A 133151-nucleotide genomic window follows, 5' to 3' on the forward strand; every position below is an offset into this window, starting at 1 on the left:
CAAATCTTCTCATGGATTGTTTACATTTTGCTCACTGATTATATATACGTATATATGTGTGTGTGTGTGAGAGAGAGAGAGAGAGAGAGAGAGAGAGAGAGAGAGAGAGAGAGAGAGAGAGAGAGAGAGAGAGAGAGAGAGAGAGAGATGTCTTGTAGAGCGAGTTATAACGTTTATATTTATAAATATATATAAATATAAACGTGATGCTTTGCATGATGATTTGCTTAGTACACACGGAAACTACTGAGCTCCTGCTGATTGGAACACATTCATTGGTGTATGTTGCCATTAATGATTCAGCAGTAGCTACTTGTTAATATTAAATGTTAATGTCTGAAATATGTTCTGTTTCATAAGTACAAACTCGGAAAGAGGTCTGTCACATTCACCTCCATTACAAGTCTGAGCAGGAAGAAAGTCATGGTGAAGGTTATAATAAGCGCAAAGTCTTTCCTTCAACAATATGCAGCTGCGGCAGGTTGTGAAACAGTACCCCAGGCATAGCAGCCTAAGCCCAGTGGGAGCAGCGTCACTCCTCTTGGCATATTAACCAGCGTCCACTGTAAGCGCCAAACACACCGCGACGGAGGACGTCAGGCTCGCGTCCCATCCTCTGAGCGAAATGCTCCGCGTACCGGATCTCACTCACGCTATTCTCCCGGATTCCGTCCGGCGTTTCGGCGAGGGGGCATTCACACGCACAGGCATACAAGCGGGATAAAGAACTCCTCGATGAAGTAGGGAGGTTAAATTCAAAATAAGACCAAAAGAATTTTACAAAAAAAAAAGTGGAAATAGGTATCACTCCCCGCCCCCGGTCCGCGCGTAGAGGATGCAAGAGGAGTCAGCACAAAGACGCAACATCTGCAACTTCAGGATTTACTTGTAAAGACGTCTTTTTTTTTTTTTTATTGGAGGTCGCGGAGTTATAAGTAAACATGCCTGTGAGAAGGGGTCACGTTGCGCCGCAAAACACGTTCCTTGGATTAATCATCCGGAAATTCGAGGGTCAGAGTGAGTATCTTTGCGTAAATTCTGCTACCTGGCGATTCTGTGGATGTCTTTCAATGAACACTGAAATAAAAGGAGAAAAGTGAATAGATGCCACACTTTTTTTTCCTTTTCATAAAAGCACTTAGATAACAAAGACAGTCAATATAGTTATTTATTACAACGTTACTGTAACAATGTTAAAAAAGGAAAGTTCTCTTTATTATTGTTAAACGGTGCTTATTGTCTCACCTCTTCACAGATCGCAAATTTGTCATAGCCAATGCGAGGGTGGAGAACTGTGCGATTATATACTGTAACGATGCTTTCTGTGAGATGACGGGCTTCTCAAGACCAGACATCATGCAGAAGCCCTGTACCTGTGACTTTCTCCATGGGGATCTCACCGACAAGGAGGCGATCAACCAGGTGGCGCAGGCTGTGCTTGGCTCCGAAGAGCGCAAGGTGGAGATCACCTACCACCGGAAGGATGGTGAGTAACTCGGCATGGCAAAGCAATGTGGTCAGTGGCGGTTTTGGCACGAATAACGCTCTGGGCCAGACCTTCCTTCGGCTCCTTTTCCTACCTTTTGCTTGGGTATAGAGCTTCTTTGGCATAGATTATCTTACACAAAAGTTGCACTTAACTTGTGATTTACTATGACTGGATTCCCAAAGAATCGGCTTTGTTGTTGCATTCTGTATTTTTCTGTGTTTTTTCCGCTTCGTTATTGTTTTCGTTATACAAATCTTCACAGAATCTAATGTTATTTGTGACTAGGCATGGAGTATTCAACACTGCTAAAAGGCGATGCCAGACAAAAGTCCCAGGTAGACTGGATTTTTTTTGTGCTGTTTGAAACAGAGCATAGCAGCACTGCCCCTTCCCTATCTGGTGCTACACACTGGCAGTAAACTGGCTGGAAAATGGCTACATCTCACTCTCACAAGAAAGAAAATTAGCTGTTTGATATTTCTATTCACGAAAAACTTAGTCATGTGGCAGAAACTATAGTAGCCCAGGCGTCATTCTTATTGAAACTATAACACCAAGTGTTATACTATAAAAAGTGTGATCTTCTTATCTCTAAAACATCTGTGTTTTTGACAGTTACTATTTTCCAAGAAAGAAAATAAAAGACAGCGGTATTGAGCCTCATATCATAAGCTTAAAGTGCCACCCTTAGTCCAAGATTCTGTCAAGCACATTTGAAGAAGAATTGTGGAGTCCAGTTGCTTTTTTTAAATTGCTCACATAAAATAAAATGTTATTAAAAGGATTATCTTTATTGGATCTTCAGTAGAGTCACACAATAAATAATAACTTACAAAAGTATTAAACAGAAATATAATATATATACAGTACAGACCAAAAGTTTGGACACACCTTTTAATTCAATGAGTTTCCTTTATTTTCATGACTATTGACATTGTAGATTCACACTGAAGGCATCAAAACTATGAATAACACATGTGGAAATATGCACTAAACAAAAAAGTGTAAAACAACTGAAAATACCCCTTATAGTTTCTTCAAAGTAGCAACCTTTTGCTGTGATTACTGCTTTGCACACACTCTGCATTTTCTTGATGAGCTTCAAGAGGTAGTCACCTGAAATGGTTTTCACTTCATAGGTGTGCCCTGTCAGGTTAATAAGTGGGATTTCTTGGCTTATAAATAGTCATGAAAATAAAGAAAACCCATTTTAATTAGAAGGTGTGTCCAAACTTTTGGTCTGTACTGTATATACAGTATATCTAAATGCTGGTAGGACTGCAGGCTGGATATCAGAGCAGATAACCTGACTGATTAACCAGCTAATTGGTTGCTATTTTTTTTTTACTCCTTAAATAATATGATGGCAAAAAGGTATAACGTTTCCCTCAACAAGAATTTGAAAACTGCTACACATGGGGAGCATATTTTTATCTTTTTTTGTTGAGATCTTTGTATTAAAATCCAAAACAACAAAGATGTGGCATTGAAACATCATTTTATCTGTACTTAGTGTTATTTTAACACCAGTTTCTCTTTTAAAATAAACACAATTACATAATCTAAAATATATCTGTTTTTAAATGTGATTTTGTGAAACTAAACCAACTTTTAATCAAAGTTATACATTAAAGATGTAATATCAATCCTGGACCATGAGTGACTGCAGATCCTCAAAAGTTTCTAGTTCAGCAAGGATAAAGGTACATAGTGACTAGTGCTTCACTTCACATCAGTATAATTCTCTGCAAACATAGCCTTTAATATGCAAACCTTTTATGACTGGAGATGTAAATAAACATTATAAATCTTGTTTGGGGCACAACTGACTGATGTGCCCCCCACGAGGTGCTTGTGATGCCCCGTAGCCTTTGTCGCTCTAGGCAGGGGACCACATCACCCATGTCAAAAACTGTTACTGAGTGTGGCCGGTATGCATGCAAGTCAAGAAGCATCTTTTTTGACATGGTTCAGCCATGCTGCAGCTCCTCTTTGCTTCCCTATCACGATCCTTTATGTCAGTTGACCACAAACATACCCGAGTCAGTTACATGGAGTAAAGTCCACATTATCCCAGATGGGAGAACACAATGAGGGCCGTGGCTCCAGCTTGTAAGTTTACTCTGAAGGTAATATACAGTGTGAAAGTAAAAGTCTGACTTTGATGTTGCTAAAACACACAAAGGGCTTTCAAAATCTACTTAGATGTAACATTATTTACTTTTAGAAAATTACTGTTTGAATACATATTATTTTTATTGACTGGTTTGGATTGATTGACTACATTGACACTGATTAATAAAAATAGTCCTTTCACTATGGTTGTGCAAATAGAGATGCAAATCTATAGCATATGTTGAACTTAGTACAAGGCATCTAAGAAGCAAGTACCGGTAACTATTAAATATTAAATATTATAGATCAGAGCTTACTGGCTGATTTCTGATCTTTGTTCTTTTTTCTTCAAAATTTTGATTTTGTGTGAGTGAGCAGTCACTGTAAGAAAATGTTTTACTATTTCAAGCAAAATCTAAAATAATTTTTAAACTGTTTTCAGAAACTTTTATTAAACCTATAAGTGCCAGTCTCCCTGTCTATTCCACACAGATTGCAAATCTTATTAACAGATTCCTAAAGGTCTGTCAGTGTTTCAAAATCTATCATGTTTCATTAGTGACAGAAGTGAGGGGGCTCAAAAGGTGTTAACGGTGCAATTTTGCTGCACTATATTTAGGTATCTGTTTAACTAAAACGTGGAGTCCTCTTCAGAAATAGCAAGAGTTCCAGTTAAGCCTACATGATTGTGCTCATTCATGGTTCATTCACTGATTGGAAAAACATAAATATTTTGTGACACTGACTGTCCGGTCACCTTTCAGGTCCAGTCAAGTTGAAAATCTGCTGATCTGGTCACCATCTGATTTCCCTCTATGTGCCTATCAAACAGTGCTCACTTTCTTTTAAAATCACATCACAAGAGAGAAGATTAGAACAGAGGTTTTGTGCGGTCATATATGCTGAACAGGATTTAAGGTTTGATGGACTGTGGGAAACAACAATGAAAGTGACAGATTATACAAAACAGATGAGCGGAGCCACAGTGGCATCATTTTTCCTTCTTTATGTGCAGCCATTTGGCAGCAGCAGTTCTGGTCTGCAAAAACAAATGTTACATTTGACTGTTGACTGACAGAGAGCTAATTAAGAAATGCATCATCACTGAACCATCTCTAGCTTACTGTTTTATTTCTGTCTAAATTAAGTTTTAATCCGCATGGTGGAGGCTTTGTAACCAACTGCAAAATAACGCTTGATGAATTTTGGTGCAGTTTATTATTAAATGTTAAGCCAAAATAATATGGCAAAATTTGGCATACTCTTTGTAAATTATCAAAGCAATACTGCACTAAACAGAGCTGCCTCAAACTATTATTCTAAAATCCGTTATAGTAATAAAAAAAACAAGCACTACTACTGCCTTTTAAGAACTTCACTCTGTGCTTTTTCCTCATTCTAGAAGTGGGACACTATGGGTATGCCACAATAGCCCCGTCTGTATTGCTTAATTGGGCCAAGACCCAGCTGCTAGCCCTTAGCCATGCCTGCTCAACCAGGCTGTGCAACCACTACCTCCATTTGGCCCTGGATAACTTTTATTTATCACATGTTAGAGCTTGCTAATTTATTGATGCTATACTGCACAAGCAAATATAGATGTAGAGCTTTTGGACAAACCTCTCTTCCAAAAAAAACACTTTTTGGAAGCAAAGTATTTTATATCAGAGGCAAAATAACTTAAGTATATACAAAACAAAATTTCTAAATGATGATTTCATTTTTTTAAGAAAGTAACTACTCAGATTAAACTTCTATATAATATTGCCCGACTTGCTAAATTAGGAATTAACTTTGACTCACCAAGTTTTCAGAAATTCAGCAAAATGTTGGTAGCCACACCCAGGTCGGACTACACACACCTGGGGAATCAAGAGTTTTCTTAAATTACCCTACAAATATCTCAAAAAACAACACATGACTTTCCAAATATATAGAAATTCAAGAACACATCAGGAACATCAGAAAAAAAGGTGAACCTTCCCAGGCCAGTGAACCAAAACAAGTTTTCCCTTGATCTTGTCACCTCTATTTACTATCCAAATGTGCCTGATAATCAGAAAAATAGTCAAATAACCAAAATCTGAGTGTGGTCAACTACACTCTAGACTTGAAATATATTATGATAAACCAGCATTTGATGTTTATAGCTGCAAAATTATAGCCCTGATATGAATGATGTGGAGAGAAAACAGTCCTAAATCGCAGAGAATTAATACAATGTCACCACTCAGTGGCATAAATCCCCAGATTGACCACCTCCTACTGTGCTCTCTGCAGAGCTTTTTATGGCCAGCATGACTTGGCTGAACACAGACAATCTGAGGTCACTCCTCATTTAGAGCAGCACATACTGTAAGTGTGCATGTTTAATTTTAATTTTGAGCTAAGGCAGGATATTTCTTTTAGCAATGCTGTAAGTTTTGGCTGACTTTCTGAGATGACTACAGATGCATGCACAAACAGCAGTGTCGTTTTTAAGGAGTTCAAATGGAAGTAAAGAAGTAATATTTTATTTAATCATAAGGAGCGAGGGCGTTAATAATTAATTGGGAGCTTGACTACATTCTGGGCTGCGGATACATGTTTAATCTACCATCCGCAGCTATCAACCTCAACTTCTCTTCCTTTTTTTGCTCATCTTGAACAAACTGGGAGGTAGTTACATCGCTGCAGGCTATTTACACATGCCACAGTCTAACACGATCTTTTCAAAAGTGCACATGAAGCATGTTTATTATATGGGGAAATATCTAAAAGCAACTTTGCTTTGTTTCCATCCTCATACTACTTCTCTGTAGCAGTTGAAAATCATCTTGTACCTAGAATCTTTAAAGAGCATAGGATGAGAGCTTCGAACCCCTTTGACACTATCATTGCCTTCCGTCTCTTGGCAATTCTCCCTGGTGTGCATCACAGCTTCAAGACACAACTCCTAATACTCCTCAGAGGAATTTGCAGTGAGCTCATGAATAAAGATGTCAGGGCTGACAGTGCTGTGACTGGGAATGAGCAGCTTACAGAGTAAATGCATTAAACTGGTATAGAAGACCCAGTTCGTAGACTTCCACTGCTATAGGGAAATTAAAGATTCATGCCATCCTGGAGAGCAATAGACCCATTGATTTAAAAGCGTCTGTAAATCGAAGTCGATGGATAAAAAGTGCGTTTGATGCCTCTGCTCCTCACAGTATTTCAATCTATCTGTTCTAATGCAAATAAGCTATAATCCTTTGCATTTAAACCTTTCATGTTCTTCACTGTATGCGTCAAGTTTTCAAATTAAACAGCACCAGTTTAGACAGTTTGGCAGTCTCATTGGGTCCCTTGTTTAATGTGTGAGATTTACTGACTTTTAGCATTCAATGTGACTTAAGTTGCAACCTTAAACCTTAGTTTTTATTCTTGGTTGTTTTCCTGTGTATTTAATAAAATGGGAAGTCTTAAAAAATAAAGTTTGGATTGATGAATCTGGGTGCCATCAAGAGCACCAAAGCTTTGGTCTTTTTTTCCCTGAACAGACAACAAGTTAAGCTGCTTATATGCATGCTGCTTAGAAATGAATAGTAATGGAACAACAGAAAGTGCAGAAGCTCTGTAAAGACTTCCAACATGGGGGCATTTTCTTTTAATTTGAGTGTTCCTCTTTCTGGGAAAAAGCCAAGACAGGTTGTGAGAGATATTCTACATCTAGGCTTTCTCTAGTGTGGATACATATTCAATGAGATAAACGCTTTCCCTTGAGGGCTTTGTAAAGCTATCCTATTCCAGAGGGTGTAATAATACTTTGTACCTGAATGAGTCTTAACAAAAGGAAGCTGACACCATGGAGCAGAGAGAAGTTAAATGGATAATGGCTACATAACAACAGCAGCTTAGCTAAGCACGCTGAATGATCTGGGACATGTGGCGTGCGTGGGTGCAGGGTTTCATAGGTGACTCCCCACCAAGGGGACTGAAGGGCCACATGCACCCTGCCAGTGGCAGGGGAGAGAGGGGACACGGGACAGAGAGCGGCTCCAGTACACAAGGTGTGTTGTAGGACACTTGGGTGGCTGCACTCTGAAAGAGTGCATCCATTTTTCATTATGCTCACCCTTCACTGCTGTCTTGCTCTTCAGTATTCATCATATATAAACCCTCCAAGCAGAAGTATCAGATTATATGTTGAATAAGGTGCTGAGAAATTTGGATGTGTATCGTAATTGAAGTACTTTTTTGACACACTACTACATAATGTCAGCTTCATTATTTGCAGTATTGGATCAAGCGATAATTATTAATTGGGATGTGAGGACAGCACCACGAAGTCTGTGAATAAGTGATGATTTGCTGCTATGGCTTTAATTTCATGTTTCAGCATTTGGCAGAATTTAAGATGTTTCTTATCCTCCCATGTATCTAAAAAGACGCTTTGTGTGAGGCAAAACTTGAAGAAATGAAGCACACCCCTTGAAATAGCAAACTCATGGATAGAATTTATGCATGTCAAAGATGATGTACCTTTGTTTTGTATTCTCTGTCTGTATTGTGATGAAGTATGTAAATTATTATTTTTATTTTTTTCTGGATATGATAGAATGTCACTGGTTTGCTTTATCTTTTTTCTATATTTATTAATATCCTGATGACATTGGGATGAGAATCCAATGCTTTCATGTCGTATATAAAAACACCCATCTTAAATAAGTAAACATAATTTTAAATTTAAACATGTCAGAGGTACAAATAATTTCAGGTTTAATTGTAGAAATAATATATAGCAGTTTTTGATTTGGAAAAAAAATGTCTTGTTCAACTTTATTTGTGGAATTACAAGTAACTTAGATTGAAACTTAGGAACAAGAGTCTGAATCATTCTACACCAATTTCCAATAAGTTAAAATACAGCTTTTATTTTGTAGTCTTTGACATATATATATATAAGGACTTTAAAACACTCAAAAAATTGCTTTCTTAAAAATATTTTTAAGTCTTGTCTCACTAACATAGTTTCAGGCATTGTCTCGTTTTGTGAGATGAAGTTCATGCAATTGTGCATGGTAATCCTACAATAAACTCTCAGAATATTGTTCCGGCTTTTCTGTGACATTTCCATTTTTCTAATCAGTTACTGCACAGATGTTTTGGCATATTCATTCTGCAAAATTTGTACAGAATTAAATCAAGTTACAGATGAGGAAATGGAGTATCAGGAACTGGGAAAAGTAAATATAAGTGAATCACTGCTGTAGCTGGTGCTTCAAGTTATCCCTGATGGCTCTGAAGATGGTGATTGAGGATGAAATTAGGCCAGACTGTGTGGCTAACAGCGGTCTCACTGAGGAGAGATATTGCCACAAGCCCCAAGGACTTTAAACAAAGGGTGAGTTTGCATGGCCTCTCCCTACATGCCCTACTCTTGACTGACTATGCCCCTAATGTTGTGTATTGGCCAAAGCAGAATAGCCTTTAAACAGAAACATGTCAGATTTCATTAGATACAGCTTGCAGCTGAGCAGTAGTTGTAGGGCTACTGCAACAGTGCTTGGAGAGGACGATGCATAAATACTAAAAGTCAGTGTTCAGCAATAACAAAGCAATTAAGCAAAAAAGAAAAAGGGTGATTCACATTTTAAAATGAGATTTGATAATATTTAGTAAACTCATTTTACTTGAAAATAAGCAGAAGTCTTTCTGTCTTGAAGATGTCCTCCTTTTTCGACACAAGTGCTTGTGATCTTTGAATTCTCTTCATAAAAATGTTCAGATGATCGTTTAATTAAACAGCAATGTTTTAATAATTGATGATGGAAATGTAATCTGGAGTAATGAAATTTCCATCATGAAAAAGGGACTAGGCTTAATATGCCATCCCTTCATCCAAGCAGGTGTAAATGACATTTCTTGGCTCACAAGAAAACATTGTATAAATGTCAAGGACTGAATAGCCATTCATCCGTTCATCGATGCAAAATGCGTCATCAAGGATGTTAACCACATCTTGCAGCTGTGACCACGTCCACAGGTATTGTTTCCTGTGAAGAGTCTTGGCAAAGATCAGAATTATTGAGCAACCTGAAACCTAAATAATTAGTTATCTTCAGTAGTAAACAAACCCAGCTCTATAGCTCTAATGAATAAATTCCATAGTGCAGAAGTTAATCAAGGGAAATCTAAATTAAAGGTTACAGAGAGGATGTAGACCCCGTAAGTCACCACATCTTTACTATTTTTGCAACACTTTTCCACATTTAGCAAATAGAGTGTAGAGGAGCGTGACTCATTTTGCCGTTTAAAATACTTTCTGCAGAGTGAAAAAATCAACACATGCTAATAAAAACAACAAGTGGAGTTGTGAGCTCAGGCTCTCAGATAAATGCTTGGAAATAGCATAATTTACAATAGTATTTTGCAGTATAACACATTGCCAAACTATGACTGTTTTTTACTAGATTGAGTAATCCAGTTATTTATTTTTTTCTATAAAAGTTTGTAAATTTTTCCCAAAGTACCGGACTTTCATGCAGCTCCGACAATAATTACTTTACAATAACAAGTTGCTTTGTTAACCTAACCCAATCAAGCGCTGTCTGAAAAGCAAATGTTATTTTTTTTCAAGCCTCAAAACACAGGGTTAACTGAGAATCAAATCTCACTTTCATGCTTTGCAGTGTGCCATAATTATCTTTGTTCTTAAATTAATTTTTCGAAAGGAATTAATATATACAGAAAGAAATTCACAATTTAGTGTAAAATGCAAAAATAAAAATAGATAAAACAAAATGAAATAATACAAATTTGTTGTTTTGCGTAGATGCAAAAAAAGACTATCCTATTTATGCCCTTGAGGATCTATTTGTTAAAATACTGGTTCTTTCAACCCCTTGGAAAAATAGTTAAGATTCATTGTTGCAATTTAGTTTTCAGATTTTGTATTGCAGTTAGAGACTTCAAAGTATTTTCCTGTAATTTTAACTGTGTACATTTTTAAGTTGAGAATTAAAACCTATCTAATTCTGGACTCACTGAACAAACTTGTGAGTGTGGTTTGATCTGAACTTGTGTATTATAGCTCTAACTATGTTTAGGGTACTGGTGGATGAACCTCAACCTGTTTTTGGCCTATCACAGGGTTCTTTCTGTAGGAATCTCCATTCATTCTTCCAATCAAATCCACAAGAAAATACACAGCCCCAATTCCTGTGTATGATGAAAGTAGAAACTGTGAAGAGAATAAAGTATTAACAAAATTCATTAACCATCATACATTACTGAGATGTGAACATAACAACTTGATAAACTACAGTCTTAAATGCTTCATCACCTGGCGCTTCAAGTGTCAGATTTTTTTCAAGCATTGTGAAAGGAAATGATATATTTGCAAAGTGGTAAAATTTCACTTTTCTTACTCTTTTGGACGTGTTATAGGCCTGAATAACAAGAACTGAATAAACATTGACAGCCAAAATAAAGCTGAGAAAAAGCATGACATCTCTTGCTTTAAAGCTATTCCTGTAGTGAGTGATAACAAGCATCAGATGACAAAATTCAATATATATCTTTAATGAGTTACTTCTTGTCAAACTGAAGCTGCATAATGTTCAATCCATACTTTATAAGACCATCCAAGATTTTATATTTGTACATTTATTTTTTATATTGCACATAACAAGCAGTTTCTCTACTCAGACTCCCTCTCGGATGACCAAGCTTCTCACCCCGTCTCTACGGGAGAGCCGAGATGTATCCACTTGTATCCACAATCTCATTCTTTCGAACCTCATGACCAAAGATAAGTGTAGGAGCATCAGCTAGTAAATTGTATTCACTACGAGTCCAGATACAGTATTCACATTGCTGGAGAATCAATCTTTCCCTCACTTTTGAACAAGACCCTGAGATAAATAACCTCCTCTACTTGGGGTAGGACCTTGCCTCCACCCAGAGGAGGCATTCTATCCTTTTCTACCTCAAGACCATGGTCTCAAATTTCTTCATTCTGACCTCTTCAGACTCGGGTGTGAACTCTAAACTAAAACCAGGAAGATAGAGCACATAACACCAGTTTTAAAGTCCCTCCACTGGCTCCCTGTAGCTCAAAGAATAGACTTTAAAATACTGTTGTTAGTTTATAAATCACTGAACGGCTTAGCACCACAATACATTAAAGATCTGCTGTTGTTGTATGAACCTTCCAGACCTCTCAGGTCTTCCGGTTCTGGTCTGCTCTGCATCCCCAGAACCAGAACCAAACGAGGAGAAGCAGCTTTCAGCATCTATGCACCACAAATTTGGAACAAACTTCCAGAAAACTGTAAAACAGCTGAAACACTGACTTCTTTTAAATCTCAACTAAAAACCCACCTGTTTAGAATTGTATTTGAAATGTAATCAATTACAAATCTATGGATGGAACTTGACTTAATGTCATGTTTTGATTATTGATTCTATATTGCATTGTGTTTCTGTGTTTGTAATGATGTAAAGCACTTTGAAATGTCTTGCTGCTGAAATGTGCTATACAAATAAAATTTGATTGATTGATTGATTGATTGATTGATTGATTGAACTCCTCATGCAAAAGCTGGAGATCAGAGTCTGATGAAGTTAACAGGACCACATCTTCTGCAAAAAGCAGAGACCAATCCTTAGGCCACCAAAATGGATCACCTCAAAACCTTGACTGCCTAGAATAAAGTTTATAAGTAGAATTGGTGACAACGGATAACAGTGGTAGAGTCCACCTCTCATCATAAACACAAAAATTCCTGTTAAAAGTGATATTTAGTTGTTGCTGAACCAGAAACTCCTTTAGTGACAGAGTCCTGCATCCTACATGCACAAAGAAGCATTGTCTCATATCCTTCTGCCAAGCAGCTGCTATACTTAGAACCACCACTGCTCCCAATAACCTCAGACTGTCGTTATGTGTGCATCCAAGTTGACATTTGCTCAGTCTGATGCTGTTTTTTATGTACACATACTGTATACATATCTTGCACATTTTTTTTATTTCCCTACCCAGTTACAAATTTCTTTTAATCTGACTATGCTATTTTCATTAACTATACAGGACATTATTTCCTAAGTTGTAGAGTTTCCCTCAATGTACAGTTATTTATTCTTTTGTCCAATTTTTATACTTTCACCTTAGTTTGAATAATATTACGTATGCTTCCATTTGCCTCTGGCTGCTGATACACTTGAATTCCCCCATTGTGGAATATTAAAAGACATTTCTATTTTATTCTCACATTAGAAAAATCCTCAAGGTACTTTGCAAGGTTACCTAAAACTTTGAGATCTCTTCTGTGGTGTTATATTGTGTCACACATTCCAATTCCCTTTTGATAATTGAATTAGCAAATATAAATTTCTACTTGTCAATTTCAGTTTTTTCAAGTGGTTTCAGATGACTCAAAAAAGTAAGATTTTGGGTAAGAGGTGTTGATTCGCAGGAGATTCTAATAGTCTGATAACATTAAAATATTTAAATCTTTAAACAAAAATATAATATAATATAATATGATATAATATAATATAATATAATATAATATAATATCTATATTGGACTTACTATGCTGCTGTTGGTTAGTAATGTGCTATGGAGAGTTTATGGGGTTTAAGAGTAAATAAATAAAAAACAACGCTTTTGAGCAGCATGATCAGCTGGTCACTGGTTAAGCTGGTCAAGCTGAAAATCGGTCAATTCCAGTAACCTGCTGAGCAATCTATGCATCCATTGTCCCTCTAAGAAAGAAACACCAACATTATTTAAGCCATCCATGCATTTAGGGCAGTGTTATTTTGCTGTCTGGCTGGCCTACAAACAGCTTTCTTATATTAATATTTCATATATTTGTTCAATCATCTAGACGTCATGCAGTTTCCAAATGAGGGTAGTTAGGCTTTGTGGCTAACCTTCTTGGATCAACAAAAAAAAATCCCTAAATCCAGAAAGATTTAGGGATAGAGCCTTTAAATGGGATTGCTACATATAGAAGCCTCAGAAATCATTCTCCTGACCTCTACAAGCAATATTTTACTCAAGCACAGTTCACATGGCTTTACGATTGAAGTGGTTATGACATGGATTTTATCCCAGGGGTAATGCTCGTTTTGTTCTTAACTTTCTGTTGAGAACAAAACTAAAGAGAGTGTGAAACAGTGTGAAATGTTAACTAAAGCAAGTTTATTGCTGGCATGGTCCATGAAGGTTAAACAGAGGAAGGGTATGAAGCCAGCATCAATTAAAGCTATATATGGCATTATGTCACTGTAAGGAGATGTGTGGTAGAAAATAGTTTGTCATCCATCAAAGCTCAGGTGAAGGGGTGTCCTTGTTATTGTTTGCCAACAGAAACTGTAGAAAATCTGGAGAGGCATCATGTGCTGAGGGAAAAACCCACTAGGTTTAATGTAGAACAACTACAGTATTTTTAAATATAACAATTATAAAGGACTGAAAGTGTATTTCTTACGTGTATTTCCTGTTAAAGGCATTAATTAATATTTGTAAGGATTGTTCATCCCCTTATCTCTTAGCAATTATTTCAGGTAATAATTTGAATAATCTACTTAGAAATGTCATACTTGTCCAAGTAATATATCATCTTGCTGATCTCTTCAAAGTAAACAAACATGACTTAATGTGACTGTATGCATAATTTTAACATTTTATAAAATGAATGTAAGCAAAATAAATACTGTACGGCTTATAGTCTTTAAAATAGCAGACTTTAAGTGAACTAAGTCAACTTTAAGTTAAATATGAATTTTTTTTTACATATTTGGTTAATTTATTTGTATGACATCAAATTAGAAATTACATGTACACAAACTTTTTTTAAAACCAGAAACACCATGGTATTTTCTTCTTTTTACTTTTTTGACGAAAAACTTGAAAATTCCTACCAAAACACAACAGTATGCAAACTTCATTTTGTAATGGTTGCTGTGACTATAATATTTCAAATGCGCTACAAAAAAGACAAATTATCAGCTATATTTAGGGTAAAACATTTCATTGTATAATAGTGGTAATTATTAATGCCAATAAAAAATGTGAAGTGACAAAACATTTATTTGTTTTGTCATCGTTGCCAGTATAGCTCCAACCTCTTTATTTCCAAGTGTGCCCATGAAAAATAAATTTTAAAGGCTAGACAGCTATGCCTCCAAGCCTTTATGTGACTCCACAGAACCAAAAGGAATGTACTGCTCATTGGAAATGTAGGTTTTAGGCCTAAACATCTTTAAAAAAAATGTTTAGAGGCTTAATGGTATTCGGCAAAAGTTATAATTATGTAATTGTTGTTAGTAGGTCATTAAATCGACCATTTATTTCTTACCTATTTATGTACTCCATTATACAAATTTATTGCAGAAAATCAAAAATCATACTTGCTGTTCTTGCAAAGACATTGTTAGATACGGAGCCCTCTAGGGGACATGGGGAATTTTTTTTTCTTTTGCGTTACCTCGCAATACTTTTGCGTTACCTCGCAAAACTTTTGCGTTACCTCGCAAAACTTTTGCGTTCCCTCGCAATACTTTTGCGTTACCTCGCAAAACTTTTGCGTTCCCTCGCAAAACTTTTGCGTTCCCTCGCAATACTGTACTGGTCAGTTATGCAGCATAATTGAACACTGCAAGCCTTTCTTACGGTGGGCGCCGTACTTTTTGCTTTAATATAAGGTTATGTGAGGTTTTTCCATGAATGTTAGTATCTTTTTGTGAAATATCTGAAGTTTTATATCTTTCTTTAGGATAGAAAGGCACCACAAACCTACGATATAAACAGAAACCTTCCGTAAGTAGGAAAGAAATAAAAATACATTATAATTTGGACTATTTCTGAGTTATTATCGCGGGTAATAAATCATCTGACAGTTTTGATTGTGTCTCTGTTGTGTTCGTAGTCTGAATGGTTTAAAGAGCTGCTTTCAGTGCCGCTCCATCTCAGCCTTAACAGACATAAACATGCAGGAAAAAATAAATCGATTTTCAATCAGTGTTTTGCACCAAACAGTTAATAATAATAAACAAGTTTTCACTGAGGCTCTGTAAGAGCCATATGAATGAAATAAGTAATTATTGATATGACAGGAGCAGCGGCTTTGACACTTGTGTGGTGGGTGTGTCGATGTGGGCGTGACGTCACCAGGTATGAATGGGAAGGATACTGGCTTTGTGTGTATTAGGAAGCAGATGAGCGGGGCGGTCAGTCCTTGCAAAGTTTGGAACCTGATCATCAAAATGGAATAAATCGATAATTGTGACAGAACAAAGAAAAGGTTTGGAGTTGATTGATAAACGGACAGATGAGATTCCCAGAGTTAACCCAGTTCGGCCCTTTACCATCATTAGTTTGTCGTGTTTTTAATAATAAAAACTTGTTAACAGTAAAAACTGTTTGGTGCAAAACACTGATTGAAAATCGATTTATTACTGCATGTTTATGTCTGTTAAGGCGAAGATGGAGCGGCACTGAAAGCAGCTCTTTAAACCATTCAGACTACGAACACAACAGAGACACAATCAAAACTGTCAGATGATTTATTACCCGCGATAATAACTCAGAAATAGTCCAAATTATAATGTATTTTTATTTCTTTCCTACTTACGGAAGGTTTCTGTTTATATCGTAGGTTTGTGGTGCCTTTCTATCCTAAAGAAAGATATAAAACTTCAGATATTTCACAAAAAGATACTAACATTCATGGAAAAACCTCACATAACCTTATATTAAAGCAGAAAGTACGGCGCCCACCGTAAGAAAGGCTGGCAGTGTTCAATTATGCTGCATAACTGACCAGTACAGTATTGCGAGGTAACGCAAAAGTTTTGCGAGGTAACGCAAAAGTATTGCGAGGTAACGCAAATGTTTTGCGAGGGAACGCAAAAGAAAAAAAATTCCCCATGTCCCCTAGAGGGCTCCGTAGTTAGAAGCTTTTCTTTAGATCCATTTTAGTAGAGGTGACATTCAGCAGGAGACCATATGAGAAAAAGGACCCCTGCTGCTTAGCCTTTAAGCATGACTATTGTCTCCCCATCTGTTAAGGTAAGGCTCAGCCCAAAACCCATCCTGCTGAATTCGTCATTTTGGATTTCAGCTCCAACAGTATCTCAATGTTCGATGATGCATAATTGTTTTAAGCCAGCTATAAAACACATGATGATTTTACTTTAGAAAATATTCTGTAATGATGAAGAAAGCACTTGCAAAGTGTTATTAGTAGTATATATATTTTTTATTTGAATGCTCAGTGTGAATACTTAGGGGGCAAAATTTGCCCTCAAAAGCTACATTTCTATTTTCTTTCATTACAATTCTTATAAAACTTCAATACAGTTATTTTTTTTCTACTCACAAAGAAAAAAAACTGACAATGTCTGTTTTTTTTCTGCAAAAATATAAAACTTTTATACTTTTTCTCTATTAATAACCCTCATTTTTCACCAATTCTCTAACTCTATACTGGAGCTGTAACCATTATAAAACATTTTCAGTGTTTACAACTCATATCTTTAACAAGGGAAACATTTTTAAGCCTTACCATTATGTCCTGTCACTTGTTACATGTTAATATTTACAATGCTTTGCCCTTTAAACTTTTTGTGCATTTTATCACCCCACAACCAACAACTCCAATGTATTTTATTAGTATTTTAAGTGACAGACCAAAAGAAAATCGCAAAGTAAAATTTGGAAATGTGTGATGTGCATTTATATTTAGCTCCTAAATAAAGTCCAGTGCCTACATATGTAGATTAATCAATATTAGCACCATATTATAGGTATGCTTAATACAACATGGGGAGGTGAGCTAGTCAGAGTTGAGGTAGATGCTGGGTGGAGGCTCATCTTCCCACAGGACAACCTCAAACCTAAATCCATTGTCACAGTGGAATGGTTTTAGAATGATTTAGACTTTAGTCTGATTTATATCTTTTAGCAAGATCCAGAAATGGATCTTGTTCAGAAAGATCCAGAAATGGAGCCATCTGCTTTTGCTCTCCAAAAGCAAAAGCAGCAAAATGCAAAAGCATCTGCTTTTGCTCTCCAAAAGCAGATGGCTAAACAAAGTAATTAAAAAAGCAGAGTGAATATACATACATGGTATACTTTTTTTTTTGTAAAAATAAAAAAATAAAAACCATGTGTCATTTTCCTTCATATGGACAATTATACACTAATTTGTGTTTTTATATCACAAGGGACCCTTTCCCAAAAATACTCAGAAGTTTGTGGCCATGAATGACAAAATGTGATAAAGTTTTGGGGAAACACTGCAAAACACTGCATGTGATACTGAGTGGAAACAGGATCTGAGTAAAGCCTGTATTAATACGCCTGTTATATTCTGTGCATCCTATTATTCTTTCGGTTTTTATGTTTTTATATTATGTGTATGTAAATGATTTGACTTTTCTGTCACATTGCTGCTGGTATACAGAATTTCCCCACTGAGAGACAATAAAGGTTATTTCTATTCTATTCTATTTTAGTCAGATTCTAGTCTATTTCTATAAATGTATCAATCTAAACTTTGTTTTTTAGCTGCCATTTAAGCCTGTTCTGTGTGAGGAGTAGTTAGAATACTGTCCAGATCTTTAGAATAAACGTGCCTGACAGTGAAGAGGCTCATATAAAAATAGATCTCCTGGAAGTCAAAGAGTCAACACACTGAGTTCTTCGATTGCAACGTTAAGGGTCTTGTTCTCAGCAAATAACTGTGTTGTATAGATTTCTAGTATTTTCTCCACTAGCTAGAATTAAATAAATGTTTGAAAAACCAAGATATAATCAAAACATTTTTTCTCCTATAGTTTTATTAGATTTATTAGAGCAGGAATATTACCTTTATTTTTTCCCAGAGAAAAGCATTTTTTTATACAAGAGGATTTTCTAGTAAGGGATAAACAGCTGCCCTGCCCTGATAGCATGTTCCTCTTCATCATGAAATACAGTGAGGCGACCATAACACGAGGCTAGATGTAGTCCACACCTGCTGGTCCTATTATCCTCACACTACATATGCGGCTGTATGTTGCACTATTTATTCCCCTGGGTTCACCTCACACTATACACTTGAAACATTAAAAATAATCGGTTCTTCAATAACAATTCATTCAAGTTTTTTGTTTTTTTGTTTCCTACTCCATTAAAATCATATTAGGGTTTTTCAAAATTGACAATGCATCACTACTTTCATTCGTTTAGATGCAGAAACCCTTCCAACGCATTTCTGGCATGTTGAGGCAGAGCAAGCTCGTTATATTTAGTCAGACACCAAGTCGGCTGCTAATGAATGCTGCTGGCAGGGTGTCTGTGAGCCCCGAGGAGATTACAGGGAACACTGATAATGTGTGTCCTCTCTATAAATGAGGAAGACAGCAACCTAGACAGACAGATCTGCAGACTTTTCCATTTGGACTGTGTCTTTTCTGCCCATACCAACAGGATACACACTGCTGTTTCCATATAGCTTCTAAAAACACTAATCTTATTTTCATTTGAATTCATGGTGGGAATGTCCATTATGTGGTCAAGGACTTAATGGTTTATGAGTTAAAACACTGTCAGAATTGCTTTATCCTGCTGGTCACTGATCCGTTATGTCAGTTTAGCCGTGCTGCACAGTGGCTATTGTGATGCTGTTTAGAGCTCAGCGGGTAGAAAGTTTTACTATCGTGGCCAAGAGGCTCAACTGCAAATATCCAGCACAAATTGATTCTTCGGTTTCTGTCCTTAAATTGATTTTAATAGGGCCAATCCATTTAAAACATCCTTCTAAATCTTACTCCCTCTCTATTCTGGCCTGATAAGTTTTAATTCACCTACATCAGTTCCATCTATCTATCTACCTATCCATCCATCTATACATTTAGCTCTCTATCTACCTATATTGCTAAAAAAATATATTGTAAAGTAGTGTTAAGTGCAGCAAGGTTTTAATATGTACTTTCAGTGGATTTTGAAAACAAAACATTAAACTCAGTCACTCCTGTTGTAAACGACAAACCTTTTCACAATCCTTACATATGATTTCCCATCCAAATATCGAGGACATTGTTTTAGGTAATGGTTATTGGATAGTACATGTTGAAAAGTTAACAGTTCTTAGGCTGACCTTTAAACTTAGTGATTTCAGTTGTTTGACACAGATATTTTTGTTCTCTTTCAGGGTCTGACTTTCAATGTACTACTCACATAATCCCAGTGAAGAATGAAGAAGGAGTGGTGATGATGTTTATTTTAAATTTTGAATATGTTGTGGATGAAGGAAGTGACCACTCCACCGAGAACATAAGTCCTGCATCCCCTACAAAGTCAGACCAAAGTAAGTATCAGATATACCAGGAGTTTATTACTAAACTTCTATAAATAGTATCACATCTTTCCATGCTTTGATCGCCTTGTACTAGGCTTGAGTGTGCTTAACATTATTATCACTTAGTTCCAATTAGTTGCTCCATAACAAGATTTTCAGTCAGGGTAAAAAAAAACCTGAATTACAATTTTCTTTTTGTTTTTTTGTTTGTTTTGTTTTGTTTGTTTGGGTTTTTTTGGGGGGGGGAGAGGAGGGGGGGGGGGGGGGGGGGGGGGGGGTCAGAAATAAATCTTAGAATATTCCATGAGATCATATCTTTTCCAAAAGAAATACACCCCCACTTCAAGTTAGGTCATCTTGTGGTAAACACAATATACATGTGGTCTGCATCTGCATCTTCAGGGCCACAAGGGATTCTTTGGACCTTTCATTAAAAAAAACTTAATGATTTTTTTCTTAAATTGACAAGGAACGAACTGTTTTTATATATATAGACATAATAACAAATGCAGTTCTTCAGGTCTTTTTTCATGGGAGAATTGTATTGAAATTCCAAAAAAGAATAACACTAAGAGTACCTGTAATATTTTAGATTACTTTTTCTCTTCATTAGGTCAGAAACTACTAAAAGTGTTACATCATCATTTCATCATTTGAAAAAATATATCAATATATTATAGAAGAAAAGGTAGTCATTGTAGCCAATGTTTGCTTGCAAACGTTTTCTGTTTTTAATTTGTCAAACGGTCATGAACACTTTCTTTTTGGGCTGGTCTTGAACTAAAAAGGGTCTTTGGATTCTAAAGTTTGGAGACCCATGTTATAATCTTACAATATTGCAGTCATCTGCAGGCTTTACAATATATATATAATGATACATTTTCAAAAATGCAAAGAACCTGTTTAAACTGCACCTGTCATTACATTTTAAATTCCAGACAGCCATGTTAGATTTTTTGATCAAGGTTGGTAAGAAACCTGCAAGTCTCCCACTTTAAATTCCAATTTAGAAGAGTCAAAGGGTCTTTCTGTTAATTTTTCAAACTAAAATTTGGAAAACATAACTAATTGCATCCTTGAACCAACAGGGCTAACTGATAAGAATGATGTGTTCTTCTTTTGTTGTTCTAATGGCATAATACAACAAACTGACTAGGTGCTGAATTGCTGTTTTAAAAAGTCTGCCAGTATAGTGTGTACTTACTGTGTTTGAATTTGTTATGAAAAGTTTGAGAACCATTGGCTTATTTTATTATCCAGCTAACACAGTGTAGCTTACAAAGTTGCAGTAACAAGCCCCATGTGAACACAGGGATAGAATGCTCTGCTCTGCTTGTGTCTTTGTATTTTCTCTTTGGGTGTGTATCAGATGGTGCAAAAACAATGAAACATGCAGTTCAGCAATATTCTTCTCTCTATCTCTAGGGCTCTTTTATTTAGCTTGTGTTGTACCATGTTCATATGTGAATTTTATGCCTCTGCATGCAGCCATGCCCCTGTGTTTTATGCTAGCATTGTTAATCCGAGTTGATGGCTTGTGATGAGGTTTCAAGAAGAGAACCTGTGGGTACATGAGACAGATGAACATACGATGTGACTTTAGATTAGTAGAGTCACAGAGAAAGAGTCTTCACCACACACACACACACGCCCACACCCGTACACACGCACGGGCACCCCCGCGCACACACACACTTACTGTATGACCTTAACGCTGTCTTTGACTTTGAATTTCTCTTAAACAACAGGAAGGAATTAAAGTTGATTTCAGGCTGCGCTCGAGACTTTCCCATTGAAATTGTATGTGAACTATTTTTTGTAGATTTTGAGTTTCTTTCTGTAGATTATTATAAAATCAAACATGAATACAATTGTTCTAATATATTATTTTAGTTGCAAAAAACCTTAAAATACTATTAAATTTTTTATACTCCAAGTTTATATTTACTTGTTAATGGTTTTATATGTTCAAAGGAGATATGTATTGCAGTACCATTTATATTTACACACTAATACAAAATATTTCATGCATCAATTGCTTTCTGAAAATATTTTTTCCTGACACTATTGTATAAGTTGAAAGACTTTTGAAAGTTTAAAATCAGAGAATCAGCCTATGCAAGCTTCAGTATCTAAAATTACTCATGGTAAACTAATTTGCTTCTTCTAGCTATCACCAACCACTTTATGACAAACACTGTAAATGGAGTTGGAAAACTGGAGGTCTTCACACCTCGTCTTTTAATGTGCAGTCCCATTACAGCAGGGCAATATTGGAACCGCTCTTTTATGAGATGGAGATTAAACTGTAATTGCTGTTAGATGCGTTTCTAACATTGTCTTGGGCTCATATTTCTGAAGGAGCAAAACAACCACAAAATTGTTGTTCCTGCCTAATTGCTCCTGTTAATGTTTCATTGCAAATATTACCTATAGGACTTAGACACAAACAAGCATTCTGCATTTAACATTTTTTCTTGTTTCCAACAAGCATTCTGCATTTAACATTTTTTCTTGTTTCCCGTGTAACATATTTTTAAAAAAGCAATTTGGTGTTTGATTTAGTAATCCCCTGAAGCTCAAAACATAGTTACTGATAATCAGTTTTCAGAAAGTGAAGATGTAGGTTTTATACTCCCCAGTCATTTTATTAGACGCACCTTGCTAGATGGGATACATTCAATGTGCACCTTTTAGCTTTCTAGCATAGTGTAATATCCTGCTGGAATCAGCTGTGATGAAGAAGGGTCATAAAGAGATTAACACATAATAATCAGTAACCATGTAAGGTATGTGATATCCAAAAAATCCTAAGTCTGGACACTAAGTGGCTCAGTAGCAGAGCAGTTGCACCATAAACACAGGCTGCAGACCTCAATTCTGCTGTACCGTCTTCAATTCCTTCCCCCTGGCCAACTACTGCATGTCCTCCCTTTTTTTCTCTACTCTACTTACTGTAAAACTACTAATAAATAAAGGCTACTGTTAGCATTAGTGGCCTTGAAAAGGATACAATGCCAAGTTTGTATTTAAAGGTTGAACTTATGCTAGGAAAATATCTTCACACCATGACACCACCACTACCGAGCTATGAAGTGTAGATACAAGGCAGGATGAATCCATGCCTGTCCCAGGGTTCAATGTGTTGGGCAGAAATTGTTTTCTAAATTACTTGTAAAGACTGGTTATTTTATCTATGTTTGCTTTTCTATTATTTTAAGCTAGTTTGCCCATTGCCCTTTGACCTCATACATTGAAAAGACATTTTCCTTCACACAGCTGCCACTAGACTTTCTCTCCATTCTCTCTAAATGAAGAAGATTGTTGTTTGTAAAAAAAATCCTAATGAATCAGAAGTTTTAGAAATACTCCAACCAGCCTTCTCTTTCTTCTCCATTCAGTTTTAACATTCAGTTTTGCTGATTTAGTATTTGGGTTAGCAAGCGATCGAAGAGGTATTTCTAATGAAGTGGCTGATGAGTGAATATGGCTCCAATTATAATTATCTCAGACTCTAATAATTCTTATAGGAGGCTGTACATGCCACATTTATTTGCTAGTAGGCCTAACACTTCCGTGAACTGGGCTATGCTAAAATACTGTGGTTCAATGGGAGCAGAGGCCATCTTTCAATTAAGAAATTATGTATTTGATTTGAACTCCCTTCTGCCACATGTCCCCCTGGGCAAGGCACTTAATCTCAAGTTCCCTACTGATTTGCAAAATGGTGTATGAATGTCTGCATGTTTGTGAGTTTAGCTGGTTGAATGTGGCTCTAGTGTAAAAGCACTTTAAAGATTCAGTGTGACTAGAAAAGGGCAATGCAAGTCCAGTCCAGTTTTAGCAAAAATGTAATAATGAAGTAAACTGTCCAATATGTGATTGAATACATATTATAAATTGCTGAAAATCTAACAACAAAAATGGTTTGTCATAGGGGACATCAACTATTAGTAGGTAAATAATTTTATGCCATTTATATATTTATTAACTTACAACTTAAAGCTCTTTGAACATTGAGGAAATTGGTCTGAGCTTACTTCACTCTGGTGACATATACATTCATTTTGTTTTAGGGTTGACAGCAGCTTTAAATCAATGTTTTTCTTGTGTTGAATGCATTTCAAGTTAATGTCATACACACTTCCATGTTTGGTGGATGTACTATTGAACTTTAAATGTCAGTTCAGTGCAGAAAAATAATCAGTATATCAATTTTTTTTTTCTCATTTGATAGGAAGGAGCAGATTCTTTCGCTTCCGTCAGGTCGCCTTGAGCCTGATGAACACCAACAAGCAATCTCTTCCACAAGAGGACCCAGACGCCGTGATGGTGGATTCTCCCAAAGAAGATGAGGACTCGGTGGCCATGGAGAGCTTTCCTTCACCCACAAAGAGCATTTGCAGTCCTACTGAGGCCAATGACACGCGTGCCCTCATAAGTTCTAGCCACCACTCTTCCCAGGCTAGCATCGGCCCTGAACCACTTGATCACTCATCCCTGAAAGTCCCCTGGGACAAGCTGTACCAGACAGAGCCTCACCAGTCCTCCACCTCCCTGTCAAACACCTTCCCCAGAGGCAGCACCGGCAGCATGAGGAGAGCCTCATCCATCCATGAAATTGAGGGCTATAGCTCCAATTCAAAAAGTGTATTTAGGGACCGACATACAAGTGAAGGTACGATTTCTAATTAGAGACATTAGTAACTCAGGCTGTGAGGTATCCGAAATGGAAAGATTGTATAGCCTGTTTAGAAATTCACACTAAATCAAATAAATGAACTGGCTTGGAGAGTTTTTGCAAAGAAGTTACTGACTCATTACATTTGGGAGGTCAATTCTTAATAATCCTTAAAAAATACGTAATAGTGTCTGAAAGCAATGCAACTGGGATGCAATGGAGAATTGGGAGAGAAATCTAGATGCAAAGATAAGTCTTACTATACAGAAGTCTTTGAGAATTATTTTTAATAATAATTGTATGGTTTAAGAAAATTAGATATAAACTAGGACAAGGATATTTGGTCATAGTTTATGTAAATACATGCATTACGTTCCATCTAGTGCTCTTGTTTTCAAGTACCAAGATTTAAGTCGTGGTCCATGGATCTGTTTTAGATGTTAAAATGGCTATATCACATCATTTATTTATATAATTTGAAAAATAATAAGCCAAAAGTTGATTGAACATTGTTCAACCTATTGAGTAAACTGATATCTATTACTCCAGACAGTGAGTCCCTTGATAAAATCTTTTCGAAATAATGTGATCTTTAAAAAATGTAGTCTTTTTGCAAAAAATGTCAGTTTTCTGTCACATCTAAACTTTGTAGAAGTCATCATTCAAACATTATGGACTACTCAGATAACCAAACTTTTTGGATAGAAGCTTGTTTTAACTTAAAAGCAATCAAATAATAAGGATAGTGGAAGTGGCAGCTGGCTAATGGAAGTCAAGTTAATGTAAAATATATAAACATGAAAGATATTCATTCAACTATATGTATTAGCAGTTAGGTTGTTGGGTTAGATTAAACATTACAATAATTTGTTAGATTCAGTCAGCCCAATTTCTTGTTCAAATTTATGAAGCAAAGCCTAGTAGTTTGGCTTTGATCCATGGAATAGAAAAATGAAAAAACATTGTCCCATCAACAAAACAAAAATGAATGTTGGAACATAAATATGAAATAGAATCAAAGTAGTCACATTTTATGTACTGGATTTATGTTTTTTGTTGTTTTTCTCTCCCCTTTTCCAATGTACTTTTTCTTGTTCTTTGTTTTCTTTTAATGTTTGAGTTTGTCAGCAGATTTATGCATTTTTTCCTCCTCTTGCTACTTTATGTATGATTTTACTTTTGATTTTTTATATTGGCTTTTCACCAAACATGTTTTTGTTCTACAAAAGCTTCTCTTAAAAGGGGAAAGTGCATCAACAGCTCTGTAAAAAGATTACACTGATTGAATTTAAAGTAAAACTGCATTTCCTGCAGATACGTTTACCAATGTGCACCAAAGGCACATGTGATATCTTGATGTCTTGAAGCAAACATAATGTGGAAAGTGAAGAAAGGAGTTTGAGGGGAAAAAAAAGGCAAACAGGAGCTGATTTTTTTGTCTTTACACCAATGCATATTTTAAGAATCAGAAACACTCCATTTCCAATAACTCAGTTGTGAACATAAGCTAATCATTATTATAGAAATATTTTTGAACGCACTAAAAATGAAGGTCTGGACTGATCAGAATACTTGAATGTTTTGTTGAGGACTTCTGAAACTCCCGCTGGACTGTGTTTGTGTCAACACCTTTCCTCAATCCTTGAGATTTTGCTTTTAAGATGCTAACATTAATGTCTGTAATCAGCTGCAAGTACTTTTTTTGTGAAAACACATACATTATTTCCATTATTCTGTTGTAGCTACTAAAAGTGTTAAAGATAACACAGAAAGTGTTAAAATTTGCAAAAATGTGGAAACTCCCAAAGAGCTGCTGGAGAACATTTGCTAAATGTTGATCTAGTGGGAGGTGTATTCTTTTTCTTCTACTTGTTTTTCGTATGAAACTAAGTGGGACATAAAGTAAGAGGGTGTGCTCCACCTGATGAACTTTTGTTCTGAAAGTGGCATCTTTAAGGGGATATTTAAAAATATATATATATGAAATAAAATAATTTAGTATAAACATATTTCAGTCTCTGTTATATCATCTTAGTACAAAAAAGATGGAGGAAAATGTTTGTGATTTAAAGTTTCTTCAATTTTAAGTTAGTCCGCATTATAAAAACAACAGGAGATAATTTTAGTATTGTGATTTTAATGTACACAAAGATTTCTTTTTGCTCTGTTAAAAATATTAACTTGGAAAACTATTAGTTTTTAATCGTTGGATTACAAAGATTCATTAGGTTTTTTAATAATTTTATTAAATAAAATTAATTAGATTTTTCCTAAAGATGATGAATTTGCCGCTAACACAAATGTTCTCTTCCCTGAATCATCAGGCCCTTTCAACCATGTGAAGTCCAGTCTGCTAGGCTCTACCTCTGATTCAAACATCAACAAGTACAGCACCATCAACAAGATCCCCCTGATTGCTCTCAACTTCACGGATGGCATTGATAAGAAAGCTCATTCTCCCCCAACCTCTGAGAAAGCCATCATAGCACCAAAAGTCAAAGACAGAACTCACAACGTCACAGAAAAAGTTACACAGGTGAGATTAAAGATTTTATCTTCAAGTACAGACTGAACTCCAGCCCATTATTCTAAAAGCCGATAAGTGCTCCACAAGAATAGATAGAGCTTCAAGAACAAAATGACCCCATTCTGTTTTTGGAGTCCTGATTTGGGAGATCTTATCCCTTATTCTCAATCCGTATTCTGGGTAGAACTTTATTTTTGTATTGTGTCTGAGAAATATTAAATATGTTGTTATGGGAAAGACCTATGAAGACTTCCTGTGAAATCTGCACTTAGGTCTTTTGAACTCTGAAACAATAAGATAAGAAAGACATAAAATATGAAATTGTTTGACATGTCAAACATTCACAGATTTTTTATATCTCAAACCTGCTCACATAGCCAGAAGGATCTTTAACCACACACAGTGTGTGTGGTTCTGTCAGCTGAAGCAAGAACATGAGTAAATTACGATGGGCAATGCTAACATGACACAAATGGGGGATTATTTAATCTAGTGACTGATTAATGACTGATTCATAAGCTGGACTTTAAACAGACACTTTAGATAGCATAGTAAAAAAAGTGCAGTTTGTTACTACAAACAAGTACAGTAATTGCAACACTAAAAAGATCTTATTCCTTATTATGATAATACTGATTACACACATTTTCTTTGCTCTCTTCCTTCTTTTTTTCCCCCCACAATGATCGCATCACTCTTCGTAAGCTTTAACATTTTAACCATTGTGGGTACTGAAGGTGGTGAAATTCCACCCAGCTGGAGGATATTGGCATGCATGCATTAATGCAGTGGTCCCAACCCCTGGGCCGCGGATCGGTACCGGTCCGTGGACCAATTGGTACTGGGCCACACAAGAAATAATTAAATACTTCCGTTTTATGTGTTGAGTCTGGAGGATCTTTTATTTTTAAAATCCTTTAACCGGATTCTGTCGTTTACGTCTTGTGCGCCAACATTGAGCCCACAAGCAGCAGAATGAGTTAGAAATAGCAGCAATAGCTGCCCCCCACCCCGGTCCCGCAAATTTCCGAAGTCTCCACCGGTCCGAGGTACTAAAAAGGTTGGGGACCACTGCATTAATGTATAATGCAATACTGGCAGATTTGACATTGCACAATTTTGTTAGTGACATGCTTAGAAATCCTATGTTTAAACTTCTTTCAACATACATGCCACCATCTTGATTAAATACTTTCTTACATTTTGATGTGAGGTTTTGAGGCACTTCTTAATGATGGGTGGCATGGCCAAATTTATAATCCATGTGTATGTGCTGAGAAGAACAGACCAAAGAAAGAGATCCAGGGCCCCCATTATTGCTGATACGCTATTTTCTGCTTTTAGAGAATCCCATCTTTGTCTAACATTTGAAAATAAACTAAAAGGAAATGAGAGAACAACCCATCCCCCTGAACACCTATGACAAACTACAGTCAAGCCAGAGTTCATCCATCTTAAAAAGAAATCAATCACGTTTTGCTCATTAAAGAGACTGCATGACAATATTTCTTCTTTTCCTCAGTTAATCAAGTGACCAGTGAACTAGTTGATTTATTGTTATCCTTTAGGTCTCTGAACTGTTAAAATTACTTTATAAATTTGATTTAATTGACTAAGAAATCTTGACTAAGCTGTAAGAAACAATAAACCTGTCAGAATTTTACTAGAAATTAAATTCTATAATTCTATATTTGAATAGTAGTGAGAGGAGTCGTGTTAAACTGCCTCTCTTTCCACTTCTCCAGGTCCTTTCCCTTGGAGCCGATGTACTTCCAGAGTACAAACTGCAGGCGCCTCGCATTGATAAGTTCACCATCCTTCACTACAGCCCCTTTAAAGCAGTATGGGACTGGCTGATCCTGTTGCTGGTCATCTACACAGCAATCCTCACTCCTTACTCTGCTGCTTTCCTACTCAATGACCAGGAGGAGCAGAGGAGACGTGAATGTGGCTACTCCTGCAGCCCTCTCAATGTAGTGGATTTGATGGTGGACATCATGTTCATTATTGACATCCTCATAAACTTCAGGACCACCTATGTTAACCACAACGAGGAAGTGGTTAGCCATCCAGCTAAGATAGCGATCCATTACTTCAAAGGCTGGTTCCTCATCGATATGGTTGCAGCGATCCCCTTTGATCTTCTGATCTTTGGCTCGGGATCTGATGAGGTCTGTTGTTTTTAATGTGTAGTCTGTATTTTTGTACCCATTTATAATGCCTTTGAGCTTTTCTCACATCATCCATGGGATGTTTGCTCTATTAACTGGACTAGTTCCCAAGGGGAGCTCCTTAAAGCCGGAATTTTCCTCTGGGATATGAAAGGATTACTTCAAATTTGATGTTTTTCTCCCTTAGTGTATTTCTTTATATCTCCTTTTTTTCTGAATGGTCCTCATTCTGGTATCCATTTACATGGATTAATGGCTTACCGAATCGCAATCAATGGTGCATTTATGTGAGGACCCGACCAGAAGAGTTATGTACACAGCTGGCCATGTTAGATGGTCATTGGCAGGCTGGCTGCCAGCTCTGTCAGCTTGTTTGTCTGGCAGGAGATTTCCCCTAAGGCTCTGGATCCACTTCAGGGCTTTATCGTGCTTTGTGGCCACTCCATTACACCAGAAAAGCTCCTGATTATAGACAATAATCATCTTTTCTATCACTGCTGCTGCTAGTGCTGAGTCATTTCACTGGATCACAACAAATCAAAAAGGAAATGGGTTTCTAATTTTATTTTTTCCTTTCACAAAAAGAAAAAACATGTCTGGCTTCAGCAAATTGTCACTGTAATTGAGACATTATGATGACATCTCAGTTCACAACTTCTATTTATAGCTTCTCAGCTTTAGTGTTTATAAATTTTAGACTGATCATGAGAAATTCAACTCGGCTTCATTCTCACTCACGAAGGGAACACAAGGAAAGCAGATGGTTTTTATGAGGCTCATTTAATTTAGAAGCTTAATAAGACAGCTATAACCTATAAATACTTATGGCAAACATTAATTTTAGAATAAGATGTGTAAAATGTGATTCTAGTGTCGTATCAAAAGACTGATATACTGTAGTAAGAAATGTAGATGTATCATAGAAACATATTATACACATATATATACAGTATATATACATTCCGATTGACTGAAGACTAATTTCCAAGTTTTGCTAAGGAGTATTATATAGCGTTTGCAGCTTTCTGCCAGAATTGGCCTGTATTTAGCTCCATTGATTGTTTAATTAACTTTGATCAGCAGCTCAGTTCAATAAAGTATCACACTATCCATGTAGTGTTCAGAGGTACCGCTGACATGTTTATTTTGTTCCTGGGTTCTTACGATGCTGGATCTTTCAGTATTACGGCTCTTTATCCATGTCACCACATCTGAGGGTGTACTGACCCTAACTTTAGCCAAATCAAGCATCCCTCAACCATGATACTTAATACTGTGTCATTATGCATTTCATTCTTTGTCTATGTATAAGATGACGTAATTTCCAGGAAAGTGCAGACTGACTGTAATTTGAATTGATAATGCTAACATACAGACTACTGCCACGTAAGTGCTGACAATCTTTCTTCATGTGGATTTTCTGCAGACAACCACTCTCATTGGCCTACTAAAGACAGCGAGGCTCCTACGATTGGTGCGTGTCGCAAGAAAGCTGGACCGTTACTCTGAGTACGGAGCTGCTGTTCTGATGTTGCTCATGTGTATCTTTGCCCTAATTGCCCACTGGCTGGCCTGTATATGGTATGCTATCGGCAATGTGGAGAAGCCCTACCTAGAGCACAAGATTGGCTGGCTCGACAATTTGGCATTGTCCATAGGGAAGAGATACAACTACAGCGATCCTAACTCTGGTCCTTCCATCAAGGACAAGTATGTCACCGCCCTTTACTTCACTTTCAGCAGTCTCACAAGTGTGGGCTTTGGGAATGTTTCCCCCAATACCAACTCAGAGAAGATCTTTTCCATATGTGTCATGTTAATTGGTTGTAAGTATTGCTGCTTATCCATCTTTGTTTTTTCTCATTTACATTTAACCCTCTTGATTTTATTAGGCATAAGCCTTGATTAATGTATCTCTGTTCTTATAAATATTGTTTAAATTATGTTCTAAGTTTCAGCACCTTTTTTGATCAGTGTCTTTATTTCAGCCCTCATGTATGCCAGTATTTTTGGAAACGTCTCTGCCATCATCCAGAGACTGTACTCTGGGACAGCCCGCTACCATGCTCAAATGTTACGGGTCAAGGAGTTTATCCGCTTTCACCAGATCCCAAACCCTCTCAGGCAACGGTTAGAAGAGTACTTCCAGCACTCATGGACCTACACCAATGGAATTGACATGAACACGGTAAATAAAAAAATTAAAAAAAAGAATAACCAATCAACCAACCAAAAAATAAATAAATAAAAAGAAATACTTGCATTTATCCGTCCTTGCATTAATGACTGTTTAGGATGCTAAAAAGAGCTTTCTTTCTTTCCTTTGCGCCACATCTGGACTGTCATCTCCTCATTGGTAAGAGCAGGAGGTACATCCATTTGCGCCATTTGTTTTGTCTATAATCTATTTGAATATTCCTTAAAGAAAAGACATAATCGTATTTCAAAGCCATTTAATTCATGTTATTGGAGTTCATGTTATATATTCGTGGTAAATTTAAATATTTTATTCAGAGCTAAAATGGTTTTACTTTCTTTTTGTTAGAGCTATATTTAGGATGCTACTTGGATGGGTAAAAATACTTAGTAATTCAGATAAATAATATAAATTATGTTTACTATATTTTCCCACCATAGTACTATTACGGTACTTTTTTTTAACATTTTGCTTAAACCTGATTGGAAATAATCCATATAATTACAGATTGTTATATTGTCATAAGTGGTTAATGTCTTAATTGCTGTAGATAACTTGATTTACCATAAATCTAGTAGTGGGTGCTGGACGGCTCAGTTTGTTGTACATGTGCAATATATGAACATGTGCAACCAACTGACTTTTGTAAATGTAAAAAGACTATTACAAAGGCTTAATTGAAAAGTAATAATTTAGTTTTACCCTATTTAACTGTTTTCGCTGACTGAAAATATATTCATTGTTCTGTTATTAAAACAAGATGAAGACCTCTTTAACATTGGAGTTGTTTTAAGATGGTTCACTTTAGTCTTAAGCTGTTTTCATGCCCATGCTTCAGTCTTTTTAGCAAAGTAAGCTCGATTACCCCTGAATGAAGATGCCTGCTCAAAATATAAAATGTTTGACATATGAGATAAAAGGTTATGCATTTTGGTCAGCTTCTTGATCAACAAATAATAAAAAAGAAAAAGAGAAAATATAAAGAAACTGTTTCATTTGACTTTCTCTGAAACATCCTTAAATAAATAAATCAGTTCACTGCAAGAAAATTTTACTTAAATCTATAAAAGATTCAAATCTATGTAGTTTGTTGTTGCAGCACATAAACATTGGCTGACCAAAGTACTACACAAAATTAGTTAGATATACTGTATATTACTATACATGAATAAAATGTATAGATCAACTCAATTCCATATTGATCAAACAATAGCAATCATCTTTGACTAAAAGTCAGTCATGTCAGATAGACAGAGATTTGGACTAAATAATTAGCTAGATACCTTAAATTCATCAAATTGTCCCATAAAATTTTTTTTTTTTTTCAAACTAGCCGATTTCTATTTGTACATTTACATTGTGATATAGTGTTTTATATTTTAAGTTGAAAACCTACTATTAAAAATGATCATCATATTGGTTTAGATAATAGTATTAGTGAGCAAAATGACATAATGAAATAAGCAAATATGGACACATTAGTGCTTTTGGCTGCTGGAATGTCTACAAAGTACATAATCTGCACAGGCCAAAAAAATGTAAAGAATCAACACATAAAGATTTTAAAAACTACAACAGCTATGGTTTCTGAGGAGCTATTTACTATTTTAGTATAGTTTGCGAAATGAATTCTTGATTTCACAAAATATGTTATAATTTGCATTTTCTTTTGGATTCTTTCTCAGTTGTTTTTTTTTTTGTGGTTTTTTTCTGGTGTATTGTACTATCTTCAAATCTCAATATCCTTTTCTTCCTTAGTGAAAGTGCAGTTATTTGTCTTGTAACTGAGGACAGCTTCCACTTTGTAGGACATAGATTATTAAAGCATTCCTGTATGATATATAAACTATTTTTGAGCATTTTGCTGACAGAGTTGTTTGTGTGTCACAGGTGTTGAAAGGTTTTCCTGAATGCCTGCAGGCAGATATCTGCCTCCACCTTAACAAAAATCTTCTAGAGAACTGTAAAGCTTTTCAAGGGGCAACCAAAGGGTGCTTGAGGGCCTTGGCCATGCGCTTCAGAACCACTCATGCTCCTCCTGGAGACACTCTGGTCCACAGCGGCGATGTTCTAACAGCTCTCTACTTTCTGTCACGGGGCTCAATTGAGATACTAAAGGATGACATTGTGGTAGCCATTCTAGGTAAATATACATTTTAATTTACTATATTTTTACTGCAGTTTTGCAAAATCCATTATAGCTCTTTTTAATTTGGTGGATAGATGGATGGATGGATGGATGGATGGATGGATGGATGGATGGATGGATGGATGGATGGATGGATGGACTGCAATGCTATGGGCAGTGTAAACTGAGTTGCATAAAGATTGTATTTGTCTGACCTTTTGCTAGAGAGTTGAATGATTTATGCATGTGGTGACAGTCTCTGTTAAACATTAAATCCTCAACTCTTTTGCAATAAGATGACATTTTGATCATCTGCAAAATGTCAATATTATCTCCTGTAACAGGAAACACAGTGAAACCTCTGAAAAGAAATTTTATTTGTTCAAACGCAGAATTTGTAATTTAAAATTTTACATGTAAAAGCTGTTTTCCCATGAAAACTGAAAGAAATTAAACTATTGATCTCCTTAAGGATAAATAAAGTATATTATATTCTATTTTAGAATAGAATAGAATAGAATAGAATTCAACTTTATTGTCATTGCACTGTCACAAGTACAAGGAACGAGATGTAGTTTGCATCTATCCAGAAGTGCTCTACAAGATATAATATTTATTTACAGATGTACAAGACTATGTATGTATGGACTATAAGGGGTTATAGCAAAAGATATAGATATTGTGTATAAATATAAATATGGAAGCTATATGCACAGATTATACAGAATATATAAGAATGTTAGGGAATGGATTATAGATAAATAATGGCAGATAAAATTTACAGGTTGTATGTGTGTGTGAAGAAAACAGTCCGTTCTATTCCAATATGCTGAAACTCCCCAATCACACCTATCAGAAATGGGAAACACAATCAGAATAGCAGTAATTTTTGTAATAACAAAAAGCTAGAAGTATTTCATCAAATAAATAACACAAAACTATAAAGACACTAAAACCACTTGTTGTAGCATACATGATACAGACAATGGAGAAATGGTAGAGGTGGAAAATATTATTTATTTGAAGGAGTAACTACAGTACTTCCATTAGGATATCAGGAAAATTACTAGGAGATTCTCCATTTTAGGGAATACAGATTTCTGTGGACTCACTTTCCGACACAACTCCCACACATTTAGGCAAGGCTGCATCAAGATCAGGTCAGTGACTTTACAGTCTGTGCTAGCACTCACATCACTGTCACTGGGCTTGAATCTAATAATAAATCGTTCCCTGGCTGGAAACAATTTATAATAATGTGCATCACACTAACATTGTGCATATTTATGTTGCATGGTACAACAGCTTTGTCTCATTTAGGCTGCAAAAAGTAGCATTACATTTCTCATCTCTTTGATGGCTCTGTAAGGGAGAGCCACCATATCGCCATCGGCTTCTTTGCTGGTATTGTGACAGCTGCAGCAAAAGCAGGAAAACCACAACAGGGTAGACAGCTCACATTCAGCAGCCACACATGAAGCCTACTGATAACACTGAGCCAGGTTTGCTAGAGGAGTGCAGCTTGACGGCTCAGGAGGTTAACACGTTTACCTCCTGAGCCGTTCTCTTCCCAACTGTTTGGTTGGAAGAGAAAATCTGGATATCTATGCAGAATTCTGATTTGTAAAAAAAAAATATTCAGATGTGTTCAGTTAAAGTTTCCACTGTATCCCCGAATGTCTTTGTACTTAAAACAGTTATTTGACAACTAAAAGTTGGCATGAAAACAAATGTCTTGATTACTGTAAAGACTCTAATAAATATTTTTCTACTGCAAACAGCATTAATACAATAAGATGACATTTTTAACCAAATGCAAATATAAACAGATTTTTTATTTGTTTATGTTACAACCACAAAGTTTAATGTATTATATGGTGATTTAATGGAACAGATCAAAAGAAGGTACCGAATAGTTTAGTGGAAAAAAGAAGATATCAGGTTTTCTAAAAAAAACTATTTACAAATGATTGTTTGAAAAGTGTGATATTAATTGTATTCAGCCCCTTGAGAGAATATTTGGTAGAGTCAGAATTGGATGCAATTCCAGCTATAAATCTTCAAGGATATGTCTTGACAACCTTTGCACATGGTTTGCCATTTTTCCTTTGCAAAACATCAGAATTTAGGTCAGTTTTTAAGATCGCTAAACATCAATTTTCAGCTTGTGCCAAAGATCCTTAATTAGATTTAGGTCTCTGTGTAGCATGTGGCAACTTGCATGTGGGGTGGGATTTGGCTTCTTCACAGCAATTGAACAAACTTGCCAATTTTCTATAATGGCAACATTTCTGGAGGGGATGACTGATAGTTGCCTGCTCAACATATTTCCCCAACTGACCTGTGGTTCTATGCAGATACTCCAAAGTTACCATAATGCTTTCCCTGTCTTGGTCTGCAGTTTTGACAAAAGCTTTCCACTTCCAGATGACTTGTGTGAACAATGCTCTGATATAGGGGGTTATTACATGAAAATGTGAAAAAAGTTCTTGTAAGGCACTATATACTGTGGTCAATAGTGATTTTTTTCCTCTAATTTGGAGACATGGAATGATATGGGTTTTTTTTTCTATCCTCATTAAGTCTCTATACCTTATACTGGATATGCTCATAATGCCCAGATACTTTTTTCTCTCCTACTAATGTAAAGCTGGTTGCATTGGTGTGAAATTAGTCTGCTGCGCTAACAATTATCTAAATCCTTGTGTTGAGAGCTGCTTGTTGGGGAGAAATGTATCACTCTGTGTGCGGTTTGCCTCTGCAGTAGAAAAGTGTCTGGTGCGTGCTGTGAACGGAGCACTGGCAGCCAGCGTATCATATCTCTTTTTCCTGAACCCCTGCTTACACAGTTGGCATTTAGTGAACCCCACACTGCAACAAAGGGATTTTTCATGATGGCCTTTAGACTAGACCTCTTGTCCTTTGCAGAAATGGGTCTCTATTTTTGTAAAAGGGATTTTTTTGTATCACCTATTGAAAACTAAGCCTATTGTACAGCAGATTCCATGATATTATGAGAGTTTGCTGAAGAACTGGCTTTATTAGGCACTGTCTCCTACTCAAATATTTCCTTTGAAGTGCACAACAAGTAATGTGTGTCAATCACCAGCCGCCCTCTCTTTTACCGCACATCAAAGTTGATTTGTGTTGGTGCGTATTCCTCAGGATGAATAATGGATCAAAGATAGAAAGGCAGCTGATGCCCAGGCCTTGGGAGACCATCTTCAGAGAGAGGAGACCCAGTTTGATTTTCATTAACCACAAAAAAGAAGCACCTCCTCTGCCCTTTGGAGATAAACAACAAACAGTTAGATGTCCCACTGGAAATCTAACACAAATTCTTCTGTGTCAGCACATAGGTAAAGAGGAAGTATTTCTCCCTTTTGCTAATTTTATCTCTTGTGTACCCTTAACAGGAAAAAATGATATATTTGGAGAAATGATCCATCTTTACACCACACCTGGGAAGTCCAATGCAGATGTGCGTGCTCTGTGTTACTGCGACCTGAGTACCATTCAGAGAGAAGACCTGCTGGAGGTGCTGGATATGTACCCAGAATTCTCTGACTATTTCTTCAACAACCTGGAGCTTACCTTCAACCTCAGAGATGATCCAACAAAGGTTGAAACGCTTAAAGCCGTTTAAGAAAACACACAGATTCACTCATAAGTTTGTGTATGCTCCTTAAGTTTATCTGTGTCATTATTTTTTGGGCCATTAATTTTACAGTTGAGCCCTTCTTCTTTTGCTGTGGAATTACACAACAAATTGCAACAAATTACTCAAGTGAGTTCTAAAATCAAGAAATAGATGCTTGAGTTTTTTTCTTCAGCTTGCTAAAATTAAACCACACAGTTCCCCTACAATAAATTCCAACTTGTGCACCCAACTCAGTTGTTTTTGTAAATCAAAAAAGTTGTATGTTTTATCTTCAGTCTGACCCACTAAAACAAATGCTTAAAAGTAATTAAAATATGTATAACATTTTTGCCAGTTATGAGCATACATAAACTTCTGAACAGAACGGTGTTTTGTGTTTTCAACTATTGAACATTTGTTAGATTCTAACCTTTTTGCACAACTTCTGAATTATTAAAAATATTGACCATTTTATTTAGTTAATTCAATCTACTTTTTTTAGTCTGTTGGTGTCCAAGAGGGTGATCCAGATGCTGATGATAATAGAAGCATGAAAAGAAGAATCTCGTTCACCCCAGATATACCTACAGGTTAGAAAAGACTTGCAAAGCATTCACAACTATTAGAAATGTGCTCTTTATTGTTGTTTTTTAAGAATCTGTGATCTATGTGAAATATACCCTGTTGTTTTTCCCACTGACTTCTTGATTAATTTCCCTCAGAGGAAAACAAAGAAGCAGATAAGGATATTCAAAAAGAGAAAGGCGCTAACTCCTGCCTGAAAAAGTGCCCGATGGCCCTGGGTTCTTCCTCACTCAGTGTTCCAGTCCTGGACTCGGACCTTATTGTGAGAGACGGCTTAGACAGAAGACCCTCTATAGAAGGTAAGATAACCTATTTATAACTGTAGAAGAGAAGTAATTTTATCTGCAAGCTATTTCTGAGAATTTACTGGGTTTGAAGTGGATATGACCTTAAAGATGAACGGGTGTGTGATTTTAAAAAATTACTTTGACCTCCCAATTTTTTTGACAAATGTCTTGGCATTGATTTTTATTTCCAGGAAGTCAGACTTTCTTGTGATCTTTTACAATTGTATTGATCATTTGTTCTCCAGGTTTTCTGAAGGTTCCCAAAGCTTTTCTTTGGAGTACTAATTGATTGTCTGGTTTTCGCATCAGAACATGACAGCTGATTGTGCAGTGGGTGCTTAAAAACTGAAGAAACCAGGCAAATGGAGGACACAAAGGAAAAGTATCAGGCTTGAAAAAACTATCAGCAGTGAAAAGTCTTAATAAGCTCAGGGGAAAAAGTCTAACAAAGATCTGAAACAGGACTTGAGAGATGAATCCTCCTTCACATGATGCTAATACCTATTTGGAAATCATTTATTATGCTAGAATAACATTGTCAAACTCTGTTGAGTAGTGTTCTTAAATTTAATTAACAGTTTTGACAATCAGCCCATCAGATATCAAAAAATTGAATTCAAATTAAATTGGTCCTTTGCAAAGCTGTCTGTTATGTGTGGACACAATGCTGGTTCATCTGTTTGGATTAAAAGGAGCTTTTTTACGAGTGAATGATTCATCGGTCAGAATTAGATGGATTAACACACACACAAGAATAATTCTCTAACAATCGACTGGTACAAATTTGAAAATTATTGATGAATGAGCTGAAGAACAAAACATTTGAATGACCTTCAGGAAGATTGGAATACTATCGACTAAGAAGACCATGAAAGGTTACAATAAATTATTAATTGCTTAATTCTCTCAAATAGCAGAATTTAACTATAGGTGGGCAATGTTTCTATTTTGTTATGCTTTGGTACTATTTGGTGACATTTTTCAAAGTAGAGTGATGGATGCATTAAACAAACATTCTGCTTATGTTCAGGTTTAAAACAAGGAGGTTTTTGTTGAGTAGACAAATGAGCTAATTTGAAAGGGTTGAACTGAAAATATTAGCTAGAAATTTGTTTATCATTACACCCCTGCAAAAAAGTATTATTTATTATAATCTAAAATATGGACCCTAAAGACAACCTATTCCAGTCATCTTGAGGTTCCTTTTCAGAAAAAGTTATTCTCTCCTTTGAAGGCAGTTGGAGATCTGAGTGAAAAAAATCTGAAGACTGGTCTGCATTTAATCTGTGCAGCTCATGCTTTGACAAACCCACCTGCAAAGAAGACTCTTTCAGATAAAATTGTTGAACTAGCCTGGTCGTTGTTTAAACCCACAAAAGGGGGCACAGCACATATCACAGGACAGCCGGCAGGAAACTGCCGTGTGCCCAGCAGAGATAACAACAGGGCAAACATTTGTTGCAGAGTCCACCTGCAACAAAAGCTTGATAGATTACAAGGACAAACCTACACACAGCTCTGGAGCAAAGATTAATTACGTTCTATTTTGGTTTTCTTTTTGTGTGGTGAGAACGTTGTTCTGAGCCACATATGAAAAATGTAAAGCACATGTGTTGGTGTGGTTGTCCAGATCTGCGCTGTGATAAATGGGCCTGTAAGAAGCCTGAGGACTACCTGGATGAGTCAGCACAGATCCAGGACCAGAGAGAGGACGATAATTCTGCCAGCGAAATCACATATGGCGAGGTGGAACAACGCTTAGGTCAGCTTCAGGAGCACTTAAACAGGTACAAATTTTTAGAGTCAGCAAAATGAAGGTCCATCCTAATTTTTCTGCCGTACTTTATGAATTAATTGGAGTGGAAACTTTATTTGTTCATACAAACATATGTTTTTTGTTTTGTTTTTTTTTTAACAAAGATATAGATAGAAATCTGTGTGGATTTTTTTCTATTCATTCTTTTAATGAAGTGGAGGTTGCAGCTGCTATCTTTGTTTGGACAGATATAGGACAGAAATCTCAGGGCACCTATATTTATATGTGGTGAGGCACAATAGCAAAGAGTGAGAATTTATCTAAATCAGAAGAAATAAGAACAAACCTAACATAGCTAAAAGTTGTTGAAGTGCATGCAAAATTTACAAAGTTAGATGCTAAAGCTATATGTAAATAAAAACTGAACAAGTTATGAGTAATTGTCAGGCGATGTGAATTTATCCTCTAGAAAACAAGTCAGCTGGTGCTGATGTTAATGTCTAGAGATTTTCCATTAATTAATGGCTTAGGTCAGGGTTAGAAAAATGTATTATTGCTCATTTAGTTTTACAGATTACACATAAACTTCTATGGTGATGAATTTCTAAGAACATTATAGGTTATAAGATGTGGTGAGGCCATTAGACTAGAATAGACTTATGGGCAATGCAAAATTGAAGGAAGCATCATAATAAGTGCCCATTAACTATTTTTAAACCCTGTGTATGACAATGCATAAGCCAGAGGATAGTTCCAAAAATGTCCTAAATTTCAGACTGACATAACAAATTTGTGCTACTAAAGAAATTTCCAAAATATATTTTTCGTACATGTTTGCATCATAAGGTAAAAACACTGAAATTACAAACGCAATTCACACAGGTGATCTTAAATTAGATTTGAGATAGCAGAGAAAAAATAGGAGAAAAAAAAAACTGCCACTACAGCTTGAAAGTTGAGTTGGGAAACGTCATGTAAAAAAAAAAAAACATAGCTTCTTTTATGTAACTCTGATGTTATATTTACACAAACAAATCACTCCATAGCCTCTGAAAGATGCTGAATGAACAAACTTGAACTCAGACAAAACTGAACTTACCAACCTGAAATAAATCTGACAAGGGGTAACGAAACACAAGATGATTCATATCTCTAACAAAACTTGGACATGGACCCTAAATACAAACTGCTAACAACATACAAAAAGCTACTTAAACTAAAGAATACACATTTATGCCTCTTTAGCGTGAGCTAGCGGTGCAATCCAATAAGCCCCTTTTTTATTTAGCTGCTTTGAAACCTGGCCACCATTTTTGGTTTGGCCAAGGCTCCCAGGGACCTTGTAGATCGCTGAACACCAGTATATGAAAGACAAACTAACCAAATGCATTGACAGTGCACACCTGCAAACTGGACTAATTAGCAAAATAAACATTCTTAATGTTTAAAGTGATGAAAATAGGCATAAATGCACATATTATGCTAAATGACAATTACTGACTTCTATGTTGTGTGGTCACCTTGAACATAAAGCTATTTAAGAAAAATATTCAGCTGACACTGGGGGAAGAAGAGGCAGAAGCCATATTCATGCAACTACCACTTCAAAGTTGTTTTTTCACTACTTTCCTTTAAGGATGACATACTGTAGTTCATAATATTTTTACATTGTCACCTCCCACGCTGTTAAAAGGACAGAAACCGAGCATTGCATGTTCATGAGTAGGTGGAGGAAGACAACAAGCTGGCAGAATCTGTTGTAGGAATCAGAGTGGGAGGCTGGATCTACTGGAAGCAGGATATACTGCATCTCCACAGAACCACAGCATATTAAACTTGAGAATGAGTTGGAGCAAAGTCTGTGCTATTTTTAAGAGGTGTTAAATAGAACAGAGAAGAAAGAAAGTGATGACTAAGGACAAAGTCTGAAAGAAAAGTTTAAAATATAATCAATGTTTTTCCAGGCTGTTTTCTATAAGCAGACATTTTATTCTCACCGTTTTGTGAATGAGGAGTAACATCGTCCATATATACTGTAGCCACCTGAACTGCATGAGTTATTTTTAGCTGGGATTGTAGCAGCGAATGTGAGAAGGTATCATGGTTCCTGAAAACTAGGATAACTCATTTTACAGTGCACAAATAAAACATCTCATCCACTGCACTATACCTGACCTTATTTTCTCCCTAATGCACACTGGCTGCAGGATCAGCAGCACTTTTCTGTCATGTTGAGTTTTTTCTGGCTTAACATGTCTGAAAGCATATGGCAGAGGAAGGAAAAGGGGTGATGTAATATTTTCTGTGAAAGCTTCTTGAAAATAACCCCCCCCCCACTCACGCCCCCCTCTCTGCCCCTCAAAATCAGTTTGTTACATAAAAGGGAATATGCTTATGAAATTCATTGTACCTCAGATAAAATAATTGAGTGATATCTGGTCCTAATTAGATTGACTTAACAAATATAATAAACAAATTTGCACAATAAATGGTGAACACACCTCCCACACAAAGCTCATTATCACTGCTTGCTGGAGCAGTATTAGTCTTCCAGCATGTGTTTCCACACCTTTACATTCTCTTCATCAGTCCTCCAGAAAAGAGCACATAAGCTCCATCTACCGCTCAGTGACATGCACCGGGTGTTTTTAGCCTTTATTAGACTCACCCATTCAGCTTTTCTTGTTTTGGTAATGCTAATTCATTGTTTTGGGTCTGTTTCAGGCTGGAGTCGCACTTGATATCAGATATTCAAACCATCCTGCAGATGCTGCAGAGACAGCCGACTCTAGGACCCCCCGCCTACAGCACTGTGACAGCCAGTCCAGAATATCAAAGATCCGCTGTGAAGGTTCAGCCAGTTGCTCTGTCTGCAAGCCATTTATTCAGCCATACAGACACTCAAGTATGAAGGCTTTTTTCATTCAAAAGTCTGAAATTTTGCTTAAGTATTTATGTTGTTTGAACGTTATCACATTAAGTCAAGCTGCAACCATAATCTTCTAGGTTTGCGTTGGGATTTTTTCTAATATATTTCAACAAGTAGCAATAGGTGAAATCCAAAAAGTGTGACATGGATTTTATATAATTTTTTTACTCTGATACCCCTCTATGGAATCAATTAGTAGTACACTTGTGTAGACAACTAACACAAGCTTTACAGGTCACTGAATTAGTAAGTAACATCCCTGTGTACAAAGTAATTTCAAGATAAATCTTGCTTACCTATAGGCCCCAGAGTTTTGTTTGTCAATATTAGTCTTAGCAACTCAGGTGGAGGAATCTGTCAACAGGACAACTATCCAATAACAAATTCAGCCTGTATGAAAAGGTGGCAAGAAAAAAAAACAATTGTTGAAAGAAAGGGATTAGAAGTTTGTCTTAAAGTTAGTCACAAAGCTTTGTAGTTGAGAATAAAAACAAGTGGAAGAGCGTGCTCTAGTTGATAATAGCAAAATAGATTTTCTTGTAGCCTGAGTACAAAACACAAAGTTACAGAAAACTTCATTTTACCTACACTCACTACCCACATTGTAAAAAAAAAAACAAAATACTCTAAGGATGCTAAAAGTTGATGAGAAGGTGGGTGCAGCTAAATGTAGGGGCCATCCCCAAAGAAAATGTTTTAGAGGCTGCAAAAACTTCACCAATTTTTATCTGTAAAACATTTAAAAACTGAATAATTTTTCTTTCACCTCACAAATACGAACTTTGTTTCGTTCTGTCACAGGTTTCTGGTTGTACCATGACAAAATGTGAAAAATTGTTGGTTTTTTTTGCAAGAGACTGTATGAATTGAAAATATACTGTAGAGCACACAGTATGTTTGAGATGCTAAGCCTATTTTCAATGTCTTCATTTTTATTCTCAGGGCCTCAGCCAAAAACTGGAGAGCACCATTCAGGAATCCAAAGACTCAGTGTCCAGCATGGCCATTGTGAATGCACCCATAGAGGACAGCCTTACAGCATTTTTTCAACAAAGACATGCAGACATGCATCAGCAAGAACAACAGATCCCAGGACATCAACAGCCAGCGCTGATCCCTCTTCCAACTCAAACCTCATCTGCCTCCTGCTCTTCTGCGCTTCCCTCTGGCCCTGACCACACCTCAGAAAGACACCACAGACATGTCTCAGACTCTGAGGTTCCCAGGACATAAATTCTCAGCAGCACCATATGATAATATTGGAATTATTATGCTGTAATTAATAAGTAGCACTCTTTTGTTTGTTTGTTTTATCAGCATGCTGGCACAGACATTTGCATCTTAAAGTGGCTATGCTAAAGAAAGGAGAATATATTTCATTGTGCATGTGGTGAAAATGTTTCTTTCCCTCTCTTTCTGTCCTTTTGGAAGAAGGAAACTAACAAGAGTTGCATATTTTGGCACTTTTTAAAAGATATAAGATATTTAAACGTGAACTCATTTTATCCTAAAAATCCACATGAAGCCAGAAGTCTATTTAACTAAGAGGAAACTGCTATTATTAGACAACACTTTTTTATTGTCATTAACAGTTGGTTTTATTAGAGCAAAGACAATTCGCATATTAAGAGTTTTGTAAGATTTTTCCTAATATTCCATAAGAGTGGGACAACAGATCAGGGTCAACCAGAATGAAGAGCAATCATCTACTGATGGTAGATGTACCAGTCTTACCATTAACACATTTATTTACCAATACAGGGAAAACCAATGTGACAATCAGAGAGCAATGTGTCACTCTGTAACATTTCTAAACAAGAAAACCTGACTGACCTACCTCACACAATTGCTGGTCTCTCATAGAAACCAGCAACTTCTGCGTTATTTCACCACATACAAGGTTTTTTATTTACTCTCGTGTCAGTTGTTCCAAAACTTGACTCAAATCATTTTATATTTAAAATCTTGTTTTTTGAGGGATTGATAAACATCTTTTTGTGAGATTTTCGGAAAAATATCACTGACTGTTAAAAATATATATATTTTTTTTTCTGATCTGGCAGATGGAGACAGTGATGGTGACAGGGAGTCACACAAACTCCCTAAATGCAGAGATAGGATTAAAAGCAAGACATAAGTAAGTCGAGCTGACAGGTGTTTGCTGCCAGGCTGCCACTTGTGTAGAAAAGAAGAGTGCACTGGTAGCAGAAAGCTACCAATGCACCGGTAATCCATGGATACTCAGGATGTTGAAATGAGGATAGTTGGCATACTGAGGATAGTTAGTATAAGCTCAGCAAGATTAAACAATATGAGGTTGGAAAGCTGCGGGCTGGTCCAATGAGTCACAATTTCAGCAGGGATATTTAAATTGTAGGGTCAGAATTTGGTGTAAATATCAAAGTTTGAATTCATCTTGTCTCGCATCAACAGTTAAAGTTGGTGGTGGTGTATTGGAGATAATTTCTGGGTACCAAATGAACGTTGTCTAACCAGCATAGGCATAGAGTACTATTGCTGACCATGTTCTTTATGAGCATAACATACCCCTCTTCTGACGACTTCTTCCAGGAGGATAAAGCTCAGAGTAACAACGCCCAAATCATCTCCAACTGTTTTGAACATCACAATGACTTCATTCAACTCCACCTTCCTCCACAGTCAACAAATCCTCAATCTAAGAAAGCACTTTTGGGATGTGGTAGAACATGAGATTTGCTTCATGAATGTGCAGCTGACAAATCTGCAGTAACTGCATGATGCTGTCATGTCAATATGAATCAAAATCATGGTTTTGGCACCTTGATGAATCTTTGCCACAAAAGGTGTACCTAATAAAATGGCCAGCATGTGATTTTTCTAATAACTCACTAGGACGCATCTACTGTATAACCTGCTGCCAAATCATGTAGCACTTTATCAATCATTGTTAATGTTTCAAGCAAAAAGCAAGGACAAAAAAAATGAAGCTTTTGGCCAACATTGTTTATGCCGGTTGTTGACAGGCCGTCAGTCTCTTCAAGTCTGGTAGGCAGCTGGTGAGCACAGATGTTTGTTCAAACTGTTGACCCTCTGCAGCCTGAGACTTTGAAACTGAGGGCGTGAGCCAACGCAAGGCCTGGCACTGCTTTGTGTCCTCATTAGAACCTGAAGTGTGAGGAGGTGACTTTGTTACAGCAGGGAAAATGATGACGCAGCGGTTCTTTTTCCATTTTCTGAAATCTTTGCATAGTACCTGACACTAAGGGTCTGACAAGCCAGCGGGGAAAAGAAAAAAAAAACGCATTCTGCAAATTTCCTCTCCTGAGACAGGGGATATCGCATGATACTGACTACATGGATACCCTTAACAGTCACTGCTGAACCTGATCATTATACCCCATCTATACTGTAGTCTGAATACTGTGTGGGTTACACAAACTATTTCCTAGAACTTTTAGAGCGATTCAGCATTACTACTGAGGTTTGTGAACAGTTTTCTCATCCTTAGCTGTATGCCTATATTCTTTGCAGTGTGACTCAGGGGCTATGGATAATTGCACTGCAACATACATCACAGTACACTATATATTTAAATGATGTGCATTATTATTATTGCAATCACTGATGTGCACCTACTGTACTATATTAACCAGAATGCACCGTGCATGCTTGTTTGAGCAAATATCATAACATGCAGATTTGAGGATTATCTGCTGTTATCCCTGCCTCGGACACGCAAGTACGATGCAGTGCATGTGTTGTAAATTCTATTTATATACTGTTTTGCACTGATTTCAAGCCCAAAGTAGCACAACATAAAATGATGTCAGCATACATGTGTTTTTTTTTATGTATGTTAAGATATGATGTGGCAGAAAAAGACAAAATTAAAGATGGGATTTCACTTAATCGTACAGTAGGATCTGTTCTAAAAAAGGCTCCAAACAGGGACTTGTGCCTATACAACCAGTCCAAATGATGAGTCAGCCATCTTTATAAGTAACAAAATCACATTCATGAATCCCATTGTATGCCCATGTTATTTGGGATAATATCTACCTTACTAAATATTATTGAACAGCTGTAAAATAAATAATATATTATTGTATGATGTAAATAGTATTTTTTACTCTATCATTTATTTATGAGATTCTGTAAAACAATAGATAATGCTTGTTTTGAAACTATGGAAGCAATAAATGAAAAAGTGTTGAAGTTGTGTCTTTCACTATTTATTTTAAATTATTAATTTTCTCCATTCCTCTGTGTTCTGCAACATGTTGATTTATTCTATTTTAAAAACAGTGTTATCATTGTTATTTCAGATTAAATTTGATGCCTAAATGGTTTGTATTTAAGTTTTCTTGCTTTGATATGGATTAATAAGTCAGCCTACTTTTGATCAAAAGTGCCTAAATAAAACATAAGTGTAGGAAAAAGGATTCATTCCAAAGTAAATTACTGGCGTCTAAATTGAGTTTTCAAACCACAATATACAGTCAAGGAAAAAATGCAGAATTCTTTTTTTCATTCAAAAGGTTTTATATATTAGGGCATTCAAGTGCATCTTGCTAAATTACACAAATACTGATATATTTCAACTGTTTCTTTAAAAGTCCAAAATTTATTTTTTCAGAAAATTAGAATATAATGAAAGATGGTTTTTGTGCAAGAATGTCATGCAACTGCCTACACAACGATAAGCAAAACAGCTGATTTCACAATTTTCCACCAGACAGTAACAAACACATGCCACAGGACAGGTAATCCACAAGCAGTAATTTCTAAAACAGGCTGCACGTCAAAGGGAAGTTGAGTGGAAGGAAAATGTGGAGTAGGAAAGGCTGCTAACAGTAAAAGGGATAACCAAAGTCTTGGGAAGATTTTGAAGCAAAACCCATTCAAGGGTTTGGAAGAGATTTGCTAGACTTGAAATGCAGCTATAAACAGACATATTCAAGACATGGAATATATCTGTCACAGTTCTTCTGTAAAGTCACTCATAAGCCAAACACAATGTAAGAAGTACAGTATCTTACTTTACACTGCACTGTTCTGTAAATTGAGATTGGATAGCCTTAATTATATAATGTAAATGCTTTAAACACACCACTTTCTTTGTCATTAATCTATATACAAGTATCTCTTTGCAGTTAATTACAGAAAAAATATTACCTCCAGTCTTAATCCTTCTAATTTAGTTAGACGCACCTGTATGTGTAATGTTGAAGTGCTTCATAAATGTGGTTTGTGTCACTGTTATCAAACAGTGACGTCTAGTGGCCACTTGCAATATTAATTTGTTTTTTTGGGGGAAAACGAAAGTAAACTAAGTTTTGTTTTCCAGGTTAAGCTACTACGTGAAGAAGTGAATCGTCATACTGGAAAGGCTGGGACTTTTCATTGCAGTCGGAGTTGTAGTCACTTGGTCTATCGGACGCTCCAGTCACGATGGCTTCTGATAATGATGAGATATATGAACGTCGCATTGAATGCTTAAGACCGAGACTCCAGCAGATTATAAAGGCAGACGAGGTACTACCACATTTACAGTTAGAATCTGGACGAAAGGAGCAGATCACACAGAAGCTGAACACGGAAGGTTATAAATCGGCTGCGGATCTGCTTATTAGTGTGGTTGTTGAGAAGCCACATAAAGACGGCTGGTTCAGGGCCTTCGTTGATGCGTTGAGTAATGGAGGCAACGCTCACGCTGCTGACTACTTGCAGTTAAACCTCCCGGACCCTGAAGTGGAGGCGGAGAATGACTACTATGTCCAGTTAATTCAGTTATTTAGTCCCAGTCTGCAGGACATGAAAACAGAAGAAGTGTCGACTCAGTGCTTAGCTCAACGTCTCCTAACTAATGCGGACCAAGAGAAGGTAAGCGAGAAAAAAAAATAATAATAATGAGATTGGGAAATGTCAAATTCGCTGTTAGTTTGAAGTTAGAATGAATAAAATTAATGTTATCAGTATTTTGTTTTGTTTTATTTTATATGCTAGAATTCAAAGCAATCTATAAATTAAATTATGTTTTTATCAAATGTTTCAAATGGAGTTATGTGACCACAAGATGGCAGTATTGAATGCAAATGGAAGTCCACCACCTCTGGTTGATGCGACTTCTCCTACCCTCAGGTTGCAGAAAAGTCACATAAACCCAGTTTATTTTGTTCAAAATCTAGATTTTGGCTGAAAAAACAAACCACGGAAATAAACGTGGGGCGACTGAACTTCTGAGCAGGATCGTGAAATGCCGACCTGGCTGGTTCTCTGAATTTCGGGAAATTCTGCGTGTCACTGAACACAAACACCTTTATGAGCTCATTGGAGGATCACCTGAGTGTAAGAAACCGAGTAAGTGTCTAACCTTCCTCTGCTCCTGGAGAGCACAATTGTTGAAGGAAAGGCGATGAGGCAAAGTCTAGGCACCGATATTTCAGTGGGATTTAGGGAGATTTGGGAGTGTTATGCATCTGAGTAATTACATGGATTGCAATATCCCTAATTCAGTTTCTTGAGTAATTTCCCATTAGCAAATGTTTATTCTACTGAGTAATTTTACTAAAACTGTAAGTTGGTTTTCATCTATACAGAGTTTCTGTTTCTGAGCTTCATTAGTGTAAAGATGGAAACTACATTTAATTATTTTTGGGATTTTCAGAAAATGTAGCAGCAGCAGAGGAGAAACCGGCCGAAAGCTGTCAGAGTGAGGAGCCCATGGAAATCAGCGGCACCGAGGGATCTCAGAATGATGCCACAGGTCTTACAGAATATGTCTCCTCAATGTATAATGCAATTAATTTATATTTTATATACATTTACATATATGTTTCTATAGGTTTTTGCAGGAGCTGTAGAAGTCACCAAATTAATCAACTTACTGTTAAGCTTCAAAGATTGTCCATCCTTGTCTTGCATCACAATTGCAGTTAAACCCAGACTTTTATGTACATTGTATAAAGAGATATAAGATTTTCTCCTCTGTTGCTTTAAATTGAGATTAAATTCTTTCTGGTTTAATTCAGTAGGATTACCAAAACTATTTCTTTAGACAGTTTACGTACATGTTCTCAGTAGTTGATAGAATGGCCTTTTAAACTAGATTTTCTTTTCCTTCTGGAATAATGGTCCATTTCTGTCTTTTTACTCCATGTCAGTAAAGAACTTGTTTCGCACTCTTACCAGATTTTGCATGCATCTTCACAAAGTTTTTTGCCGTTTCTCTAGGCTCAATTCACAGATTTTGCACATTCTTTATACTTCTTGTTACTCTAGTTGATTTTCTTGATGTCATGAAAAGAAGCAACATGTTTTAGATGTAGCTAGGCCTGTCGATTTGTGTCAGCTGTTTGGGATTCCCCAACGTAATTTCCCCTCAGAAAAACGCTGAGGAGAATCGTGCTTTCTGGTTGGCTACCTGTCACATTCAACAGGCTGCATTAAAGCTCCCAGTCGGGGAAAACCCCTGGTTTAGATCTGAGCTGAAACGACGATCTACCGTAACACACCACACAATCTTAGAAAGACCAACTTTCTAAGATTGTTGTAAGGGGAAAAATAGGAGCAAAAAACATGTAGTGTGAACTATTGCATCAGGTAGTCGATGTGCCCATCTTCTCTATTTAAGTCTAATTATTAATGAAGGGCAACATAATATACAGACTTCATAATCTTTTGGTTGAATTCAGTATTTATTTCCACTTTGGCTTTATGTTGTTTAGTTTTTTTTTTCCAAGTACATTTTTTGTTAATGGAGACTGAGAATCCATTTTATTTTTGTTTTTGGTTGTTTTGTTTCTTTTGTTTATCAGTTCCAGTGTTTAGTGTTCTTTTGAAAATAAAGTGTATCTATCTTTGGCAGGAAATCGCATGCATTATTACATAATTTCCATTAAATCAGTGTAAAAAGATCTTCAAACAATACTATTGTTTATCGCAATAATTTTTGAGACAATTAATCGCTCAGCAAAATTTGCTATCGTGACAGGCCTAGATGTAACTCTAAAATACATCCACGTGTTCCTCTTATAATTCAGAGGTCGTAAGCATAGAAAGCCACAACTTTCTATGTTGGGAAATTGATTTTCCCAATTTAAAAATGCATGTAAACTTTTCAGGAATACAGTATGTTCTTTCAGTCATTAGTTCTTCCATTACCTTATAGGAGAGAAGGTAATGTTTGCTGCCATGAAAGGGCTGTGTGCTTTCATGGCAGCAAACAACCCTGAAAGAACACTTTTTTTTTCCCCCACATGGCTCATTTTCATTTATTCAGGAAATTACAATCAAAACATTTCTGTTAGTTATGCTGTACCAACTTATTATGCATTGGATGTTGTGCAAGCTATTAGGTTGTAAGTTATTTTATGTTTAATTCTGTGCATAAATTAGCTGAAATCTGCTGCTTTTCATAAGTGTATTTTGAGTAAATGCTTTTTTTTTCTTTTTTTTTTCTTACAGATCTGTATTCAAGCGCTGACCTGTCCAAATCCATGAATAATTTACATCTAGGTGGGACTCATTTCCCCTCACCCACATTCTTATTGTTATAATTCTAGAAACTCTTGTTAATCCCAGAATGTGTTCAGTGAAACCTGGGCCACCAGACCTAAATTAGCACAGGTATTTGTCAGAAAAATGTGTGTTTGATCTCTATTTTGTATTCACCAAGCATAACGATATTAGCTGGAAGATTGTTGCAGAATATTTCAATGCCTTTTGGTGTGGGATGAATAAGTTCCATGTGTGAACTCTGAAGAACCACAGAGAGGTTGCAGAGGAAGGAGCGCAGTGGTGCTTTAAATGAAAACCACATGCTGACTGAGTATTAGCAGATTGAAAAGGAATCTGTGAACTGTAGCCTTTAGTTAACTTTCTATGCATGCTTTGTCTTCTTCAGTCTTACAGGAGGGTGGAGTTAAGTTCAGTTGTAGTGTCCTATATCTGTCATCAGCCAAGAGGTGGTGCATACTCTGTACAAAACACCACTCTGACGATCTATTTACATTCTGAAATGCCTGTCTCTGGGTGTAGTAAGTTACAGATATGTTACCCTCTTCCCAGGCTTAAATCGAGGATGGGGGAAGTACTCTGCCACCACAACTTGAGTCTTTTCCTACACTTCAATTACCATATCTTCATATCAACTCTAAATGACATTTTACAATAAGCAGCCAACAGAAAAATATACTTTTTTTATTTGTTGATTTGCGTGAGTTAAAATTTACACCTAATCTTCCAAGAAATTAAACTCTAATCCTGTTAGTTTTCAGAGATTTTCTGCCCTCTGAAATAATTTGACTTCACCTCCTTTTTGGAGTAAAATTTATAAGAGCTGACAGAATGCATCCCAAATAATTGCAGTGTCTGGAACACATTTCCTGTTGTTGTTGTTCAGGCTCTATTTCTTCATCAGGACACACTTGTGTTGACCCGTAGGAGGCTAATTAAAAACTGCCTGCACCGACAATAAAACACAACTGTTCTGTGCCTTGCAAAAGTATTCATGGTTCTTAAATTTCTTCACATTTTATCAGGCTGCAGCCTCAAACATCAGTTTATTTTAATGTGCATAGACCAATATAAAGCAGTACCTAATTGTAAAGTGAAATTAAAAAAAAGTATGCATACTTTTTTCTTCTTTTTTTTAGAACTAAAAATCTGAAAAGTGTGCATTTCTGTCCAACAATGCTTTATCTGTTTTTTTTTAAACAATTACCTCCCACTCTAATCACAGCTGCAAAATAGCTCAGACTGAGAGGAGAGTGTCTGAGGATCAATTTTCACCACAGATTTCACAATTTTCTAGCCACAGATTCCGTTAGATTGAGCTGTGGACTTTGAATAGACTATTCTAAGACATTAATGTGCTTTGATCAAAACATTTAATTGTAGATCTATTCTTTTGGAGTCTTCCTGGGTTGCCTTGTTGCCACCTAATACTCTGACCAGTTTCCACACAGCTTGATGTTACCATCACTTTGTTTCATGGTGTGGATAATGGAATGAAGGTGATGTGCAGTTTTAGCTTTTCACAGGACGTAACATTTTGCATGTTGGTCAGAAACATGGTCTTATCCTTTCATATCTTCTATATATTTGCTGCGACTTCTATAAGGCTGGTGGCAAACCTCACATTGGACTTCTTGTAGCTTTTATTCAGAATCAACTTTGTTCTTTGCAAAATGAGTCCATTGCTTTAAGTCACAGGTAGACTCTAATCACTGAGTTTAATGTTTATAATCTCTTTATGAAGCGTTTTGTACAATCTTATTGTTGAAAGGCGTTATATAATGAAGGAATTTAAAGGTGGCTAAACAAGCTTTCCTTGCTTAGTAGGTGACTTCTGAAGGTAATTTAACTGGAATTTATTCAGGGGTATCAAAGTAGACTAGTTTGGTTTGCCTGCCTTGCCACACTTTAATTTGTTTTATTTATCAGCAAATTAGAATTTTTTCTCCCACTCAGTAATCATTCATTGCTTTGTGTTAGTCTGTCATGCAAAATCTTCATTAAAAACACATTAAGTTTTTTTTTTTTTGGTTGTAGTGTAACAAAACATAAAACAGTGAATACTTTTGCAACCCACTGTGTTTTCTGAGGTTCTGTATTTATAGCTGTGGCATATGTGGAACTCATAACATAAGGTAGGCTCACTCATGAAAATTGTACACAATGCCTCAGCAATGCATCACCCCAGCTGAGACAGAACAAATGACTCACTCCCTTCCAGCAACTTTAAACCCAGCTAAGGCGGATCATAGGTCTGGTGTTTACGCACAGCAAAGACTGAATAGTGCTACATAAAACCAATCGTGAAAATGATACTCAAGTTACATGTCATGACATGATGGAATTTGTCTGAATCATTACAAACAAGTATTAGGTTTTCTGCGCTTGCTGCTGGTTTGTATACCTATTTTTATAGCAAATAGGTATTTCTGTTGTAGTTTGTTGAAATTATATGAATGTATTTTCTCATTCTCTTAATTTGGCAAATTTGAGGTTTTAAAACTAGGTTTGTGTTCTGAATTCACATTAAAAAAATTGTTCCATGTATAAAAACAGCTTAAAGGGGACATTCCATAACAATGTGTAATTGTGGCTTGCTGACATACACAGAAGCCCTTTTCAGACTGAGCCTCTTGTCTGCATTGCAGATTTAAGTGGCTGTCCAGCAGCAGAAGCAGCAGGAGCCACCGGAGGAGACCCAAAAGAAATTTCTCTTCGTGATTATCAGATGGAAGTTGCCAGGCCTGCCTTGGAGGGGGAAAACATTATTATTTGCCTCCCGACAGGAAGCGGTAAAACCAGAGTAGCAGTGTACATTACCCAAAAACATCTGGACAGCAGGAGAGCTGAGGGGAAACCAGGGAAGGTGGTTGTCCTGGTGAACAAGGTACTAGGATCTGACTTTGGATCTGAATGAAGCACTGCAGCCAAAGCCCATAAGTCAGACAAACAAAAGAAAACACGCAAGTTACACGCCACAAATTCCATGCCATAAGTTTTATGTATCCCAGTGCACTTTGTTACTATTTGGCCCATATGAGATGCGAACTGAACAAGGAAAATAAATACCATGTGGCAAAAAATATTTTCCTCCCATAAAACTATCTAGTAGCAGACAAAGTAATCTTATGTGACTGAAAGCATTTTCGTTTTTAATCTTCATTCCTGAGCAATAAGTAGGTTAGTTGTACCCACAGAGAAAAGTCTGTGTACTCCTTTTGTAAACAGTGTGCAACAAAATCCCCTGTTTCCACTAATTAGAAGCTCTGCCTTAAACAAAAGGAATGAGGCTCCAAGTAGCTTAGTTGTGGTGGGTGTTAACATTGTGCCCTTCAGATGCTGTAGTGGCAGAAAGTCATTTCTTCCTTTGTAAAAAGAAAATTGTGTTCATGAAATATTCTATTTTGTCTTGTAGATTCCTCTTGTGGAGCAGCATTTCTCCACAGAGTTCTCTTCCCTGAAGCTCAAGTACAAAGTGGAGAGGGTCAGTGGAGACTCTGAGCTCAAAATCTCCTTTGCTAACATTGTAGAAAGAAACGACATTATCATCTGCACAGCCCAGATTCTTGAAAATTACTTGGAGAGGGCTTCCAGCGGAGAGGATGAAGGGGTGAAACTAAGCGGTAGGACTTTGCAGCACTCAATTTCTAAATTCTATGAAGTTTGATGGGAAAACTACTATAGGATAATCACTTACAAAGAACTCGTGTTAACTTGTGTTATTTTTCTAGCCCAATCCAGGGTCAACTCCACAAAAATACATTCCTGGGTGGGTTTAACAGAATGTTGTTGGGTTATGGGTTTGACCGAGTTTGACTAGTAGGGTTTTCTTAGCCCTACTAGGACAAATTAGCAAATATTCCACATGAATATTGAGAGAGTGGTTGAGAGCTGGAGTGGTTGGATCTCCACCGGTCATTAAGTAAGCGGCAGGGTACGACCTGGACAGGTCACCAGTCCATCACAGGGCAACACAGAGGCAACAACAAAAACAAACATGCACATATTCATTCCCATGGGCAACTTTTAGAGTCACTAATGAACCTATTAATTACGTTTTTTTGGACAGTGGCAGGAAACTGCAGTGCTCGGAAACAACCCACGTTTGCACAGAGAGAACACGCAAGCCCCATATAGAAAGACCTCAGACCTAGATTCGAACCTGGGACTTTAATTGTGCAGAGCAACTGTGCCGCCAAATGGACTTCCATGGAGCCCTGGGTAGAAAACAGTTAACATTGACTGTTAACTGTTTACATCTTACCTTCAAAGTCATATTCTATGATAATAGAATACTAAGCTACCGTAGTATTCATATTATCATAGCATTTTCAAAGAACTAATGATTGTTATTGCTTTTACCCCTAAAATCCTAAAATACACTCCATTTGGCTGCACCTTGCTCTGCCACACTGCGGCCTCCGCAGTAAATATGCACCCATTAACGTCAATGACAGCATTTACACTGCGTCTGCACAACTGTTCATACTTCCGCAAAGCCATTACCCAAAATTAGAAAAGATTCTGTTTTTACCAGACGCCGGAGCAAGTGTGTACCGTATTTTCTGCACTATAAGGCACACCACATTATAAGGCGCACCTTCAATGAATGGCCTATTTTAAAACATTTTTCATATATAAGGCGCACCGCATTATAAGGCGCATAGAACAGACGCTACAGTAGAGGCTGGGGTTACGTTATGTATCCATTAGATGGAACTGCGCTAAAGGGAATGTCAACAAAATAGTCAGATAGGTCAGTCAAACTTTAACCAGCGTTCTGAAAACTCTGTTCATTCCCAAAATGAATAAACAGCTGTTTTATTATTTTCCCCGAGGTAAAGTAAGTGACGTGGTATTTTCGTGACACAGTTTATCTTTTAACAACAGCAAGGTATAACATATAGTGGAGGGGAACTTTTCCTCGATTCAATAAATACGTAAAAAACAGTCTGATACTGTTACGGTAAATCAAACGTTAGTGCAATCACAATATATATCCACTTCCGCACCATTGATTCGTTAATGTTAAATTCTCTCGCTGCTGCTCTATTCCCATGTTCTACTGCGTGACTGATCGCCTTGAGCTTAAACTCTGCGTCGTAATAGGAGCCATTTTGGGGTCTGTACACAAAACCCAACGTGCACCGCGCGCCTCTTCTTCTACGGGGCAAAATGAAGTCGGAGGCTGCTTACCGTAGTTGCGAGACCTGTTGTGGCTCAATATTGGCCCATATATAAGGCGCACCGGATTATAAGGCGCACTCTCGGCTTTTGAGAAAATTGAAGGTTTTTAGGTGCGAATTATAGTGCGGAAAATATGGTAGTTAATCTTCAAAGCCCACACCTTTCCAACAGGAAGCTGCACAAGCGAAACATCCGTATTTTCAAAATAGTTCATCAAGACAAACTATATTTGGTCAAAATATTCCCTGTATTAATAAAAATATGGGTATATTTATAAATAAATATACTCATTTTTTTAGCCATAACTGATACATGTCAACATGTATCAGCTATGTCTATGGATACACACAAAATATGTGGATTTAATTCTGAAAAGTTTCTTGCTCAAATTACAGCAGGAGCACCAGTCAAGGCAGGGAGAGCAATGCAGAGAAAATGTAAATTTTTGAAGTTGAGAACTGCCGCATTTTATGTGACACCATTCATCCTTTTTATTACTGGCGTTGTCACGTGATCGCTCGTTTCCCATGCACGCATCTTGCAAAAACCTCTCTGCGGTTTGCAGTGGAGCAAAGCTGAGAAGGCATGCAGCAGTGGAATTTGGGGCGCTCCAGAATGGCGGCAGCCTGCCTGCAAAGTGCGGAGCGGAGCAGAGCCGGATGCAGTGTCACGTACTGGAATTGTTAGGCAGACAGAAAGAATTGGACATGTCTGTCGAATTTGCTAATAGAACTATCCCACAAGGTGTCACACAAGACTTAATGAAGTCCAAATGAAGAACTGAGGGTTAAAAATGCTGGTGGAGAATTTGATATCTAGCCCTTTGTGGGCGGGGAGATGGAAAAGCCAGACTGACAGAATAAAACGGAAACTTCACATATTGCACAATTCAAAACATGCATTTAAAATTTAAACTGCAAGTCTGTACAGGCACACACCAAAATGTTTTGAACTTCAAAACAAAACTATAATTCTAGAAACTTCTCTTCCTATAAATCCTGGTAGCGAATGATGCACTTTAACTACAGTCAAACTTTTATCATGGTCTCTATTAAAAAAACAAAAAAGGGAGCATCCTTTGCAGTAACAAAATAGAAAACTGCTGTATACACTTAGTTATGAAAGGAAAACCCAGCAACCTTTGAAGAAATGACTAATGGGAGTTTTAAACTGTTGCCTTCTAATTTTCCATAGTAGACATTTGTCCTGCAGTGACAAAGCCAGCTTGAAAGATTGGCTTTGTCACTGATTTTGTTATATTTATGGTGATCTGCTGCAATAGCAGAGCTCCAGCAAAAGTCATTTTATGTTATTTAATTTCAAAAATGTATTCTTTGCGGCTGCTCATTCAATGTTTGAATTAAGGGCTATAACATGTTGCCACAACGTTCTTGCTAATGCGCAGATGGTTTGGCTACATTTTTTGTTTACTCTGATGTACAGACTTAACAGTAAACGGTCATTTCTTGGAAAAATTCAACTTTTTTTTTTTTACTAGAAATCAAAACACACCATTAAACTTCATATGGTTGCAACATCTCTAAATTTATGCAAAATCTACCCTGGATTTTACTGACACTGAAATGTTCTGGAATAGATAACCACCAAGGGAACAAGGAGCAGGATTTTCCCCCGACAGGATCTTGTCAAATTCTTCCGACTTTAGTGTTCACTCCTGGCAGTCACCAGTCCAAGGTGGAATAGCCACCTCAGAGGAACATATGCTGTTTGTTGAAACACTTGAAAGCATTTATTTATTTTTTCCCCCTTCCTCCTGGCTCTCAGGCCACATGTCTGTTCAAGCCATCGGTGTGTGGCTGGATCGAATTCACAAGAGAACATCTATCACAGCCCATCAAGCTGCCACTCTGCATTCTCTTCTGGGACAAATTCGAATAACAGTTTAGACTTGAGTAATTGTAATGCACCGTATTTAGATTACATTGAAGTCTGGCTTTGTTTTTGAAGCATGCAGTTCTCTTAACAGATGTTATTGTGCGGTTTAAACTGCTGTCTCAAATTGTCCCTAAAAGCTCTGATTTGTGTGGGACAATTTGTTTTTCTAAAGAACTACCTCAATCTTTCAAGGGACTCTTAACTAACAGTGCTTGGTTGAAGAAGATCGTTGTCTTTATATAAGATTTGTGTACTTTCAGTTAGGGAGAAACTATATTAGTTGCAAAAAATCCCTTCTGTTAATTCTTTGTTCTTATTTCTGCATGGCATTTATAATTTACAGTTTCAAGTGAACCTTTGGCATAATTTCACTGTTTTTTGCAGATCTGACACTGATCATAATAGATGAATGTCACCACACTCAGAAAGGAGAAGTCTACAACCACATCATGATGAGGTACTTGAAACAAAAGCACAAGAACAAAAGGCTCATTAAGGAGCAGAAGCAGCCCGTACCACTTCCTCAGATCCTGGGCCTGACAGCATCACCGGGAGTCGGAGGTGCCAAAACCCTGAATAAAGCTGAAGAGCACATTCTGCGAGTAAATACTCTGTTTAGCATTGTATCTGCAACTGTAATATTGTATGCATTTTTACAACTTATTCTCGTCATCTAAATTTCTTTCACATTTATCTCTGCTTTCTAATTCTAAGCCTTAGTTTCCCACTTCAAGGAAAGCTAAAAAAAACATACAGACATTGTATATAGTATTTTGCGTTACATATTAATGCAGATTTCCTTCCCTCTTTTGTAGATTTGTGCAAACTTGGATGTTACCAAAATTATGACAGGAAGCATTGATAAAAAGGAACTACGAAAATCCATTCTGCCTATTGAACCGAGAAAAGAGGTAGACGTTGTTCAATATTAAATACGACAAGATACGTACATTAAAATACAAATGTGGTGAGGTTCTCCACATTTGGAGAACCTCAAATGTTAACTACAATACTACAAATACAGTTAATGCCCCTTTAGTAAAGGGGCATTAATTGTATTTTTACCTAAACATCATCATCAGGATCCCTTTGGTTGTGTGGTCAAGACAATCATGACTGCCATCCACGAACATGCCCGGCTTTTTCCAACATGTGACCTGGGCTCTCAGAATTACGAACAATGGGCTGTTCAAAAAGAGCGAGAAGGTGAGTGGAAATGTTACACAGACATGTATTATACACATATGTTAAAAATTGACTGGTGATGTTGGTGCCAACATGTTGTGCATCCCTAATACAAATTGATAGAGGTGGCATTTAAAATTTGATATGAAAAATACACAATTTATCCCAAGTCGATGATATTCATTAGCATTATTTAGCCTGAATCTTTATGTCTGTGATATTGATCTTACTTTGTTATTTTTTATTTAGTCAAGTATTAAAGCTCCATAAAATTCTCCTTCACTTTTACCTGCAGTGTACCTGTAGTAACCCTTTAACACTAACTCTCTTTTACACTGGACAGTTTGGGTTTAGCAGACATAGAGCTATCATGAAATTGCCTCATTGTGTTTTAGCTGCCAAAGATGGAGACCAGACAGTGCGGGTCTGCGCAGAGTACCTCCGACGGTATAATGAAGGTCTGATTTTAAGCAACACCATACGCATGTGTGATGCACTCAGTTTCCTGAACAAGTTCCACGAGGAGCAGATCAAGAAGAAAACGTCACAAGATGAACAAAACATAGAAATAACAGAGACAGAGAGATTTTTGTTCAATTTGTTTAAAGGTAAGATCTGTTTTTTTCTTGTTGACATTCAAGAAAAAACATATATATATATATATATATTAATCAAAACCGCTTATGGTATTGCTTACCCATATGTTCACATTTTTGCTGTTAAACTGTACTTTTGTAGTAAACAAAGAGCTATTTTACCATTTAGAAATATTGCTTGGCAAATCAATTTAAGGCTTTAATTCAGATTCAGACTTATTCGTGTCCCAAATGGGACTAAATTTCAGACTAAAACCTCAGAATAATTTACTCTAACCAGACTTAAAGGTGTGTTAGTAGTTTTACCAAGAGACTGCAGTCGTAAAAGTGTCAAGTTTAACTTTGTTGAAAGAAATTCTGCCTTACTTCTTTAACATCTACTCCTTACAGACAAAAAGGAAGAACTGGAAAAGCTTGCAAAGGATCCAACATACGAAAATGACAGCCTCTCAAAACTCAGAACTAAAATTTTGCAAGAGTTCAGCAGCAGACAAGAAGCCAGAGGGATCATTTTCACCAAAACACGTCACAGCGCTATGTCTCTTAGCCAGTGGATTGAAGAAAACCCAAAGTTCGCTGACATTGGAGTAAAACCTTCTTATTTCATTGGAGGAGGAGACCAGAGCGATACTAAACCAATGACAGCTGTAAGTGCATACTTCACAAACTAAACTCTCTTAGGCTGCCATTTCCCAAGGTCTTCATGTATGTGACCTGCAGTTGTATTCCTCAGGCAGAGCAGAAGGATGTGTTGAAAAGGTTCAAAACCGGTGAACTCAACCTCCTTATTGCTACCACAGTGGCAGAAGAAGGTTTGGACATAAAAGCCTGCAATTTTGTTATCCGATATGGCCATGTGACCAACGAAATTGCTATGATTCAGGTCAGTAAAATGAACAATTGTAATACCTGATTAAAAATGTGATGGTATGCCTTTTGGTTTTATTCAGTATCACTTTGACTTCATACATAGATAAAGTAGCTGAAGGACATATGCCATAATACACATATCAGCTGAAAAAATAAACATTGAGTAAATATTTAGTGAACACTTAATATGCTGAGTATTTGGGCTGTATGGTATCACAGTTTCTTGTGTTGCCTTGCAGCAAGAAGGGTTTGGGTTCTGGTTTTGTATGTTTTCTTGGTGCATGCATGAGTTTTTAAATAATTGAGTCTTCTTGCCTCAGGGACAGTGTGCAAAACTAAGAGTGTTGTTACCGCTACGTGGTAGTGCTTAGGTATTATGTGTTCACTTTAATGGTGTTCAGTATTGAAAAAAAAATATATATATTACAATATCTTTACCCATTTCCCAAATACAATAATTTTACAATATTTTTTTGTATTACCAAATGACAAAAAAAGCTTCATTTCAAAAACACTTATTTCCATAAACTTAGATATTGACACAAACATTCAACAAATGATCTGTGATGAATGACTAGTTGATTAAATAAATCTCTATTGATTTTTGACAATCAGACTGACTTGAAAGTAATTTTATGTTCATTTAAAAAGTTGCAGAGAATAATGCATTGATTCACCTAAAATCCACTACAATGAAAATGATCTGTAGTGACTCAAAAAAGTACTTGCTGCCCATAGCAGGGACATTTCAAGGGCTGTTTCAGGACAGTACTGATAACTAACAGTTTAAATTCCCAGGCATTGCAGCCAAAATGATTCTTTAAGAAAAACAGGGATTCCTGATTTCATGTCTGTGTTTGTAGGTTTTCCATTCTGCTCAAATCAAATGTTAAATTAATCTCAGCTTGTTCCTGTTTTCCACAAACCTTTTCATGGGTCAGTATTTTCAAGTTTCCTGTTAGTCATCCAGCTGTAAATACTGGCAACAGGAAATAAAAAAAATGTGGGCTGACTGAATATCAGTAGATGATCGCTGACCATTTGTTCTGTTGGCCTTTGCAGTCTCAAGGCAGAGGAAGAGCTGAGGACAGCACATACACTGTCGTGGATGTAAAGAACTCAGGGGTGGCTGAAAAGGAGTATGTCAACGAATACCGTGAGAAAATGATGAACAAAGCCATTCAGAAAATCAAAAAATATGATCAGTCAGTTTACAACAAACAAGTATGTTAAACAAGTATTATTAGTTATCTATTTTCTCCTAAGTACATTCTTTTAACCTTTTTTTCCCCTTTCATTAGATCACCGAGTTTCAGATTCAGGCTATAATGGAGGAAAGAGTGAGACAGGCAAATCAGAAGAAGAAGGCTGTTAAGGATGAGAACCCATCTGCTGTAAAGTTTAGCTGTCGTAACTGTACCAAATACATCTGCAGCGGCGAAGACATCAAAATCATTGAAAACATGCACAGAGTCAATGTTACACCACAGTTTAGGTACAAATTATGATATAAACTTTTCAACACTTGCCCATTGCATTGCATGGTTAATTATACTCTCTTTTGTTTTGTGCAGGAACCTTTTCATCCAGAGAGAAAACGTATCTCTTCAGGAGCGACGTTTGGACTATGAGACCAATGGAGTCATAGCTTGCAGTGGCTGTGGTCAGGTAAACACATTGTTTAGTTTTTGGATTTGCAGGCTTGCTAATAACTTGAGATAACTTGTCTTGCCAAGATACTCATATCCCTGAATCCTGCTCCTATTTTATCACATTGCAATGGCAAACTAATTTAATTTATTGGGATTTTTGATAGACAAACACAAATTTGTGCACAACTGAAAAATGTGTTGTCTGCTCATTCCCCAACAATTAGATTATGGTCTGATCTACCAGATATGAAAGATATCTATGTAAACTGATGAATTTGAAGAATTGTGTTAGTCCTAACTGACCTAAAGCAGGAAACATTTAGTCTGCAAAAGATGTCCTTTTATAGTGTATTTAAATATCTGCTTTCAGATGCAGTTTTATCCATCTTTCCATCCAGTTTGCTTGTCTTTGCCTAAGAAAGCCCTCCCAGTAGCATGATGTAGCAGTACCATTATGTTTCACTCTGTGATTAGTGTATTCAAGGTTATGATTGGTGTTAAGTCTTCACCACACATAGTTTGGTACATATAGACCACAAAATTCCGTTATCTTCTGACCACAGCACCTTCTTCCACATGTTTGCAGCATCACCTGCATAGCTTTTGGGAAAATGCAAAAGGGACTTGTTAGATATTATTTCAATATTGACTTCCTTCTTTCCAGTCTTTCATAAAGGTCGTATTTGTGGCGAGTATAGCTTATAGTTCTCCTGTCAGAGTATGTTCCTGCATTAGTGGTAGATTTCTGCTGCTACTCTAGCCTCTTTGACTAAACACTTAAAGTCAGGTTCATATATTCCTTTTTGCCATCTTCATGTCGTTTGTGTATTTAGGATTGATAAAGTGAGGGGTAGAAGTCAGCCTGCCTATGTCATGCCCCTGAATTGCGAAATGATGCAATCATAGCCATCACTTGGGTTGAACTTTATGGAGGAGAGCCGGGTTTACTAGTCGAAAAAGTGATGATGTGCCATTTGAGTAATGAGGCAGCAGTAGGATTTACAAATATAAGCAAGATTCAGAAGTAATTTCTGTATGAGGTGGCTTGTCTGTGGATTTATAACAGAAATATTTGTAAAAGAGGGCTCTGATTAATTAATTGCTTGCCCAGCTGGTCGGTTCTGGTGGGCAGTCATGTCTTGTTGGGTTTGCAGTTATTCTTTACTCCTACTTTCGGATGATAGATTAAGCTGTTTACCATGAGATGTTTAAAGTTTGGGATGGTTTCAAAATCAAACCCTGTTTTAAACTTGTCCAGGACTTTACTCCTGACCTATGTGCTGTGTTACTTGTTTCCGTGTTCCTGTTTTTCCACTAATATTCCTTATTAAAAACCTGAGAGCTTCACATAATAGCTTTATTAGTATCATTTTAGCTACATTTAGTGATTCTGAGCCATTTTGCTTTTTACTAAGACAGAATTCCCAAAGAAATACATCAATGTTTGTGACTGTAATGTGACAAAATGTAAAAAAAAAAAAAAAAAAAATGTTTAAACGGTGTTAATATTTTTGCTAAACACTGTAGAGCTTCATGGCAAATGAAGAACAATAAATGTATTTTTATAAATTACTTATTTTATCTGACAGTCTGGCTGCCATGGAAATCGACTAATCGATTTTGCATTAAAAATTGTTTAATGCATTAAACGGAGAAAATATGCACTAAGATTTGTCTTCTTTTATACTCCACTTCTGTTGTAGACATGGGGATCAATGATGTTGTATCGTGGGATTGAGCTGCCCTGTCTTCATGTGAAAAACTTTGTGGTGGATATAAATACGAAAAAATACAGCAACTGCACCAGGTGGATCGACCTTCCCGTCAAGTTTCCTGACTTCGACTACATCGAACACGCCAGTCTGATGGCACAGGGCTCGGATGACGAAGACACAGAGTGGCCCTAACAAATCAAAGCACTTATTTCTTCCAGAGGCGGGTGGTTCTCTTCTGATGACATATTTTGTGTACGCATTCATTGCAATACACACAGAATGAGGGATCTCTCCTTTATTTAGATTTAAATGTTTTACCAAATGCACTTTGTTGTCAGATTTTGCACTTAGCTGGAATAAGGCATCACTTAAATTCAATCTGAATTGATTTGCAAAACGACTCAAAAGTATTTTCTTCAGAAATCATTGCTGTCCCATGAGATGCAAGGCAAGGAGCCATTGATTGTCCCTCAGAGCCCACCTGTCAACTCACATGCACACAAACAGGTGCTGTTGACTCTGTTTAAGTCACCCATCAGTGAGTGATTCACCACTGTTGAGACAGAGCTATTTACAGAGGCAACCTTTGTTAACCTCGGTGTCCACATCCTTTTAGACGACCTAATCGATTGGGCAATTCTGCAAGTTGCACAAATCCCTCAGGATTGATCAAATGAGTATTTTTCCAACAGGAAAGAAATTTTACTCTGTCTAAAATTGCACTAAAAGTTTGTATGTGCACTTCTGATATTTTAAAAATTCTTTTAACAAAGGACACTTTAAGTGTTACATGTAACCTGTAAGATTGGGTTTTCAATCTTTTCAGGTTTATATAATATATTGGTTTAAAATATATTGCAAAATATTTTTTAATTAAGGGTAGAATGACAAAAAACTTTAATGAAAAGCCATCGTGTTGCTTTTATTAACGTATAAGTGCTGGGGTTTTTTCTTTTTCTTTTTACATTTATTGCATAAATATGCATTTACAAATCCAATGTTTAATCAATTAGGATTTTATATTTCTGAGAAAGATCCTAAAACATTTTGTACCTCTAGATCACAGGTGTCACTTTTAGATGTGCCTCTGCTGCACCACACCTGAATAGAATAATGAGGTCATTAGCAAGGCTGGGAGAACTTCTCTACACAAGGAGGAGGTAATTAAGCCATTTCATTCCAGTGTTTTGTACCTGTGGCACATCTAAAAACTGCAGGACACCGGCCCTTGAGGACTGGAGTTCTAGATTGTTATCAGTCTGAACACTGATAACTGCTGCTCTAAGTTTATTGCTCCATGTGCACAGCATGTGGAGTAGCTCAGATTGTCATCATGCCTAAAAATTGCAAATTCAACTCTGTTTACTTTGTTCCCTCACACTTGTTGTCAGAAAATCATCTAGTTTCATTTTCACATCATTTTTGACTGTTTTAAAGAGCAGTTTGATGCATAAATTTAGCTAGATAAATTTATACGCATATTTAGTGAACTCTCAACATAAATAGAAGTGTATGTACCTTGTTAAAGCAAAATAATGCATTTTTGAAGTTTAAATGTTTTAAGTGCCCAAATCCTTAGAAAATAAGCATCAATATTAAAATGTTTTCAGGTGTTTGGACTGTATGACTGCTAAATGTTTATTCAAATGACTGCTTTAGAAGCAGTGTGTTTGCTGACTAGGAAACTAAATCATCTGTGGGTTTTAAATGCATTTCAAATAAAACAGTGTAAACGTTTTCTTCACATTGTCATTATTAAAGTTCTATCCCATTCAGTTCCTTGTAAAAGTATTGATCCACATAACGTTTGCATATTTTGTCATATTGTCATATGACAAAATGGACAACATGCTGAAGTTGGTTGACAAAATCAACCATCGTTAATGTGATTGGTTGAGTTTTTACATTGACAAAGTATTTGATAAAAGTGAAAGGAAAAATGTAAATTTCTTTCAAATTTTCTCTTACACAAATCTTAAAATGAGCTTTACATTTGTATTCAGTTTGTGTGTTACATTTCTGTGTAAACTTACCTATTCTACAAGGATCTAAGGGGTTTTTTTAGAGATCACTAGGGCACAGATAAAGTCTAAACACATCATAGAGGTGAGGGATAAAGTTTTGATAAGTTTAAACTGTATTTAAGTTTTAAAAACAGTATTTAAAAACAATAATAGTTTTTGAAAATCTCTCAGAGCACTGCATAATCCATCTGATAATAGAGTATATTATCAGATGGAGTAAACCTCCTGAGACATAGCCATCCACCTAAATTAACTAGTCAGACACGGTGAGCATTAGACAAAGATCCAGACATCTGTTGACAGGAGAAGTATTAGTCAAGCACTCCATAAATTTGGCCTTTATGCAAGAATAGCATAAAGGAAGTTTGTTGAAAAAAAGTCTCAGCTAGTTCACCCTGAACACTCAATCCCTATTATTAAGCACAATGGTGGCAGCAACAGGTAAGCTTACCCGATTTATTTTTTGAGTCATTTTTGACTTATGAGCCAAAAATAAGGCAAAGATGACAGGTTTCTCAGCTATGTACGATATAGCTGAGATGTACATCAGCTATGTAAGGTTATTTGCGGGAAACAACAAAGAAATGACAATTAAAGCCCGAGACTTTCAGAACCAGAGGAAAAAATTGGAGCACTGAGTCTCATTGAATGCGAGTGTGAAAACTGTGTTGGATGCATTTTGTACATGCAAAAGCGGGTGAGGAATAACTTAAATAATACAAACTCGTAAAAATATGCCTTCAGGAAAATGCTTAAAGATAAACATTAGCATAAAAAGATGTTTACATGTAAATACCCCAGTTATTGCAGCACATGTTTTCATGCTGCCACAAAGCTACCTGAATTAACACATAAAATGAAGCATAACTACCTTCATTTATTTATCTTTGATTTGACTATTATACAGTGTCATCATGACCAATAAAAAGGGATGTTTAAAAGCAGTTACCTCTGAACAGATGAACATGAAGTACTTTCCATTGATCACAGTTCCATTCAACAGGACATGCGGTCAGCTGCAGGCCTTGATCCACTTCTTGTTTTTTCCAGACTACGTTTGGGTTTTGGAAACGTTATACATTGTATTCCTCCATCTACACGCTCTGGGTGACGGCCGTCGGGATTGCATGTTCCATACTGGCAACGTTGAACCAGAATTTCCTAATATTTTCGTTGAAATGTTCATGATCGCAGCGCGTTAGCAATAAGAAACCCCGGTAATGTTGACGGAAGTTCAGTTCCTCCAGGTAAGGGGCGTGTACTTGCGGACAAATTGCGGCCACTGATTGGTCAGTTGCTGACAATGATTGACAGGTGGGTGCAGTCAATTGTGGTTCATTCCTCCTGACAGAACTGGAGTATCTGCATTAAGTTTATCACTCGCACATCCCTTTACAGACTGTAACATCTCCATAGGATTGAGATTAGGGCTTTGTGATGACTATGACAAAACTCTAACTTTGTGCTTGGTAACCACTTTAGTCGCATGCCAGAAGTTATTGTTTATTTGGAAGACCAGTTTGCCCATAAACTGTTACTTCCTGACTGTTGCCTGTAGATGCTACTTCAGTCTTTCCTCATAATGTTTTTTCCTCATGAAGACATATTTTATTTTGTCAAGTGCACCAGCAAAACAGGCCCACAACATGATGCTGCCATCGTCATACTTCACAGTCGGAATGATGATCCCAGACTTACAAGGGTCCCCTTTTTTCCTCCAAATGTAATGATGGTCGTTATGGCCAAACAGTTCCACTTTAGTTCCATCAGACCACTGGGCATGCCTCCAAAAATGAAAGTTATTATCCCTGTGTGCACTTGCAAACTGCATTCTGGCTCTTTTTCAGTGTGTCATTTAGAGTAATAGTTTGATCCTCGCTAAGTGTTTTTTAGCTGGTGCAGGACATGTTTCACTATGGATAAAGACACTGTCTTATCAGTTTCAGTCAGCATCAGTCACAAGGTCTTTGGCTTTAGTTCTGGGGTCACTTTGCACATTATTGACCAAAATACATTCATCTCTGGGACACAGGACCCATCACTTTCCTGAGTGGTATAAAAGTAGAACATTCTCATCATGTTAATACTTGTGTATAATTGTTTGAACGGATGATTTTCATATCTTCAAGCATCTGGAGATTGTTACCAAGAATGATCCAGACTTGTGCAGCTCCTCAGTTTTCTTCCTGGTATCGTGGCTGCTTTGTCAAACAAGAAAGAAGTGTGTGTGGGGGGGGGGGATGTGTGTATGTGTGTGGAGGTGTGGCCTCAAAATACATCCACATATGTGCCTCAAGTTAACTCAATTGTACTGCATCACTTGACCTATCAGACGTTTCTAAACCGTGACATCATCATTGGGGGTTTCCCCTCATTGTTCAAAAAGATTCTTATCATTCTGTATGTAAACCTCTGATTTTTAAATCTCTGGTAGAGACCACCATACATATATGTTCTTTGTCTCATTATTACTGTGGCATTTAACAAAATATATATACATATTTTTTGTAATCTTCACTGACCTAAAACAAGCTAATTTTTTTCTGATTTAGCTGAAGACAATAAGAAAAAAAGTGCATGTTTCTTTTTTTTTTTCATTTGTGCGTGTTTCATTTGTTTCAACTTGGGCTTTCAAAAATTATTAGACACAAATAACGAGCAAAACAAGTCTTCACAAATTATCGCCAACGGATGACTGGACCTAGTACAATACAGGTACCTTTGATGGTCTAAGGCACAGGTGTCAAACTCCAGTCCTCGAGGGCCACTGTCCTGCAGTTTTTAGATGTGCCACAGGTACAAAACACTGGAATGAAATGGCTTAATTACCTCCTCCTTGTGTAGATCAGTTCTCCAGCACCTTGCTAATGACCTAATTATTCTGTTCAGGTGTGGTGCAGCAGAGGCACATCTAAACGTTGCAGGACACCGGCCCTCGAGGACTGGAGTTTGACGCCCCTGGTCTAAGGTGACGACGTGTGAGAAAAAAAGGTGATCTGATGAATACTTTTCCAAGATTCTGAACCTCATCTAGATAGATAAATAAACTTAAGAGAGCCGGCTTTTCTGGTTTTGTCGCGCCTGATGCGTGAACGCCTTGCCCTCGGTGAGGAATGAAGCGCTTCCTAAAACCGGAGCTGCATATACTCCGGGTTTAGGAAGCGCTCTTGGAAAGTTGTGCTCCGGACTCCAGAGAGAAGTCTACCTCGGTGTGTGCGTGAGTGCGTGTGTATGTCTGCATGTTTACTTCCAGGAATACACAGGGAAGAATAGGAAGCTCCGGCACCCAGCTTTATGTTATTGAATTACAATTCAGAGTTGGCGGCTGCACTGCGAGTGAGAGTATGCTGACCAGGCTGCGCGTCCGAGGAGAAACTGCAAAACGCGACTTCTGAGGGACATTACGCGAAAGCTCGGGCGGCAACTTCATCTCCATCATGGTCAGTAGGCGATTTAAAACTCGCGTCAAATATTCAAAAGAGTCTTTTTTTAGGGCTGAAACAACTGTTTATTAAAGAAAGATAGTTACTAAGCATTAGATAAAAATAACATTCAAAAGCTCAGTGAATACTGCAACGTCAGCGTGTCTACATTATTTGGTTGCCTTTTTTCCCCCTTTCTTTCACAGGGCTTCAGCAACAGGCTGGTTTTGGGAGTGATAGGGGCGGCTGTCGTCATCACGTTAATAACAATCCCAGCAGTTTATTACAGCAGTAAGTTCTGATTATGAGCTATTGTCTTCCTTTCTTGGTCTGTCTGTCTCTGTGCTGCATTAAGACTGAATCCCACTCCCCGGGGTTGCATAACTTCCCCCTTTAGTCTATAGGCACTTAGCTCAGAGGTTAAGATATTCCCCTGAGAAAGAGAAATGGAGCACTCCTCTCAGAAGCTGATACACAGTTGCCAGGGCTGGCCCAAGGTAGTATGGGGGCTTTTGCAGAATTTATTGTGAGGCCCTATGCAACAACATAATACTTTTAACTTTTACATAGTAAGCTTGCCAGTTTCTATAAATCTTAAATTTAATTTTTAAACAAATTAAAATATTTTAATTTATCAGCGCTGAAACCATCAAATCAAATGTAATAGAATTCTTATTATTATTAAACAAATGTAATTTATTCTTATGATCTGTGTAAAAATTCAAGCTTTAATGTGGGATCCTAGATAGTTTTGGGGCCCACAGCAGTGGCTTAAGGCGTTTTTCCACTAGACCGCCTTTAACCGGGACGGTCCTGGTCCGCCAGATTCATTTTCCATTAGCAGATCCAGCACTGCTCTGCCTAGCTCTTGTCATTTTTTGGAAGCTACTTCATGTGTAGTACCAGCCGCACCAAGCCTGGCACGGCACAAAAGCAATTTGATTGACAGCTGACTGCATTTGTTGATTGACTCGCGATTTACATCACTTAAAACTGCAAAAAAAAAACAACTTTAAGTTTAGCTGTGGACCACAGACATGCCTTCTGCTGTCAGAGAGTTGTTTAGTACGGAGGAGCAACCTTGAGTTTCTCCATTGTTGAGTGTTGCTGGAAACATCAGCAGAGAGTTGCCCACAGCTGTTGCGCACTCACATCACACCCACAATAGTAAGGAACAGAGCGTATAATGGAAAAGCTCGCTACCTGGAGTAGAACTGAACAGCACATTAACTGGTTAGTGCACCACTTGCCAGTGGAAAAGCGACTTTAGAGTGCTCATACCCTCAGGTGTCTTGGAAGAGATCCCTCACCTCCACACTTGACATTTGTATGTAGCTTTTCAGAACTAGATTAATTAAATAAAAACCAAGAAGTCTAGTTGAAACATGTTGAAATTCAACTTTATTCTAAGAATGTAAATCTAAGTGTGAAATTTGTTAGAAACTAGGGTCATCTACACTATGTCCTTAATATCAACCACTTTTAAAGGAAGATTTAAAGATTGCTGTTCCTCTTTAAAACAGCCCTGATTTTGTTTAAGCAACCAACAAGACTGTCACTCTGGACAAGTAAAAGCGACGCCTGTGCTTTTACTTTAGCTATACTTGTCTTGTTGATGGGTAGAAAGACAAAAGTGATTAAATGTATTAAGATGGAGCTTCAGTCCTCTGCTTATCACTGTTGTACCAACAAACCCACAGTCAAACTCACTCCCTGCCAACAGCTGGCTCTGCACAGTATCAAGAAATATGGTCCAGATAAAACCAAGTGTAATCAATTTTTAATAATAAGAGTGTGACTTATCAGTTTATATAATTACATTTAAAGCAGTAGGAAAGGGGTGCATGTTATCAATAATGAGCCTCCACAGTGACTGTATGTGTGTGTAATACCTTGAATCGAATCCACATACTCACACACCTCTCCACACACAGCTCTGGCCTTTGAGGGGAAAATTGCAACTATGTTTTACTCTAAAAAGAATGGGTAATAGTTAAACTAGGATTGAACCTTATGAACTTTGACTTACAAATGATTGAGGAGACCCAACAAAGAGATTTTTGCTCTTGTAGCCATTTTAGTGAACAATTGAAATGGCTCCAATAGCATAAGCAGCAGGTTTTGGCTTACATGAACATGTCTTTGTGCATCTGTCTAGGATCCGGAGCCAGCAAAAGGCCATTCACTCTTCAGGATTACTTTAATGACACCATCAGAAAGAAATCCTACAATTTGTACTGGATGTCGGGTAATTCTGTTTATTGAATCATCTATCCTGTTGTGCTGGTTATCTAAATCCATAAAACCTTTTTTCTTTTCCTTTTCTTGTTGCTACAGATAAAGAGTATGTGCATAAAGAAACAGATGGAAATGTGTACCTTCACAATGCTGAAACAAAGGACAAGGATCTGTATCTGAGCAATGCAACATTTGTAAAGCAGCTAGTTATTTCAATATATTAATTTTACAACTTTTTAATCTGAACATAATTACCAAAAGATCGTATACTTCTTTTAACTTCAGAAAAAAGTGGATGCCACTGATTACTGGTTGTCAGGGGATCATAAATATATTGCCTTCGAAAGCAATTACACTAAGGTGAGAAGCACCCAACAGATGTTTTTGTTGTAACATTTCTCTTTAACCTGCCAAGTCATCTGATGTATAAGTATGAAACATAATCTGTGTTTAAAATCCTACAGAACTTTAGACATTCCTATTCTGCCTCATATTCCATCTACGACATGACAAAATCGTAAGTAAACTTTGCTATGTCAGTAGTTGTGCACAAAATATGTATGCTGATTTTGATATGCAACAAAACCATAATAATAAAGGAAAAAAAGGAAACATGATGACTTGCAAAATGAATCAATCATCATAATTTTTAGAGTACATTTTTACCAGACAAGTATAACAAAAAGTTATTTACCAAGGTTAAGGGTAGGCAGGCATAGTAATAAAAGTAATATAAATATAGAAATTTAATATGAAGTTCAGTAATAGTCAGATTTACACCATTAGCATTTTTATGTCATCTTTTTTTCTTTTTTGTTTTTTTATGTATGCATTTACATTCTAAATACTCCTCCTGTAATTTGGAACCAGAATCTGATGATGCATTCAGAGATAGGTGAGGTTTAGAGCCTTCAGTAAATTACTTGAATTTGCAATTAACTGTAACTTCTGTTGAGAGAACTTTGAATTTAGGTTTATTTTTGAATTTCTCTCTCATTTTTTCATCAAGTTGACAGAGATAAATCCTAGATATACCTTCAATTGCCTGTCAGATTTGATGCTATGTTTTCTGAGATTTTGCTTAGTTTTTACATTGTGTGATTTGCAGCTCTGTTCTTTCAGGGTTATTTTCAGTTAGTTCAAAAACAATTTGCTCTCTAAATGCTTTTGCTATGTCTTTACAGAACATTTGTAACACCAGCGAGCCTTCCACGCATGGTGCAGTACTTTAGCTTTGCACCAGAAGGAAACCAATATGTGAGCCTAAAGTCTTTGTTCCCTGGTGTATTTCTTAGTTTGCTGGAATAGTAATATGTGACTTTTTTCAAATATGGCAACATTGTTCTATTATTTGTAAAATCATTTACATTTATAGTTTTGACTGAACCTTTTGCTGAAACTTTTAACAAAATAATTGTTACACTCTACCTTCCAGGCATATGTCTCAAACTTCAATATTTTTTTAAACTCCAATGTAACTGCTGAGTCAGTGCAGCTGACAACCAATGGGAAAAAGAATGAAATCCTCAATGGCATTCCTGACTGGATATATGAGGGTAAGTAAGCTTGATATTGGTCTGCACTATAAAAATTGTTGGGTTAAAAATTACTTCCTTTTTTTTTTTTTGCTAAGCCCGTCTTTGATTTGAAATGGTACAATGATTTTACTTAGTTAGTCCAGGTTTGGTTTTAAACCCAAAACCTGTGTCATAGTGACTAATTCCTAATGCTAAGTCTACCATGAACTCATATCATAAGTAAGTAATGGCTTTGTAGTAAATTATATTTATGTTCAAATGGAATAGTTCTATTTTATAAAAATATAACTAAGTAAATCAACAGTTAATGATCAAATATGGATACCATCATTCCTAATATTTAACACACAGGTTAGTTTTTACTTTGACATATTTTAACAGGTTTTTTTTATGACTTTCAGAGGAAGTCTTTGCTTCAAACGGGGCAATATGGTGGTCCTCAACAGGAAGATTTTTGGCTTATGCACAGTTTAACGATACAGAAGTTCAAAAAGTGGAGTTCTCTTGGTACGGATCAGAGCAATATCCTGAAACAGTGGCTATTCCTTATCCAAAGGTTTGATTATATGACTTTTAAAACCAGTATAGTCATTTCCAACCACAATGTCTGTCAAACGTTACTGCTATTTTTTTAGATTATAGGATTTTAATGGATTATCCCGTTTGTTCTGGTCAATTTCTTTTTATCATAGGCTGGATCAAACCTTACCAAAGTGAAGCTGTTTGTCGTTGACACCGCAAATCCCACCCTCCATTCACAGCTCGCTCTTCCTGCTTCCATGGCTGGAAGGTTTGTACATACAACTTATAGCCTTACGTTAACACGTAATACTGATTTTAAAGCAGAGATTAATGCGATGTATTCACAATTTGCCCCATTTGAAAACCTTGTCATTTTCTTTTGCTTTTTACTCAGTGATCACATTTTGTGCTCAGTGACCTGGGCAACAGACGAACGCGTCGCTGTGCAATGGCTCACAAGGAAACAGAATCATGTGGTTGTAGCCATCTATGACTTTGATGGGAGCAGCTGGAGAGAGAAAGAGGTGGATGTCACGACTCAAGTTACCTGTCCTGTCAGAAAATCCTCACTAGTTTTCAATGAGATGATTCTAAGATGTACACTGATGCTGAATTAAAACATTTACTCTTTGCAGAAATTTGAGCAAACAAGCAAGACAGGTTGGATTGGCCATGTAAGTTTCCAAAAAGCAAATTATTTTTTTTTTTATTTCAACCATTTAATGTCTGATTATTAAAATATGTTTTTCCCCTCAGTATATGCCACTGCCTATTTTCTTTGCTGAGGATAAACTCAGTTTCTACAAAGTAATGAGTGACACTCAAGGCTACAAACATATTCATTACATAAAAAATGTAAGTGGTTTTTTTATAGCAATTTACAGCTAAATCAATTCCTTCCTGCCTTTCTTTAATCATGTTTATTTTTATTTTGAATAAGGGCAAAGCCACACCAATTACATCTGGAAAATGGGAAGTTATTTATATATCAAAATTAACCAAGGATGCCATGTGAGTGAAATTACTACACCTTTCATGCAAAATCATACATCCATCAGTGAAAATGTCAGAAAAAGGACTGATGCTAAATTGTTTCCTACAGATATTTTGTAAGTAATCAGCATGAAAGAAACCCTGTCAAGAGAAATCTTTACAAGTAAGCAGTTTTGTGAATATCTTGTCGCTGAAGAACAATTTTCAGGTAATCTTAGCAGGCAGAAAAGTTGCAAAAGTTATTTATAAACCATCTGGTAAAATGTATTATTGTCTTAATATCTCTTCAGATCATCCTGAAGCCTACAAAATCAAAATACAATGAAGTTTGTAGTTATAATGTGACAAAATGTGAAAAAGTTCAAAAGGTGTACAAAGTACTGCACAGTGGGGATGAATTTTTTTGTATCACAATATTTATCCTTTGCTTTTTGCCAGACCACCTTAAAAAGATAATAATTAATTTTAATTAGTTTTACACATCTTTGCCAGCATGGAAGACTCTATTTGTTAAACTGAAAAAGACATACTATTGGACAAGCTAATTAGACTCTTGTAAAATATTATTTGCATAACTTAAATGAGATTTTTTTTCATATCAGGATTATGCTTGGAAGCAGTCCCTCAACCCCCATGTGCCTCACCTGTGGCTTACATGAAGACAGGTGTCAGTACAACTCAGCTTACTTAAGCGTTGACGCCTCCTTCTACCGAATGGACTGCTATGGTCAGTTGGCTTTATATGTGTTTGCAAGCAATAACTCAGCCATGCAAGAAACATCTGTGAACAATAATCAAAGTTTAGACGTCACAAAGACGGCTAATATTGGTGTGAAATGTCTTTGCGAATTTATGTCTGTCTTGTTTGGACTAGGACCTGGATTGCCCCTTTACACACTTATGGACAACAGGGGCTCAGGTGCAGGAACAGGTATTTCTTTTTATGGTTTGCTGACTTATTTATTTTAGTTTCTGTAAAAAATAATTTTGAAAAAATAGAGAATGTTTGATCTGTTAACTTTGAGTGCACTGAAACAATTTTCAACTTATTTATTTATTTATTTATTCTTTTAAGTTTATGTGTTTTTTTTATTTTAGAACTATCAATTTTGGAAGACAATAAGGATCTGGAAAATCTTCTGTCTGAATTTCAAATGCCAACAATGAAATATGGCACCGTAAAGATTGCAGGATTTGGTGAGGCATACATGTTAAAAACTACAGACATAAACTCTCATTTAAAACTCTCCATGTAGGTTTTCTTTCTGTTTTAAAGCATCACTTCAAACTGGAAGTGTAATTAACTATTTTTGCATAATTACCTTATCATACTTTAAAAAGATCCAAAGTAAATATACAGATATTTATCAAGTTTCTTTCCTTGCTAAAATCCATCCCTCCCTCTTTTCCAAACCCTTTTTGAATAAACAGATATGTGGTATCAAATGATGTTGCCACCAGATTTCCAGAAGTCCAAAAAATATCCTCTCCTTATTGATGTGTAAGTAAGCAGCATCTCAGTGTGCCACAACTTACCATCTTGGAAGGCCTTATGGTGACTCTGTTCCTTGCAGGTACGCTGGCCCCTGTAGTCAGAGTGTAAGCTATCAGAACAAGCTGAACTGGGGAACGTACCTCTCCAGTTCGCTCGGAATCATCGTCGCCAGTGTTGACGGCAGGGGAAGCGGTTATCAGGGTGATGAGATAATGCATGCAATCTACAAACACCTCGGGACCTTTGAAGTGGAAGATCAAATGTCAGCAGTGAGGTGAAGAAAATGAACTTCACAAGAATTTTTTTTTTTTTTTTTCTCAGCTATAACGTGATTTCTGTCTCACAGGAAATTCATCGACATGGGTTTTATTGACAAAGATAGAATTGCAATATGGGGCTGGGTAGGTTGCCTGTATTTTGATGATTCATTTTCTTTGTCTTATAAATCAATTGCATTTTTTTATTTATGAGTGTAAATCTTCATCTTCAGTCATATGGTGGTTATGTCACCTCAATGGCTTTGGGTGCTGGCACTGGACTCTTCAAGTGTGGGATTGCCGTGGCCCCAGTAGCCAAGTGGGACTATTATGGTATGTGATAAGTTTTTTCTTGTTTAGCACCAGTTTTGTCTGATCAAACTGAAGAAGCATCAATTTCATCCTCAAAATTCTTTTCTTATATTCCCTCTTTCCTTTATTGTATCCTCCTTACTACTCTTCTTCCTTCACATCTCTTTCCTCCCTGCAGCATAAATATCTACCATAAAGTCAGAGTAAACTTTACTATTTTGTATTTTAAAATAAACATGAACAGCTAAAGACTTCAAGAATAAGTTGTTTGAACACTGTAATTAATATTTATGTAATGGTCTCAGCCCAAATTATATTCTGATTTCTTTTAGATGCAGTTTACACTGAGCGCTACATGGGTAAACCATCAGAGAATTCAGACTCTTACAAAGTAAGCAACAGACACCCTTGTCCAAATGATAATAGTAGTAGTAATATTATTTTTAATTATTATTACCTAAAAGCCTGATCTGTTTTGGTCAGGCTTTTAGGTCACAATACTATTTGTATATGACATATTTTCTATCTATGTGAGAAAAGTTATTTTTTTCTTCATGAAGTTATTTTTAAATTACTTACCTGCTTTGAAAAAGTATATGAAGGCCATGATTTATCTACAGTATGTTTTATGTTTTCAAAATTGCTACCTATGGTTCTGAAATTACACTTGCCCATTAGAATCCACTGTTCTGATTTGAGACACAAGTTGCATTATTGTCTCTGGATTTTCTCTTTTCTGTTTCATAGAACTCCACAGTCACATCAAGAGCAAAGAACTTTAAAAAGGTTGCCTATCTCCTTATTCACGGCACAGCAGACGGTACGCTCTGTGATTCCTCTTTACTAATCGCTGTTTTTGAACATGTGTTAACCTTCCCCCCCGGCCCCATTGCTTAGTAACAGAATAAAGTCACGCACAAATAGTTTCTATTTGCTTCAAATAAGATTTCAGCTTTGACATTCAGTCACGTTGTGATTTGCTGTTCTTCCTTTAGACAATGTCCATTTCCAGCAGGCTGCACAGATCTCCAAAGCTCTGGTGGAAGAACTTGTGGATTTTGAGGCAATGGTAAATATTGGCTGAGGGAACTAGACTAATATTGGTCTTGAATGTGCTTTTGTTTAAAGAGAGTTTCAAATGGAAAAAATTACCATTAGTTATTGCATAAAAATATAAGATAGCTTTGGTCATATCTTTAATTTTGTTATCTTGGGAGTAATTTTGTTTTGGTTTTAATTTCAGTGGTACACTGACAAGGATCACTCTCTCAGGGGACAAGCCTATCATCATACATACACCCTCATGAGTCACTTTCTGCAGAAATGCCTCCTCAAACCTGAATAGATGTGAAAAAGAGTCTTTAGCATTTATAAAGGAACATTTTAAACAATTTCCTTGTTTTACTTTTAATAATATGTTGACCAGACGGGTAAATTTCGCATGTTTCATTGCTCATAAATTTGAGCCTTTTTGTTATTATTAAGATATGTGACTTTTAGAAAAGGTCATTGCATGCATTTTGAAGTATTGTCTTTTTTATGTGAATGTGATAACTTGTGGTAAATGTGTCACGCTGCACTATGGAGTGGTGTCTTTACACTTGTAATATTGCATTGATGAAGATACAATAAAGACTGTTTTAAGATATAAATGGCTTGTCATTTGCAGTTCCTAACAGTTATTGAAAGTTGCGCTGGAGAAATTGTCTGCAGGTCTGAGTGTAGCTTCAGATGTTGAGGATGTCAAATTAAGAAATAAAGCAAAGATCAGCAGTATTTAAACGTAAGATTTTCTTATAGATTACATTTGTTTTAGTAATAACTGTATTAGATAAATATTTTTTTCCAAAATGTTAATTATTTAACTTATTTTCTTGTCTTTTGGGTAAATGAGCTTAACATTTTTCTGTCAAAGTTAACAATTATAATTTGTAGAAATGTTTATGTTGGAGTAGATACTATTTTTAATTCAGAGACTTAATGATGTTTTTTGACCATCCAGCTGTCATGCTTAGTTTTTTTAACCATGATTACATTCAGGGCACTGAGCCAGAAGCTGACTAATGGCTTGAGAGTAGTTGAGGATGTGCTAAGGTTTTTGTGACGAAGGGAGTCACCTGAGAGAATGCTCCTCATCTCTGCTATATAAAGCTGAGCAGATGGGGAGGAGACCACAAAGAAGCTCCACAAGCGGGAGAGAAGAACAATAACCATCAACGCAAAGCAAGATCCCTCTCTTAAACAATCTGCACAAAAGAACACAGGTAAGAATTTTTTCACAATTCATTCTGAAAGCTCAAATCCCTCATTTAGGTAAAAAAAAAAAAAAACTACTATTTGTCTCTATTTTGCTCATTTTCAGGCAGCTTAAAAAATGAAAAGTGCTCAGTCTCTTGCTGGACTTATGCTCCTTATCATCATCCAAAGTAGTTGGCAGGTGCCTGACCAGGACACGGACCGAACACCGCTGTAAGATCATATTTCAGTGTTCACACTTATCAGTTTGATTTATGTTAGTGTTTAGAAGAAAAATCTAAATAATACAAGTCTAATCTTCATATTCTTCTACTTTCTATTGTTACTATAATTTATTTATATTATAAATATTATCATTATTTAGTTGCATAAAAGGACAAAAAAGATATGTATGTTTTCTTGTTAGTCCATGTTGTAAATAAAAAGTTTTTTTTTCTATTTTCTTAAAGTACTTTTGAAGTTGAAATGCAAAAGTGTAAACTTAGCTATATATTTGACAGGTCTGTATCAATAATAATAATAATAATAATATGTTGGAAGAAAATGTTGTTAGGCTCCAAACGATTAGTAAGCTCTGGCAGATTTAGACTTGAAGTAATTTTATCAGTATCTTTCTTCTAACCAGATGTGATATTAACATTTTGGAGAGATCCACCCACAGTCCCATCTGGAATCTGATATTAAATCTACGAAGGAAACTAAAGATTAGGGTGATGGCAAGGATGCCTTCCAAATTCAAAGTTTGGGGCTCATCACCAAACACAATTTGTCAAAATACCTGTGGAAAGTTGGAAGAAGTTCAGCAACCACATTTCCACAGATATTTGAGAAAGATATACATAATTTGGCATAGCATTTTTCATAAAAAATCAAAATAAATTATTGTAGCGATGTCTTCTTTTGAAATGAGGCTCATTTTACAAAAGTCCATTAAAGTTTTGCAAAATGCCACTGACATGTCTTACCAGAAACAAATTTTGTGGTTGAATAAATGTGATGCATCCAGATATATCAGGGGCTATGAATAAATTAGGCCTGACTTTATTTTGTTGTTAATGAGAATGTTGCACCTAAAATGTCGCTGTGATGCAGTGAAATAATCCGGCCAACAGACTCTTTCCATGATCTTCTTGTACATACTTTAAATCTAAGTGTGTCATTTAACTCAGCTCTTTCTGTCACATTTTACTTTTAGATTGTTGAGTGAAAACTCAATTTTAAGTGATCCCATTGAATTCCCAAACATGAAGAGGCACTCGGAGGGAACATTTTCCAATGACTACAGCAAATACCTGGAAACAAGAAGAGCCCAAGACTTTGTCCAGTGGCTGAAGAATTCAAAAAGGAACGGGTGAGTGCATTAAAATGTTACAATGAAGCATTTGAAACATGGTTGGTAAAGTAACATTTCCTAATGTTAAAAACCATAAATCCAGACTGGACATGGCAAATCTTCTTTCTTCTAAAGGAGTTTATTCAGACGCCATGCAGACGGCACCTACACCAGCGACGTGAGCTCTTACCTGCAGGACCAGGCAGCCAAAGAGTTTGTCTCCTGGTTGAAGACCGGCCGAGGCAGAAGAGACTAACTCCTCAAGCTGTTGTCGTTCTTGTAAAACGATGCAGCTGTTTTTCACTGATTCTGTGCAATTACATGTGTCACAACCTGTACTACACTTTCTTCTGGTAACACAATTAAATGTGTCTTCACAAGAAGCCTTAGTGGCCTTCAGTGGCTGAAGGAGATACTTCTAGAAATATTGGGGGAAAAAAAAAAATCCATGTAAATGACAAATGTGGTAGGAAATTTTATGGAGAATTAGCTGATTATATATTTGATCATTTTCTTATTCACTTGAATTTTTAGAATTTCAATTATGTTGATGGTCCAAACTTCACATCTAGCATTAAACTACCCTTTCTTGCAGTTTTCAATAAAGAAATGTGTACAATAATTAAGTTCCCTTTTTATAATGTCATATCCAGAGAATGAATGATGTTTTAGGTGTTTTTAAAAAATTGAGAGTAGTTGAGGATGTGCTAAGGTCCTTGTGACGGAGGGAGTAATAACATGCAATTCAAGTCTCTTCTAAGAACTATTTTCACTTGAGCTAATATCATCTTAGAATATTAGATGATATATTCATCAGGTTTCATTTATTGCTTTGAGATCTCATGTCCCAGCTTGCAGAACATGTTTCCTCTTGTGTTCTCTCAATCCTCCTTGCAAATGAAGACAGAAGAAAAATCAATAAACATGTTTGTCCCCAGGGAGAACTATGCAGAGGGATTTCTGCAAGATATACAATGATGTGTTTCACCTGTCAGCTGCTCACTGGGGAAGGATCTCCCCATGATGATCAGACCTGCACACCAAGGACAGTCCTGCTAAATAAAGGGAAATCATGTCAATCAGCTCGGCATCAGACCGGCTGGGATCAGTAGCTGGGTCAACACTTTTGATTTTCTCGTAGCACTGAGAAGGAAACAGTAATTCACATGAGCCAGCAGCGTGACACGCTCAGGGGATGTTCCACCTCTCCGAGCTGTCATCTGCAGCACATCAAACCATCTGTTGGTTGCAAAAGAGAACCTGTGCCCAGTCCTGTTCTGCTTAAAGCCGGATGTGTGAAGGCAAAGCAGCTGCATTGACACTAGGTGTTCCTGTCATGTTTTCTACAACAAAGCCACACATTAGCACAGCGGCCTAATCAGCTGACAGGTGATCTGATATGTATATTAGAGACTGATGTTTGCTTAAACACAAGATATTAATTTGATTGTAAAGCCATGATGTTTCGTCATCTTTATTACGATTTATTTACGCAGCTATATACAAGTGCATTTCAGTATACAGTACTACAATATCAATAAAACAACTTTTATTTACTTGGTTACACTCAAAAAGTGAAACATCTTGAATTATTGAGGTTTGCACCCTTGTAATACAGACAATACAATACCTCATAAATACTTTCAAAACAATGTACTACACAAGTCATAGTTTTATTCTTTGAAAAGTTGACAACGGTAAAACATTCGACAGCTAAATGGCTTAATGACTCAGTTAAGTTAAATTTAACACTAAAGATTGAAGAAGTACACTGTCACTAGAAAGCAAAAGACTGTAAGACCTTTCTCACATTACAAAATAATCTGCGGGAAAAAACCCCCAATGAGTATAGTGTTAAAACCCACAAAAAATATATATAAATAAACACTTTAATACATGGGAAGGATAGCATTGTTTAGGCGTGAGGATCTATTGCTTGTGGTTTCTAGATTGTGTGGTATGTAATTTGGTTAAAAACATACAGATACATAATACCAGTCACAGAAACAGAAAATTGTGCAAATCACATGTAATTATAACTTTGTATTGTTTAAAAGTTTCACAGTTTTATTGGTTTTGAAACCGTACTGTTTTTGTATGACCTTGACACACATGTGTTTTCTTGTAAACAGATTTGAATGTATAAAACCAGAAGGGCTAAAAATGGAGAGTCATGGGACAGGCCATCTGCACCGTCCAAACCGGGCTTCATTTTTTCCACCTTTTGGCATTGTTTTTTGTTTTGTTTTTTGCAATCTCATGAAAAAGTGTTTTTATATCTTCATGTTTATGACACTGAAGTTCAACAACAAAGTTAACAAAGCATAAGTGTAATTGCAAAATACATATTTATGTCAAAAGTCCTTAAATTCAGGTGTTCAATCCCTTCCAAGGCCACAAGTGTACACTCCATCACCTTGGCATGCAGACTGCTTCTATAATTTTATGAAAGAATGAGTCAGTCTTAGGAGCTCGATGAATTCTAGAGTGATACTTTGATGGAACGCCACCTGTGCCCTAACTCCAGTCATGCAATTTCCTCGCAACTAAATAATCAATCTGAACATTGTTTTCATTCTTTCGTTGAAAACTAATTTGCTGCCTTAGCCAAAATTTCTGTAAAAAAGTACAGCCTAATTATTTTGAAAACCTTCATAGATGCTTTATTTTCTTCAGTCGTTGGCATTCCAGGTATTTCCAAACGAGCCTTTTGACATCTCATCTGTGATGTTGATGATGGGTATTCCTCTGTAAAAACAAGAGGCAGAAAATTGTCTAAATATAAAAATAAGACGAAGTTTATTTATTATACAGAAAATTATTCTGTCCACGGAATCTTTACAATGGCACTATAACTCACTTATATCCCCCCAACGGCACTTGCACAACACCTTCATCTTCTGCTAGAATACTCTGCTCTTCTTCCTAAAGGTAAACCATCAGACATTTTAGTGCAGAAAAATGTTGAATTATTTGAAAGTAATATATATCTGTTAAAAAAAGAGGATACAATAAAAAAATATATATATACTGTATGTAAAGACAGATTTATCACCTCCTCAGCATCCTCAAGCTTTTTCTTCTTGCTTTCTGGCATGAGATCATCCAGCCAGCTCAGCTCTCGCTTGGTGAAGATACAGTCCATCAACTTCCTAATGAAAACCAAAGCCAAGACCTGCAGAGATGACAAGGAAAAAAGGCAGAATAAAAAAGAATAACAACTATGCTGTTGAGATTTATTGAAGCAACAGAAACTCTGCCACTAAGAATTAGGAAGATGCATTTTTATAGTTTGGTCACAAAAAGAATATTTACTCTAGCCTACATGACATTAACATGTGTCGTGTTTTATTTGGGAGAATTTAGATAATGTATTTATTAATCAGATAGGTCAAAGTAAGTACAAGTGGAACCGGAGAAGATGCAAAACCTTCAGTATTGTCAGATACAGTATATGTTTGTTTGCTGACCAAAACATTTGAAAATGTAAAATAACAAAGCAAAGGCAGCCACAACACAGACATATTAAATGGACAAAAGATACATTTACTTTTGGACAGTTTTAACCTTTACAGCTTAACGCTTAAAACCATATGACATAAACTGGAGTGGACAGGTAGCATAAATGTCACAAATAAACATTTACCTACCATCATAGGAAAGACAATGGCAGCCCTGGAGGTCTTGATAACCCACAGAAGAATGAGACAGCTGAGCTGAATTATGGTAAAGAGGTGCACCTTCCTCAGAGGTACATGTCGCAAGTAGACGAAGTCTGGCTGATGCTTTCCTGGCATACCAAACAACGTGAGGCGATCAAAAAACTGCAGGAGATTGACAAAAGATCAAATATAAGGGTATGTTGCTGTCATGGTCCTTGTTGAAATTTATATCATGTTTGACATACTCAATATCTTTAAAAAAAGTTTTGGTCTAATTTTTCTTCCTTTTTTCTACCTGAATGCCTCTTAGAGAAGATGCCCCCATGTAAAGAAAAACTCCATACAACACCGGCATAGGAATAAACTAAGAAAAGCAAAAGAGAAGGTAGGAGAGTTAAATTAGAAAATAAGTGAAATGTACGTCAGCCACAAAAAACACTTCTTGATAAAACTATTTTGTTCCACCTTTAGCACTGACGTCATAAAGACAGAGCTGCCCATAAGCATGAAGATCATGAGGCCTGTAACGCGTTGCTCCCGGATGCCGAGGAATTTCGGCTGCTCCCCAGGAGCTGAACATTCTGACTCCAGTTTCAGACTGTTAACGTGTGTGATGGAGAGGACGGTGGCTGCTACAAACCATGGCAGTCCCATCACAGAGCACACACCCAGCATTATCCCAACCATCAACAAGTCTAGATGGTATCCACAACCTTTCTGGAGGAGGAAAACCAAATAACAAAAGCTAAGTTGTGTTTTTATTTGATTGGTGCAAAAGTGATGTAAAGTGCACAGGCAGATGAGAATACCTTGAGTTTGTTTTCCTTCCTGTTGATGATGACAGCAGTTATCTGCTGGTCCATGAAGATTAGGATTGTGCAAAGTATAGCTGGTATAACAGTTATTACTGCTGTCCACCAGGGGTTGGGCCCCAATGGGTTGATGAGCCAACCTCGATCATCTCTGGTTGGCTGTTAAATCATCAATATAGTGCCTTGAACGTTCTTATATGTTCTGTCCTATTACAACCTCAATTTAAATGTTAGGTGGATAATCAATGTATTAGTTAAGTTATTTAAATGAAAATCTGAAAAGTGTGATGTGAACTTGTATTCAACAGTCTTTCCTCATAATACATCAAAATAAAATCAACATTTAGGTTACTAACCAATACACATATTCGGAATATCTTACAGAGAATTCTTCAATCCATCATGTGTAAATAAAACAAGCATGACACCACAGTAAGCCTACCAAGACATGACCGTCCGCTGAACTGACAGGCCAGGTCAGAGGGAAGCATGCCAACATGTGGAAGAAGACATTCAACTCACAGCCTTCATGCAAAACATTATGTGTAGCAGAAAACTAAAACCACCATCACCCTCAATATAGAGGCAAACTTATTAAATGATAGTTTCGTTCAAAGCATATTCATGTATTAAAATGGCTCAGTCAAAGTACAGATCTACATGAAGTTGGGGAATCTTTGGAAAGTTGTTTTGTAAAGATTATGTCATTCTCTGGAGTTTTTCAACTTTAATCAACGTAAAAGCATTTTGTTAGTGGGACTGTATGCAAATGCCTGCCACACTTTTCAGATTTTTATTTGTAAGAAATTGCAGATAGTCATGTATCATTTTTTTCATCCAGTAGACACATAGGCAGTCATGTTACATTGGTCGTTTACAAAAACAGCAATGAAGTGCATTGAAATTAGTGACTATAACAAAGCAAGTCGCTAAAAGGTTAATTGTGCTCTGTGTAATTAATTAGAAGCTTCAGAAAACACACACACATATATTTAACAATTGGCTGAACATTTTAAAATAAATATTATGTCTTCATAGTCAGAGTCTTATCTTTCCTTCCTACCTTGAACACATTAGGCACCTTCAGTTTGGGGGAGGGGATCCCTAGAGCATAATCAACCAAGACCATGGTGAGAATAGTGATGAACACAGCAAAATCACTGATAATAGACCGCACCTAAAAAAGAGGGAGAAAAATAATGTATTTATTTATTTTTTTTTTACAACTGTTAACAAGCATTTACCAACACAAATTATTTAACGTAAATACAATTCTGTTTCTATGACTGGATTTGAGTATATATATGTAGACCCGAATTGAATGTTTGTGTCTTGCAAAATGTCTTTGTTGTGAATCAGCGAGAATTTAATTTAATTTAGTCTTGTTTTTGAACAAGTTTAGGAAGATTGTGTTTTGTGTTTTCTATTCCGGTGTGCTCTGCAAATAAGACAAAATTTTCATTTTGTCTATGGGTTTAAAGTGTGTTAAAACAATGTATGCATTTCAGAAATGTGTTCACTGACTTCTTATTCTGCGAAAACGACATGAAACGTGTTAATGGCATGGCCATGTGAAATCATAGTTGTGCTAATTGTATTTAAGATTTTGAAAATGTAACTAGAGATTGGCCAAAGGCTTGTTAGCAACTTAGAAAATATCAAGTAGTCAAGAAAAAACACCAGTGATAAATCTCTTTTTCAGTCACTGCAATACCCGTGAATTACCACAAGAGTGTAGTGCTGCACTTTGCAACACATTCATCATCATTTTTGAGTCATATTAGTTACACACTGATGGAGATTATAATGAGTCACAGTACCTTTGTGGGGAAGTAATTGCTGAACTTGAACTCCTTGAGAAAGGCAGACATGACAACAGTAGAAAAGAAGAGAATGACACACCAGAAGAGCACATCTGGAACGTAGGGTCCATGAGGACCACAAGCAGTCCCCACAAACTCCCCTCTCTTTTCAATGCAATCCTGCAAGTGAGGAAGAAGCAGGGCAGAGTTATTGTGACATCAGCAAACACGCAGGATACGTGAGCTTTTATGCCAATGAAAACAAAAAATTCTCAGACCAAAAATGTGCTTTTCTAATGATTTTAGTGCCCTTTAATCTAATATAATCCAATATAATCCAGCCCACATGTCCTTAATCTCGTCTCGTCTCATCCATCTGGATAAGCATGCCACTTTAAGATAAACAAGCCAAAAATCCTTTTTTTTCCCAGTTGTTTTGTCGAGCAAAATGTTTGTCTTATGGGTTTTTTTTCTTGCTGAAGTCACTGATGTGACCTAAAATTTTGCTTTGATTTGCTGGAGGGGTTTATAATCTGTAAATTGGTAGTTATTCATACCTTCACCTCCAGAGCTTCCCAGTAAATTTCGGAGGCAGTTATGTTGTTGACTTCCCAGAACTTTACAGTGCCATTAGTGGGATCTGAAGGCTCAACACAAGCACATCTGAAACAGCAAATCAACTTTTTGATCACTTAATAGTCCATGAACATTTGCTTATGTTATCACTTCAAGAGGCAATAACAAAAGACATGCATACTAACGAATATGTGGTGAGCTTGTCCAAGTTGTTATTCTTGTTAAAGGGATATAGTTCTCCCAGGTGCAAAAGTTTCTCCAAGGCTTCATAAATAAAGATGATGCAGATGAGAGAGGCAAACGCTTCCTCTGTGAAACGGGTGATGTAACAAACCAGGGAACTGGCATCTGTGGCCACCAGCAGAATACAGAGAAAAGCTGTCCACAGGCCAATGCAGGTTCTGAGTGACAGATAGGACAAACCATACTCCCTGGGGGGAGAAAATAAATGGCATTGTTTATTGGTTGTAATGTGGTAAATTTGAGAATTTCATTATCGCGAATATTTTAAAAGCTTAGCGACGGCAATACAAAGCAAAAATGATTTAACATGATAACTGATCATTTCAGAGACCAAATATCACCTTGTTAGAGACAGAAAAGCTAATAAAAATCCCTGTAAAATACAATATATAAATAAATCACAACTAGTCTTTTGAACTGTTTTGTGAAAACAGGTTAAATGATTTTAAAACACTTTTTTTAAGAAAAGGGACATCTAAATCTGGAAAAAACACTGCTGTACCCTTATTAGTGAAATACAAAAAAGAACCAAATGAGCACACATATTACTCCAATGAACCTTTGTGCAGGAAATGTGGAAAAGCTTTGGAAAAGTAATCAGGGAAAGAAGATTGGTTTCTCCTCACCTACCAAAAACTGTCCATCTATTATATATATATATATTTTTTAAAATAATAGGTATGTATTCAATCACATTTTAAAAGAGCATACTTGCAGAATTTAAAAAGTATCTTTTCAAACACCAGCACAGGGCCCGTGCTTCCCAAAATGGTGAGGGGCTGCCCAGCAAACAGCGAATAGGCTATTCCTGTTAGTGACGCGCCAAACAGTGACTCAATTGCACTCTAGAGATTAGAAAGAAAGAAAAAACACAGACAGTACTCATGTAAACGTATTGAAAAAGTTCTCATCCTGTTAAAATTCAAATACTTTGTAATTAAATGTAGAGAAATAATTTTTTTCTGCAGAGCTTTAATAAAAAGCAATTGAAAACAGAACTTACTATTCTTCCCTCTGTTGCCTCGCCCAGCAGTCCTCCAAAGGTGATGACAGGGGACATGCAGGCACAGTAAAGGAACAAGAAAGAGGCAACACACTGCAAGCTAATAGCATCAGAGTAATCTGACAGGTAGTGGGGGGCCTTGCGCTTGATGTCCAGAATAAGGCCACCAAACCATCTAAAGAAAAATTACAAAATACATTGATTCATCAGTATTATGAACAAACATTTTACTTTTTAATCCTAAAGTTATTTTTTGTCCAGTCCCTCCTTCAAATGATGAGTTCTTGGCTTAGTGTGACGGGTTCTATGATGAAAATGTAGAGCTGCAAATAGAGATCAGAAAAAAAAAGATGTTGCTATGGAAACCACTTCCAGACAGAACTGCAGCTCAAGTTTCCCCAGAAATAGTTGTTCTGCAGTAGACTTGGCTTTTGAGGAAAGATGTTATCTTGTGTAATGTATTCAGCTTGATTTCAAAAAGAATTTGCAGAAATATCAGAAACATTCAAAAATCATATTTTATCTCATCTCAGAAGGTATGGCTGCACTGTGGCATAGTTGGTAGCACTGTTGACTTGCAGCAAGAAGATCCTGAATTTGAATCCAGACCTGGGGTCCTTTTTGCATGAAGTTTGCATGGTTTCCCTGTGCATGCGTGGGTTCTGTCTGGGTACTCCTCCGTTCCCCCACAGTCCAAAAAAAAAATGACTGTTCGGGTAACTGGTCTCTAAATTGTCTTAAGGTGAGAGTGTGTGTGTGGTTGTTTGTCCTGTATCTCTGTGTTGTTCTTCAGTGAACTGGCACCCTGGTCAGGGAATACATCGCCTTTCACTCAATGACTGCTGGAGATAGACACCAGCCCCCCCAGGACCTTGCAAGGATAAGTTCATACAGCCAATGGATGGATGGAAAATCTTTTACTACAGTGTCCTCTACTCATTATGCTACAAATTTGATTAAAATTGCAGAGACTACAAAACCTTCTCTCGCAGTAAACCAAGTTTCATCGAGCTCCTTCTCCAAAGATTATTACAAAAATTAATGAATGATCAAACAAGCGAATGAATGGATGAGTATTTTATTAATACCAAATTAAATAGTCTGACTTTAGAAAATAATATCTAAAAAATAGACGGGCAGATGCCAAGTGTGGTACATGATAATGATATTTCTGAATACCTTCCAGTACGCTGCAGTTCTGGACCACCATGGCCACTGTCTTCATCCTCCTCCTCACCTTCCACTAAGCCATTAGGTAGAAGGTTGCTTTTCTTTCTCTTTTCCTGTTTGATTAATAGCATGGGATGTATTATCATGTCAAACTGTTTTTAATTTCAATGTGTAAAACAAAATTTGTGCTAACCTGAGAAGGTACATTTTTCGGTGGCTCTATGCGTATTGATGGATCCCATTCTCCTGGAGGCAGGACGGTCACTTGATCAAGGAATTCATCAATCCCAGCAATAAGGTCATTCCGGTCTTTAGCTTTGTAGGCAACATCATGGAAAACCTGGACAGAAAGAAAACAATCTATTTTTTTCTTTTAGTGATCATATAAAGGAGCTTTGATTTAAGCTATTCCACTCCAGTTCAGAATGTAGAGTTGTGGTCTTGAAGGAAGGTTAACTCCTGCTCACTCTCAGGTCTTTTGTGGGTTTTCAGGTTTTCTTTCGGTATTCTTCTAAATAATTTTCTCATCAACCCCAAGTGGTTTCCACGTTCCTACTCAAGAGAAGCAACCCATTTACTTTATGCTGATACCACCACATTTTACTATTTTAGCATGGTGTGTCTGGGGTGAGTACAGGTCGTCTTGTCAACCACATTCTCACATTTGAGGTGTGGACTTCTTCAACTCCTCCAGAGTGACCCTGGGCCTGCTGGTGCTTTTCTGTTTCTGTTTTTGTCTTTGTAGGTTGGTATTGGTGCCATTATCAGATGATAGACTGAACAGTGGATCCATGAGATGTTTGGGAAATTCTTTTATAAACATCTTTAAACACATTGACAACTTTTTACCTTACATGCCTTTCTGATTTGTTATTAGACCTTCACAGAACATACGTATACTGAAACTGAATTTGACACAGGTGGACTCTTTTTTGTTGTTGTTGGTTACACTTGGTTTTATTTAGGTAAGTAAGAGCAAAGCTCACCATAATTCTTACTTGAAAATGATTTGGTGCACCATCTAGGTCAATGTATCATGGATACAACAAATAAATTACCTTGCTTGACCCCAACAATGTGAAACTGCCCTATTTATAACAGGTTTCTGCATATTTTTATTCAGTGAGTGCATCTTTTTTAGAATCGACTTCAGTATGGATCTGTTTTTCTTTCACATTCTTGGAGGATGACAACACAAATTCTGGACAAAATGGAGCACATGAGGGCTGACTAATCGCCAAAAGCAAGTTATGAAAGCTCTGAGCTGTGCTTCACACTTCGAAATGTTCCACCACTTTAGGGTTTGTTCTGAGTTCGGCTGAGCTGTGAATTTATTCAAAGTGCAGAAAATCTGAGAGTGACATCTGACTAACATTTCATCAAACTGTATCATTTTGTAAACTCTTGGATTGTGATGTATATAAGCTTCAGTGAACCCTTACCTCATCTGTCATAAGAGTTGCTATGGACCTCCCAATCTCATGATACTGAGCTCCCCTACCCAAAGGCCCCAGCAGAATAAATAGAAACCTAAAGGCAAAAATAAATAAATGAACACCTTGAAATTGAAAACAAATCATGGATGATCAACAGTGGCTGCTTATTGAACAAGTAATGTCAAATATGGTTCAGAAGCTGAATCAGTTTTCAGAAACCTTGTGGCAATTGGGACTTCAGCCAATCCATTTAGCAGGACTGCAGGGGAAAGGCGAACAAATGCCACGACTGGCTTGTTCAGAAACTCGAGCTCTCCCACCAGCACATTACAGGCCTCCGCGCCCGGTGGGATCTTTTTCATGAAATGAAGATCTATCTGGAAAAAAAGAATAAAAGGTGCAACATTCCACATGGTTCGGCTATGCAGCTCTGACTATAATCCTAAGAGTACCAACTGCATTCACAGGAAGAGGTTTTTATTTACCGTTTATCCTCCCATAAATCCATAAATGTATGAGTTTACCCAGTTCCCAGTCTGAATTTAATCCAGCTGTGCTAGATTTTTTTGTTCCAGCAGTCAAATAGGGCACAGATGTGTGAATGAAATTTTACAAAAGGGCATCCAAATATAGGTTATAACTTAATCCATTGCATAATAACTCATAAGAGCCAGTAAGCTAAAAAATTAAGATTCACAGATATGAATAAAAGCTAGCCAGAATTCCCTGTTTTTAATTAAAGGTGTTGATTTTTGTGTGATAATTTCATGAGGACGACAAATGCCTACTGGAGTGTTATTTGTTCTCTCATTGAGATGATGCATCTCTAGATAACAACAATTGACAGTGGGTGCTTTATTTTTTATCATTTGTTATCATTTTCTGTTTCTTAAAGAGATTTTTCTTTTAATATAAATTAGAACTTGACTATATAAATAATAATATAGCTTGTCCTGAAATGTAGAACATCTTCCAAAATTAACAAAATGTGAACTTTTTTTCTCAGTCATAACTGGGATATAAATATACAACCATAAACTCAATCACTTCCTTACAATAGTTTCTGTGAATATAAAACAGAAACCTAAAACGCACTGGCACAAAATATTACAATCATATTTATTTTATTTTTTTTCCTTAATGCGTGTGTTTGACTATTCTAATACCTAACATGGTAATAATCCTAATCCCTCACTCAATGGTTTTCTATGAAAGATAACCTCCTATTCATTTTTCGGAATGCACAGTTGCGTAACAGTCTGATCGCGTGTGCTGTTTATTTCCCATATTTCGCATTGAAAATTTTAACAAAGACCCAAAGTGTGCCAAAAGTACCTACGATGAGTAAATTGGTTAATCAAAGAACACTGAATGTTCAACAGGGAAACCATGATGATTTTCTGCACACACATTTAATCCCATTAATCTCATTTAGTAATTTTATATTATTAAAAATAATTCTCACAAATTATCAAAAAAGTTTATTTTAATTATCAACTTTTTAATATTGATTGACTATGCATTTTAAAAGTATGCAAATATGAAGAAATTAATTACATTTTTGAAACATCAGATCTGTAATCTGGTTGTGTAGACTAACATTCTTACCAGTTTTGTAGGAAGAATGTGTATTAACATGGTCAAAATATTGCTGATATCATTGTCTCAATTTCTTTATTCTAGATTTCAATTTCATGCTTTGGATATTGACAGTTTAATGGCCCTATATGATTGTGTGATTATTATCTCTGTTAATCAGAAAACTGGACTTTTAAATCTGACCTGCCCTTCTGTTGGAGCTAAATGACGTCAGGATTTGTGGTTGCTGAGATTATGGTTTGGTGAATTTTTAATAGAAGAACAAAGAAATTATAGCACTGCCAAAGATGAGAACAACAGTAAATAAAGCAAACACCTGAAACGATGAAGAGCAAGTTGAGGAAAAACTACGAGGAGTTCAGGAAAAAACTGTAACTCTTTACCCTCGGAAATAATTACTGGAGGTAAAACAGGTAACTCTTATTAAAAACAGGCTGCAGCTGTGGATGAAGTTGACAGACAGAGAGAACTGAAGTAAAAATACAGAAAAATAACTTCTAACTATGAAAAGGAAATACAGAAATACCAAAATGAAACAGAGCATAACTAAACACAAAAGTGGCTAAAAATATGACCTAAAGTGACAAGTGTTTGCTTTAATCATAACATGTTCCAAAAAACATCCTCTAAAAAGAATAAAAAATTAATAAAAACATCATTTTCACCAAACTGAGTCTGTAAACAAACTGCAAAAAATGTCAAACGGTATTTAACAACAGGAGAGGGAAAAGTGTTGCTTTTCTTTTAGCAGACTACCAAATAAAATAATGAAACTGTAAATTAGCTTAAAAACTAAAAGGGGTGAAGGAACAACAATAAAATGCAGCAGTTTATACCTGATTTACCTGCTATCAAAACAGGTAAATTAAACAAATGGGTGGTGAATTATCAGTAAAACATCACATTTCCTCATCATTTTGACAGTGTTGCATTATTTTGTATGCTTGGGAAAACAATATGGGCTATTTAGGATTTTTAGAAAATTGCTAGGATTGAAAGATTGCTCAGTACTTATTGCTTATTCCAGTGGTTATTTGACTTCCTCTGTTATCTGTGAAGTCACAGAGTGTTTTAATTTTATCTAAATTTATTTGGTGTGGACTTTTATTGGCTTTTGGATTTCCTGATTTCGAGTGCTTTTTGTCATAGGTCAGTCTGCCTTTTAATCTGTCTGCCTGCTGTCAGCATTTGGGTCCTTTTTTTTTCTCTCTAGAGACAGATGGTCTGCAAAATGCAGGTTTAAAAAAATGGGTAATTTTTCCATTAACTTCTCATTTTGTTTCACTGTAAAAATATAGAACCAAATAACTCCATGGTCTGAACTTGTCCATTTCTGTTAAAAATATTTAATGGAACACAAACATGGAGTATCTTTCTTAGGCAAAGATTTAAATTATGGGTTAATAAAAAACTTCCTTTGCTTGTTTATAAACAATAAAAGCTGGAAAAAAAACACATTTTGATATTTTGTAAGTTGTAATTTAAATTACACTAGCACAATTTTTTATTTTTTTTTGGGAGATAAATTAGGACACAGCTTTTTTAAATCCCAGAATCTCACGCATGTATATTACATAAGTTGCATATTATTAAAATATCATCACTCAATATTTTGAAGAAGCTTTCTATGTGTTTGTTTTAAACATCAGACATTTAGTGTGATGATGTGCTCCTAACTGTTGAAGTGAGAGTGAACACCATGGTATGTTTGAAAGAGTTTCTGAGGACTACAGGAGCAGAAATATTGTTGCAGCTTATGAACTCTCAAAATTATTTTTTATTTAGTCATTCCACAGTACAGAGAATAATCTAAAACTAAAAGAAATTTAAAATAACCATCGTGATGTCTTGGTCTGGTCAGCCAAAAACAGTCACCAACAGAAAACTGTAAAATGCTAAAAGAAGTGTCAAATAAGTTATTTAAATGTGATTTTGGAATCTTTTGTTGCAGCAGGACCTGATGATTTACCATCATAAATTCCATCAGGATGACTAAAGAGACCCTTTGAAGTTACTTCATGCAAATAGACTGACTAATGGGGTGTCCTAACTTTTTCTTCATTTAGTACACAGCTTTTGGTTAATATCTTTTGTTTGATGACTAAAATGACTTAATTCATGGTCTTTATTTTATTTTTTTTAATTAGCATTGATAATGCGAACATTTCTGTAGAACAAATGAATATTTATTGAGGTGTCCGAGTCTTTTTGGCATGACAGTGTGTACCAAATTTATATTTCTGCGACTTATTTAAATCATAGACGAGAATGTCAATTATGCATCTAAACTCCCACCACCATCCATACGTGGTTTATGGACTTTGTGCTGAAGTGCATAGAAATCTTGGGCATAATAATTCTCTCTTTTTGTCTTCAGTTGTAATAAGTGGTGTCTGTTTCTTAGAAGAAATACTTGAGAAAAAAATATTACAGTAGATAAATGCTATACTTCTTTGCTATAATTTACAGTTAAAGTGATCCAGAATTACATTTAATTGGAAGTCGCATCATGTAAGAAACATAATTGTGGCTAAGAGACTAAACCCTCAACCCTGATTTTAGAACCTACAGTGAGAAGTGAAGGGCAAAAAAACTCGACTCAAAATCATTTGTCGCAATTACTAAACTTTCTTTTTATGAGGCTGTATGTTGGGAATAGTTGTACGAACCATACCACCCTGTCTCCAGTTTTCCAACACTTTTCACAAACAGCCACAACAAAACTGTATACACTTCAACTGTACATACCTTGCTAAAGTCCACAGCACTGTTCTCTCTGCTGATGTCCCCTTTGCCATCAGGACCCGCTAATTGAGACTGAGATGCCGTCAGCTGACCTGACCAAACCATTGAAATATTCAAAGTATTATATAAATGATGGCCTTGAAATATTTACAACTGGGCAATTTACATATAAACCTTTACATTAGATTCTTGGATTTAGGAACAATCAGTTGTAATGTAGTTTGCAAAGAGAAATCCACCTGCTGACTCGAGGTTTCTGTGTTTAAGTGTCTCTTCTCCGAAGTAACAACTGATGGAGTTATCACAGTCAGTTTGATGCACAAAAATACTGCTGACTTTAATATCCTTTTTTTCTTTTTCTTTTTTCTGTTTCTCAACTCATAACTGGTAGCAGAAGGTGACCACTCATACTGAACCTGCCTTCTACTGTATGTTGTTTCTTGTTAAAATCAAGTGGCTTCTCTCCACTTTGCCATGAGAGATTTCCACAAAGTCAACATCTCAATTTGACAACTGGGATAACATTAAAGCTACATTTGACTAAATCCCTTTAGAACTGGATTTAACTGGACTATATATAATTGGTTCTCCATAATTGAATTGTTTTGGGATCAATTGGATTTATTTGAATTAAATTTGAACCTAAACTATAATATTTAAATTTGCATTTAAATACCAGCTGCCTCAAACCTTTTGTGATGGCCTAAAGCCAAAAACAAAAACACCAAAAAAACAAGTAAAACAAAAACAAAAGCAAAGTTGGGTTTTTTTGTGGGGGGGGGGGGGGGGGGGTTGGGTTTTTTTTTCAGAGCTCTTTTAAATAATTGGTATTTGTAAAATCCTCATTTGGAAATACCTTCTTTCAGTTAATAATAAATGGATACATTACGGGATAGTATCTTTAAGGTATTTCAACACTGAAGTATGCAGAGGTTTGTGCTTATCTGGTTTCTCACCATTCTTGTCCAGATGGAGCTCTGACGCCCGTCGGCCCATGTCGGCGATTGAGCGTACAATAGGCAGGCGGTTAGCCAGCTTCTTCTGGTTCTGGTGATGGTGTTGCTTCAAGAGAGTTTCGCGCACCTTCTTTCTGAGGTCATCTCCCAGTGGTGAGTATAGCTCTTGGTGATCTAAGACCATTTCTGAGGATTAGAAACAAAAGCAAAATACCTTTATCTGAGACACCTTGTCTAAAGGCAAAGCAGCTTTTCCAGTCGTTAAACCAGTATGTTATGACCGTCTTTGTTAAGAATCGGGATTGCCAGCATTAAGGTGCATCAATGTAAAAATGCATGCTATTTAAAACTTTTGCCAAAAACAACAGGTGAGAAATGGGTGTGTTGTTACTCATTACCAAAGTTTTTTATGTTTCTTTAAAAAAGATTTGATCAGTGCAGTTGGAGTTAAGAGAAGAATTCACCTAATTGGTAATTCTCCCAATATTATAAACAGTACATTAAATAATAAGATATGCCCAAAGTTCAAGGATTGCACACTAAAAGTAAGCTTCCTAAAAATATTATTTTTTTATTTTCTGTCTAGAGAGATTTAAAAATAACAAAACTAACAAAATCACATTGCCTTAATTACCTGAAATCTCTTCAATGCTATTCGCCCTCATGTCAAGCAGCACAGTGCCATTAATGATGCAGCTACGCAGTTCAAACAGACTGTGGAGAGACAGCGTGGCTACATAGGGTTTGCTCCATCGCTCTCCCCCGTCCTCTACATCCTCCTCAAACTTCAGCCACCTGTAAGAAGAGTTTGAGTTGCCATCAAGTGCTGCCAGCAGACGGCAAACTGGTCGGCCATCTGTTCTAGCTGCAAAAGCAACACTCATTCATTCTGGGGGCCCTCACATGTAGCTCTCATTTCTCCTTTTCCCTGTCAGCTTCACTCATTTACTCTCCTTCCTTATTGCTTTTTACCAGGGTATCAATGTAAATAAAATATGTCTTATTTACCATGTCAAGAGTACACCATCATTTTATAGAGGTGTCTGATAAAATATAGGGAAATCATGTGAAAATACTAAACAAGTTGCTGAAACACAAACATTGAACATAATCTGCAATCTACATTTTTCACAGATCGCTACCATGACTGCTCTGTTCACAACCTCTGAGTATTTCTAAATTTTGCTACATTAAGATCATTAACATCACCTGGCACTTTCCCTCCACTCCGAGTCCTCTCCATCCCTCAGACAGATCTCATCCATCTCCGTGAAGAGGTCATGGGGGATGTGTTCCTCATCATCGTCTTCTGCCCCCAGCAGGAACTGAACCCGCTGGGAGGGAGTGTCTGGCAGGGATTGCAATGAACCATGAGACAAATTCAAATGACAGCAGACACATATTTTGAAAGGCTGCTCTTGTGGCCTATACCATAATTTGGAGACTCTCTTCCCTCCACCAAGGGAAGTGCTCTCTCTCTGCTCCTCCTCCATTGTTTTTTTCCATGGTGACGATGCCTGTGATGGCTACGATTCCTGGTACTGCCTAAAGGCACATGGACCCCAATATAGAGAGTCCTATGACCTGCAGACAAATACCAAAGTGGTTAATTCAGGAAGAATAAACTATTTTATTTTGGAATAACTGATGCATTTCAGATTGATGCATGTGACTCATTTCAATCATTACTGTCACAGCTGGACTTATTGGAAAACTATGCTTGTTATGCTTGCAAAAGCATAATAATTCAGGGCCCCCCTTGATGTATTTTACCTAATCAGGTCTGATCTGCTGGCAAATTTGTTTTTACACCAGTAGTATCCACAGAGGAATTCTGGGTTTCTGCTTTGCTGACATAAGTTTTTGATGAAAAAGATTGCTTTTCTCATGGCATGTGTGGCTGTTCAGGGGCTATGAAATAATGGCTGCAAATCATGCAGATATCTCATTTAACTTCTTGTCTTTCTTGTTTTTTTTCCCACCATTAATGCACCACTATGTCACATGGAGCTTGTACGTATAGAAATACACTCCAGTGACATTGTCATGTCATTATATTCAACAATGAATTGTGATGGTAATACATTTTGAACAGTTGTTGGAATCTATTACAGATTAAGTTGTTGATCTACAAAGGTCATGCATATAATTATGACCACCCGTCTAATAATGTAAATGGCAAAGAGGTAAATGTGTTGTACTTGTATAGCACTTTATCAAGTCCAGAGGTCCCCAAAGCACTTTAAATCACATCCATTTATTGTGTGAGATGCTCTTTGCTGCCAAAACAACCCTGGTGGAGCATAGAGGAGCGACTGACTATAACAGATCCCTGAATGTATGCTGTGGTATCTAGTACCAAAATGTTAACATCGCATCCTTCTAGTAAGTTGCAAGATCTTCAGCAAAATGAGCTACAGTAGCCCTTCTGCTGTAACATACCACAAAGAAACGCTTTCACTGTGACACTGTCGTCAAGTTACCACTGTTCCTTTATTGGACCAGTTTTGAATGATACTGAGCAAAACAGACCGTAAATGCCCAATAAGGACTAAAGGGTTTGGAGATGCTCCAACTAAGTCATTTTGGCATATCAATCTGGGCAGTGTCAAAATAATCTTTACGCTTTTCCATTTTTCCTGCTTCTAATTCACCCACTAACCAGTACCATGACAAAGAGGTTATGTGAGTTATTCTCTCTACCTGTCATTTAGCTATGCCTGATAACTGTTGTAGATAGGCCTGTCACGATAGCAAATTTTGCTGAACGATTAATTGTCTAAAAATTTATTGCGATAAACGATAATATTGTTTGAAGACCTTTTTACACTGAAAATGACGTAATAATGCATGCGATTTCTTGCCAAAGTTAGATACACTTTATTTTCAAAAGAACACTAAACACTGGAACTGATAAACAAAATAAACAAAACAACCAAAAACAAAAATAAAATGGATTCTCAGTCTCCATTAACAAAAAATATACTGGAATAAAAACTAAACAACATAAAGCCAAAGTGTAAATAAATACTGCATTCAACTAAAAGACTGCAGATTATGAAGTCTGTGTACTATGTTTCCCTTCAGTAATAATTAGATTTAAATAGAGAAGATGGGCACATCCACTACCTGATGCAATAGTTCACACTACATGATTTTTTGCTCCTATTTTTCCCCTTACAGCAATCTTAGCACGTTGGTCTTTCTAAGATTGTGTGGTGTGTTACGGTAGATCATCGTTGCCGCTCTGATCCAAATCAGGGTTTTTCCCCGACTGGGATCTTAACGCAGCCTGTTGAATGTGACAGGTAGCCAATCAGAAAGCGAGGATTCTCCTCAGTGTATTCTGAGGGGAAATTACGGAGAGGAATCCCAAACAGCTGACACGGCGCAACCCGAAGTCCAGCGGGCATTGGAGATGATATGTGGAAACAACATTAATGTTTATTCAACATGCAAAGAATATAGAAATGACAAGAGGAGGAGTTGGAGCTAAATTGCTACCGCAGTTGATAAACCCGGTAACTTTTCAGCTGTTCTTCGTTAACGTGACATAAATAGGTTATAATGATTTTCATTCAGTCAGGACTTTACGCTGACACTAGCTACATGCATTGCAGGTAGATTGTAGTAAAGTATTGATTAATACCTGGTTTTAAAATTAGTTCACTGGACTTGTAGCCATTATTTTGTTCCCATTGTTGGACACCACACGGCAGGAACGAACCGATCGAACCCTTATACCAAGGATTTCTGTCGACTAATGTGTGATCTGTCAGGTTTTGAAAATGGGCCGTGTAGTGTGCGCTGGGCTTTACACTGAGGAAATGAGGAAGGGAGGAGTCAGTGGAGAGCACTGGAGTTGAGCCTTTTTTCATTCAGTGTCATTAGCTGAAAGAGAAAAAGGTCGGAAGAGACGATAATGCCGATAATTAAAATGACGTCGATCGTTTTAATTTATCTACGATTAATCGATTTATCGTTTATCACGACAGGCCTAGTTGTAGTGCTACTCCGTGATCTACTGAAGCAATACAACTCTGACATAATCTTTAATAAGTTTTGTTCTTTCAAAATGAACATGTATGGTCTCTAAGCTGTTCCTGGAAGGGTGGTGCGCCCTAACAGTAGGGTGGTGTTGTTATCTCTCTGCTCAAATGATCTAAAGGTTTTATTATTAAAAGGAAATAAAGATTAACTATTAACAATAATTCAGAAACAAGCTGAGCTGAAGCTTCAGAGGCCTCTATTGTTATCTTATTCTGCAGATAGAGAACATTTGCCACGGCTTTTAGTCATCCTAATTTGCTCAGTCCCACCATTTGTAACTTTGTTTAAAGTCTCTTTGTTTTTCTTTGAGTGATCATGAAATTACTGATGCAAACTGAGCTCACCCACAGCTTCTGCCTCCTACTCTGCTCCTCTCTTAACAGTAAAAAAAAAAGCTGTCAAGAGGGAAAGCAGCAGTTGTTAGGACAGAGTGGGTGGACTCAGCTGCAGCAGCTTGCTGCTTTCTGCTTTTTTGTTACCTTCAAAATCTTCTTGCTCAAAGTTGGCTTTCTGCTGGGACCGCGTTCCTCCCCGATCCACCACTGCCTCATCATCATTCCTCTGTGAGGAAAAGGCACAAAAACAATCCCCCAAAAAACAACAACAAAAAAGCTAGTTTTGAGCTCACATTTGTATAAATTAAACATGAAGAGACAAATGAAAAAAATGCAACGCCTGCAATGCAGCCAGGAAAACAGCATAAAATAAAATCTTTGTTGACATGGTGTTCCCTTACAGTTGAGGGCATTATGAACAAACACATTATCCCCTCCTTTGGATAGCGCAGTTGCCTTGGAAACTAATTGCATGTCTTTATGTTGAGAAGAAATGGTCCAAACAGAACACTTGTTTAGATTAGAACCATAATATACCCACCAACAGTTTACTTCTGCTCATGAAACTTGACTTGGTGTGATATGTACTGCTAAAGTAATCTAATCTCGGCTTATTAAAAAAAAATACTTTGAACAAGTGTGTGGTCTTCTTATGTTCTTTTTTACGTGACATATTTTTTAAAAAACTCTCTTCGTAATGCAACTTTAAGCTAACCTTTGGTTTGCATTTGAAAAATCATCAGAGGAGGAGCAAAATAATGATTGATGAGCTGCAACATCTCATTTTATGTTCCAGGTAATTAAAAATAAAAGAAAAAAAGAAAAAAAAAAGAACAGAAGACATTGGTGGGACATTTGCCTGGTGCATCGGACCAGAACTGACCAGCGACAGTTCAGTTTTTTTGTCCAATATTACGTACTTCTTCACACCCTCGGACAATTGAGCCTCAAAGCTATCCATCCTGCTCTCCAGCTGAAAAACCTGCTTCTAGAAATTGAGTAGTTGGGACTGTTTTCCGCATAAACAAACACCCACAATATTCTGACCAATCACACAATAGCTTTGCATGTAGTGCAAAACGTTCACCAGAGTGATTGTAGGGGTGGTTGACATAATGCTAAGAACACAATCATCTTCATCTGATTTTTGTCAAATAACTTTTGTCAATGAGAAGTAATTTCAGTAGATCGGCTTGACCAAGCAGGGCCCTTTAATAATTTGTAGAGTTATCGTTTGCTGCAATTACAGTTGCACATCTTTTGGTGCATGTAGCTTTGCACATCTAGAGACACAAGTTTTTGCCTATTCCTTGTAAAATAGCTGTGGAGCTTCTGTGAATGGAAGTCTTCAGATCGTACCACAAACTCTCAATTAAATGCAGGTCTGAAATTTGAATGGGCCACTTTAACATACACAGTCAGTTTTTTGAGTTCCTGAACTGTAAGAAGATGAACCCCTAGCCCCGGCTCAAGTATTTTGCCTTTAATAGTTTTTCTTCCATGACTGTCCTTTACTTAGCTACATCTGTCATCCTCTTAATTCTGACAAACTTCCGTAGCTCTGCAGAAGAAAAGTATCCCAACAGAATGATGAGGCCACCACTTTTGTTTCGCTGGGGGGGAGGTGTGTTCAAATAAACCTAGATCTGGATTGCTGGATTTCCAATACTTAATCTGTTTTGCTTGTATGGATAAAAAGTTTCATTTTGGTCTCATCTGATTATAACACATTCTTCCACATATTTAGTTTGTATCCCACATGGTTTGTGGCAAATCATGTGCAGAGGGACGTGGGGCAAATCCCATCAGCCCCGGCTCCAGACAAGTTTAACAGTCTGGCATCAACTTATTTTGGGGAGGCCAAAATTAATCTACGTAGCTGAACATAAACAACAACATCAGTAGCCTATAGGCTACTTGTTAACAAGCTTAAGGTGCTGTATTGTTACTAGCTAGTCATCTTTTAGCTAACATTACCTGCATCCAACCACATTACTCAACTCGGTGAGAAGGACCTCGCTGTACTTCTAAATCTGCTCCTTAGTCGCATCTTTTCGGGCCTGCTACTGCCTTTAGCGGCGTGGGGGTGGTAACACAAAACTAATATAATTACATTACTAACTCAGAATACCACAACGTCTTTATTATTAATTCTGGCAATACTGGAACCGCAAAAGATAAAGTCCCTCAAAAAATACCACACCTTTTCATTTCCTTTAGGAAGTAGAGCTAATTAAATGACATTAACAAGACCTGACAGTGGTTAAAGTTTCATTCGATGGCCAACCTGTTGAAACTGTGGCTAATTTTAAATACCTCGGGTCATTCCTGGACAGTCAGCTCAATTTTGTTGAAAACACTGGCTATATTTTTAAGAAATGTTTTCAGAGACTCTATCTTTTAAGAAGACGGGGTGATCTCTCAAGTTAAAATGTTAAAACTTAACATTTTAACTTGAGTTTTAACTCATTTTCAAGTTTTAACTTGAAATGTTAAAACATTTTAACATTTTTTTTTTCAAGTTAAAACATTTCAAGTTTTAACTTGAAATGTTAAAACCCGTCCATGCCCATCCATGCTGCCGGGCCTGAATCCCATTAATATACATTGAAATTTCTGGTTGTAGCATAAAATGTGAAAAAATGTGACATCATAGCCTTTTTTTAACAACAGCTTTCTTGCATCTCTCTCTTAAAAGTCAGGTTTAAAAAGCACATCATGTGGTTACTTCTCTGATCAATGCTCTTCCTTTCCCCCAGTTTAAATAAATGTCTTGATATAGTTGCAGTTGTAGTGTCATGCTAGTTAAATTTAAGGATGATGTGTTCAGCAGAACTCCATAAAATGATTGAAATACACACAAGGGAATTATAGTTTGGTGAGCTCTCAAAGCAAATGTTGCCCTGGGCTTTAGTCAACATCATTACAGTCAACAAGGTTGAATAGAAATGCACACCACACTATTTTAGATTTTTTTAAATTATTTTTTCTTCCGACTTCACATTTATGCACAATTTTGTGTTGGTCTATCAAAATAAAACTACAATAAAGTATATTGAAAATTCTGGTTGTGACATAGTAAAATGTGTAAAAGGTGAAAGGATATAAATGATCTTCCAATGAACAGCAAGGCAAATCATGTCCATTTTATCTACTTCAAAAGATTCAGATGTCAGAAGAAAGCTGCCGTTTACCATGAGGATGCTTATGCAACATCTATGAAAGGATACGAGTATGAGGAGGTGGTGAAAAGCTTTTCATAAAATCAGCAGAAATCATTATTATCTATTCAACAGTGTGTAAAAAGCATATGAATATCTGCTTTTACCCTTTCACAAATGAAACGGATGTGTTTGTTGTCGGGTTTGGTTTTTTCCAGATAGAAATTTCTTAATGGTTCGGAGGCTTACAAACACTAATCAGGGAAATTCACAACACAGCATGTACACTCTGAGCTGAACTGTGCAGCCTCACAGAGGCATCATAATGAGGAACTAGTCAGTACAAAGGTGACATAATCAGTGTGGTACATGAGGAGGAGGAGGCAACTATTTCTTCAAGTCCACCTCAGTGTGAATGTGTAGCCTCGTCTCCAGAGTTACCCAGAAACATGAGGATTTGATTTGAATTCTAAAATGCATAAAGAGGTGGAAGCAAATAGCTACTTGCAAATAAGTATTTTAATTTGTGAAACAAATAAGGCATGCTTTTACAAAGTCACATGAAGTAAGATCACTGCCATTCGGTAAACATCAGCATCTAATTGTAACATGAATGCTGGAAACTACCAACCTTTCTTATCAAAAGGTGACAGAACCCTTCTAGCACCTCCAAGGCTCAATAATTAACATCTTGTTTGTTTAATCAGCACCAACTCCATAGTGTTAATACAACAATCAGCAGTTTTACAAGAGGGTCTTTCGCTGGCTATTAATTCATAGGAGATGGATGAACTAAAACACCCAAAAGCTACACTAAGGATTACATTTTACACTTGATGCATAAGATAAAATATAAATTAACAAGTAGGAAATTAAGAAAGACCTTCATAGAGCAAAATATCCTTCACTCTGAACAGCATGTGAAGTGTCTATCTTTAGTTTGTGTGCAAATACGTCTAGTTTTTAAAGTGCCACTGAATAGGATTTAAAAGTAATATGGAATAAGTCAAAGCACTTATCACAGCAGGTATTTTTATCCTAAAAGGGACTCTAGCTTTTTCCGGAGCCATCTTGACCACCAGTTGACCATGGATACATTATTTTAATGAAGGAAGCTGCTGTACACAGCTGCAACACCATTTGGGCAGGCCTGATGCTCATAATCTGACTACAGGAAATGGATAAACATTCCTGGTCAGATTAAAACTGCCTGTATTTCATACTTAAATACTAGATCCTGTTCTACATGATGAAAAGGCTAACATCCAGGCTCATATGGAGGGAAAATATTCTACCCCCCTAACCTGTCTTTCCATGAAATAGCATAACGCAGCATAATCATGACATGTAATGTCATGAGAAATTTAGCATCAAACAACAATCAAGATGACTGGCATCAAACAACATCAAACCCCACATAAAGATGCATTTGAACTTTTTTTTTCTTTTAGGATATCCTGATAATACACAAAACAGTTTGAGTCATTTCAGAAGCAAGAATTGGGTTCACTGGTTTCAATTTATTGAAACTGATGAAGCTGGTTTAGTTTACATAATCAATTTAAGCACAGTGACCAATGTCCAAAGTGTTATGCATCATATCTGAAAACATTTTTGAAAAGCAGCAACAAAGAAAATGTGTAATCTTTAAAAAAAAAAAAATCACACATATGCAATGTACAAAACAGACCATGAAATCAAAATGACAAAATGAAAAATTACTTTCTTAAACATATCAGCAGAGAACAATTTTTAGGTGAAGAAGATTTGTGAATCTTTTTTAAATTATTAAAACAGGGTCAAATTTTTTACAATTCTATTGCTTCTATTATTTGGTTTAGGCTTTGTTGTAGACTTCAACAAAGTTCTGACATAATTCTGGTTGAATAATTATTGGTTTGAATCCAGCTTTTAAGCAAAAGTATTCCTGTACATTTCAAAGGATGCAAGGCCAGGCTTTGATCACAGTAACACCACACCAATTGTGGAATGTGCATTGTTCATTTCACAGAAATGGGTGGATTAATAAAATGAAGGTCTACCAAATTCTTCAACTTCATCAAAATGAAAAAGAAGCTGGTGATAAATGGAAAACAATCTTCAAACAGAACAATGATCCAAAAACACACAAAAACTGGTTTTGTAATTTATGTCCCAGGACAAACTTGCTTCTGCAAAGTTTCAGGCTTCAAACCTCTTAAAATCAGAAGAATTATATGATTTATGACATATGGCTGATCACTGTGCCAAAACCAGGAAACCAGCAATTTTGATAAGAGTTTCAGCCAGAATTATGGCAAATGGTTTTGGACGGCTACAAAAATTAATGTACGACTTGGTAAAGGTCATTTAACCAAACATTAGTGTGGGTGTCTGTTTATATACTGTTAAAAAAGGTTGAATATTTTCTATCTCTTTTATGTTGTTTAATTATTTCTCTGGTATGCTTGGAAGAGTCTAATCCATAAAAATGTATCAGTCAGGAATACATCACACTGTCATTATAATCTTATTAAAAATAGCAAAACATATTTTATTCCAAAAGATTTGGAAAAATTCATTGGTTAAAAAAAATTATAATTTAAATGCATTATTAATAGCTGAAAATCCAAATAGAATTTATATTAGTGATGAGAACATATAAACTTCTGACTGGCACTTTAACTTCAAAGCTGCATTATAATTTCTAAACAGTGTTGACGGGCAAGATACGCGAGAACCATACGCTATTGTTAGTCTGAGCTCTGATTACAGCAAAGTTTCAAACACTGATACTTTCAAGACTAATGATCAGCTTTTACCCAGAGAAATCATGTCAGAGGACTGGCAAAGCACACAGCAGACATCATATGACAGGATATGACACATGCTTGGATCTGATCCCTGCAGATGGCCGTGGCAATGTTGAAAGCATCAGCGGCAGCACAAAATGCACAAAATGCATTTGCATGGTAATCCTTAAATGATTCTACTTTCAACTTCAGCATGCTGTAAGAGTGCACATTAGAGTACTAGCCTACAATCACCACCCTCTCTCTACCCTCCACCCCCTACAACACACACCCTATTTAAGGTGGGGGTTTTTAACTCAATTATCTGCTTTCATTCCGTCTCACAACAAAATGCTGTCAGTCTTTAGTTTTATCAGGCTTCAGACGCAAAAAAAATGCACAAATGCTGCTGATAAGTATCTCTTACGCAAGAAATCTCACATAAAAGGAGCCAGATTAAACATTGTCCTACCTGACCATTGAAGCACCAAGGAACCTCTAACGTATTGGGATGCATGTGCTCTCCTTGTCCGTCCTACTCTCTAAATCTAGTTCGCACAGAATGTGACACTGTCTAAAAGCTGAGCTCTGAACAAACTCCTGCTGCCCTGATTCACACCATGTCTGATAAAGGCTGATGCCCATCTGTTGTGTCAAACAACTGGAATCTGTGACTGAGCATCCAAAAAACTGCTTCACCACTCTCTGATTGTGAGATTATAGATTAGATCGCTGCTGCCCGGCAGTATTCTGCCATAAAAACAAAGCTCAGTTTAAAACAGTGTATCCTCTAAAGAAGAGTCATAGAGATAAGCTTCGGCTCCATCAAATGCCAAATAGTGTTTTCAGCTGATCCCACAGTGAATCCTTTGTTTTCATCTTTGTAGGGTTGTTTTAAGAATAAGATCATAATAACCGTTCTCACTTCATACAAAGACATATTTCATATAAAATAAAATCCCCCAGAGGTAGAAAAAAAATCCAAGAAACAACTCACCAAGCTTCTACGCCTGATTGATGAAGCAAATGAAGAGTTAACCTAAAAGAAAATATAATCATTTAGTAAACGCTATACATTAATATTTATTGTTATTTTCACAATTATATTCTTCAGAAATGCATCTAAAAAAACAAAACAAAACAAAAAATCTCCAGTCAGATTTTACTTGCTCACAAGCAGAGGAAAGATTACCATGATTCTGAAATGTCTGTGGACTTTCAGGGCCAGGTTACGACCTGACATTTCTAAGGCAAAGCTCTAAAAGTAGCTTAAGAGAAAATACGTTCTCACTCTTCCACGCATGGAAGAATTTGTGTGATATAAACAGCCAGCGGATAATAATGTCAAATCTACTCCATTTATGATTAGCAGGGCCCTATGACTATGTATGAATTTATCTGTCTGAGGACATTCTCCTATGGCTTTTGTCTGGAATAGATCTATTTAATTCAACAAAAATTAAGCCTAATGGTCAATTTAAACTAAGTCTGCGTAGGATGGTATAGATCAGTTTTGCATAAGAATGACTTATGACCCAGCATATTTGCATGGTGTACAAGTTCACTTCAGTCTAACCCAGGACATCTGATCCAGGAGACTGCAAAGTTATAAAAGACAACTTGTACAAGTTTTGAGTTATGTGTAAGGGGGGAAAATAATATGAATAATTAAACTAGATGTTGACATAAATTCAGAGTAAGCTGCTAAAACAAACTATTTTTTTTTCTATTTTTGATCAGGTAGGACTACTAAATAAATGTCCATTTCCTGAATGCCAGAATTATGAGCAAGCAACTGTACTTTCTTTAAAATCACAATTTCACATATGCAGAGTTTACTATTCCTTTGAACAACTTGAGGAAGCCCCGGTGATGATGTTATCCATTTTACAGGCTTCAGACTGAAGACTTCAGGTAGGTTCATCTGAGGAAAATTTGAGGTATGTGGAAGAACATCAGTGAATATTTTTCTACAGCACGCATAAATAGCTTGGTTTCTTTATGTGACCTCAGGGGAAAATTAAAAGAAATGAACCAAAAAGAGAGAATTGTGAACCTCCACAATTCTGATCCATCCTTTGGTATAATTTTCAATTGTCTAGAGCTGCAACAATCATTTATCCATACTGAAATGAGTTACCAACATGGGCTAAAAGGCTACTCAACAATCCAGAAGCAATAACTCCAAAACTGACAAAAGAAGCGAGTGAACACATCCCAATCCAAGTCCTTGACCACAGTGACCATCACTACATTTAGAGGAGAAAGGAAATAGTTTGCAAGCCTCAGAAGACCGTCCCAGCTTGTTATGTATGGGGGTGGCTGCATTATGTTGCATGTGAGGTTCTTCAGTATTTTACAAAATAGAAGGCATCATGAAAAAACTATGTGGAAGTTTTTGGAAATATTGAAACAACATCTAAAGCCACAAAGTTAAAGCTTGAACAGAAATTAGTCTTTCATTGAAGCAAAAAGACATACAGATATAACTTAGCCATAGTTCTGTCAGGAGGAGTGGAACAAACTTCACTGTGAAAAACTTGTGGGATGAAATGTCTGACCAAAGCCATAAAACAAACACTACTAAATAAGGAAATGTATCTCAACTTCTGCCAATGGTGATAGCAAAATGTCATTATTCTGGCATTCTGTAATGGATTACAACATTTTTACATATTACAGAGTCAACAGGCGCTACAAGTAGACAGCTTAAGTTGTCCTATGTAGAAAATCAGTTCGCTTTACCGAAAGCAGCAGTGGCTCTACCTGAGCTCCCTGTTCCGTGGTATCCATCCTCCTCCTCTTCCTCACTCGGCAGTGATCTGGTTCCAAAAAGAAGGAGCAGAAGCAGAGACCTTCCGCTGTGTGAAATCCTGTCAGGTGCCGCGGTTCCACACAACGGTCACATGTTCATCCATCGGTCAGACGCTCGCTGATCATTAGCGCTTCAGAGTTACTCACGTAAAAAATAATAAAAAAATCAAGCGCCTCTCAGCCAGCTGACGTGAACGCGTCACTCATGAAGTGCGCTGATTTTATTGTTTGAAGCACAGAAGTGCAGAGGTTGCTTTGAGAACAAATTTCTTGATAGAAATCTGTGTTTCTCCTTCTGTTTGGCTCGATAAAGAGCGCTATAGGTCCTGGGTTACACAACCAGCTTTTATCTCTCTCTGGTTTTTAATAGACTCTGACTCACAGGGACGATTTTAGCAGAAAAGGCTGGAGTGATGCTTGATTCGGTGCCCAGTTTGCGTTTTCTTCGTATTTTTATTTGTTTAAAGCAACATTAAAGTCAAACTACAATCGGTGGGGCAAAATGTTCAGTTTCTGGCCAAATTCCACAAATAACAAAAGCATAATCTTAAGTTAATTAAATCGACAAAATCTTTTTAGTGTTTTTTCTGTTGTTTTGCAGCAGCAAGAAATATAGTAAATAAATACATCACGTCTCATCTTTAGGTGGATTTAATCTGCAGCCTAAGACAAGGCAATTAATTTACAGATTAAATTAACTTTTCAATTGAGCAACCTAAAAAATATGTCCCTATTTTGTTTCCAATAGTCTTATAACTGTTATATAATTCATTCAAAGTGATCCAGAAGTAAAGGTATGGCATTTGCTTACTTTTTGCTTACATTTTGCTTACAGTAGTTTAATATTTTTGCTGCACCAGTTCAAATCACTCATGGTAACACTTTTGTGTTAAGTAGTACATTATTCTACCCAGTAGAAGCTTAAATCCCAGTAAACCAAACTGCTGCATTACTATCAAAGTCCTAAAAACGGCTGTTTTTATGTAGTAAACAGTTGAATCATAGTTGGAAACAAGAACCCTGACATATTAACTTGTCAATACATCCTCTGTTTACTAGTTCATTTATAGCTACAAAACAAATGTGTACACTAACAAAAAAGTGCAACCTGAGAAATCAACCAGTTGTGTATAGTAGCTGATTTTCTTTTGGCCCTGTTAGTAACCTACTGAAACAAAACTAAGTGTCCCTTAGAGCTTCACAGGTTAACTCACTTGGCTCATAAATTGTATTTTTTCTCTGTATTATCAAAGTTGGACTTTGTAAGTTCAGAAATTCAAGATTGTCCATATAGCTGAGTTCATAATACCACAGACCCACAGAGTGCTGTACAGCTATTTTTGTGTTTGAAATTGGAGAGAAACACTGAAGTCAAGTTTGAAGTCAGTCCTAAATGTGAGCTGTATACAACATTATTCATCCTATCCATTTTTTATTATTATTTTCTCAGCTTAATGAATAAATATACAAGTATTTTTACCACTATTTTCAATTTGGTAGATACTTTCACCTGCTGAGTTAACAGTAGCTGACAGTACAGTAAATGATAGTAGTGAAAAGGAATGTGGCGCCCTCTTTGGTTGAGAAGTAGATTACAACTTCTATCCGTATCTTAGATTACTCCTTCATCTGACGCCAACTAAATTAGAATCACATATAGATCCGTAGATTGAAATATGGGCTTTGTTTAAAGTGCAATTCATGTTTAAATTGACCTTATAAAAATGCGGTAAACCATATCTAAGAGATTCACAATAAGTCTAAACAAACACCTACAAAAGGACGGCAGCAATGGATGTAAAAAGAAAAGAGAAAAAAGACAACATCAAAACTGATGGCATGCTAAAACAAGCGAATTAGGCTAAAATAAATCAAAAATAATTCTAAGAATCTGAAATGTATCATCAGCAACTAACTGAAAATGTCAGAAACGATCACAGTAATTGTAGAAACATTTAAAACCAAGAAAAGCGAATGAAATGCGTTTAAAGAAACTGTCAGACTTGCATTAAACAACATATGAGACACAAATCAATACTCAATTAGAAATCAGAATAAATAAAAATAAATAAATTCACTCTAAAAACACAGAAGACTTCTGTAATGTTACTCTAAAGAATATCAATAAAATATTGGGGGGGGGGGGGGGTTGTTTTGTTTTTTCATGTATTTTCCATAACTGTGTTCTATGTTTAAACGCGTTTTGTAGAGTTCATCAGCTTCTGGACCGAGTCTGAAAACATTTGAGCGTTCCGCCCAGCGTGAATCCATTTGACTGACATAAATAGTAAAGGATCGCCATCTGGTGTAGATCACTAATCATGTGTAGCTGCATCCAGAGGAGAAAGCTAAATGTTCGGAGGCAGAGCTAGAAAATGTAACATATTCCAGATTAAAACTTTAATTAAAGGAATAAAAAAAATGGCGTACCTCTGGAATGGTCTCCTGACCAACAAACTGAAGACACGGGTTGTTTTAAAAGGATCCGCATACAGTTATCGCCATCTGCTGCCTATGGCTGGGAAGGCCTTTGGATGACAGAGTGAGCACTGCGAGAAGCTAAATGCCACACCTCTTATTGACAGCTGGGAGCGTTTACTCTTACTGAATGCTAATTAACTGAATGTTGAGCGTATTGCGCTTCACTTTTCATCTAGGAATAAGTGTATTTGTACATTTTATTACACTGACTGGACATCAGTGCTCAATTTATTTTCAAATCAATCAAATTATAGGCAACATAACATGCCTGAACATGAGTTGGACCATACGGAAGACATTTGAAAGTAAGATTCACATACTTTGTGGCTTAATATTTCTTGGTCTGTCTTTTGTACTTCTTTTGCTTTTTTTTTTTTTTTATTGTTTTCTAACTCTTGCCCAGGAACTGAAAGAACTCCATATAAAATCTGTAATACCGTCAGGGTTGTCATAACATCACACGGTGAAACTTTGTGGTGGCAGCATCGTTCTGTGGGGTTTTCTCTCTTTAAAAGTAACAGTAAAACAGGAAGAAAATGGGTGGCGCTAAAGATATAAACATACTTAACTCATATCTTTTGTAGAGTTAAATTTTTAGTTTCAGTAGAGTTTTATGTCTAGAAATTCCTTCATTTACGGATTTCCCGAACTATTTTTCCTCGTTTGTAGTTTTGCTTCTTTTTTTTCTTTCCATTTCTTTGTTTTCATTTTTGCCGAGACAAGTGGAAAACATATTCATTCTAATGTTGTGGTAACAGTTGGTGAAATTATGGAAGACCAAGCAACAAATACCTGTTTAAAAAAAAAAAAGTTGTAGAAAAGGCTCCGTATGCGAGAAAAGAAAAGAACAGGGGTGAGAAATGCCTTAAAACTAAGCAGGATCATTTTAATTCATCATTCAGATATCAAGTGTTTGGTTGTTTTCGTAAACGAACGCTCTTAAGAATTTAGTAAAGACGCAAAATGATGAATTAAAATTTAAAAAAAGAACAATAACTGTTAGATTTTAACCAAAAAAAAGGCAAACTCTTTTAACCGCAACGGATTAAAAGCAAGCCTCACACCGACATTTTTTATTATGTTTCAGTCACGATACAACAAATACTGTCATTTTCACAAGAGTATAGTATATAGGGGCTATGAAAAAAATCTGACTGAAATCAATCAGAATTGATAAACAGAAGGCCCTAAATCTACAACATTTAAAACGTCTTGTACCACATGTATCATCAATTTAGCAGTGATCGGCTTTTAAAACCTTTAGAAGCCTACAGCTTTAATAAAATACAGATTTGTTGTTTTTTTGTTTTTTTTTTCACTGACAGAGATTATTATTATGCCAGTATATGCTACACAAAACCATGTCATGTACAGATTCCTAAATATCTTTAGTTACTAACAGTTGAGGCTACTCAACAGAAGACATGTCGCTCTTTAAAATACTACTGACTGTTTTAATCTTATGCTTGATTTCTTTTTTGTTTGTTTGTTTTGTACAAACAGTCACTATCACAAATGTCCAGCAGTATATACATTATGAACATAAATACAATGATTCTGACTCAACAGTGTGTAGATAGATAGATAGATAGATAGATAGATAGATAGATAGATAGATAGATAGATAGATAGATAGATAGATAGATAGATAGATAGATAGATAGATAGATAGATAGATAGATAGATTTGTTCTAACTGTGAGGATAAAAACTGTAGTAACCAATGTCCTTTGTACAGTTCTTCTCGCACTCTCTCGGTGCCAGCAGCTCGGATTTTAACGGGGACACTGTCTCTGAGACCGGGGTGGCAGAGGGGGAGATCCGTCTTCTTTTGGCCTGTTCAAAGATCCCAGAGTCGCTGGAATCAATCGACTTTATCGACGACGGCGTCTCTATCCAGCTGGACTCTGATGTGATGTCTTTGGGTTTGGTCTCTTCCGAGCCACCGATCGGTGACCTCTCGGTCGCGATGGAGTCTCCCTCTTCCGACAGGTAGTTGGTGCCCGCCCTGCCTCCAAGGGAGTTGGTCGGCCAGCAGGAAAAGACCGAGCTGGATTTACTGTTTACGCCGCAGTACTGCGGTGGCGTGCGTCCTCCCCAGCCAGACGGGTCTGCGTAATAGCCAAGAGGCCGATTGGAGCAGCCCGCCGTCGGGAGGGGGAGAGCCTTTACTCCGGCCGCTGCGTAGGACAGCAAGGTGGCCGCGTTACCGGCGAAATCGGCGGCGTCGTATGCCGAGGCGGCAAAGTCCAGTCGGTTGTTGGCAGGGGTGACAAACCAACGCTGCGGGGGGGTGGCAACAGTGGGCTCCTCGCTTTGCTGCGGGGACAGCAAGCTGTTGCCGAGTGGGACGCTGCGCTCCGTGCCAGGACCAGTCCCCACGCCAGGGTGAAAGCGAGATTTGGCATAAGTGCTGACAAATTGGTCCTGCAGGAAGGAGCTGGGCATGGCGTATCTCGCACCCGGCACGATCTGTGAGCGCGGAGAGTCACCCGGTGATGGAGTTAGGCGGTCAATGTCGCAGCCTGTGTATACACTGAAAAAGATGGAGAGAAAAACAGAAACAATTCAGAGCTGAGCTGTGCGTAATGGTGGCTCCTGAAAAAAATAGAAAATTGTGAAAACGGACATCCCGTGAGTTGGACCAGTTATATTTTAATCTCAGAAGATCTAATTGTCATTTCCAATTGTCATTGAAATTCTCTTTCATAATACAAAAATACATACATTCTGATACACTGACTACTTGAGAAGAAACAGAAGTTATTCTATAAATAGATGATTTCAGTTTAAATTCCCGAATTAACGGAAAACTCAAAAGAAGAAGCAAAGTTCCTCATAAATTATTACATTTTTGAACATGGCAATTTGTTTCTTGGAATTTTTTTTACAGTCCTATTGGACCTACTTATGGTATTGTTATTCTTGTAAATGTCATAAAAAAAATATACTTCGGATGATGCAAACCGTGTTTTTAAATTGCAGTTGTCCGGAGAAGAGATAAATAAAGATTTATGAAAGCTTTTTGAAAGCATAGCAGAATAAATATTTTAATTTAAAACGAAAAACAAATTATTAAAACGAATCATCTTACGTGTCATAATTGTCCCGAAATCCTTTGGCAAACGGATTGTGGTCGATTTTCAGTTGCGTAATCTGCAGGAAGAAAAAAATACATATATTATTTCTTCCAATAAAAAAAATTAAGTAAAATAAAAACAGAAAATGTAAGGATGAAAGCTTAAATATTGTTATTGTAAGACAACAGCACAATAAAACGAAAAACACAACAGGGAAATTACCCAGTTGAAACTAGTTATTTACAAATTTCTAGTGAACAAAAATTCACCTTGGTTTTCTTTTTTTATTTCTCATGTTAATATTAGCATTTTTGTTTGTTTTCTCCGAAAGAATAAAATAAGTAAATAAGATGTGCAACAGCAGAATTTGAATCTCGTCTCAAACAGAAAAGTGTCCGTACGTCAGTGTTCTGGTAAGCGGTGACGGCGATGAACTGCGTCTCAGTGAAGGTGAAAGTCTGGACTCTTCCCGGCTGGCTGGTGTCCTCTGTCCCATCTTCGTTCACTTCCACCACATGGAGCCTGGGCTGGTACTTGTGGAGCGACTGGAGGACCACCATCTGGAGGTTTCGATGGAAGAAATTCACTTTCAGAGTTTAGGAAGATGATTCAAGCATCACGCTGCTGTTTTCAAATTCGTTATCATAAACTGAGCTAAGGCACTTCTGCGAATAATGACGCAAGCTTACAGGAAAGGTGGATTGAAAATAAAATGAACTGCGGGTGTTACCTGGCCTGTGTTGTTGGAGGCACCTTTGTTGTTGGTGAGCTTTAGCTTTCCAAACGAGATTTCCTGTCGCATCCAGTGCGCGCCGGTGTTTGGTGAATCCGGGTGCATGTAAACTCTGTTTCCTTAAAAAATGTGCAAATAAATAAACAGAAAGATATATAAAATAAAGCAATATTATTTTTTTTAAAAAACTATAACAATTGTAAAAAAAAATAAATAAATAAAAAAAAAAACGCACAAAAAAGAGGTATAAAATTAAAGACAAAATGTAATATTAAATTTGGTAGATAATGCTATTGGTTAGGATTATATTAATAAAAGATAATAACAATAAGGATGAGGCTACCTATAACGTTTGTGTCCGCTTTCCCACACGGCACCCACTTTCCTCCTTGGAATCGCCAGTGATTCGGATCAGCGAGTATCACATCCACAAATATATTGTAGTGAGCGGTTGGGTCGAGGCCAGAAATGTTGAAGCTTAAAAAGGGAAACATTCGTCTGCAGAGAAAAATAATCTAAAATTAAAATAGAATATTTTAAGATTTTTTTTTTATGTATCAAAAACCAACTGTTTTGATTTCTTTCTTTTTTTTTTCTTGTCAATTTTACTAAGTCCAAACAATTTTATTTATTTTCTGTTTTATTATCATTCTTACTATTACTGTTAATGTGGAGGGGCAAAGCGAACTTCTTTTAGAGAATCGACAAAATCCTTTTTTGTTTTTGTAAAGCATCCCCATGCTCACCAACTTACCGTCCCTGTTTTGTTATGATCATCTCTGTCTGGTGCCTGTGAAACTTCAGCCACAGGGCCCTGTTGCACAGATACACCTGCGCCTTCCCCGGTACTAGTCCCGCCTGCGCCGAAGAGAACTGGTAAAAAGCTCCCCCTTGGTACGTGTGTCCATACTGTTGCGCGTAAGGGTACCCCGCAGTCGGGTAGCCTTGCGGAGACGTGTTGGTTAAAAGGCTGTTGTACGCTCCGTTAGCTATGACCGGATGATGGGCCATATAGCGGCTGGGACTCCCGATGGAGAAAGCGGGGTGCGCCGGTCCATGCTGGCTCGGGTACGGAAACATGGCAGTGGGAGCAGCGGAGACTGACGGCGGCTGGGCGGACGGAGAAAAGATGCACCTTTCTCCTGCAGATCCATCGAAATTATGACGGATGTCAGAGACTCCGTGGAGATCAGGAGAGAGTTTGCCCCTCTGGACGTCCCCCGACGCGTCCTTGGAGTCGGGGAAATTGTCTGCCTCTGACTGATTCGTCATCTCCCTGGAGTTTTTTTTCAGAGGTGAACTTCTCTCCAGGTTGTCACTTGCAGATATAATAGGATGGTCCTGCAACGAGAGCTCCTCTGATCCATTGGAGCTCGCAAAGCCACTGCCCACATTCATAAATTTCTTTGAGATTTCACTCGTCAGCGAGATGCAATGCTCCACTTGCATAGCTCTATTAGCTCATCCTATATTACAGGCTTTTTGCACACGCCTCTCCTAATCTAACATGACTTGGAGTAAGGAAGGCGGCAAATTAGCCAATTGACACCATCCTGCAATCAGGATGGATTTTCTCTCCATCACTCTGCGCTCTTTCCTAATGAAACAACTGCTGCTATTGGTTAACTCAGGACTGTAATTTAATTAGACAGCTCTTAATTAGGAGCGCTGTGAACAAAGTGATTTGTTTGTAGTGTGACACGGGCCTATATGTGATTAAAACATATAAGGACTCCGACTGTTTCTATTCATAAGAAAGACATAAAATATCATAATTATTAAAGCTATTTTCTCTCTCTCTCTCTCTCTCTCTCTCTCTCTCTCGGCTACGCTATTTACCTTTACTTTGCGTTATTTACCTATTTATGCACCATGAGTGCCAAAGTATGTCTGTCGAAGCAAACCGGGATTTATTATTAACATGCCAAAAATGACAGTCCATGACAGGCAGCCTTAAAATGCTTGTGATATGGCGTGAAATCACTGCGTCCCACTGAAGATGTGTTTATGAGTCCCAGCGCTGGTAAATATTTTATACTCACTGAAAGTTAGGAAGCTGGGCACTGATAAGAGGCAAGAGCAGGCAGCAGCCCAGTGGAGGAGCTGAAAAACAAAAAAATATGCTCTCCATTAAGAGTCATTGTGCAACAATTTAGTTAATTTGGCCAGTGCTTTTTTGGAGAGGTAATTGGAAGAATGGTAATTAGAGGCTCGTGTGGGAAAAAACAATTTTTTCATGAAATATATTTCAAATAACAAATTAAATGAAATGTTCCTAAAATTGGTAATTAAAAACTACATCATCTAATCTGACAATCTGCAGAGGAAATAATTAGTTTCCCCTGCAGATTAAATCTAAATGAATCAGGTCTGATTGAGAAGACGGAACAAGTTGCAGAGAAAGCAGCTGCAGGTGGACGGACACCTTCCAGTTTTCTTTAATAAGTTGACTCATAATCCTGCGTGGTTTAACTGTAAATTCAAAAATTATTCATTTCAAATCTGGAACCTGACGATAAAGGAGTTGATTTAGCTGTTCTCTTGCGGTTTTCGATCACTTTTTTTTTTTTTTTTTTTTTTTACAGCGATGTAATTCCAATGCTTTCCCTTCATTAGCAGTGCAAACAAGACCCACCGGAGCCACAAGCGAAACATATGGCTGCTGAGGGCCCCTGGTTGGCTATTTCTTTTCCCAGTGTTTTATTTTCTTAGTGAATTGTTGTTCTACAAAGTAAAGAGTTTTTCAAGTTTCTATAGTTAAAAATCTATAAACCGAGACCATCGAGAGTTGCTTTAACTTGTTTAATTAATGATGTGTTGCTTTTTGAGCCGGCTTTATGTTGTCAGACAGATTCTTTAAAGCGGTTTGTTGCATTGTGTTGGGCAAAAGTCACAGAAGAAGCAGCTGCAGTCAAACACCTTCATTGACAAGTTAACTGATAATGTGGGGAGTAAGTTGGAAGTAAATGGTAAAATGATTCACGTCAAAACTGGACTCAAACAGAAAGAGTTTAGTGGAACATTTTTCTTACAGTTTTTGATTACAGAATTTTACAGAGATCTTGTTCAGACTAATTGCTTTTTGATTTAAACATGTACAACATGTGGCAGTTTATGGTCCCTGGCTGGCCTGGATGTGGTGGGTAGAAAACATAAACTGTGCTTTTACAAGGATTAACCAGTGTTGTGTTGTTTTTGTTTGTTTGTTTTCTTCATAAAGGTTTTTCAGCATATTAATTATTTGTATAAGTATAAAGAAAACTTATAATGTTGTTTTGATTTGATTTTGTGTGTTTAACCGACCATTGTATGACTTTGAAATAGATGGTGTGACAAGCATAACTACTGACATACTCAACAGCAGGGAGTTTTATCTGAATGCCTCCATGCATCAATTTTTATATGTTTTGTGCATGAATGAAGTCATTTCTACAAATGATATTTTATTCACAGGTAGGTTTTTAGAAAGCTCCAACACAACAAATGGTTCAGAAAAATTGTTTTCGATGTGGACAAAGTCAACAAATCGTGAAGCTGATGTGTAACTAAATATCAGTGTAGAAGAAAGTAGTCCAGGTTGGGCACCAACACAAGCTGTCTGCCCCATTCTGTGTGCAACTTCCCTTCACTCTATTTTCATTTGTCCCTTCAGGCCCCGTGGATCCTCTCCCACCTCATTTTGTGTCTGCCCTTCCACACTGTGTGCACCTTCTCCACACTCCATTTGCTTTTGTCCACCTGTGATATTTGCATCCTCTCCTTCCTCCATTGGCATATGTGTGCACCTTCTCCCCAGTCCCTTTGCATATGTCCCACTACACTTTGTGCAGAAAGTTTGCACTCTTTACTATTTGCAACTTCTGTCTGCTCTGTTTGTGATTGTCTCACAATGTGCATTTTCTCCTCTTAATTTGAGTTTGTCCTCCATTGGTGGCTGGACCTTGCCTCTCATTCATTTGCTTCACTTGGCTGTTTGTACCTTCTGTCAACTTTATTTGCATTTTTTTATTGCCCAATAGTTTGCTCATTCTACCTATTCATTTTTGCATTTTTTGTCCTCATGCTTTGTGCTACTTCTTTCCATTCTATTTCTGCTTTTCACCCTAGGTTGTGTGAACCTTTTCTCTGTCCTGTTTGAATTAATTCCCCCGTCTTGTAATTCTCCCCACTCCATTTATTTGTGTCCCCCTAATCACTGTGTGTGCTTACAATATCACTGCACATCCAGGTCTTTTGGATGTTTTATTTGACAGTAAAACACTCCATACTGATCAGAGTTTACTAAAGCTCTTTTACAGGACGTGAAAAGAAATGGTAAGACACGGAGTTTGCTTACTTTAGCTAACATTGCTCTTTTACTTGCAAAGTAATTAGGGCGTGCTGGAGGTATGCGGACCAAAGAATTGGTGGGAAAGTCAATGTAGACAAAATTCATGTGGAGTTATATTCTGAGTATAGTGGATCTCCGGTATTTGCAGGGGCGAGGCACCACAGTCACCCACAAATAGCTCAAATCCACAAATACTTCCTTATTTCCTTTCTTGGGGGTACAGCCAATCAGTGGCAAAGAAATTACACACACCTGGATCGACTGATTGCAAATGCCCTCCATTGCTCCTTGGTATTTCAGCTTCTCACGCTGCACTTTCTTTTGAATAGTTTAGATATGCCATACATAAAAACATAAATAGTCGGTTTTAGTGCAAATAATCTACAGTTATGTTCCACAGAAAAGAATCTGCAAATACTGAACAATGGACAGGCAGGTGTCGACAATATAGATTTTAATATTTAATTAATTAAATTAGACATTATCATATTGCTGTCATTTTTAATATGATCATTTTTAAGGATTTGTTCTATTTTTACGTTAACATAAAAATGACTTGTCACTCAAACTGCCAGTCACTTTAACCCATTTTGTGATGTAAAATCTAACCCGGTAGCTGGGTCATATCCATAACCTGAACTTGTGTTTAGTCAACCCTCAGACTGGACATGCAAAATAACCCAATTTGGTTTATTTTTACCCCAGAAAGTTTATAGAATGTTTTAGAATGTAGGTAAAAGTTATTCTATAACTTGTCTTATCAGCTTGACCAGCTCTGCAGTATGATTGGCCAATCACTGTGCACAAGATATTCTAAATCATCAGAGGAAAAAGGAACACAAGTAAAGATCTATTTCACTGTGGTACTGCCCACCATGTTATATCTTTAATGAACAGCCATGAATCTCTAAAGCTAACAAGAGGGGTCATTACAGAAGGGCTACTGGGTCCAGCAATCTATTTCTGAGAAACATGCAAGCACAGGCTTGTCTGTGCCTAAGGAAAAGAGACCACTCTCTGCTTTGCTCATTACAGGATTATGGTTCACTTCCATTGCTGGTCTTTAATAAGCAAAGTGGGCTTGTTTTTTTCTGTTTTTTTTTTTCTCTCTCTTTCTCTCTGTCTCCCATGAACCAATTGTTGAATCAACCATGCAGCAACTTCGTGTGTCTCCCCAGGTACCGGTGCCCCTGTTTATCAGACTAAGTCTTCCCTTTATTACCTCAGCTACAACCAGTGGACATAATCAAAGAGGAGGAGGCTCATTTGTTATGCTTGTGGCCAGCTTTGTCCTTGGGGAGATGTAGAGCAGTGTAGGTTAGGATGGCTGCCTCCTGTCTCTGCAAAGAGCCTTATTTGACCAGCTGAGCATAACGCAGTGACTCACCATGAACAGAATCTATAGCTATTTATATTTTAAAAAAATATAAGATCTTAATGCTAATATGTGCATACATGCATATATTTACATGTCTACATGCAGGCCTGTTACGCAGTGCTGTGGAAAACTGTTTGTCACCTTACAGATTTTTTCTGCTTTTGCTTTATTTGTCACACCTAACTGTTTCAGATGATCAAAGTAATTTAAATATCAGATAATAAGTAAATACAAAAAAAACCCAGTGATTAAATAATGATCTGTTGGCGCTAACAACTGCCAAGAAGTTTTTGAGATAACAGACAAAGATGGAGGTGGCACTCTTTTACATCATTATGTGGGGATTTATTTAATTTTATTATTTAATTAAGCCACATTTGATTGGTGTTTAGGGCCATAAACACTATGGCATCTTAATGAATTTTATGTGGTTTGACTAGGGAACTTCAGAACCTGAATTTTAGAGTGTTTTTTTAGCTACTTAAAGGTGGGCAGGTAGACAGACTGTGTCATGTATTTATATGAGATATTAATGCTTAAAGACCCAATGGCCATTCAGGTATCCAGTCCGCCCACAAGACAGATTACAGCGAAAATGTAAACACTTCACGTATCTATACCTTGTGTCCGCCACAGTATTTTCAGCTGGTACAGTTGTTCAATCCGTTGTTAACATGCCGTGAAATATAAACACAAAACTTTGGACAACTTTTTCCAAATAAAAGCTGAGTACTTTGAATAACTCTATTGGATGTGTGGATGTGCTGGAGTGGAGAAACATTTAAAACATTCACACCTTCCAGAAAGTTGGATCTGTGTCTTATCAGTTTGTACAAAACCAAAAGTCATAGGAATTGTCAAGATAGTTTTTGACAAATGCAACACAGACCTTAGTGTTATATGGGTCAACAATGCTTTTTACCAGGAACTCTAACATGGGAGCCATCATTCTCCAGGCTCTTCCATCACTGTCTCACTGATTTGTTCTGCCTGTAATATTGTTTTTGACTGAAACAATATTACAGGCAGTAATATTATATATACCTTTTTGAGATAGATATAACACTTGTATATAAATAATATAACGAGGAGGTGCACAATAATAGTTTCACTAAGTGATAGCACAGATCTGCCAGAAAACATAGTTAATCAAATGATTATTGTCCAATATTAAAATCTGTCAAATGATCTGTCATAGGAGTGACAAATAAACAAATACAGAAGAAAACTTTAACAAGCTAAATACTCTTTTACATAATTGAATTGTGATGAGCTCAGAAAAGCAAGATTCTTCTCTAAAATGCATCATTATAAAAAAATACATATTTTCCATCAACCCTTCGCAGATTAACAGTGTTAATTTAATTTAAAAAAAACAATGTTAGTTCTTTCATCGTCATATCATCATTTTTTATTGTTGTGCCAAAGGAATCTGTACGCCACCTGGGTCTAATCCAATCAATGTGAATGACAAGGAGAGAACAAGCCTGAAAGTGAGCACCAGCTTAGGGACTTTACCTAATGCCCACCACTGTCACTTCAATGATATGATCACAGCACACAAAATGACAACAAAATTATAGCCAGCAAGGATATTGGGACATAGTGTGCTCCTCCAGTCAGGTGAAATTGCTTTTTGTGACTATGAAATGGCGTGTCTCTTGTCGGATGGGTAAACATTTCCTTGTCAGGCCAGTAATAAGGAATGAGGCTCAGTGGGCTGAACTAAGAGGGGAGAGCCAAGGTTATTTGGGATTCATGACAGGTAGTGGCTTATATTACAGTAGCTCTAAAAATTTCATGGGAACACATTTAAGATGGCTTTTAAGTTATTTATATGCTGTTTGCTAGATGTCACATTGGAATTTCCATCTATAAATCAAAGTCAAGGTTCTTTTTATTATTATTGTTTGCTCTGACTGATAAAAAAAAAAATTGATATCTAACTTATGTCTTTAATTAACAAGCATTACTAATCTGATTCAGTAGGGTGGTGCTTTGTGCTATGCTAGCATAACTACATTCCCCTGTGGCTTGCTGCCATCAGTGATCCTCTCTGTCAGAGGGAATCAGGGTGCTTTCTGACAGAGAAGACAGCTGGAGGCCTGCTAAGGGGCGGAGTGGACAGTTGTGGCTTTTAAACCCTTATTAGCCGTCCTCCCTGGACACGGAGACACGCGTCTACGCAGAAGTGCACTCCTACACCTGCTCATTATTGATGTACTTTAAGGGTTGCCCAGTCAGACCAGACTCGAGCGTGATTCTTTACCACAAAGCTCACAGCAAATTAACCTCAGGACAGGTGATCATGATGTTCGCTGGAAATGAAAGTGACAGGTATCATGTGCTAATATCATACCAGAACTACATTGTGGAGGAGGGGGCGGGGGTCAATCTGTACAAAATGGATAGAAGTAGTTTTTCTTTTTTTTTTTTATTAAGTACAAAAAGGTATAAATTCAAACATTTATATATATCAAGCAGACACAAGTCAAATATTTACTGTTTTTCAACAAATGATAATATGATTTAGTTTTAGTTTCACAATATTTTACACCAACTCTACAAAAGAAAGTGCATATAGCCTATGTTTATTTTTCATAAAAATTCTATTTACTCAATCACATATTCCAAACCTGTTGTCTGTTCACATTGTGTGATCATGACAGCTGGACAATAAATTTTATCCTTTTGAAATGTGAACTCATTTACGCTGGTGAGTCGACCAAGAATTATAGCTGCAATTCTCAAAAGCTAGAACAATTTGAATTAGGAGGTTGTGAGATGAAATTCATGCATAATTATAAATGTGTGAATGCTGCCTCATCCCAGTTCTGTGACAAAACAGCACTTGTGAAATATTTTCATCCTCCGGGTACCAAAGTCCCTGAGAGTAATGCTTGTAACCGCTTCACACTCACTGATGCGCATTATTTGGCCTAACAAATTGTGGGTAAATAATCTCTGGAAGCACAAAGTCTGAAGATGTCTAATGTTCCTACCATAACTTCTTTTATCACCTGCTCCTGATCCGTTATCAACTGTTTGGTTTGTTGCTGCTCTCGTTAAAATTTAAATAGCCTGTGTGACCCGGGGAGAGCGGTAGGGGTTTGTGACCATTTTGTTACTTCTGCTGCCATGCACCGTCAGTCGTCTGCGAGTGAGGAACATGGCCACTGTCCCCTCGGTAAGCCCACAGCATAAAAAATTCAGACTAACTCCACTTTTTAAGCCATTTCTGATGAAAAGCATGCAGAAATGAAACTGACTTATGCCAAATGAATATCATTGAATCGCTGTGATTGTGAGGACGATGTTTGTGACTTTGAAATTATTTATTGAACATCAGTTCCATTTTAAGAGTGGCCAAGACCAAGTGTGCATTTGGTACTTTAAGGATGCTCTGAGATGTTCTGAACCCAGTCAGCCTCAAGCTAACCATCAGAAGACTGTGCTTTAAGTTTTTTCTTTAATATATAGAAGGACTGCAATAGTTTTGCTGTAAATGATTTGTAAAGTATTGATAGTTAAATTATGGACCTGTAACTGTAATTTTTACATTACGTATTTTTTACGAAGTTAATTGCATTGTTCCTCACTGTATTTCTATTACAGTTGATATGCAATTACAAAAACTCAGACTAATGCTATATTTTTAAATTTTGTTTATAAATATATGCCTGGCTTAAAGAATTTCTGCCAGAAATTCACAGCCATCTTACTATATAATTCCGTCGGAAGTTTTTACAGTAATTCATTAGAATATACAAGAAGGAAATCAATGCTAATTAGTCAGTCACAGCTGTGTCTGGCAGTTTATGTTTGATTGGTGAGCTTGATGATGAATATTTAGTCCAAAAACAGCAAGACAGAAAACAGTTATCTGATTCAGTACCTAAGTATCTTAATTATAAATCTGTAACAAACAGGCCATTGACCTGCAATCGAAACAGTCCTTAAAATAAACAGCATAACTACACAGATCACTTGATGGAAACCAGAGAAAATCTCAGTCTGAAGAAAAAAATATATTTGGGGGAGAATAGGAGCAAACAGGCGACAGTCGTGTTACAAGAATAATCTTCATTAAAATCACAGGCAACAACACCAGGCCAACACGCAGCTCATTGGGAATGCAGTGTGAAAAGAGAGGCCCACAGATTATCACTCTGCGTAACTCATGTTTAATTTATCCAGGAGCAATATTGTCAAGAGCCCTTCCATTCCAAAAAGAACTCGGATGCTGAGAAAAGCCGGTATTGGACTGAGGGGAAGCCCAAAAATAACACAAGTAAAATGTCGCAAAATGCAGTAAGCTCAGCACAGTCGAGAGCGAGCATTACAGGCATCTTGTCTATGTTTAGAACAGCTTCACAGCCATGTAATATAGCTGCTTTAGGATTATTAATATTTCAAAAGATGGCTTCTAAATGCAATAAAGGGTTCACACAACAACCAAACATAATCCACGGCAGTTAACCTTTGCTCAGACTTGAAAATATATCACAAAAAAACCACTGCACATCAGCAGTAGGCTCTGTATTGTGCCTTTGAAATAAAGGCCAGAAAGAAAAATAGTCTTACAGTCCGCTATAAGAAGTAAACCTAAACCAATTTCTGTGTGTTCTGCTTTTTTTTTTTCTTCCTCCTCCTCCTCCTCCACCTCCTCCATGTACTCCTCCCCATGGCTGAGTGAAATGGAATTGCCTCTCACATTCAAAGACAGCTCTAGGAAGGTGATAATAGAGCTACTCCCTGCCGTCTACAGGCAGGAAATAGGAAAGTGGCATATGGGGCCAGGAACCAAATAGAGAGGAAATGTGACCAGGCAAGGGAAGGAACCAAAGGAAAGGTTAATGATCAGTTCTGAATTCTACGGGGAAGAGAACTATGTTCCAAGTTGAGAGGAAAAATAAATGTGTCGTGATGTACGTCGCCACCACTCAAATCTATAAGACAGCCACATAGATGGTTGAGAAAATCGTTTTGTTTCGTAGCTTTTCTTTTAATTTTATTTTCTGAACAATCGTATCTATAGAGGACCAAATAAAATGATCTATATTTACTTTCTTTTATTTGAATTTGTGTCTCTGTTTTTAGAAACACTTACTGTATAAATAACGCATATCATACAATAAATAGAATCTATCAAGTAATATGTATCATTTAAATAATACATTTAAAATGCAATATTGTAAATAAATGATAATGTATTTTATGAATCAAAATATTTTCTTCAAAATACTTTCTTTTATTGGAACAATTTAATTGTGGGGTTGATCAAATATTATTGAAGTGAACTGAATTGAATTATTGTTTAAGAAAGAAGGTCTGCAAAGTGCAACATGAAGCAAAACAAAAACTGAAAAGCTAATTGTTTCACTTTGAAAAATTGTGTCTGTAACTGTAACTTGCTGCCTCTATAGTGTACAAACTGCTGTCTGACGTATTTCTATCGCCTACAAAGCAGATCAAGATGATCACTTGACTGCAATGAGATTAAAAACCTTTAATAAAAAACTTATTTTAAAAAACTTAAGTGAGAAACTCAATCAATATACAGACATGGGATTAAAAAATTAATAGCAGACATCAGAACAAAAATGAACAAACCTATGGAAAAAATTCAAAAACATAAGACTGACCTCTATTCTGCTGGAATTTGCTTTACTTTTTCACCATTTCCACACCTTGACTGGAAGAGTTTCAGGCCTTTCATCACGAGGCAGGGTTGCCACCTTTTATCCTGAGTTACAGCTGCTGCGGGAGAAAAAAGGGAATTAAATTTAAAGCAATTTGCACATGCTTTGTGTTGCTGTTATGCTTCACTCTGAGCTGTCTGTTTAATTATCCCTGAGAATGGGTGATACCAAAAAAAACAGCTGAAAATGAATAAAATTAAGATGGAAAATTGACTGAAGCAGTAGGTTTAAGTGGCAACTGTTAGGCAGGATGCAGAAATATTGCTGACATAGTTGCACAGACGCGCATTATGTCAAATTATGAAGACATATGCAAGTGTAGTGTTGCATGGTAGCAGATCAGATTCATTCTAACATATCAAAACACAGTAAACATCAGGGTCTAATACCCTGTTGGCACAGACTGCTGGATAAACAGCTGGGTATTAGGAACAAAGCAACGTCACACAGACCAGGTTGTTCCAGATCTGACAGCTAGATCATTTGAAGCTGACAAGATAACACTTAAATGCAAAGGTGACATGACAGTGTCTTCAGAGCCAGATGGATCAATACTCAGCTTGGCTCATCAGGATCTGAGCAGTGGTTCGGCAGCCATGTTTGTGCGTCGCCGACTTGACAATAGGCTATCGCTGTCTGCCACAATGTCTGCTATGTTATCAATAAGCAGATTTCCTTTCTTATGTTGCAACTGAAATATTGATTCATTTAATCTGACAAATCGAGCACATTCCAGAAAATCTGGATTTTAGTATTCCAGAAAATCTGGATTTTAGCATCCCCAGAATAATGGGTCTGTGTGTGTTTGCTACAAAAACGCCATCAACATTGTTGTTCTGAGGATTTGAGCGGTGATACGTATTGAAACAAAGTCTTCAACACTTTTTTTATTCCATATTTCTATTCCGTTTATCTGTGAAAGACAAAACAGTGAATGTATTGGATAAGTATAGAACTAATGTATCTTATCCCCACAGAAAAACAAAACAATAGAAAAAAAAACTAGTTCAAAAGTGGGCTTGGATTACCATTTCATAAATAGTTGATCAAAAATACATAAATACAGTTATAACAAGATAATTACAGTTGTTATACACTATTTAAATATATACATAAGACATTTTTCTAACTGCCAACAAATTAGATTTTCTTTCTGTTTTAGCTCAGAAAGAATTGCCAACAATATTCTGTTTGCCATTTTTCATAATGATAAATATAAATGTTTTTAAATTATGATCTTTTTTAACATTCCTTAAATTTTAAAGTTTACATACAGTTCCCTAGTATTTTGTTAAATTGCCTTTCAACTACATGACTTGTAGTTGTGAGGTTTGTAGTCCACTTTGCTGACACACATTTTTATTGTGATGGCCACTTCTAATCATTGGCACTGTGAAAGTCTATGGACTTCTTTGCACCAATGTTTTTGCTTCCAGCCTGTTGTCTAGAGAGAGTCCTTCAATACAGTATAGCTCTGCATAATGTTATTTTGTCAAGACGCCATCTATTTTATTTTGTATACCAGACCTACCTGCCACCATTGTCCCCTTTTCTTACAAAACTGTTAATAGTCATTATGGCAAAACATTTTAAATTCAGTTTCCTCAGACCACGGGACCTGTCTCCAAAATGATGGTCTTTGTCCCTGACTGCATTTGCAAACTGTCGTCTGGCTTTTCATGTTGCTTTTGGAGTAATGGCTTCTTCCTCAATGCGTGGCCTTTCAGCTCGTGGTGGTCCAGTGCTTGTTTCACTGTGGAGAATGATAATTTTCAGCCAGCATCTTCAGAAGGTCTTTTTATTTTGTTTTCCCTTGATTCACACATTTTGTACCACAATATGTCGACCTGAACAATATGACAGCTGGACATTGTCACGTTGTTTACACATGCATATGTTTTTTTGAAGAACATGGCACTTCCAGTTATCAGAAAATTGCACCTAAAGAGGAACCATATTTGTGGAGGTCCACAGTTCTCTATCAGAAAGAAAACTGTAGATTTCACACAAGGAAACTGTGTGTTTGAGTGTGATTGCCTTATAAAACACATGAATATGTGCGTCCATTACCTCAAATACTGAGGCAACCTATTAGATGCAGAGAAATTAGGTCATCATCTAAGCTTTCCTAACTGACTGATAAATGGAAATGTTTTCTTTAATTTAATGTCAGAAGATGAAAAGCAAATGGTTGTGCGTTTTATTGCAGTATGTTCAAATATCTGGTTGAGAAAGTATCTTTTTTTTTTAGTCCAACTTTGGAAAGTGCTTTTAATGGAGCGGACTTGTTGCATCTCAATAGACAGATATAATGAGCTAAACTTTGAACACCATACTTTTCAAGGTTTGAGTAAGATATGCTCTGAGCCACAAAGCAGATACAATATATTTCCTCTGCTTAACTAACTGGTACACATGGTTGTGAAACTAAAATGATCAATGATCTGTCAACACATAGTCGCAGTCAAAAGGCGCTCGAAGTAACACACTTTTCCAAACCGTCCCCCAGTGATACAGCCAAGAAGTCCCGTACAGTGGATCAGTTAGCAAAACTCGGCAAGTTGCCTTGGTGACCATCCAGGCTGCACCGGCTGGCACTCTTTCTATTTTCCCCCCTCTTTCTCCCATCCACTTCCATGCACGTAAATAAAAAATCAAATATATCTTTCAAATATTCAAGAGTTCCTTTTTCCCATTTGAGAGGTAAGAAGTATTGTTGAATAATGCAGCCAGACAGGGATCTCCCAGAGCAGGTCTCTGCAGGCACCACCGGGTAGGTCTGATCCCACTTGAGCAGCATCTATCATGGTGACATCATCATTCACACACGGAGATATGATATGACAGTAGTACACTACTCTACTACTTGAGCCAACTCTAAAGCAGGCAGTGGTGTTACTCATTTAAACCAATCTACCGGCCATCTGTTGGAGCTGAAATCACTGTCTGACTGCCATTTCTAAATCAAACACCATCAGTTTGTCTTTATTGCTTTCTACTGGATGCAAACATGCTTTCGGGAGAGAGAGTAAAAAATAAAAATAAAAAAGAGAAGCTTGTGAGACAGTCTCATATTCTCTTTTACCTTTTGTGATTCTGGTGGGTGTGTAAATGTAAAAAACCGCAGGGAAAAGCATCCGAGGAGTAAGAAAACAACATCTCCATGCAGCAGCAGCAGGTCTCTACCTTGCAGATTAGGGCACTGGGAGCATTTTGCAGGTTGTTGTCACAGGTATGACGAGGGAGAATTGCGCTCGCTATCCCCAGGTTGCACAAGGTGTGAACAAAATATGCAGCCAATTTGTTTTGTGCAGAATTAGAAGTGAGCTTTAAAAAAAAAAAGCATTACTGATTTCTTTTGGATGTTTTTCAGGCATTTATTTGGTTTCTGAAATGCTTGTTTCATCAGTAGCTCTGAGGTACGACTGAACACGTATGTTCTGGTTCAAATGGTTATTTTGAATCGGACTCCGAGTGCCATCGATTCAACAACTAAGCATGAGACACGGCATCAGAAAGAAACCCGATCCAACAATCCCAATCAAATCACAAGGACAAAGAGAGAGTGTGAGCATTGGCACAGGAATTACCAATCTTGGGGGAATTGGCAAGACCAACAGCAAGCAAGTGTATTACATATGGCGTGCCATTTTCACAGCTTTCACAAAGAGAACACAAAAAGTGTTATATCTCACTACCTAAGACTAATAAACAACCTGATCTGGTGAATATTTGCAACAAAGAATTGAGGTAGGAGAAGGTAGAAGACTCTCTTTAGATAATGACTGATGTTTCAGAGCGAGGAGAGGCGATAAGCTGTGCTCTGAGCCGAGCAAAAGACGTCAAATTAAGCCGTCCTCCCACTAATTCTATGAGGTGTCAGTCGGGGAAACTGGCCTGCCAGGATGACTTTCAGCTCCCATCAAGCCAGATGGTTTCTTAACACTGAATAAATGAATTGATTTGTATGTGGCATCTCTAATAAGCTTCCTATTCTCTTACGCACATAAAGGTGGTCATGAAAATGAATGCAGCGTCTGCTAATCTTCTTGAGGTTACTTAGTGAATCTCTGCAGTTTGTAAATTCGACTTAAGTGACAATTCTAAGACCCTTGGAGGCATCTCCACAAATCCCAGCAGAAGTTATCAAGTACCGTGGACACAAATAAAAACCATCATACAACAGTGTGAATGCTGATCAAAAATAACGCTGCCACAGGCTAATCAAACATCACCTCAAAACTGAAAGCAGCAACATTCCAGATTTTCTGCATTTTAGATTATATATTAAGAATCAACGGTCTTGTTAAGCATGATTGCGATTACCATATCACTCCTAGAAAGAAACTGTACATTTGTAAATATGACTTGAGTCAGCTCTTGAGGCCCCCTGTTGGTTGAGGGCCTTATACATTGGGCTGACTGGGATATAGGATAATGTTTAATTCTGTCTAAAAATAACTGAGCATATGTATCCACAATTTATAAAGATTTATTGTGTTTATTGCAGTTTTACAATATGTATGGTGAATTCATTTCACCATGTCTGTCTTTGTGAATATTATTAGAAATATAAAGTAGTACCAACTTTTTAAAATGTTATATAGTTATTTAGGAAATGTTATACATCTTTGACTAAACATAAATTTTAGACTTTTATTTTTGTTTTGTTTTTTTAATTATGCTATTTGCCCCGCAAAAAAAGTTTTCTATTATTTTTTTGCATATCCCATCAGTGGGGATTGAATATGTATATGTATATCTGCACCATGTCGCAATATGGGAAAATATGTGTTTATCCTGCAGTAAATTTGATTTGTGATTTGCAGACTCTGATCATGTGCTTACAATTTTTTTGCTGTTGTTTGTTTGTTGTTGTTGTTTTGAGGAACTGGGACTACATTTGAGCCTGTTGGGTTTAAAATCTACAAAGTTAGCACTGGTCAAACCTGGACTTGATTGTTCTGCTTTAGATGTGCATTCCTTAAAACACAGCTTCATATTTATGTAATTTTGGTTGTATTTGTCAAAGGACAAAAACGTATTGTTTTAAAATGTTTACATAGTATTTTATAACATTATATTGTTGTTGCTCAGGTTGCTAATCCAGCAATAACTACAGCTGCTATGAAATGTCATGAAAACTGGCCTGCCAGGATGACTTTCAGTTCCCATTGAGTCATATGGTTTGCAAATCGCTGAATAAGTGAACACATTCATGTTGCATCCGTATTTTCTTACACACATAAGGGCGGTCATGAAAAAGAGGAGAGGCGATCCACTAACCTCCTCGAGGTTGCCTTCACGAGTCTTTGCAGTTCCGCCGACATGAATGTGAGTAACATCTTCGCGGTGTTTTGTATCTGTTATGTTTGACAAAGTGTTAGGACAAGGTCTTTGTCATCACAAATGTACACAGCTCACACCTCAACTGGTAGCATCTTCAGCCCGCAACACTTTATTACTATCATTAGATGGATCAGAGCACTTTCCCTGCGG

General features: G+C 36.9%; 6 protein-coding genes across 12 annotated transcripts; 4 read left to right on the top strand and 2 right to left on the bottom strand.

The window, feature by feature from the left end:
• The first annotated feature begins 488 nt into the window (after positions 1-488).
• Positions 489-47021, top strand: kcnh7 (potassium voltage-gated channel subfamily H member 7). The gene is made up of 16 exons (XM_028024450.1): positions 489-1017; positions 1256-1486; positions 19777-19932; positions 24161-24601; positions 26929-27140; positions 28877-29302; positions 30729-31128; positions 31291-31490; positions 31669-31671; positions 33390-33642; positions 37044-37249; positions 37770-37857; positions 37990-38151; positions 39770-39926; positions 42620-42800; positions 43767-47021. The coding sequence occupies exons 1-16, from the start codon at positions 942-944 to the stop codon at positions 44055-44057; spliced, it is 3483 nt and encodes a 1160-aa protein (XP_027880251.1). The 5' UTR covers positions 489-941; the 3' UTR covers positions 44058-47021.
• Positions 47022-48113: 1092 nt separating this feature from the next.
• On the top strand, positions 48114-66164 carry ifih1 (interferon induced with helicase C domain 1). Of its 2 annotated transcripts, XM_028022130.1 has the most exons (16): positions 48114-48689; positions 48995-49166; positions 49474-49572; positions 51273-51323; positions 53972-54210; positions 54739-54946; positions 58791-59008; positions 59222-59317; positions 59489-59612; positions 59987-60199; positions 60578-60834; positions 60921-61070; positions 62120-62281; positions 62359-62552; positions 62632-62725; positions 64413-66164. In XM_028022130.1, exons 1-16 carry the CDS (start codon positions 48258-48260, stop codon positions 64614-64616), a joined length of 2913 nt encoding a protein of 970 aa, XP_027877931.1. In that variant the 5' UTR covers positions 48114-48257; the 3' UTR covers positions 64617-66164. The 2 variants fall into 2 exon arrangements, with proteins under 2 accessions (XP_027877931.1, XP_027877932.1); XM_028022131.1 differs by lacking the exon at positions 51273-51323.
• Positions 66165-69532: 3368 nt separating this feature from the next.
• Positions 69533-78877, top strand: fap (fibroblast activation protein, alpha). Its single transcript, XM_028022132.1, has 27 exons — positions 69533-69657; positions 69765-69888; positions 70077-70161; positions 72029-72118; positions 72208-72302; positions 72394-72468; positions 72573-72625; positions 73293-73365; positions 73544-73664; positions 74048-74202; positions 74339-74436; positions 74563-74692; positions 74804-74842; positions 74925-75023; positions 75109-75179; positions 75271-75324; positions 75764-75888; positions 76036-76092; positions 76260-76358; positions 76593-76662; positions 76736-76930; positions 77003-77057; positions 77147-77246; positions 77558-77616; positions 77973-78045; positions 78221-78294; positions 78469-78877. Exons 2-27 carry the CDS (start codon positions 69886-69888, stop codon positions 78568-78570), a joined length of 2250 nt encoding a protein of 749 aa, XP_027877933.1. The 5' UTR covers positions 69533-69657; positions 69765-69885; the 3' UTR covers positions 78571-78877.
• A 346-nt stretch (positions 78878-79223) lies between these two features.
• gcgb (glucagon b) lies at positions 79224-81436 on the top strand. Its single transcript, XM_028022133.1, has 4 exons — positions 79224-79489; positions 79588-79694; positions 80677-80832; positions 80950-81436. Exons 2-4 carry the CDS (start codon positions 79600-79602, stop codon positions 81068-81070), a joined length of 372 nt encoding a protein of 123 aa, XP_027877934.1. The 5' UTR covers positions 79224-79489; positions 79588-79599; the 3' UTR covers positions 81071-81436.
• Positions 81437-82272: 836 nt separating this feature from the next.
• slc4a10b (solute carrier family 4 member 10b) lies at positions 82273-110272 on the bottom strand. 6 transcript variants are annotated; one of them, XM_028022124.1, is made up of 25 exons: positions 109902-110271; positions 108133-108174; positions 101348-101429; positions 98250-98402; positions 98028-98166; positions 97453-97613; positions 96819-97004; positions 95866-95954; positions 91738-91895; positions 91525-91612; positions 90276-90422; positions 90092-90195; positions 88913-89087; positions 88621-88754; positions 87852-88097; positions 87648-87753; positions 87109-87270; positions 86352-86465; positions 85286-85447; positions 84942-85193; positions 84772-84840; positions 84465-84638; positions 83870-83989; positions 83675-83739; positions 82273-83562 (listed from the first exon to the last, which is right to left on the bottom strand). In XM_028022124.1, exons 1-25 carry the CDS (start codon positions 109926-109928, stop codon positions 83487-83489), a joined length of 3231 nt encoding a protein of 1076 aa, XP_027877925.1. In that variant the 5' UTR covers positions 109929-110271; the 3' UTR covers positions 82273-83486. The 6 variants fall into 6 exon arrangements, with proteins under 6 accessions (XP_027877925.1, XP_027877924.1, XP_027877929.1 ...); XM_028022123.1 differs by having other exon boundaries at positions 109881-110271; XM_028022128.1 differs by lacking the exon at positions 108133-108174.
• Positions 110273-113479: 3207 nt separating this feature from the next.
• tbr1b (T-box brain transcription factor 1b) lies at positions 113480-117719 on the bottom strand. Its single transcript, XM_028021947.1, has 6 exons — positions 116997-117719; positions 116586-116740; positions 116240-116361; positions 115911-116069; positions 115524-115585; positions 113480-114965 (listed from the first exon to the last, which is right to left on the bottom strand). The coding sequence occupies exons 1-6, from the start codon at positions 117689-117691 to the stop codon at positions 114122-114124; spliced, it is 2037 nt and encodes a 678-aa protein (XP_027877748.1). The 5' UTR covers positions 117692-117719; the 3' UTR covers positions 113480-114121.
• Positions 117720-133151: the final 15432 nt, after the last annotated feature.

This window comes from Xiphophorus couchianus, chromosome 7 (genome assembly GCF_001444195.1).
Source record: "Xiphophorus couchianus chromosome 7, X_couchianus-1.0, whole genome shotgun sequence".
NCBI classification, from domain to species: Eukaryota; Metazoa; Chordata; class Actinopteri; order Cyprinodontiformes; family Poeciliidae; genus Xiphophorus; species Xiphophorus couchianus.

What these genes read in the sequence shown, in the direction of transcription:
- ifih1 (XM_028022130.1), top strand. Translation starts at nt 48,258, where the DNA reads ATGGCTTCTGATAATGATGAGATATATGAACGTCGCATTGAATGCTTA. An exon ending in TGAAGGGGTGAAACTAAGCG is followed by an intron (nt 54,947 to 58,790) that starts GTAGGACTTTGC and finishes TGTTTTTTGCAG; the next exon opens with ATCTGACACTGATCATAATA. An exon ending in AATGTTACACCACAGTTTAG is followed by an intron (nt 62,553 to 62,631) that starts GTACAAATTATG and finishes TGTTTTGTGCAG; the next exon opens with GAACCTTTTCATCCAGAGAG.
- kcnh7 (XM_028024450.1), top strand. Translation starts at nt 942, where the DNA reads ATGCCTGTGAGAAGGGGTCACGTTGCGCCGCAAAACACGTTCCTTGGA. An exon ending in CCGGAAATTCGAGGGTCAGA is followed by an intron (nt 1,018 to 1,255) that starts GTGAGTATCTTT and finishes ACCTCTTCACAG; the next exon opens with ATCGCAAATTTGTCATAGCC. An exon ending in CATTGTGGTAGCCATTCTAG is followed by an intron (nt 33,643 to 37,043) that starts GTAAATATACAT and finishes TACCCTTAACAG; the next exon opens with GAAAAAATGATATATTTGGA.
- tbr1b (XM_028021947.1), bottom strand. Translation starts at nt 117,691, where the DNA reads ATGCAAGTGGAGCATTGCATCTCGCTGACGAGTGAAATCTCAAAGAAA. An exon ending in CCGCTTACCAGAACACTGAC is followed by an intron (nt 115,586 to 115,910) that starts GTACGGACACTT and finishes TTCTTCCTGCAG; the next exon opens with ATTACGCAACTGAAAATCGA. An exon ending in TTTCGGGACAATTATGACAC is followed by an intron (nt 114,966 to 115,523) that starts GTAAGATGATTC and finishes CATCTTTTTCAG; the next exon opens with TGTATACACAGGCTGCGACA.
- slc4a10b (XM_028022123.1), bottom strand. Translation starts at nt 109,928, where the DNA reads ATGGATACCACGGAACAGGGAGCTCAGGTAGAGCCACTGCTGCTTTCG. An exon ending in AAGAGAGTCTCCAAATTATG is followed by an intron (nt 98,167 to 98,249) that starts GTATAGGCCACA and finishes AATCCCTGCCAG; the next exon opens with ACACTCCCTCCCAGCGGGTT. An exon ending in GGGAAGCTCTGGAGGTGAAG is followed by an intron (nt 87,271 to 87,647) that starts GTATGAATAACT and finishes CCTCACTTGCAG; the next exon opens with GATTGCATTGAAAAGAGAGG.
- fap (XM_028022132.1), top strand. An exon ending in CACCAGAAGGAAACCAATAT is followed by an intron (nt 73,366 to 73,543) that starts GTGAGCCTAAAG and finishes TCTACCTTCCAG; the next exon opens with GCATATGTCTCAAACTTCAA. An exon ending in AGCCAAGTGGGACTATTATG is followed by an intron (nt 77,247 to 77,557) that starts GTATGTGATAAG and finishes GATTTCTTTTAG; the next exon opens with ATGCAGTTTACACTGAGCGC.
- gcgb (XM_028022133.1), top strand. Translation starts at nt 79,600, where the DNA reads ATGAAAAGTGCTCAGTCTCTTGCTGGACTTATGCTCCTTATCATCATC. An exon ending in GACACGGACCGAACACCGCT is followed by an intron (nt 79,695 to 80,676) that starts GTAAGATCATAT and finishes TTTTACTTTTAG; the next exon opens with ATTGTTGAGTGAAAACTCAA. An exon ending in AAGAATTCAAAAAGGAACGG is followed by an intron (nt 80,833 to 80,949) that starts GTGAGTGCATTA and finishes TTTCTTCTAAAG; the next exon opens with GAGTTTATTCAGACGCCATG.